The sequence below is a fragment of the Acomys russatus genome, chromosome 3 (genome assembly GCF_903995435.1).
Source record: "Acomys russatus chromosome 3, mAcoRus1.1, whole genome shotgun sequence".
NCBI lineage: Eukaryota > Metazoa > Chordata > Mammalia > Rodentia > Muridae > Acomys > Acomys russatus.
In genome coordinates this window covers 30,314,203-30,458,381 of record NC_067139.1, presented here as the reverse complement: position 1 = coordinate 30,458,381, position 144,179 = coordinate 30,314,203, and the positions used below count along the sequence as shown (strand labels likewise).

The following is a 144,179-nucleotide window of genomic DNA, read 5'->3' as shown; positions in this document are numbered from 1 at the left end:
CCCCCTTTCCCTTTTGTTTCCATCTAATTGGAGTAATGGACCAACCTGGTTCCATCTTAACATTAGAAGCCATCTTATTATAAAGTCAGAATGAGCTATTTTCTCTGCAGCTCTCTTAGTATACCACCCATTCATATAATCAATAGCACACCACACTGGGAACCTATTCACCATTTTTTTTTTCCAATGCTAAAGAATTTGTGGAAGCGGGTAATTTGTAAAGCAAAATATTTTTATAAAATCTTCCCAATAAACACAACTAGCTACAAGCCCCAGTTTGTGAAAATTATCAAACCCCGCCCCCCTCTGCCCAGTCCTCCCCCCACCCTACCCCCAAACTCCCTAGGCTGCCTGATGGCCTCCAGTACTTCAATCAAGCAGCAGGTGGCACCAAAAACCCATCCTATGAGAGTCACTGCACCTGAATGCTTAGAGACTCTCTGTCAAGGCCTCAGACTTGCCCTCTTAGGTGTCCTTGTCCTTGCAGAGATGCAGAAGAAGTGACTGAAAATAAACTGATAATCAAACGACATAACCGCTGTCAACCATCTGATTTAACACCAGGCACAAGCCATGTTGTTTCAAGGCAACTTCACGACTTCCCAAGCCTTTGACCTACTCGTTTCCTCAGCTGTTTGTTAATGAAAATCAAAATTTCATCTAGCCCCTCAAGGGGGTCATGTGAGCGCCACGTGCCATCCTGCACTCAAACAGCTTTTATTAGCATGTTCCCCCACTGAGATCACAGAGCATCTGTAAGGGAAGAGCTGTTCCAAGACATGAGGTGCTTGCGCGCTCTGTCTCCCTTTCCATCCTCAACTACACAACAGAAGGTCAGACACCTTCAATCCACATCCCAAGGATCTGCCCTCCCAACACCCTGGCTAGCCGGCCATGCTTGACTCAGCTTCGGCCTCATGCAGTCATCCCAAGGAACGTAATTCCCTTTCATCTCAGGAACTCCCAGTGAAAGAAACCAAAGAAAGATGGTGAAGGGTCTGCCAGCAGCCCCAGACCGTCCCCTTCTCGTGCTGAGTGCTTTCTGGCAGCCCTGGGAAAGGACCATGAAGAACAGAATGATGCTGCCATGGAAGTGGCTCGAGGGACACAGGGAACTTGGGGTACTGGTCGCCCTCATGACCTGCTGATAGACACCAAGAAGAGAACTGAAACGGCTGTCTCAGTCCCGCGGTACTCTCTCCTGGATGCTTCTGAACGCACAGCACAAATGGTACCCTTTGCTGAACAAGGCTGACTGTAATTTTCACTTACCTCAAATTCAACCTTAGACCTTAAGTATCTGGAAGGAAAAAAAAAAAACCTGAACTGGGGAAAGAAATGGGGTTCTGGGGAGTGGAGAAATCTAATGAGCACCCCATGTTATGTTTGTTTTGTGTTTGGTTCTTGACACAGTGTCTTAGTCTGTGGCTCAGGATGGGCCAAACTCACTACATGTCCCATGCTGACTTCAAACTCAGAGTACTCCCCCTCCCCTGGGTCCCTCCTCCCTTAGCTTAGAATCACAGGTGGAAGCCGCCACACCTGCCTCAAAACCTTGTTCTTGATGCCAGGTTACCTGAGCCCTCCTCTGTGTGGCAGGTATAAAGCTGCTGTCTATCCTCTTCCACGGCTTACCACACTTGTCAACACTGGCTTCTCCCCTTGCATGGCTCTCCCAGGGTTCCCATGTAGTTTACTGCACAGCAGCTGTGCCCTCCTGAGTCCTCAGCACCAACATGCATCCTTGCTGGGGACAGCGCAAGGCCACTGGAGAGAGAGCATTTGCTCCACAACAAGAGTGTTGAGCCCAGTCTTCTTTTCTATGTGAGAATGTATAGTAAAGAAGACATAAGCTGAGATGGAAAACCACTAACAAGACCTAAGTGTGGTGTCATCTGCTTGTAATCCCAGCTCTAGAGAGGAGAGACAAGGGAGATCAGGAGTTCAAGGCCAGCCTTAGCTACATAGTAGGTTTGAGACCAGTCTGGCCTACAGGAGATCCTCCCTGATTAAAAACAAAAACAAACCAATAAAAAAAGCAAATAAATAAGAGTTACAAACAGAGCCAGGTGCGGTAACAGACACCTGTAATTCCAGCACTCAGGGAGATAGAGGCAGGTGGTTCTCTGTGAATTCAAGGCCAGCCTGGTCCACAAAGCCAGTCCATGACAGCCAAGTATACACAGAGAAACCCTGTCTCAGAGGGAAAAAAATAATTACAAACACATACTTGGGTGGGCCACCCATCTTCTTATGAGTGTTGTGGGCTGTGGTCCCTCTAAGTATCCCTTCAAACCCTACATAAAATGTTTTTTAATGAGAATGGGGAGAGCAGCCATGGCTCTTGGGGGAACTCTACCTCCCTGCCACCATATACATACAGTTATGCCCCCTATCTGAAAATGATTCCCGCAGAAGCTATACAAATCAGCAATAAGACATGAAACTCATCTAGTCGTCCTTAATAAAGAAGGACACAGCAGGACACCTTATCTGTTCAAAAATGAGGCTTAACAGCCTACTTGCATAGGCAGAGAGGGGTGCTGAGACTAATGACAGCATTCCTTGCATGCAAATAAAAGGTTAATGCTTGCACCAATCATTGCACAGCTCTCATGCAAAGGAAGGTGTGTTTTTTTACACCAGTCACAGCAGTCCTTCCTTCTGCAAAGACACTAGGGAACATGCTTTGGCCTTGATAGAAATGGCTGCAGGGTCATCTAAGTTCACTGAGGCTTTTGATAGCGAAAAGTTTCATACAAACTGCTTGGCACAGCCCTGGCTGAAGTTGCACCCTCAGGAGGAGCCAGTGCAATCAGCAGCAATTGTTGTGTGGTTTCCTGAAGACATCCATGAAGTGTTCTGAACATCGGGGACTGGCATAGGGTAGTCCTGCTAGCTGTTTGGCTGACAGTCCTTTTTATTCAAGGCAGCCAGGGCAGAGAAGGGTCATCCAAAAGCTGATGATGAGGGAACCAAATTGCCCATCTCTCAGTGAACACTGGGTGTGTTTACAACGAGGCTTGAAAATATGGCCATTTTAACAGATTATGTCTATGCTATAACAATGACGTGTCACACCTTCTCAATGGCCCAGGGAAACCAAGGTGGGGTAGGGTAGGTGTCCTATACTTTGACTTGCCATGAGAAATGATCTGGAATTTGGAGGCTGGAAGAAAATCTAAAAATCTCACCTGATTCCTTACCTCAAGATACCAATAGAAGCTGGGTGGAATTTATCCCTGTTTGGATGCTCCTGTTGTCTTAGCCTCATGGCAGAGGATTTCTTGGTCTCCCGGCTATTGAGGAAGCTTTAGTGAATAGAGAGTTCCTCACAACACATATCCTCGATTGCTCTTTATCTTCCATACTCTTGAGGTAATTCTTAACATGTGGAACAACAATGCTTCCACAAGAAGTTTCCTGACACTGGTCATTACATTGCTTTCCTTCTGGGTACACTGAAGCCCTCTCACATTCTCTGCCTCATGAAACACCTCCCACCCCACCTCCCATCCACAATACTTACCACAGTGCTAAAGACAGTTGCTGCTGAGCACTGCCTAGACAAGTCAGGGCTTCATTCTCTCCCCCGGAAGTTTGGGAACACAATTCAGAGCCCTGAACAAAACACAACCTGAGCTTTGCTGGTTAAGAGGGTTTTATCCTATCCTAGTTTCTAAGCTTTGTTTGTTATCACCAGATCTGCTACTCTGTTTGTTAGAGATGTGAAATAAAAGCCACCCCTGCCTGTGAGCCATGGCTTATCAAATTCCCAGCATTTTGATAAAATAGCAAGTGATCTTCAAAGGTAGTCTACTAAAAATAAAGTAAAAGTACAGTACATTTTTAAAAGACTTTCTACCTTCCAGCTGGGACACAGTCACCAGAGTCCTCCCTGGATGATGCCGTAAGAAGCCCTGAAATATATCCAACATTTTAGATAACAGTTAAAAGACAGAAGCCAGTGGCCCTTGCCTTACTGCAGGTCTGGAATCATGAAGGTTGGACTAGACAATCTCCACTTCCTTCCTTCCTTCCTTCCTTCCTTCCTTCCCTCCTTCCTTCCTTACTTTCACAAGTCTCTAATTCCACTTGGTCATGTGGATAGACATATTGATATGACTTTGGTTGCTTCTACCCAGGAAAGACATCAATATGATAGACTGTCCTGGAAAATAAACTACTTAAGAAACTCAACGTTGGGCTTTCCACGATGGCAGTGCCCAGTGCACTTTGGTGCCTGGGTAACATGAGGTTAGGCTTAGGCACTTCAGAGCAATTATGAGGTCCTGCTGCTGACTTTGAAACAGGTGTTTCCATGCTTCCTGGAGAATGCTGGGACTACCCACCTTCCTGAGGAGAGATCCTAGACTCCAGGAGTGCCAAGCCTCCATCCTCCTAGCATTCCCCTCCCCTCCCCCCCACCCGCGAGATCTACCAGTCTACCCAAGGAGGGATCTGAGCCAACGGGATACAAAAGCCCAGGCTCCTGTCCACGGTTCTATCTGCCTGATTGAGGAGACTTGCCAGACCTCAGGATCATGCAGATTAGACACCTCAACCCCAACCCCAAGCCCCTGCCCATGGATCCAACTGTAACACAGCCAACAGAGGGGAGCTGTGGGCTATTCACTAAGATCCAGCCTCCAACCCACAGCCCTACCCTTCATGTTGAGGAAGGCTGCCAGTCCCCAGGAATATCCAGCCTCTGGACAGGGCTCTTCTCACCTTCTCAAGAAGTCCAGAGGCAACAGTAACAACCACCCAACACCAAGGACAACCAGATGGCTAAAGGCCAATGTAGGAACACAACCAACATAAGAAAGGGCAAAAAAGTACCCCAAGAATGCAGTTAACCTACTACAACAAGCCCTTGTTATCCTAACACAGACGAAACACAAGAAATTGACCTTAAATCTATTCTTATGAAGATGATAGAGGCCTTTAAGGAGGAATTTAATAAATCTCTTAAGGAAATACAGAAAAATACAATCAAATAGCTGAAGGAAATTAATAAAATGATCCAAAACCTGAAATTGAAAATAGAAACAATAACACAAACTGAGGGAATCCTGGGGGTGGAAAACTTAGGGAAGAGAACAGGAAAAGTGTAAGCATCACTAAAAGAAGAAAAGAAATGAAAATGAGAATCTTGGGCAATGAAGATACAGTCAAAGAAATTTGCCAAAGAAAATGTTAAATCTAAAAAATTCCTGGCTCAAAATATCCAAGAAATCAGGGACACTGTGAGAAGATAAAACCTAAGAATAATAGGAATAGAAGAAAGAGAAGATTCCCAGCTCCAAGGACCAGAAAATATCTTCAACAAAAATCATAGAAGAAAATTTCCCCAACTTAAAGAAAGATATCTATAAACATACAAGAGGATTATAGAATGTTAAATAAATTAGACCAGAAAAGAAAATATTCCCACCACATAATAATCAATGCACTAAATGTACAGAACTAAGAAAGAATATTAAAAGCTCCAAGGGAAAAAGGCTAAGTAAGATATGTATAAAGGCAGACCTATCAGAATTATACCTGACTTCTCATCAGAGATGCTAAAAGCAAGAAGGGCCTGGGCAGAACTATTGCAGACCCTAAGTAACCCAGACTACTATATCAAGAAAAACTTTCAGTCACTATAGATATTATTCCATGATAAAAATCAAATTTAAACATTATCTATGCATAAATCCAGCCCTCCAGAAGATACTAAAAGGAAAAGTCCAACCCAAGGAGGTTAACCACTCCCAAGAAAACACAGAAAATACATGACTTCACTGCAGCAAAAACAGAAAAAGAGAAATGCACACACACACACACACACACACACACACACACACACACACACACACACACTAACACCACTAACATCAAAATAACAGAAAATAATAATCATGGGTCATTAGTATCTCTCAATATCAATGGACTCAATTCCTCCAATTAAAAAAAAAAACCCACAGGCTAACATAATGGACATGAAAACAAGATCCATCATTTTGGCTGCATACAAGAAACACACTTCAGCAACAATGATAGACATTTCTTCAGAGTGAAAGGGCCAGAAAAAGGTTTTCAAGCAAATGGAACCAAGAAGCAAGTTGGAGTAGCCATTCTAACATCTAATAAAATAGACTTTCGACCAAAACTAATCAAAAGAGATGGGAAAGTATATTTCATAGTCATCAAATGAAAAATCCACCAAAATGATATCTCAATTCTGAACATCTATGCCCCAGATACAAAGTCAATCACATTTGTTAAAGAAACACTAGTAAGGCTTAAATCACTCATCAATCACCACTATTAATAGTGGGCAACTTCAACACCCTTCTCTCACCAAGGACATGTCATCAAAACAGAACTAAACAGAGAAATAATGAAACTAACAGATATCATAAATCAAATGGACCTAAGAGATATCTATAAAACTTTTCACCCAAACACCAAATAATATATCTTCTTCTCAGTCATCTCATTGGAACCTTCTCCAAAATTGACCACATAGTCGGTCACAAAGCAGGCTTCAATTGGTACAAGAAAATCAAAATAACCTCTTTTATTTTATCAGATCACATGGATTAAGGCTGGACTTCAATAACAGAAACAGAAAGTCTACACATTCATGAAATCTGAACTGCTTTTTACTCAGTGACCACTGGGCCAGGGAAGAAAGAAAGAAAGAAATTAAATGAAAATTCAATGAAAACAAGGCACAACATACCCAAACTTATGGAACACAATGAAAGCAGTGCTAAGAGGAAAGTTCATAGCACTAAGTGTCTTTATAAAGAAATTGGAGAGATCTCATATCAGCAACTTAGCAGCACACCTGAAAGCTCTAGAATAAATAGAAGGAAACACACTTAGAGGAATAGGTGGCAGAAAATAATTAAACTCAGGGTTGAAATCAATAAATTAGAAACAAAGAGAACAATACAAAGAATCAACAAAACCAAAAGCTGGTTCTTTAAGAAAATCAAAAAGATAGACAAACTCTTAGCCAAACTATTTAAAAGGCTGAAAGACAATAACCAAATTAACAAAATCAGAAATGAAAAGGGGAATATCACAGCAGACACTGAGGAAATCCAAAGAAGTATTAGGTCTTACTTCAAAAGCTTGTACTCCACAAAATTTGAAAATCTAAATGAAATGAACAATTTTCTTGAAAGATTCCACTTATCAAAGTTAAATCAAGATCAGAAAAACAAATTAAATAGTCCTATAACCCCTAAGGAAATAGATGCAGTCATTTAAAGTCTCCCAACTAAGAAAATCCGTTGGCCAGATAGTTTCACAGCAGAATTCTACCAGACTCTCGAGAAGAGCTAATACCAATGCTCCTTAAACTATTCCACAAAATAGAAATAGAGGGAACATAGTCATCCTGATAGCTAAACCAAACAAAGACCAAACAAATAAAGAGATTTTCAGACCATTTTCCCTTAAGAATATTTATGCAAAAATAATCAATAAAATTCTTGCAAACCAAATCCAAGAACACATCAAAAGCATCATTCACCACAATCAAGTAGGCTTCATCCCAAGGATACAGGGGTGGTCCGATATATGAGAATTCACTGAGGTAATTCGCCATATAAACAAACTGAAAGAAAAAATATGATCATCTCATTAGATGCTTTGAAAAGCCTTTGACAAAGTCCAACACCCATTCATGTTTAAAGTCTTGGAGGGATTAGAGATATAAAGCACATACCTAAATACAATAAAGGCAATATACGGCAAGCCAATAGCCATCATCAAATTAAATGGAGAGACACTCAAAGCAGTCCCACTAAAATCAGGGACAAGAAAGGGCTACGCACTCTCTCCATATCTCTTCAATATAGTACTTGAGGTCCTAGCTAGAACGGTAAGACAAGTAAAAGAGATCAAGGGAATATAAATTGGAAAGGAAGACATCAAAACATCACTATTCACAGATGATATGGTAGTATATATAAGTGACCCCCAAAATTCTACCAGAGAAGTTCTACAGTTGGTAAGTACCTTCACCAAAGTTGCTGGATACAAAGTTAACTCAAAAAAATCAATATCTGCCAGGCATGATGGTGCATACCTATAATCCCAGCACTCAGAGAAGCAGAGGCAGGCAGATCTCTGTGAGTTCGAGGCCAGCCTGGTCTACAAACCCTAGCTGTGGAAGGCATGGAGACTGAGGAGGCCACCTCCCAGTCAGTCAGGACTTCAAGTGGAGGGAGGGGACACCAACCCACCCACAAAGCCTTCTACCCAAAATTTACCTACAAGATGAGTAGGGATATAGATGGAGCAGAGATTGAGTCCAGAATAGAAGGGCTGCTATACAGAGAAACCCTGTCTTGAAAAACTGAAAAAAAAAAATCAGTAGCCCTCCTGTCTTCAAATGACAAACAGGCTAAGAAAGAAATTAGGGAAACAACACAACACCCTTCACAATAACCACATATAATATAGAATGTCTTGATATAATTCTAATCAAGCAGTGAACTACCTGTTTGACAAGAGCTTCAAGTTTCCGGAGAAAGAACTTAAAGAACATACCAGAAGATGGAAAGATCTCCCATGCTCGTGTATCAGTAGAATTAACATAGTAAAAAAATTTTACAGACCTTAAAAAAACAATTCTCAACTTCATATGGAAAAACAAAAAAAACCAAGAATAGCTAAAATAATTCTGTACTATAAAAGAACTTCTAGAAGTATCACCATCCTTAATTTCAAGCTATACTACAGAGCAATATTAATAAAAATGGCATGGAACTAGCATAGAAATAGGCTGGTTGATCAATGGAATCAAATAGAAATCTCAGAAATACATTGACACACCTATAGGCACTTGATTTTTTTTTCCTCAAAATTTTCTTATGAGTTGTTTTGTTTTGTTTGTTTTTCGAGACAGGGTTTCTCTGTGTAGACTTGGCTGTCCTGGACTCACTTTGTAGACCAGGCTGGCCTGGAACTCACAGTGATCCGCCTGCCTCTGCCTCCCGAATGCTGAGATTGAAGGCATGCGCCACCACTCTTGCTGAGATTCCTAGCTGCAGGATACATGGAGACCGAAGAGGCCACCTCCTAGCCAGGCAGGACTTCCAGTGGAAGGAGGGGACACTAACCCATCCACAAAGCCTTCTACCCAATTTTACCTGGCCTCCAAGATGTGCAGGGATATAGATGGAGCAGAGATTGAAGAAATGACCTACCAATGACTGGCCCAAGCTGAGACCCACCCCATGGGAGAGGGCCAACATCTGACACTATTAACAATACTCTGCTGTGCTTGCAGACAGGAGCCTGGCATAATTGTCCTCTGAGAGGCTCCACCCAGCAGCAGATCGAAACAGATGCTGAGACCCACAGCCAAACATTAGGCGGAGCTCAAGAAGTCTTGTGAAAGACATGGGGAAAGGATAGAAGGTCCCGGAGGTGACAAAACCTCCTCAAGAGAGTCAACTAACAGACCCGTGGGGCGTTACAGAGACTGAAGTACCAACCGAACAAAACGCATGGTGCACTTAAGCCCCTGACACATATGTAACTGATGGACAGCTTGGCCTTCATGTGTGTCCCTAGCAAATGGAGCAGAAATTATCTCTGACGTGGACTCTGTGGCCTGCTTTTGGATCACTTCCCCCTAACTGGCCTGCCATGACTGCTTCAATAGAAGAGGATACACTTAGTCCTGATGAGACTTGATATACTGGGGTGGGTTGGCATGGTGTGGGTTGCACTCCCCTTTTCTGAGGAGAAAGGGGGTGAGGGGGAAGAAAGTGGGAGGGTGGCCCCACGTGGAAAGGAGTTGGAGAGGGCTGTGATAGAGACGTAAAATGAATACATAAATAATTATAATTTAAAAAGAAAAGAAACTCAATGTTGCAAAAACGGGGTTATCCTTGCTGCATTTTCCCCCAGTATCTGCTTCACTTGGAGGAAGTGCCTCAGAAACCTCAGTGGTCACTGTCTATTGCTGAGGCTGTGGGATTCTTTCTAGAGGGCCCACGCAGTGTCTTGAGAGCACCCCAACAAAGGCCTGTCCTGAAGCTGACTCAGAAGGCTCTTGCCCTGTTCAAACTCCTACACTGTTTCCCTTGCAACATTCTCTACAGAGATTTAACTAGAGCCCAGCCCTGCTTATCTTAGATGTGTGTTCCAAGGCTTGTTTTTTCCTGGCACAGGGATGGAAAAATAAAGAAACCACTCCTCCGAGTCACCGCTGCTGCACCTGTGTGTCTTCCTGAGTTAGGAAAAAGTGTGAGAGAGAGTGAGAGATGAGGGATGAAGTAAAAGATGGCTCGATGTGTTAGTCAGCTTCCCATCGGTGCATCAGATGCCTGGACTGCTACAGAAAAGATGTTTATTCCCACTCATGGATATGGGGGTTTTGGTCTATGATCACTAGACCCTCTGGACTTTGGATGTTCCCTCTGGAGTTAGGGTGCTCCCTTTGGACTTAGGGTGAGGTAGGCTATCATGGTAGGGATGGTTAGCAGGGCAAAGATCCTTACTTCGTGGCCAGGAAGTTAATGAGAGACAAGACCCCATAGCCCACAATCTCCTTTCAAGGTCCACTTCCCACTAGGCCCTACCTCTTAAAACCTCCACCATTTCCCAATAGCGCCAAGCAAGGAACCAAACTGCTACCACAGGGACTCTGGAGGAAAGCTTAAAAGTCAAACTATAACACATGAGAAATAAATAGAAAAAAAAAATGAGGTGGGGAGAAAGCATCAATAAAGTGGTGAGCTGGGAAGGAACCGAAATATGACCTCTGCACATCCCATATTAGAGCAGTCAGAACAGCTGTGAGGTACGTTGTGTGGTTTGCAGCCTCTGTGCATCTCATATACATCCAAGAGGTTCCACACATGAATCCACAAATGAGTGCACTCTGACTTTAAACGCAAAGCTTCCTTACCAGGCATGATGAAGATGCCGAAGTCAGCATGGCCTTGGAGGAGCTAAAGGACTAAATAGTGAGGTCAAACCCGAAGGATACCGTCTCCCCACAGCAAAGCTGAGGGAGGCAGATGCTGAGGTATCCTTGACCTTTCCCGGCAGGATTAAGGCCATCCAAAGGTTATGGGGTCAGAGTCTGTGCCCCATCCCAGCCCCCCAGCTCACATCTTGTAGCTCACCTCCTGAGCCCCTAATGCGGTAGTGTTAGAAGTGAGGTCCTTAGGAAGGTTTTGAAGGAGGTCATGAGGATGAGACAGTGACAATGAGACAGAAGTTGTTGTAAGAGGAGTCCTCTCAGAAAGGTCACATGAGCACACAGTGAGACAGCATTCACCTATATGCCTAGAGAAGGGGCCTGAAATGAAGCCCCCACTGTGGATGCCTTGAGTTTAGACTTCCCAGTCTCCAGAGGCAGGAGTGATAGCTTCCATTGTTTCAGCCATTTCACTAGCGCAGACCGAGAAGTCGTGGCACCATCAGAGGTCACAGTCCATCCCCGAAGAGCCATAGTGCAAAGACATCTTGAGCTGCAAATTTAACTAACACCTGTTGTGTGCTTGGGGAAACATGAGCAAACATCGATTTGCCCCCAGAGAAGGCACTGACAACAGACCCAAGAAAGGATCCCATTCTAGATGAATAAGCCGGTGAGTTTACCGAGGTTACCTAAAGCAGCATAGACAACTGTGTCCCTGCAAAGCCCACACCAGCATGGGCGGTGACTCACAAAAGCTGCACTCACTCCAGGGGCTCCCTAGCCGATTTGCCACCACAGTCACCTCTCCCCACTACATTTGTCATTGCTCAGGTGAGCAGAGATCCACAAGTCGTGTACAGCAGCTTCCTGAACCTTGTAAGTTTGATTTACTTCCTGGACTTTCTGAATTTCATTTGCTTCAAGGATCTTAAGAACATCCCTCCTCCCCTCCAATGCTTCAATCCATTAGGAGGAAGTAGCTACTTGGTAGCACCACCAAGAAGTTAAAAACAAACCATGAGAGTCATTATTGAATTGGGTTTTTCAAGATCAGCAGGCCTCCCCGTTCTTCAATTGTTTTACACGGGCAGTCCTTCACAGACTACCTGATGGTGAAGGAGAGAGGAAAAATGAGTCTTAACATGAACTAAATCTTAGTTAGGCTTTCTATTGCTGTGAAAAGACACCATGGTCACAGCAACTCTTATGAAGGAGAATATTTCATTGGGGCTGGCTTACAGTTGAGAGGTTTAGTCCATTATCATCATGGCAGGAAGCATAGCGGCATGCAGGCAGACATGGTGCTGGAGAGGGAGCAGGGAGTTCTACACCTGGATCTGCAGGCAGCAGGAAGAGCAAGTAAGTCACTAGGCCTGCCTTGAGCTTCTGAGATCTCAAAGCCTGCCCCCCCCCAAAAGGGCACAGACCACACCTACTCCAACAAGGCCATACCTCCTAATAGTGACACTCACTAGGAGCCTATGGTGGGGGTGGGGGGACAGGGCAACCATCTTCTTTCAAACTGCCATGGGAGGTATTAGATTACATAGGAATAAGAAACTCTGCCTCTGTTCTGGAAGAACAGAGCTAAAACTGTACTGATTTCTGCTTTTTGTAAACCTGCTTGCCCATCCCTCTTTTCTGGACTGGAGCATGGCTAGCAGGTTCTGTTTGCTGAAGACAAAACTGTCTTAACCAGAAACCTGCACATTTTAGCCCCATAAAATTTTCTCAGCTTTGAGAAAGCTCTCTTTTGGGTGGGCATGGAAAGACCACTCTAGGATGGTCAGGGGTCACACAGACAAGATTATGACCAGGCCTAACCCTATATAAACCATGAAATATTTCTGACTGAGGCTGAGCCTCTTTAAGCAATAGCTAAAGGCTGCAGCTTGGGCTGGTTAAGGTGATTTCCCCTTATCTCTGAATGTTAAACCTTTTTTGTTGGAGGAGGGTCTGAGTTTCTCTGACTGTTGCAGCCACCCACACCCACACCCTGTGGTGGCACTAACCCACACACCAGCATTGATTTTTTTTTTTTCATTTCTATTCTCTCTATTGTAAGCACGCCCAATTCATTGTCAACCTCCACAAATGCCTAGCATAATACTTGTAAGTAATAGGGAACCCATAAACATTTGATTTGTTGGCCAGTAGAGATCCCCAAGTTTTCTGGTCACACAAAGAGCGCTGATCCATCAGTGATGGCTTCTTTTAGCACCTCAATAATAGCAATTACTGCACTCATTTGTCTAGCACTTTACAGCACACAGAGTGGCTTCAAATAGAATGCTCCTAAAGGTTCCTTTCCACGGGTCTAGAGAGTGTGACCTGCAGTTGAGACCTACAGTGGCACCCAGACGCTTCTGTGTAAGGACACCTTGGTTACTGGGTGATTTCATCAGAAGTAGTGGCACCGTTAGAGGGCAGAGTCTAGTTGGAGGGTTGCATCAACTTTAGGAGATGAGGTCTAGTTGAAGGGTGTGTGCCCTTGGAGGAGAAACTGGGATGCAGCCTATTGCTTCCTGGCCACTGCCAGGCAAAGTGGCTTTGCTCTACCATGCACCCCTACATGTTGGTTCTGCCTCACTAACAACCAGGGCATGGACTGAAACCTCTAAAGTTAAGGGCCAAGATAGAGCCTCCCTCTTTTCCTCCTCCTAAGCTCTTTCTTCCTGAACTTTTGTCACAACCGCGGAAAGCTGTCTACAACGGAGCCTCGCAGAGCAGACGGAACCACAAAGCCCATCCGGTCACACATCACCTCGTCTCCACATCCTTAAACACCACATGGCTGACTCTATCGGGCCCATCAGTGGTAAGGTAAGAGAGTACTGGCTGGAAAAGCAGTATTTACTCACAGGTGGAGCTCTCTGAGAAAAATCTCCTCACTCAACCTCACAAAGCAGATATGATCTACTTCCTCATAGTCAACCCATGAGCCAGAGCTACACTGAGGGCTCCGGTAAGTGGGAAGCTTCCAGAAGCAGAATGTACTGTGGGTGTAGCCTTATACTGCAACAGAGCCCGGGGCTTTGAGGGACTCAGCCAGTTTGACAGTCTTCAAGTTTGGGGCTCAAGGGGTACACTGAGACTGATTGTTCTTTTAATAAGAGGTTTATTAGAAGACATGTCAATGCAATAGACAGGTAGACAGCAGTGTGATAGAGACACTGAGGAGAGACCAGATGTGTGCTCTCTCTCTCTCTCTCTCTCTCTCTCTCTCTCTCTCTCTCTCTCTCTCTCTCTCCCCCCCCCCCCCGTTCAAAGTCCTTGTTGCTAGGGGTAACCAGTGAGTACTCAGTTAAAGAATGTCAGATGATCAATAAACATCTCTCCTCTGTAGCCATAACGTGGGGCGTTCAGGGTAGGGAAGGCTGGAATCTAGAGAAACAAGTTACTTTCTTTCTAGGATTCAAGTCACTGTAGTTTGGAGAATTGTCATGGTTCAACCAAAATAGAGGAGCTTTATGAAATGTCATAGCCCTGGCTTAGCAAGAATCAGGCAGCATTTTTGAGAAAAATAAAGGATAACAGTGTCCTTGGCCTGAGGGGAGTATGGAACAGGGGTAAGGGAATGATGGAAATCTTCTTTCTAAAGCTACAAGCCAGTCTCCAAAGTGTTACTCACAGAGTGCTAACACTCGCAGCCTACCCCGCTTTGCAAGGTTCTGTTTGGCTTTGTAACAATTAAACTAACAAATGACTATAAAAGAAGTCAATATTGCTCTCCTCTTAGGCTTGGAAGAACTGCCTCGTGAAACATTAGGATTTTATACATAACATTGTGCTAGGTTTTCCTGGAAAATGGACTGTCACTCTATTAATAAAGTTTTTTTTTCTTTTTTAAAGTTTTGCTATAGCAGCAGCCATTGGTGCTTTCTTCCTTGCTAGAGTCAGTGCTTTGATAAAAACAGCAGTGTTTGTTTTGCTAGCACTGCTGTGCAGGCTGGATTCTGGCCTAGGGATCATGGCTATATAAACATAGAGGAGGTGGGCCTTAGGGAGTTGCCAACCAATCACTGTGGGGGTTCCTTCCTGGTGGTACAGGAATCCTGCCCACTTCTTTAAAGACACCTCGTAAGACTGCTAATGTGGCAGGAGAATGAAGACTGAAGAAAGCTACAGCAAGATGAATCTAAGAAATAAGCCAGCTGGCAACAGCAACAACAACAGCAACGGCTAGAAGCCCTTCCCTGTCTGGCTTCACACAACAGATGGAGCATGCTCAGAAGAGTCTGCTCTATTCAAAGCTGGAGAAAAGTGAGCACCACTTAAAGGTCTGATTGAAGGATCACCTGCTAGTTGGACAGCACTTTTGGGGCTTTTCTCTCAGCTCACAAACTTACCCCCATTCTTGGAGGGCTTTCTTTTTCTCAATAAACTGTGTCTGATTTCATTTCTAACCACGTTTCCTTCAACCATTTCTTTGCACTGGCATGAAAGAACCTGAACACTCCAGCAAATGGCCTGAGATTCAAATCTGTGCCTAAAATACTAGGATATAGCCAACACCATACCTAGGATGATGCCTGGTGGACAATATTATCTAGCAAATGTACCTTCCTACCCCATGAACACCCCCAACCCCAGGCTTACAGGATCGCCTTTGCATTTCCCCACTGTATTTAGGGTATGTTTGGTTGAGCTGGAGTCTGCTGTGTGATTCCAGCCAAGAAAGATGGTCAACATAATTTTTCAGAAATGCTGGTCTCCAAAACTACAAGAAACAGAGACCCACACTTGAGCATTCTTCACCATGGCTTGCACACGAGTAGCAGGCTAAGAAAGATGATTTGATAGGTGAATGTTTTCAGTGCTTTCAAGGGCTCTGAAAAATACCAAAGTGGAGGGAAGACCATAACTCAAAACATAATAAAGGGAACAGGTCCCCCATTCTAGCCTGGTCTCTAAAGCACCCTCAAAACAGAATATCCACCACTCTCCACCCAAACAGCCGAACAGTACCACCCAGCGGACTTAGCCACAATCCAGTACCATACAGCTGCCTTCGTTTGCATGGTGGGAATTGCATGATGGGAATAGCAAGCACAGTGGCTTACCCATCAGAACTGAACATCAAGCAGACAGCCCTTGCTAGCATGGCAGGATTTACACTACCAAAAACTGCTTCCAGTGTGCTTCACCCTTGCGGCTTATTGCCATGGGCAAGTGGTTTTCCTGTTACTTCAAAGAATAAAGAATAACGTTGCTCAATGGAACATTTGAACAAAAAGACGGTAGCTCTTCGAGGCAGCCAAGACCCAAACCCCTAACCCGGCTAGCAAGCACACTTAACTAAGACTTTCCCTCTATTCCAGAAGTAAGTGGTGACCGTGTCTCATCCCATAGGTGGAAGCTGGACTGTGTTGTCTGACACTATTGGCTAATCAGTGCCAAGGAGCAAGGAAAGGTCCTGGAAATGAGTCTTTGCCAGGCTAACTGCCTTTGAGAGAAAAACAAAAACGTTCTCACACCTCCGTGCCCCTGCTCTCTATGAATGTACTAACTAACAATGTTTTCTTTCTCCTCTGGTCCAAAGTGTGAATTCTTTCTTCAACCAGCTAATATTCCTCCACACTGTTAATTTCTGATTGTAACCAATGAAAGCATCCCCTATGCCTTCCCCCATCTGACTGCTCATTCCTGTAATTAGGGGATTTCCATGGTGCCCAGTACTTACTAGTACTCAGTAAATACCAACAAGGAGACCAGAAGAAAAATCCCCTGCTCTTTTCCTGCCTTAGCTTTAAGTGGCAAAGGTCAAAGCCTTTGTCTTCTGTGCATTCCTGTGGAAATGACCCTCCATGTCCTCTTCCACTTCCCCAGGGCGGAACAACCCCCGTTTCCTGACTCACAATGGCCAGGTGCTACACTAAGAAAGGGTGACTGTCCACTCAGAAACCCCAGGGAAGCAAGCCAGTCTCCAGGGGCTCTCAGCAGAGAAACCTGAAAGACCTTGGAGGGAGCCATTTTCTCCAAGACTGTCCAGTCCTTTGCCTACTGTCCCTGATGCCACCTGCCACTCTCTGACCAGATCAGTTCTTTCCTGACCACGCCCCCCACCCCCACCCCACCCCAGTCTCCAGGCAATTGCTTCTACTTGACTCTCTGTCTTATTTATGTCCTCACCTTTAGAAGCAGCTCGTCTTCCCCCTGTAGAACTTGAGTGGCTCTCATCCATGCCAGGAGCCTGGCCCATAGTTAACATTCCAAGTAGACTATATGAAAGGAGTTCTCCTGGGCAATGGAGCTAGCTCAGTCCATAGGAGTTCAACCTCAGAATCTATGCTTAATAAAAGAAAAAAGGCGAAGAGTGATGATATGCATTTGTGTAACCCACAAGTGCTACACAGGTAGCGTTATGCAGTCCCTGGGGCCTGCCAGCCTAACCTAATCAGAGAGTCCCAGGAAAGGACCCTACATCAAAAACCAGGGTGAAGGCTAGAGAGCCGGCTTGGTGTTTACAGGTACTTGCTGTTCTTGTCAAGGATACAGGTTCTCTTCGCAGTACATGGACTGGCTCACAGCCATCTGTAACTCCAGTTCTAGGGGATCTGACAGCCTCTTCTCACCTGCATAGGCCCCACGCATGCTCATGATGCGTGTCAATGCATACAGGCAAACATTCACACACATAAACTTTTTTAAAAAGTATTTTTCCAAAAAACAAGTTTGAAGGGGTGGTAATTCCTGCAGAGATGGTATAGTGGCTAAAAGAACTTGTTGCTCTTCCAGAGGACCCTAGCTGGGTTCTTAGCATCTGTGTTATGCAGCTTACCACTGCCTGTAATTCCAAGTCCAGGGCACCTGATACCTCTGCCTCCCTAGCACCTACACTCATGAGCACATACCCACACAGAGAGACATATGTTTTAAGTTAAAAACAAAAACAAGATGGAAGACAGCTTGGTAGGTAAAAGTGCTACCCACCCAAGCTTGAGGATTTGACATCAATACCCCAGAACTCACTTTTAAAATCCAGAGTTGGGGCTGGAGAGATGGCTCAGTGGTTAAGAGCACTGACTGCTCTTCCAGAGGTCCTGAGTTCAATTCCCAGCAATCACATGGTGGCTCATAACCATCTATAATGTGATCTGGTGCCCTCTTCTGGTGGGCAGGCACACATGCAGACAGAACATTGTATACATAATAAATAAATAAATAAATCTTTAAAAAAAAAAATTCAAAGGCCAGGCATAGTAGTGCACACCGTTAATCCCAACATTTGGGAGGCAGAGGCAGGCGGATCTCTGAATTCAAGGTCAGCCTGGTCTACAGAGTAAGTCCAGGACAGCCAAGGCTACACAGAGAAACACTGTCTCAAAAAACAAAACAAACAAACAAAAACTCCAGAGTCATAGGTGTGGTCTACAACCCTAACAGTGTGCAGGACAGAGACAGGGGAATCATTAGGGTTTGACAGCCACCAGCCTAGTTCCAGGTCACTGCGAAATCCTGACTCAATAAAATTAGGCAAAGTGTGATAGAGCAGGATGCCAGATGTCCCTTTTCCGGCCTTTGTGTGCAGACTGGAACATGCTCCTGCTGGTGCATACATATGAGAGGAAGGGGGAGGGAGGGAGAGGAGAACACACACATGTGCACGTACACACACAGGAGAAAGGAAATTCTAACTTTGTTCTTTCAATTTTTCCTAAAACTGAGTGTTGCTGTTCTCTTTCTTTGTTATATCAAAAATAAGCATCTCAATAACAGCAGAGAAGTAAAGGCTGCTGGGAAGATAGGCTGCAAAGCCCTTGCCCCTGCCACCCATGGATGCACAATGCTTCCACCTGTCTGCCTCACCTAGATTATAGTTTGGGGAGGGGTTTTACCGGAAAAGCCACTCACTGGTGCTGAATCCTGCAAAAGCTTCCTGGATCTAATGAGAATAAGGCAAGGTTGTATTTCAATTTAGAATCATTTTCACTATGATCTCTAAGCATTTTCTAACTAAAGAACCAACCAAGGGGCTGGAGAGATGGCTCAGAGGTTAAGAGCACTGACTGCTCTTCCAGAGGTCCTGAGTTCAACTCCCAGCAACCACATGGTGGCTCACAACCATCTATAGTGAGATCTGCTGCTTTCTTCTGGCCTGCAGGTATATATGCAGGCAGAGCACTGTATAATAAATCTTAAAAAAAAAAAAAAAAAAAGAACCAACTAAGGCGATGCGTACCTAAGCATAATTGGATGAAAAAGTAAGTTCAGGGACAGAGATGTGGCTACACAGATGTGAGGACCCCAATTCAGATCCAGCACATCCATGGAAAAGTCATGGTCACATGTCTATCATCCCAGAATGGCAGAGAGATCCCAGGAGCTCAGTTGCTAGCAAAAGCATTAAGGTCTGGGTTCAGCGAGAGACCTGTCTTCAAAAGCAAGCCAGAGCTGCATGTGGTGGTACACACCTGTAATCTCAGCACTTGCGAGGCAGAGCCAGACAGCTCTCTGTGAGTAGGAAGCCAGCCTAACTACATAGTGAGAACCAGTCTCACATACATACACACATACATACATGCATGCATACATACACACATACATACATGCATATATTCATATATAATCAAGGTGGAGAGCAATAGAGGAAGATATCAGACATCAACTTCTGTCCTCTACACACATACACACACACCACACACACACACATACACACACACACACACACACACACACACACATGAATGCTCACAGATGCACACATGCAATACACAATAATAATTTCTATTGTTTTACACAACACTGGGAGTGAGACTAGACCTTACAATTACCTGGTATATATTTAATAAATAACTGGAGAAAGGACCTTCTGAATAAAAAGAAATTCTAAAACTATGCAAGTGTGGGTTTCCCTGATTTTATCAATACATACTGCAAAATGCATATTGAAATAGCACACTATACCCCATAAACACGTATAACAGTTAATCAACAAATTATGTTAATGAAAAAACACTTGCAAAGGTTGAGGTGGAAATCTTAACTGTGTTGACTGAGCATTACAAACCGTATACATGTGTTGCCACATGGTGCTCTTTAAATGTGTACAATTAAAATAATAATTTCATGTATGTAGAATAACCAATCTTCATTAAATCCTATGCCCCGTTCAGTTCCTAACCACAGTTCTTTCCATGTAGCCCTGGAAAGCATGCTGAGCTTCCCTAAAGAGGACAACAGTGTCCTACAAACCCACAGTGCCCCTCACTTCTACCCAACCTTCCCATGACCCCTTGCAGGCTGCACCAGCAACTTGCCAGTTGCTTCTGTGTGTGATTCTGTCTAAAGAGCAGGCCTGGAGCCCCCTTTACAGTGGCCTGGACAATAACCCTGGCGTATGCTCATTCCCACGGTCAGAACAATGGTTAAAGCCCCTTTTATTCCCACTCCCCGAGGCCTGAATTGAAGAAAGCCCTTTGTGAAGCCTGCTGGAGACACTGCTGAAGGCTACTCAATGCCCTCAGGGCATGCCGCCTGAGGCATTTGCATATGGTCACTCCCCTTTCAGACTGTAGCAATGGATGGAAGCTTGCTTTCTTTTCTTTTCTTTTTTCTTTCTTTCTTTTTTTTTTTTTTTTTTTTTTTTTTTTTTTTTTTTTTTTTTTTTTCCTTTCAGGGCTCACTGTGGCTCCCTGCTTCAGAATACACTACCTTTGTGAGAGGAGCCAAAGAAGACTGCCCAAAGCGAACAGTTTTCCTACACGTGGGGGGCTGAGAGGGGCTCCAGGTGTAAAGGGCTTTAAAAATCTTTACATAGATCCTCCCTGACTTGAGCAACCAAGAGAGGGCCTGGGTTCATCACCTCTACACTTGGGCTCTCCTTGCCCACATAGCTGGAAAGCACGCACTCGGGAGCCTAGACTCCCACGTACATTCCCTGGAAAGCAAATATTGGAGTCAAGGTTCATGACGCCAGCATGTGCTCCCCAGTGAAGTCTGTGACTCGCTCACGTTTCTGGCTCTCCCTGCCCAGGTGACTCACTCTATCTGAATACCTCTCACTCTTCCCCTTCACCCACTAGCCGTTTGCAGGCTTTTCTATCACTCTGCATTTCAAGCCTATTTGGATTGGATTTTCTTTTCTTTTTATTTATGAGTGGGGGCGGGAGGGGGGTGCGGCGTGTAGTTGCCTACAAAGATCAGAAAACAGCATTGGGTCCCCTGACTCTAGAGTTACAGACAGTTGTGAGCCACTGACACTGATGCTGAGAACCAAACTCCAGTCCTCAGTAAAAGCAAGAAGCGCTTTTAACCACTGAGCCATTGCTCCAGCCCTACATTGGGTTTTCTGATGCAACAGCAAACCTTACCAGATGCCCCAAAAATTAGTATTATCCTCTTTGAAAGAGCAGCTTCCCTTAGTAGGACTGATTAAGTAATTCAGATTTGTACGGCCCAGTGAACAGCATGAAATTTTCCCTGCAGCCTCCTGGGGACCTCATTTTTATGTGTGGTGGTTTGGGTGAGAATAGCCCCCCATGTCTGTCTCTAGCGTTCTCTCTCTCTCTCTCTCTCTCTCTCTCTCTCTCTCTCTCTCTCTCTCTCTCCTCCCCCCATTCCTCCCTCCCTCCTTCTTTTGTTTATGTCTCAAAATATGAGCTCTCAGCTACTCCTCCAGTGCACATGCCTGCCTGCTGCCATGCTCTCTGTCATGATGGCCATGGACTCTAACCCTTTAAATCCGTAAACCACAAATTAAACAGTTTTGTTTGCAAGTTCTTTCATCATGTGCTGCATGCCATGTGGCCTGAGTCGCAGAATCCTGAGTAGGGGCTGCAGCAGCACGGGAATTTTAAAAAGGACAGATGGACAGATACACATGCAGTGAAACTGGGATCGGGTGGGTTTTTCTAATGCTGTACAGCAACCTAAAACCTCATATGTTTATTATGTACAACAGTGGGAGAGGCTAACTGGTCTTTGTAGGAGGTCTCTGTAGGCAAGCAGTCTCAGGCTATAAAGACCCAGGAAGAGAAAGCCACAGTTGCTAGTCTTTGCACACACTAACCAATGTTCATAAATGCTCATATTCAGATCACTGAGGAGAGCTTTGCCAACCCTCTTTACCCTGGCCCATATGGGTAATAACCTTACCAAATTGTCCCATGGGTCAGTTAGCCTTGAGTCTTCCACAAGCCATGCCCATGTCAAAATACACATCCACCCAGGACTGCACTCACCAGCACTTCTTCTGTTCCTTATAGTCATGGTGTCTTATTCCAGTGATAGAAAAGTAACTGAGCTGGGCATGGTGGTGCACACCTTTTATCTCAGCACTTGGGAGACAGAGGCAGGTGGATCTCTAAGTTCGAGGCCAGCCTGATCTACAGGGTGACCGGTGTATCAGCCAGGGCTACACAGAGAAACCCTGTCTCAAAAAAACAAAGAAAGAAAGAAAAGTAACTGAGACACTATGTTTTATTATTCTACCAATAAACTGAGTTTATACCTACCAGCTCCATTTTTTATAATGATCGTTTGGAAGAGTCTTTCTGCTTCTTTATATGTGTGTTTAGTCATTTAAAAATTAATAAGCATTTACTATATGTTTGGCCATTGGTATCATATTCATAGAAAATGCTGAGACATCCAGGCTAGGGTTTAGCAAACTACATGTACCAGCAATCTGGCCCTCCTCCTGTTTATATAAATAAAGTTTTATTGGAACACAGCCATGCCCACTTGCTTTCACACTACAGCAGCACCGTTGATTACTTCCCACAGAGACCATACAGGCCCTCAGAGACTAAAATATTATTTGACACTTCACAGAAAAATTTCATCAACTTCTGCTGCAGGCAGTTCTTCCCACCAGAAGTTCTGGTTATAATCAGTCTTTCTTGTGTCCTAAAGGGTAGTGCAGAAAGGCACTGAACCCATTTGTATAGACACTGCCCCCCACATTACTTAACACTCCTAGAAAATAAGCCTGTGGATAAAGAACAAAAATTAAAACACAAATACAAATGCATTTCAAGTTTCTAGAGTTAATTAATACCACAAGTGAGATGCCGGCCCTTTAAGAGACTGTTAGGAGTCCATGTTGAGAGACGTGCATAACCCACGCCAGCTGGTACCAATGAAAGCCCAAGTGGGACAAAGGGACTAATTTTCTTCTCTTCAACCCTTTCTTGGGGTGCGGCTTGCTTCTCAGAATACAGCCCTATTTCAAGAAGCAATATCCCAGGGGTACATTAAACCAGTGGCAGCCCCATTCTGAGGTGACTTATGCAGAAGTTGAAATGTAGACATCGGGTCCCCTGTCATAATTTCTTTTTATTCATCCATGCTACCTTGCAGATAAGCTCCTAATCTGAATAAAATACGATTTATTCAGTTGCTACAGTATGCTTGTAGTTTTCACAAATCTCTTTTATGGTACTAGTAGAGTTAATTACTACATCATGTGATGGAAGTGGTACCAACTGCTGAACCCAACAGATGCTGGTTTGAATGTGTGCATTTGAAATGGGCTAAATAGAGAAGCTGGCATTTTCCTTCTAGAGATTGGAGTTTGAAGGAGAGAGAAGCATTTTTTTTGTTTAGATCACAAGTGAGGGATGAGAAAAAGACTTGTGAGAGAGCAGGTGATGTTTATCCCCTTAGAAGTCAAACCACTGTGTAAGGGAGATTGGTTGTTAACCAGCTGAAAAACATCCTTGAACAAATTCTGAGAGGAGATATAAATGTGAGCCAAAAACAGGAGGCAGGGCCTTTGGAGGCTTGGGATAGTTTTGGCTGTTCATCACTCCACTTTGAGACACTGCTAGAGAGAACCGCTTGAGGGAAGGCTTCAGGGCTCTGGGTTCTAGCTGAGGTTCTGGGTTCTGGTTGCTCTAGGTTCCAGCAGAAGAAATCCTGCTGATTACACCAGGAGAATTGTTCCTCGGAACTGATATCCTTACGGTTTCATTATTGTATTCTCTAATCTCCTTTTCCGATTGCTTAGGTTAGTCGGGTTATAAGTGAGTTACTCTCAGTTAATAAGTTTGTAATAAAATATAATTGATAAGAAAACTGAGCCTACAGGAGTTTCCTCACAGTTTGAAGGTGTACAGTCTGTCTTGGAGACAGGAACTTGAGGCAACTTGTCATTTCACAGCTGCAGTCGGGAGGCGAGGCCAGATGAAGACTGCGGCTCAGTTTGCTTCCCTGTGACCCCAGTTCAAGGGATGGTGACAGCCACAGTTCTTTCTACCTTAATCCCTCTGACTTAGAAATGCCCCCATAGACATGCCCAGAGGTTTGCTCCTGTCTACAGCCTGCCAAGTTGACAGTATTAACCACCATCCATGCCTCATAACCTAATACTGTGAATAGTTTCTGTATTAAGAGAAAACAAAGGGAGTGAGGAGATAGCCCAGTGGGTAATGCTCTTGCCACACAAACCCCTCCTGGGCAGAATCCCCAAAGCCCTCATAAAAGCTGAGCTGACATGGTAGCCCACCTGTAATTCTATAACTCAGAGGACAGAGACAATGTTCTCCCGAGTCAGCTGTCAACTGGACAAACCAAAATAGCTCAGGGTTGAGTGAGGGACCCTGCCTCAATACAAGGCAGAAAAAAGGAGGTCATCTGATGTCAACCCCTGGCCACTTTATGCACATGTACACAGGTACATAAACAAAAAGAGAACAAGAAGTTGAGACACAAAGAGAATTTCTTTTTTAATTTATAGTAATTTTTGTTGTTTTTGAAAGTATAATTACATCATTTCCCCCTTTCCTTTCCTCTTTCCAATCCCTCCAATGTGCCCTCCCTGCTGTTTCTCAAATGCATGGTCTCTTTTTTTCTTTAATTGTGGTTAAATGTATGTGCATAAACAGACACAACCTGTCCAATCCATGTAACATTACCTGGATGTCTATGATCTCAGGGAAGACCACTTGGTACTGGATAACCAGGGCATACCTTCACTGGGGAAGACCATTTCTCCTCCAAGAGACTGAATTATGAAAGGCTGTCTCCTTTCCACTACCTCAATGCCCAAGCCGAAGATGAAAGATTAGTAAAGACTTCTATTTCTCAATCGGCAGGCAGCCACAGGCACCAATCAGTGGTAACCACTGGTGGAAAGTTGGCCACCCACCAGCACCTGCCCTGGGTGTGTCTGATGCATTTGCATCTAATTGGCAAGGCAGCTTCAGGACATCCAGAAAATCTAGTGTCGTACATGGCCCAGATCAAAGCCAAGGCCAACCTCTCTAGCAGCCTCAGGGCTGGGACTGCCAAAATCAGGCTTGTAGCTCTGGGAACTGTCTCAGACACAGGCAGGCACCCATTAGTTTATTTAGTGAAAATCTCTAAAAATAAAAACAACTCTTGATTTAACTACTTTGCATCCTGAGAGACAGAGAGAGACAGAGAGAAAGACAGAGACAGAGAGAAAGACAGAGACAGAGAGACAGAGAGAGACAGAGACAGAGAGAAAGACAGAGACAGAGAGACAGAGAGACAGGGAGAGACAGAGACAGAGAGAGACAGAGAGTCAGAGATACAGAGACAGAGAGAAAGACAGAGACAGAGAGACAGGGAGACAGGGAGACAGAGAGACAGAGAGACAGAGAGAGAGACAGACAGAGACAGACAGAGACAGAGAGAGAGTGTGTGTCCAGATGGTCAGAGGAAAGACCATTTATGTTTATGCTGCTTCTTAAGTAAATAACTAGTTAATATTTTCTTTAGTCTTTGATGCAGTGAGACTCTTCAGTTTTTAGTGAGATTTATGTCCTAGCCTTAAGTTTGGAAATGCCAAGTGTACCTGAAAATACAGTCTTAGGATCAAATGAAATGTATCCTTCCACTGAAAAAACAATAAAAGTGATGCTTTCTTCTTATTCTGAAGCTATGCCAAAGTACCTTCTTACCAAAATTTAAGTGATAAGTGGTTTACTAAACACTTATTCTTGTGTTCAGCTTCTTAAAAATTATGTGTCTTTCCAGAAAGATACACATAATACTAGTTTGCATGCAGTTTTAGTACCAACAGGCTTCTCACTGACTTCCCATATGCCTGCGTGGGGAGGGGGTGAGTATGTGTCAGGAGTGAGGGGGTGATGGTGTTTTTGGTTTTTTTATTATTATTATTAAGTCAGTTAAATGAAAGGACAAAAGTAACCACTAAAAGGTGATTTGCAACATAGTCTGACATCACTATTATATAACTCAGGTCAGGCAGAGCCAATGGTCCAAACTGCAAGACAACCCCACTCCCCCTATTCCACTCCACCTACCCAGTCTACACATGCTCACTAAAAACTTCTGGTTTTACCTTGTATGTTTCCTTCTGTGCAGAATTGGGAATTACAAAGCCCAAAGTCTTACGGAATCCTAATATGGATTTATTTTTTTAAGGAGACAGTGGAAGTGTTCAGACACAGGCATCCTTCGCCCCCTTGAATGCTTATTGAGCGTCTCTCATGTGACAGACACTATGTCAAACATCAGAAGCAACAAGTTACCAAGGCTCTTATAGAGCCATTCCAAGGGTCAGAAGTCACCCCTGCATTTCACACTCCATCATCAAAACTTCCTAAATCATTATATATAAAAAAAAAAAAGAGAGAGAGAAAACTTATACCTTATGAGTGAATACAAATGTTTCTCCAAAATGTGACACCAATCAATGTACCACAAAAACATTTAAATATCACCTCTTATTATTCTATGATCACTGCTCAGGGAAAATAAGACTATATAGTGAGTACAAATAATTCAGGTTATAAGACAGCCATGATGGCACGCACTTTTAATCCCAGCACTCAGGGAGGTAGAGGCAGGTGGATCTCTGTGAGTTCGAGGCCAGCCTGGTCTACAAAGTCAGTTCAGGACACAAAGGCAGCACAGAGAAACACTGTCTCTTCTCTTTTTTTTTCTTTCAGAGCTGAGGACTGAACCCAGGACCTTGTGCTTCCTAAGCAAGCATTCTACTATTGAGCTAAATCCTCAACCCCCAAGAAACCCTGTCTCAGAGCCCCCCCCCAAAAAATAATAATTCCAGCTACACATTGCCCCTGAAAGAGCTTGCCAACCTTGGAATCAGGATGGAGCATCCCTTTTGTTGATTTTAAGCAAAGGATGCCTTCCATTTGCTCCAGGGACAACTGACATTTCAAACTTAGGGCTGGGATGCAAACCTCTTGCTTGACACATACACACCAGCAGTGGATTCTACTGCAGTAGGGGCCCTGAGAGCCAAGAAGAAAAAACAAGAAACAAACCCACAGGCTGTCAATGTCCTTGGATGCACCTGCCCCTCCATTACATCCCTCCTGCAGCTCCCTTTCTTTCCCCTTCCCCATTTTAATACTACTGCCCAGTGGTTCAACATACCCAAATCAAAGTCTGTGTTACTATATATGGGAAACAAAGAAGCCAAAACATATAAATGTATAAATGTGTCAACTTTACAGTGTTTAGGAGCCCAGCCTTTGGAAAGTAATCCACCTGAAACTTAGGTACATCTCGAAGGGGAAGCGCCGGTACCCTGCTCTTTGTCTAAGTACCCCATAATAGTGGAAGTGTTGGAAGAAACCCAAAAGGAGATCTTCGCTCACGTCTGCTGCAGTTCTGCCAGCCTTGGCTAAGGGACATTTTCAAAATGTGTGTCCATCATTGGTCATCTATCATCACACTCTTTAGTTGGCACAGGCCTCACAGGGTGTGTGTCACTTCTGCCATCTTTCTACTACGTATCTACTTTCTACTAAGTATCAATGACTGGTCCCATATATCCCCTCAATGTCCCTTTTCAGTCAAATTACCATCTGTAGATTCTGAACTGCCTCTTTATTTTCATATTTTTTTAACTTTCTTTTTTTTAAACAGGGTGTCAAAGGCCTCTGGCTGGACTCAAATTTGCTAATCAGCTAAGGGTGATTTTGACCCTTTGAATCTTCTGCCTCCATCTCCTGCCTGTTGGGATTATAGTCTTGAGATACCACACCCTGTGTGTGTGGAAGTAGTCACTACATCCAGATTTTCATGTATGTTAAGCAAGCACTCTATCAACTGAGCTAGTTATAAGCCCTCTTTGACCAGCTATCATTTCCTATGTCATATGGTCACTTTCAACACTCAAGTGACTCCATATGACTCTACAGCACCCACTAAAGTTACTAAAACTAAGAGTCAGAGAGCCTGTAGAACCACAGGGCCTGAGATCCAACAGGAATTATAAACTATCTCAATTATGGGCTTTGTCTGAAATCAGTATCGTGCCAGGCACTTCACTGAGAATGCACTCCAGTCCATAACCTATTTCTAAAGAATTACAACCAGAGCTGGGCACAGTGGCACACGCCTGGAATCCCAGCACTCGGGAGGCAAAGGCAGGTGGATCTCTGTGAGCTCCAGGCCAGCATGGTCTACAAAGCGATTCTAGGACAGCCAAGGCTACACAGAGAAACCCTGTCTCAAAAACAAACAAACAAAAAACAAAACAAACAACAACAACAAAAAACAAGAATTACAACCAGTCCTGCAGGTTAAAAAAAAAAAAAAAAGAATTACAACCAGTCCTGCAGGTTTAAAAAAACAAAACAAAAACAAAAACAAAAGGAATTACAACTCTCATAACCCAAGCTTTGCCTCCAGGACCTGTGTGGTGGAAGGAGAGGGCACACAGGCACACTCAGGCAAGTTTACCTCTAACCTCCAGTAAGTTTAATTTAATTTAAAAAAGAAGACTAAGACCACAACACTAATGAGAGTGGAGGGGCCAGAGCCAGAAGAAAAGGACCACTGAGGAGAGACAAGCCAGGCAGGACCCCATAAGCCATCCACTTTGTAACTGAAACCCTGACCTCTTCCTGCTCTGTAAGGCAGAGTCCCCAGCACTGAGAAACCCAGCCCTGTTTCTGAATTTTATTCCTCAGGAGAAATATTGAAATGAAAATGTCAAAAAGCTTTCTGAACAAATTTTGAAGGGAAGAAAGTCAATAGGCTGAGTAGAACAAAAGAGATGAAAACCAAGCTAAAGCACTTGAGGGAAAATGCCACAGAAACGCAGAGCCCTTGACCAACAGAGAGCGCAGGGTAAAGGATATAAAGGTTGGGTATCAAAAACCCTGGGGGAGGGACTGCTGTGAGAAAGGATCAACTTGTGAGCCTACACAACAGACATCAACAGGAAGGAAGGAAGGAAAGAAAGAAGGAAGGAAGGAAGGAAAGAAGGAAGGAAGGAGAAAATGAAAGCTAAAATGAAAACACATGGGAGAGTTATTTATGTTCTCCCTATAGAAGGAAATAAACAGGGACAAAACAGAATTATGTAATAGAATCGATAAACAAGGTTTGATTTTCATGGATCAAACTTTATGCCCCTCAGAGAAAACACTTATTTATAGGATATTTTCATTTTTTTTCCACAAAAGGGTTCTCAGTGAATCTCCAAAAGCAGGGAGCATACAGAAATGTGTACAGTGAAAAAAAAATAAATGAAATTAGAAATATGTTGCATTTTTTTCTTCTTCAGGAGTGAAGGAGGTAAATGTGGAATTAAACCTACATGATATGTAAGCATTCACTGAGCTGAGCTATGACCCTAGCCGTGTGTGTGTGTGTGTGTGTGTGTGTGTGTGTGTGTGTGTGTGTATGACAATATATGTGTATATATGTACATATATATACATATATATTATATGCACATATGTATACATACACATATATTGCCTTTTTAAAAAGAGATTTTATATGTATGAGTGTTTTGTCATCATGAATGTATGTGCACCTTGTACATGCCTGGTACCCACAGCAGAGTACCGCATTCCCCAGAACTGGAGTTATAGATGGTGCTGAGCCACCCTGCAGGTACTGGGAATGGAACTTGGCTCCATTGAGCCACTGAGCCATCACTCTAGCCCTGATTTGTCATATTTGTAAAGAAAAATAAATGATACATGTGTGGGAACCTAAACCTGTCTGAGTAAAGCCATCACTGAACTAGAGTAGAAATCAGTATGGTGCTTGCTAGTACTGAAAATATCAATAATTTAGTCACTCATTTATTAAATACTCATATTTCCTTGGAGACCTCCAGGGCCAGAAGGAATGTCATCATGTTAAATGGTGTTTTGATTAAACAAGAAAGGAGAGGAATTGATGCCCTCTACTGAAGAACAAATGGTGATTGGAAAAGTGTTAAAAAGGAGTTAAAATTTAATAAGATTAAAATTAAGAGCTTGAGGAGATGGCTCAGTGGGTGAAGTACTTGCCAGGTATCTTAGTCAGGGTCACTATTGCTGTGGTGAAACACCATGACCAAAAGCAACTTGGAGAGGAAGGGTTGTTTTTTCCTTACATATCCTGAATCACGCAGTCCAGTGAGGGAAGCCAAGGCAGGAACCTGCACCAGGAGCTGATGCAGTCCGTGGAGGTGTGCTGCTCACTGGCTTGCTCTTCCTGACATATTCAGCCTGCTTTATTTCTTATAGAACCCAGGACCACAAGCTCGGGTGTCCCTACTCTCAAAGGGCTGGGCCCTCCCCCATCACTCACTAATTAAGAAAATGTTCTACAGGCTTGCCTACAGCCGGATCTTACCAAAGCATTTTCTCAATTGAGATTCTTTCTCTCAGATGACTTTAGCTTCTGTCAAGTTGGTATAAAACTATCCAGGTCACCATCCAAGTGTGAGGACTTGCATCTGGCTCCCGAGAACCCATGAAAAGCCTATAATCCTCATGAATGTCTGTAATCCTCGTGATAAAATGGGAGGAGGCAGGAGATGCCCCAGAAGCTTGACAGTTTGCCCAGTGCACACAGCTTCCAGCAACAAAAGAAACCAACATGGAGGAAGGCAAGGTTGGCTTTTGACCTCCACCCCTTCTACCCATCCCCAACCTCAGAGAGGCGGGGAGAGGGAGAGGGAGGAAGTTTGTGTGTGTGAGTTTTTAAAGATTGAAATTAAATGAATGAGCAGAATAACACACACTTATAATCCCAGCACTCTGGGGGCTGAGGCAAGAGGACCACAACTATAAGGCCAGCCTGGATTATGTAGAGTCCTTATATTGAAAAAAAAATTTTTTTTTTAATCCTAGAGCTCATTGAAAAGGCAAACAATGAAAAACAGAAGTAGACAAGTATCTAGCTATTAGGAAATGACTTCCAGGAAACCAGATAAAACAGGCAGAAATTCGGAGATTTTTTTTTAGCAGCATCTACAGAACAGCTCAGGAGGACTACCTCTTTAAAATGAGGACATGACTTCTGCAACGGATGGTTAAGAAGGCCATTTTTGAATTCTAGATAGGAGGGAGAATCTAGCCAGAGGACTCTGGAAGAGTCCAGAGCAGCGAGAGAAAGTAGTAGACTGAGAACAGCCAGCAGGCAGGATTTAGTCATGAGAAGAGGGGTAGGGGGAACGAGGGAGGAAGACAGAGACCTGGGCACCTCGCAGTGATAAGAAAATGGCACCAGATTTTGAGGGTCATGCACTTTCATTTGGACCTGATACTGCTTGCACAGTTCTTTCCCCCATCCCCCAACCCTAAAGCCAGCCATGCAGCTTTCCTGCTGGGTCATGCAAATTCCTGGTGGGGCTCTTCTCCTGGCCAAGGGAGACCAACAGAGAGGAGGGGGACAGAGGGAGAGGGGGAGGGAAGAGGGGGAGAGAGAGAGAGAGACAGAGACAGAGACAGAGCGAGCAGCTGAAACAGTAGGGTTATAAGGGAATGAGAAGCTGAGGGCGGAAAGCCTGCAAAGTGGAGCAGCTTAGGGTAGGCGTGGGGTGAAAAGAGCTGAGAAGATCCAGGATGCACGCAAGGACTCTGTAACAGGTAGGCACTTGGGAAACTGAGGGAGCCGGGAGGCCAACATGAGATTTGGTATGCTAATAGGCACCACAGAAAGCCTTTTGCCCCCTGACAGTAATAAGAAAATGGCACCAGAATTTGGGAGCGTGGAGTTTTGTTCGGACCTGACACTGCCTGCACGATTCTTGAAGTCTCTTCCCCCTTACACATACAGACACACGCAGATACAACCCACATCCCACATCCCAAGGCCAGCCATACAGCTTTCCTGCTGGGTCACACGAAGAGCCATGCAAATTCCTGATCCTATCGAGCAGCTTCTTCCTCCTTTCCCCAGATCCTAAAGTACTGACAAACACAAAGGCAATGTGACCCCAGTGCAGTAGTGCCCTGCTCTCTCTTCTCCCCTGTCCTCTTAAGCAGTGCCAGCAGCTGCCGTCACACACACTCAAAGGGGTACCATGGGCAGACTGCTGAAGAAGTTTCTTGTGGGCTAATCCGTGGCAACTGGATTGGTAGGTGGTACCAGTAACATGCTTCAGTTCTCAGTGAAGATGGAAGGACACAACAGCCATTTGTCTCATAAGCAGACAGACAGGCAGCCATGCGGAAAGCCGTTTTCAAAAGAAATTCCTTTCCAAGTAAACGAAAACAACAGAGCCAATTAACTTCCTCAAAGCATTTCCAGAACGCAGCTCCATTTCCCGTGTTTGTTAAGCTGGTTCTGTATCTCAGTGCCCAGGGCTTTATCCCCCAAAGAGGTGGTGGGTGGAAACCATTTCTTAAAACAAACGAATTCATAAATTAGGAAAGTGTCGCCCCAACTTTCCTAAGAATGAACTAAAAATAGCAAAGCAGAGTGGGAACCCAGGGCTCACTCTGCATGCGTGTAGCCTGCCTGTTCCTTCGTAACGAGCAGTGGGTAATTTTATTTATTCCTTGCTTTGTTCCACAGATGATTTTCAGCATGAGTCTATAAGCCTCGATTACAAAACCCGCTCTAAACTGGCTCTGGAGAAAATTGATAGTCATCCCATGGAAGCCTTAAGGCTGACACTGTAAAATATGAAAGGTATTTTATTATAAGGGCTGGGAAGATAGGCCTGGGGTAAAGGGCAGAGTTCAGACGTCAGCATCACATAAAAACTGGGCTGGTTAGAAAACACTTGTAACCCCAGCACTGACTAGGGGAGGGGGACAGGACAGACAGGTCCCCAGGACTCCCTGGACAACAACACCAGCCAAGATGGCTAGCTGAGATGTCACTAGGGAAAACGTGGGAAGAGAAGGAAAAACAGGCAAAATCAACCTATGGGCCTCCCTCCAAAGGAACACACATAGGTAAGTGCACCCATACACGGTGTGCTTGTGTGCATTTCCATCACACACACACACACACACACACACACACACACACACACGCACACGAGGAGGGGAGGGGAGGGAAGGGAAGGGGAGAGGAGGGGAGAGGAGAGGTTTTGTTGATGGTATAGTCACCCAAATGTCAAACGTTCTTGGGTTTGCTGTGTTTTCTGTGTCTTATGCAGTTTCCCCCAGTCTCTGTATCTACTACTCTGGACCAATTCTCCATTGACAGATGTCTGCACTATTGCAGTAGTGCCCTAACCTACTATGCTATTTCCAGCATCCCTGCTTACAATGTAGTTGACACATTACTGCAGAATAACCTGCTAAAATGTGACTTTCATATCACCACCCTCAACCTAGAGCCCTTACCTAGTTCCCCGATAAAAATCATAAATGCTCTGACAGTCAAACATGTCTCTCATCTTCCTCTTTTCACTACCCTACACTTGCTCCATTTCAGTGTCTTTCTGGTCAACAGCATCAATTCCCAAGCCACCTTATTTTCCTCAAGACCACTCTTTGCAGCCCTTTTGCCATCCACCATCCTAATGAGCTTTCAGGGCAGATCCAGTACCACATCTGCACAACCCTAATGGGAGCATTTCACCGAGGTCCATTGTCCTCAGCACCAATGCTCTTACCTATGTACTCACATGACATGAGCTGGTATGGTTATTCCAGCTTTGTTTGTTTTTATGTTTGTTTCGGTTTTTCAAACCAGGAGTGGTATAGCTGGGTCTTGAGGTAGGCCTACTCCCAATTTTCTGAGAAAGTGCCAGATTTATTTCCAAATTGGTTGTATAAGTTTGCACTCCCACCAGCAATGAAGGAGTGTTCTCCTTTCTCCACATCCTCACCAGCATGTGCAGTCACTTGAGTTTTTGATCTTAGCCATTTTGAAAGGTATAAGATGGAATCTCAGAGTCGTTTTGATTTGCATTTCCCTGATGACTAAGGACGTTGAGCATTTCTTTAAGTCTTTCTCAGCCATTCTATATTCCTCAGCTTAGCTCTATACCCCATTTTTAATTGGATTATTTGGTTTTGTGGTGTTTAGTTTCTTGAGTTCATTATATATTTTAGATATTAGCCCTTTGTCAGATGTAGAGTTGGTGAAGATCTTTTCCAAGTCTGTAGGCTGTCACTTTGTTCTGTTGACAGTGCCCTTTGCCTTACAGAAGCTTTTCAGTTTCATGAGGTCTCACTTATTAATTGTTGATCTTAGTGCCCAAGTTGTTGGTGTTCTCTTCTGTTTAGGAAGCTGTCTCTCATGCCAATGAGTTCAAGATTCTTCCCCATTTTTTCTTCTAACAGATTTAGCGTGTTGGGTTTTATGTTGAGACCTTTAATCCACTTGGACTTTAGTTTTGTGCAGGGTGATAAATGTGGATCTATTTGCATTTCCTACAGGTAGACATCCAGTGAAACCAGCATCATTTGTAAAAGATGCTGTCTTTTTTCCATTGTATGGTTTTGGCTTTTTTGTCGAAAATCACATGTCCATAAGAATGTGAATTTATTTCTGGGTCTTCAATTCAATTCCATTGATTAACCAGCCTTTTTCTATGCCAATACCATGCCATTTTTACAACTGTTCCTCTATAGTATAGCTTGGGATCGGGGATGGAGATTACTCTGGAAGATCTTTTATTGTACAGGATTATTTTAGGTATTTTGGGATTTTTTTTTGTTTTTCCATATGAACTTGAGGATTGACCTTTCCAGGTCTGTAAAAAAATGTGTAGGTATTTTTATAGGAATTGCATTGAATCTGTAGGTTGCTTTTGGTAAGATGGCCATTTTTACTATGTTGATTCTCCTGATCCATGAGCATGGGAGGTCTTTGCATATTCTGATATATTCTTCAATTTCCTTCTTCAGAGACTTGAAGATTTTTTTTTTCATATAAATTTCATTTGCTTGGTTGGAGGTACACCAAGATATTTGTGGCTATTATGAAGGGTGTAGGTACCCTAATTTCTTTCTCAGCCCATTTGTCATTTGTATACAGGAGGGCTACTGACTTTTTTGAATTGATTTTGTATCCAGCCACTTTTCTGAAGGTATTTATCAGCTGTAGGAGTGTCTTGGTAGAATTTTGGGGGTCACTTATATATAATATCATATTATCCACAAATAGTGATACTTTTACTTCTTCCTTTCCAATTTGTATCCCCTTGATCTCCTTTAGTTGTCTTATTGCTCTAGCTGGGACTTCAAGAACTATATTAAAGAGATATGGAGAGAGTGAGAAGCCTTGTCTTGCCCTTGATTTTAGTGGAATTTATTTAAGTTTCTCGCCATTTAGTTTGATGTTGGCTATAAGCTTGCTATACATTGCCCTTACTATGTTTAGGTATGTGCCTTGTATCCCCAATCTCTCCAAGGCTTTAACATGAATGGATGTTAGATTTTTGTCAAATGCTTTTTCAGCATCTAAGATGATCATATGGGGTTTTTTTCCTTTCAGTTTGTTTATATCAGATTGATAGAGTTCCATATATTGAACCACCCCTGTATGCCTATAATGAAGCCTACTTAGTCATGGTAGATGAGATTTTTTTATGTGTTCTTGAACTTGGTTTGTGAGTGTTTTATTGAGTATTTTTGCATTAATGTTCATAAAGGAAATTGGTCTGAAATTCTCTTTCTTTGTTGGATCTTTGTGTGGTTTAGATATTAAGGTGACTGTGGCTTTATAGAATGAGTTTGGTAGTGATCTTTTTGTTTCTATTTTGTGAAATAGTTTGATGAGTGTTGGTATTAGTTCTTCTTTGAAGGTCTGGTAGAAATCTGCCCTGAATCCATGTAGCCCTGAGGTTTTTGTTTTGTTTTGTTTTGTGTTTTGTTTTTGTTTTTGTTTGGTTTGGTTTTTGTTTGTGTGTATGTTTGTTTGGTTTTTGGTTGGGGGTTTTTTGATGACTGCTTCTATTTCCTTAGGGGATATAGGACTATTTAATTTGTTTACCTGATCTTAATTCAACTTTAGTAAGTAGAATTTATCAAGAACATTGTCCATATCATTTAGATTTTCGAATTTTGTGGAATATAGGCTTTTGAAGTAAGACCTAATGATTCTTGGCTTTCCTCAGTATCTGTCTTTATATCTCCCTTTTCACTTCTGATTTTGTTAATTTGGGTACTCTCCCTGTGTCTTCTAGTTAGTTTGGCTAAGGATTTATCTATCTTGTTGATTTTCTCAAAGAAGCAGCTCTTGGTTTCGTTGATTCTTTTAATTATCCTACTTGTTTCTAATTTATTGATTTCAGCCCTGATTTTGATTATTTCCAGCCATCTACTCCTCTTGGATGTGTCTGCTTCTTTTTCTTTCCTAGGGATTTCAGGTGTTTAATTAAGTTTCTTGTATGAGATGTCTCCAATTTCTTTATGAAGGTACTTAGTGCTATGGACTTTCCTCTTAGCACTTCTTCCATCATATCCCATAGATTTGAGTATGTTGTACCTTCATTTCCATTGATTTCTAGGAATTTTTAAATTTATTTCTTTCTTTTATCCCTGACTCAGTTGAACTTGAATAAAGCCGTGTTCAGTTTCCATGTGTGTCTACAATTTTTGTTATTTTTATGGTTGTTGAAGTTCAGATTTAGTCCATGATGGTCTGATAACATAAAGGTGATTATATCAATTTTCTTGTATCTACTGAGGCTTGCTTTGTGACCAACTATATGGTCAATTTTGGAGAAGGTTCCATGAGGTGCTAAGAAGAAGATACATTCTTTTTTGTTTGGGTGACTTCTGTGGATGTCTATTAGGTCCATTTGAATGAGGAACTCTGTTAGCTTCATTATTTCTCTATTTAGTTTCTTCCTCGATGATCTGTCCATTGGTGAGAGTGGGGTGTTGAAGTCTCCCACTATTAATGTGTTGAGATTAGTGGATGATTTAAACTTTAAAAGTGTTTCTTCCCATGAATGTGAGGGCCCTTGTATTTGAGGCATGAATATTCAGGATTGTGATGTCCTTTTGGTGGATTTTTCCTTTGATGAGTATGAAGTGTCCTTCCCTATCTCCTTTGGTTAGTTTTGGTTATACATCTATTTTATTAGATATTAGAATGGCTACTCCAGCTTGCTTCTTTGGTCCATTTGCTTGGAAAACCTTTTCCAGACCTTTATTCTCATGTAATGTCTATTTTTTTCTGAGGTGTGTTTCTTGAGTGCAGTAGAATGTTGGATCCTGTTTCCTTAGCCATTCTTTCAGTCTGTATTTTTTTATTGAAAAGTTGAGTTCATTGATGTTGAGAAATATTAGTGGCCAATAGTTGTTAGTTCCTTTTCTTGTGGAGTTGTTGTTTATAGTGTATGGCTGTGCTTGTTTTCTTTTGGTTGCTCTTGTGAAATTATCTATATGTTTTCTTGGGTGTAGTTTACCTCATTGGGTTGGCGTTTCCCTTCTAGTATCTTCTGTAGGGCAGGGTTGCTGCATAGATATTGTTTAAATTTGGTTTTGTCATGGAATATCTTATTTTCTCCATCTACGTTGATTGAAAGTTTTGCTAGATAGTTTTGGTTGGCATCTGTGGTCTCTTAGTGTCTGCATGACATTAGCCCAGGCCCTTCTGGATTTCAAGGTCTCTGTTCAGAAGTCAGGTGTGATTCTGATGAGTCTGCCTTTATATGTTACTTTGTCTTTTTCATTTGCTGCTTTTAATATCCTTTCTTTGTTCTCTAGATATAGTGTTTTTATTATTATGTGATGGGAGGAATTTTTTTTCTAGTCTAGTCTATTTGGTGTTTTCTGTAAGCCTCTTATGTGTTAAAGAGAATCTCTTTCTTTATGTTGGGGAATTTTTTTCTATGATTTTCTTGAAAATATTTTCTGGTCCTTGGAATCTGGAATCTTCTTTTTTACCTATTCCTATTATTCTGAAGTTTCATCTTTTTGTGCCTGAGATTCTCGCCCACATCCCTTGTATTCTGTTTGTGATACTTACCTCTATGATTCCTGATCTCATCTCTAAGTTTTTCATTTCCAAGGTTTTCTCCATTTGTGTTTGCTTCAGTGACTCTAACTCCACTTTCATGTCTTGAACACCTGTAATCATTTCCTTTGCCTGTTTGATTGTGGTTTCCTGTTTGTCCTCAATGACCTCTGTTTGTTTGTTTGTATTTTCCTGTAATTCTTGAAAGGATCTATTCATTTCCTCTTTATGTTTCTCAAATAACTGTGCAAGCATAACTTTAGGGTCATTTTTCCAAGATTCGGCTGCATTAGAGTATCCTTTTTCCCCCCTCCCCCCCCCCCCGGGATTTCTGGTGGAGCCATGCTGCCCTGGGTTTTGTTGATTGTCTTCTTACCCATTCCTTTAGCCATCTGCCATGGGGACTTGAGTTTTCTAAGCTCACAGCGAAGGGGGCAAGTCCTTTAAGAAGGCAGCTGCTTGGTTTACAGGCCTAACAGACTCTGTCCTCCTGGAACTTAGATTCCTCTGAGGTCTGCCTCCTAGGAACCAGGATTCAGCAGGGTTCCACTGACTGCTTGGTCTCCTCAGGGCGATCAGCAGCAGCATAGAATAGTGGCTTGGAAGCCTGGAGGCCAGAACACTGGGGATCCAGACGCTGTGTTGAAGGTTGCCTATGTGCAGAGTGCAGGGTGCTCACAGTCTGTGGCTCCCAGACCAGGGGATGGCTACAAACTCCCAGTTTGTTCCCTTCTGTCTGAGAATCACCAAATTCAGTGCTTTGGATCCAGCAGCCTGTTCACCCATCCCGTTCACTGCATCCAATCCTCTGCTCCCCTAGGGGTGCCTGCATTCAGCTCAAGTATGTGACAAGTGCAGGTTGCTAGCAGTTCCTGGTTCCCAAGGCCGGGCCTGCACATCTGGCTGGGGGAGGTTAGGGTGCAGGGCTGGTTCTGATCCTCCCCAGCTCCTGCGTTGTCCTGTTCAGTCTTCAAGGCTTGTAAGTTGCTGTTTTGGATTCAGCAGTCCATTCGCTTACCAGTGACACTGTGCTGATCCTCTGTTCCCCAGGGGGCCTGCACTGGGCTTGAGTATTTGGAAGAATGCAGGGTGCTCAAAGCTTGTGACTCCCTGAATTTGGCCACGAGGCAGGGTTAGGGGTGGGGTGGTTCTGATCCTCCCCAACTCCTAGGCTGTTCCCTTTGGTTGGTTTTGCAGCCTTTGACCCTCTGCTCCCTAGACACAGTACACACTGGGCGCTGCCATCTTGGACAACATTCTACATCATTATTTTTAAAATAATACGTTTGTAACCCCATCACTTGCAAGGCAGAGGGCCGGAGGCTTACACAGGTTCAAGGATAGATAACCTGGTTCCCAAAGTGAGCCTCAAGCCAGGTAGGACTACATAGTAAAACTCTGTTTCAATGACCTCAAAGACACAAACAACACAGCCAGTGAGAGGGCTCAAACACAGTGGTTCTCAACCTTCTAATGTCTGAGACCCTTTAATACAGTTCCTTGGCCAGTGAGGTGGTGCATACCTTTAATCCCAGCACTTGGGAGGCAGAGGCAGGTGGATCTTTGTGAGTTCAAGGCTAGCCTGGTCTACAAAGTGAGGCCAGGACAGCAAGAGAAATCTGTCTCAAAAACAAAACAAACAAACAAAATCAACCCCCCTGCAAAAAAAACAAAAACAGAAAACTCAAAACATTTCCTTATGTAGTGACCCCCTAATCATAAAATTATTTCATTACAGCCAGGTGTGGTGGTGCACACCTTTACTCACAGCACTGGGAGGCAGAGGCAGGTGGGTCATTGTGAGTTCAAGGCCAGCCTGGTCTACAAAGTGAGTCTAGTTCAGGCATGGCTATTACACAGAGAAACCCTGTCTCAAAAAATCAAGCCAAATAAAACAAACAAACAAAAAAAAAAAAACCCTAAATTATTGCATTGCTACTTTACAACTGTAATTTTCTACTGTTATAAATTGTAATGTAAATGTTTGATATGCAGGATAGCTGATATACAACCCCTGTGAAAAGGCTGTTCAACCCATAGGTTAAAAGGTTATGACTGGCTCAGAGAGTAAAGGTACTTCCTGCATAAGTCTGACAGACTGAGTTTGATTCCTAAAACCCACAAAACGTAGGAGAAGAGAACAGATCCCAGAAAGTCGTCCTCTTATCACCACATGCGTGCTATGGTGCAGGTAGCCACACAGACACCATACAAACACACAATCATGATAAAACTAAACTACAAACAAAACAAAAAAATTAAGCAAACAAACCAATAACAATTTTAAATGAAACTGGAGCTGCCAAATATGTGTCTAGCCCTCAGAAGTTATTCTGGACAATACCTCCCCATCTTCCAAAGGTGAGTCTGAATTCTTATATCAGTGCTGAACATTTGCATGGCAATATCCCAGAATTCCTCTATGGACTCTAAGTGAGGAATGGCAGAAAGGCACAAGCATCTCCCCTTTCATTTTGATTGATGCAATTTATTTCTGTTTTCATCAACATGGCTAACAGAAATTAACTCTGAAGCAAGCTTCCTTCCAAGTCTTTGATTATCAGATGTTTGTGGCATTGGTGGAAATGCTAGGAGTGGAGTTTAGTATAAGGACTCTCAAAATTACCCTGATGTTTAGCAGCCTAAATGGCAATGTTTCCCACAAACGAGAGCCACCATCAGCGAGAAGACCATTTTTATGCTTTCAAACAATGTAAGGAATAAAAAGCACATTTTAGTTTAAAAACCAAAAATGCTTTTGAAAACAATTTGAGGGAGGGTGTAATTGACTTTTTTTAAAGTCTTAATTTGCTGGTTTTGAAAGCCAGAGTAATTTTGTGTTCTACCTTCAAAGGTTAAACTTATCATTTGAGCCTGAACAAAATTTTCTTTGTATCTGTATAGATGTGTCTATCCAGCTGTCTCTCTCCCTGTCTCCTACAACAGCTAGAAGGGGCTCTGAAGCCCTCCTCTGGCCTTCACAGGCAACAGGAGCATATGTAGTTCTCACACATACCTGAAGGCAAACACTCATACACAAAAAGCTAAAATAAATCCTAAAACTTTTAAATATTAACGAGAGACCCCAGGGTGGTTCCTGTGGAATATGAACTCAAGCTTCAGCTTTGTACTACCCTGATGGATCATGTCCTTATGCTAAGCCACTTAGCCCCACCCACCCACCCCAGCCTCGTCTGCAAGCTAGAAAGCTGGGCATATGGATAACTACTTTCTGAAATATCATGAAAAGTAAAAGAAAATGTTCTGAAAGCAGCATGTCGGGCTGGAGGAGTGTCTTGGCTTGTCAAATGCTCATCCGGCATTTAGAAAGCCAGGTCTATCACTGTTTAAATTCAGCATAGCACTGCATGCCTTTAATTCCAGCACACAGAAAGCTAAGGCAGAAAGATTATTGTGAGTTCACCACGGTCAGCCTGGACTACATAAGAGCCTGTCTTCGGACAAAAAGCTGATGGAGGGCAGAGCAATCCCAAACATAACCAAACATGATGAAAGGCACTGTGTAAATGCAAGTGGGTTGTGGTTTTTGTTGTTGTTGTTGTTGTTGTTTGCTTTAAAAATAAAAAACAAAATGAAACAAAGAAAAAAATGTAATTCCACCCCCCCCCAGCAAAAGTCATTGGTTTGAGGGAGCTGAAATGTAGCTTAGGTGTTTGCCTAGCATGAGCAAAGCCCTAGTTCAATCCCAAGTGCTGCAAAAGCTAGGCGTGGTGGTCAACACCTTGTGACACCTTCTAGCACTTGGGAGATGGAAGCAGGAGGATCATAAGTTCAAGGTCATCTCTGGCCACTGAGAAAATCTGAGGTCTACCTTGGGCAAAACAAGAAAGACCCTGTATAAAAAAAAAAAAAAGAAAGAAAAAGAAAAAGAAAAAGAAAAAAAAGGATGATTTAAATGATGTATTTTTCTCACTTATCTGTCACATTGTAACTGAACAGAACATTATTTTGTTTGGCAAATATTTATGAAAACTTGAGACTGATAACAGCAGTGAGCTATGGTCTATGAGTATAAACACATTTTAAAATGTGCCTTAGTGGTTTCCCCATATGCATGTCTGTATGAGGGTGTCAGATCCACTGGAACTGAAACATAAAGACAGATTTAAACTGCCATGTTGGTGCTGGGAATTGAACCTGGGTCCTCTGGAAGAGCAGCCAGTGCTCTTAACCATTGAACCATGTCTGTGTCCCAAAGACAACTGTTTTAGAGGGCAGCTTGACAGGTGCATTACACCCATGCTGTAAAAAACAATAGGAATTGCTTTCCCATTGGGACCTACGACCTTGCCAGGCACAGTTTTTGGCCTGGCTTACAGTACCAGCCATGAATTCCCTCTTGTGAAGCAGACCTTAAATCCAACTGGAAGGCTGCTGGTCTTACCCACAATAGCAGAGCCGGCCATTGCACAAACAGGTACATCTGCCTAGCATGTTGGTATCTCAGCATGCAGGACTCATAGGCAAACAGGAACATTGGTGATGGTGCTCCACCAGCAGCCCACATGGTCCCTTCTGGCATTATGGGCACACATAGGTCCCATTGGTGACTGAGATGCTGTTCCATGGGCAAAGTTTGTACTTCCTTCATTAGAAGTCATATCTGGGGCTCTTCTCGTTTTGATTGCTTACTTGTTTGAACTAGTGTAGGGATGAGACATCCTGGCCAGTAGCCCTGCACTGAGCTATATCCTGGTATTATTCTTCAAGGGTGGCTTCCAGAGCTTAAATATTAGAGATATTAGGAGACAGAATTTTAGTTCTACCTAAAAACAAAACCAGCCACTCCAGCCAACTCCCCCAGTTAACCCTCTCAATCCCCTTGAATTTTACCAAAACACCATGACGTAACATGTCCTTCCGCCATGACAGACTGAATATTCTAGAGCCGTACTTTCCCAGACTTCTTGCAGCAAAGGCTTGGCTTAGGACAGGATTCGAACCAACAGGAAGGTAAAGTGAGACCCACCATAGGGCTTCTTGGACAAGACCTGGTCTCCAACACCATTCACTGCCTGCCCTTGCCCACAGGCGTGTGAAGTTAGGCCCTGGGCTGTATGACTTCTGGCTCAAGGATGGGAAGTTCCAGTCTCGGAGGAAACTGTTGCACATCGTCACCACACAGTGACATGAACACACATCACCGTGGCCCTCACTCCTCCTGCCTCTCTAACAAATACCACTTAGAACAGTGGTTCTCCACCTTCCTAATGGCGCTACCCTTTCAGTTCCTCCACCTTCCTAATGGTGCTACCCTTTCAGTTCCTCCACCTTCCTAATGGTGCTACCCTTTTAGTTCCCCGTGTCGTGGTGACTCCCCCCCCACCATAAAACTATTTTTTTTCCCACTTACAACTGTAACTCTTCTACTGTTATAAATAAAAATGTAAATATCTGATATGCAGGTGGTTTTAGGTGACTCCTGTGAAAGGGTGGTTTGTCCCTCCAAACAGGTCATGACCCAGAGGTCGAGAATCACTGACTTAGAAGCACCTTGCCAGGGGCTGGGAAGATGGCTCAGAGGTTAAGGGCACTAACTGCTCCTCCAGAGGTCCTGAGTTCAATTCCCAGCAACCACATGGTGGCTCACAACCATCTATAATGTGAACTGATGCCCTCTTCTGACCTGCAGGTGTACATGCAGGCAGAGCACTGTATACATAATAAATAATAAATAATCTTACAAACAAACAAACAAACAAAAACAGAAATAAATAGAAGCACCTTGCCATTGAGGATTTCACCCAGTCTTCCTGAGCTGACCTGACCAAATGACACGGTATAAGGAACAGTTGCCCCCAGAACCCAGCAGCATGGCAGGAGCAGAGCCAAGCTGGACCTGAAGCCTTCTAAATGCAAGCCAGGCCCTCTGTCCCGATTCTACACCTCCTGGATTGGCAGAGGGCAGGGAAGACAAATACACTATGACAGCAGATTGTCCAGCCCTCTCCCAGGTCCCATTCACATGCCCCTGGTGTGTCAAAGTCCAAGCTCCAAGCTGGAACTCAGAACAAACTTCTGTGATGCTGGCTAGGGCTCAGGGTGGGCTTTAAAAAAGTGTTTGCTCTTAGGCAAATTGGCTTGGGTTCAAAAGGTAAATCCAAGCTAATCAATAGTCAGTTTTATAACTCACCTCAAAGAAACCTAATATTCATTTGAATGTATGCAGTAGTGCTAATGTCAGCCACCACGCACTCCAATGATTTAAAGGAGATATGTAGCCTTGAGTCACATCCGCCAGTATGGAGTTGGAAGATGGACTTAGTTACTTTATCAAGTGCCTGGTCTGTCTTTAATTAGCATACAAAGCAGGGGCTGGGGGAGGGATACAGAGCAGTTTCTTAGCTCTTGGGAAAGTATTGTCCTTGTTTCTTTGGGAGAAAGAAAATAGCTGGAACCAATCAGACTGCTCCAAGATCAAATGGTGGGAAAGTTGGACAGGAGAAGCGAAAGGAGGAAAAAAATTTCTCCATGACAGGCCTGTGGACATGACTATTGTGAGGCTAATCAGAAATACAATGACCTCATCTCAAAGCTGCATTCCCAGAGCTCAGCAAGAGGGATTGCCCAGGCAACCAAAGTGCAGTTCCTCGTGTGCTTTGGGAGGCTAGAGAAGACTATCCAGTGGGTTTGTTTGACGATACTCATCTGTGTGCCACCCACACCAAGAGAGCCACCACGATGCCCAGACCCATCAGTTGGTTCACCAGGTACAAAGAGAGAGAGAGCCTAAGTGAAGGCAGCTTTTATGACATTTGGGGAGGTTTCCAAAGTTCTTTAAATTGTTTACATAAAAATGTTTTTTAAAATTGTATTTCCCTTGTTGTGTGCTGGAGTATCTTCCGGGTATATTCCAAGGAGTGGAATAGCTGGGTCTTGAGGAAGCCCTATTCCCATTTTTCTGAGATAGCACCAGATAGATTTCCAAAGTGGCTGTACTAGTTTGCCTTCCCACCAGCAATGAAGGAACATTCCTCTCTCCCCACATTCTCGCCAGCTTGTGGTGTCGCTTGAATTTTTGATCTTAGCCATTCTGATGGGTGTAAGATGGAATCTCAGAGTTGTTTTGATTTGCATTTCCCTGATGACTAAGGAGGTTGAGCATTTCTTTAAGTGTTTCTCAGCCATTTGATATACTCACTTATATCTGCATACTAGCCCAAGGGGCATGTCCCACGAAAGTCTTCACTTACCAGGAAACTGGGACAGAGGGGAGGACATCCTATTGGGACTCTAGATGAGAGAAGCATGGGAGAATATCAAAGTAGAAGGATCCAGAGGGTCCTAGAAACCTACAAGTAGAAAATTATGATAGGCAGATTTGGGCCCAGGGGTCCCGCTCAAACTAAGGCACCAGCCAAGGACAATACAGACGGTAATTTTAAACCCCTACCCAGATCTAGCCAATGGTCAGAGCATTCTCCACAGTTGAGTGGAGAGTGGGATATGACTTTCTTACGTGCTCTGGTGCCTCACATTTGACCATGTCCCCTGGAGGGGGAGACCTGGTGGCACTCAGAGGAAGGACAGCAGGTTGCCAAGAAGAGACTTGATACCCTATGAGCATATACAGGGGGAGGTAATCCCCCTCAGGAACAGTCATAGGGGAGGGGAATAAGGGGAAAATGGGAGGGAGGGAAGAATGGGAGGATACAAGGGATGGGATAACCATTGAGATGTAACAAGAATAAATTAATAAAAAAATTTTTTTAATTGTATTTTCCTAGAGTTAAAATAATTGTAGGAAACAGCATTTCTTTCTCATAATCTAGAGTTGGACATGATCTTTAAGGTCTAAAGATAAAATGGATTTATTATCTAATAAGGAAGAATACATGAATTGCAGAAAAAAATCGAATTATACCTCTCTGGATTCACTAGATACATAATTTACATTGCAACAAGTTTGCTGGTTGGGGCACTGGTGAAACACAGTGCTGTATGAAATGGTCCATCCAGTGTTTCTTTGGGGGATGCAAATAGAAGCTTAGCCAATAGCAAGCATGCTTTGGAAATTCAATAATGTTGGCATTCTAGGAGATGATTAAGGAAACTGAGAAACTATAACCCGACACGTTGTACATGGTCTCACTGCTTTCCCCTCCCTACAATTTGAATTATTACAAAGTGAATTTTAAATAGTCAGTTGATTGCAGATTGTTAGGTTGTTACCGTAAGGGGAATATAACGCTTAGCGAGAAGACAACATCAGTTCAAGAAAGTGAGTCTTCAGCCCTGCAGAGACACAAGGCCTAGCTGTTACCAGCTTCTGGCACTCAGCGGTAGGAGAGTCCTGCCTTGAATACTAATCAAATGGGAATGATCATACGCTAATGTTCTTCTATAATTCCTTTCTTTAAAATTCATAACAAGGAAACACATTCTTCTAAGAGCTTTGACGAAGGTAATGTTACTGATCTTAGCATTCCGTCTGACCCTCATTTTACTGAACTCTACTTTTGATGAAGTGGTGTTTTTGTGGTATGGCTGTTTAGAACAGCTAATGCTGTGGTGTGCTCATTTCTTCTGTGGGTGAGGGTCACCTCCCGCGTGCTGCTCATGTGGACTACTCCACTGCACTGAGTGACGGCATTACACTTCCCCTGTTTATTCAAGAAACAAATACCAAGTGTCACTTCCTGCACATAAATTTTGGTTGCTTTTGTGAATTCTGAGCCTGGGATTTCATAGTGATTTAGTTGGATCTTAGAGAATAAAAGTGAACATTGTACAGAACCGAGGTTAACACATTTGGCTCCCTGCTCACATTTATTGGGGCTAAAGAGACTGAAACAATTTTCTTTTCAAAGAATTGGGGGGAAAATATAATACAACAGCAATTTAAGTAAGCACTTGACAAAACTTCCTGGATCATGAACCTACATGAGATGTACTAGCCTGTAGATATCAATTCAGACAGCTTTACAAAATGTCATTTATCTAAGGCATTTCTGAACAGCCACATATGTGTACACATTTCACGTACATAAAAGTCATCTGTTCACAGACAGAGAGATAAGTTCTTCAGGAGCACTGGGTACAGAAGGCTAAAGCGGCACACAATTTAATTATTGAGTAATTTTAAAGAGGAAATTTGGTGTTCCAAGAAACAGTTTTGTACATCCGAAAAATCAATGAGGATTTCCCACATGAATGGAGAAGATTATTTTGTGATGAAGACTACAACAAAATTCACACTGGATTATTCGCTTTCCAAAGGCCACTGTCAAAGTACAGATTTCAAGTCCAGAGCAAATACCCATAGCGTGAACAAACAGGACGGCTAAGACGCTAACACTTGCTACCGTATGGCTTTCCTCTTCTCTAATGTATTCCAAGAGGAGAAACCTCAGAGGTGGCAGGATCTGGATGATGTACCATTGTATCCAATGAGATTTCTGGAAGGTGGGTTATTACACCCAGATGTGAACCTGGTGGGCTTCTAAATCTATTTCACTCAATAGACTAGAAAATTTGTGTCACAGCCAAACACTTGTTATAGGAATCTTCGTAAACCAGGAAGGGGGAGCTTAGGCATAGAGGAAGGAAAGCCTTCAGAGGCCAGTTACCCAAAGTGAAAAACACCAGCCTCCCCCATCACAGTTGCCACCATGTTTCTTTGTAAACACAGTCAGGCTGGGCTGGCATTGTGCCGTGGGATGTGCCAGAGATACACACACTTGGGTCATAGCTATCAAATTCTGCAGTAGATTCAGACATATTCTCTCGCACACATTTTGCCATGTAAGGAAGAAAACACCATTATTCAGGCACTTTGCAACATTTAAAAAAAAGTTATGTAAAATCAGTTTGACAAACAACCCTTCCCCACCCCCGCAAGCAAAAAAAAAAAAAAAAAAAAAAAAAAATCAAAACTAACACTTTTATAAAAAAAATCTCTACGAAGGCAATTTCCCTCAAATATGCCAGGGAAACAGCACAGACATTATCTTCCACCTCTACCTCAAATCCACCGGCTCTTACTTCAGAGAGAAGAGCATTTCAGGTTACATGAAATCTGCCCCAGTTAGAAGCAAGCGACCTCAGAGAACTTACTAACGGTGGCGCTTGTTGTCACTGCTGATGCTCTTGCTAGGAAATTCGATTTCAGCTGAGTTTCTATAATCCCCTGAGCTGTGACAAATGCCCCTCTCCTCCAGGGCGGCAGTTGACTATGTCCGCAAGTTACCCTCTCAGATAGATCCGCAGTCATATTCAGAGTAGTGTGATGAAATACCCTTTCAGAAGGGAGATTTGTTTTTCCTGAAGTGCTTACACAGTCAATAGAAAACAGAGCCACTTTATAAGGAGATGTTTCTAATAAATGATTAAGTTTCCCAGAGTTCTATGTTTTACACAAACTGTGAATAAAAAAGTATACAGCCAATGAATGTATTATACACACATCAGATACTAATATACACATGGGAGTTAAGATCCTTGGCTATATACATTACATTTCACTGCAGAGGCAAGGCATCAGTCTTTGATAACAGTTCCAGGATAGCAGCAGTTGAACAATCTAGTCACCTAGTTAGGAAAACAGAACAGGCCCTGAATAGTCTCCCGGTTAACGCGGAACACCCACAGTTCCTACCAAGCACCAGGCTGCTTTGCTAATGGCAACTGTATAACCCTGGCCCTGGAGAAAATACATTTGTCTCTTCAAAAGCTACTTGCTGACTAGTGGCACAATGGGGCTGGGGCAGGACGAGTCACACTGAAGTGACACGGATCGGAACTACTGAAGACGCGTGGACGGTTTCCACTTGATTTCTTGTTGTCATCGTCTTATCCCTTTCTGGAGGACACAGAAAGTACTTTGAGTGTCTGGACAGCTCCCGGGAGAAGGAGACTAAATTAGGCTGAGCAAAGGGCTGCTCTAAATTGTGTCTGAAAGTACATAAATAACCCGATTATCACTTTACAGAGGCATGGAACTGTGCTAAGCGTTGTTTTAAAAGCTTTGTTTTTTGAGTCCACCCTCCTGGGTAAGCTTACAAGGAAAACTCACATGTGTACTAAGCAAACAAAACAAAACAAAACAAAAAACCTTTTTATGCTGATGTAGCGATCATTTTAGTCATAGAAAGGGACAGGATCTCTTAAATAATCTTAGTTTGGGTTATCTGTTGGACACCTCCATGCATGCCCAGTGGGAGTCACATGGATCCTGTATGGGTGGATGAACTGTAATGTGTATTGCTGATCTATACTCTCCAGTCCAACTCCTAATCTGTTGGGAATAAGACCACAGAGCCCAAGAAAGGACCCTGCTGTCTATGACAAAGGCTTTGAAGCTTTCCTACTCACATCCCATATAAAACACTTTTATAGGCCACAGCTGCAGGCTGACTGAGTGGTGAGCCAGTTACCTTAGGAGAATAACATCTGCCAAACAACAGACACTAAATGAGGCCATGTTGTCTTACAAGTTACAACCGTTTCCTGGGAAGGGACAACTCCCTCTGAACAGCAGTTTCTCCTGCCTGAAGATGAGATCACACAGGGAGAGGGCGATTGTGTTTCTGCCAAGTCACTGTGGGAACACTGAAGAAGTGCACGCAGTAGCTGGCACAGGCACGCCAGCCAGTGCATCAACTCCTGAGATAAGCAGCCGGCTCCACTGCTCATAGAACTTGTTGTTATGTAGTCTTATGCTTCCCCTCCGACTCTGGGACTCTGCATGTGTCTCGTGGCAGTGGAATCAACGCAGACCTTTGTTCAGTTTGCAATGCCACCAAGCATGACAATACCATTACCACAGTGACTATTCACACAGGCTCCTTGGTTTGGATGGAAGACGAGCAACCTGGTGGGGTCCCTTGGATGGTAAGATGATGACATGTAAGGGTCTCCCAGGGGGAGGCAGAGCTCCTGACCTGCTCCACAGACACAGTCTGCATCGCCACCGGGCTGCTTCTGGCTTCACGGGAACACTCGCACCTGAGACTTGGCCTTTCCCAACGCTGAATGCTTGCAGGCGGCTTCAAAGTCTGGACACAGAGGCACTTCCAAAGTTTGGCAAGGAGGAGGAGGCAAGGTCGCTAAGTGGGGCTTTATCGCTGTGCTGTCTCACATAACCCAGATGTGTGCGCAGGTGACTTTACGTTGTAGATGGATCGTGCTTCTTCTTCTTGCCTCGACAGGACTTGCAGACACAGCAGATTATACATGGAGAAGCCAGAAGCAGCAGGGGTGAAGTCACCAGGGCGATGACACCTAATCCCACAAGGATCCCTACCACCTGGAGATTGAGAGGAATACATCATCTTAGATGTGCACAAGCCCCCAGGTCCAACAGCCTCTATGGTCCGAATGCTTATGTCCCCTCCTAAATCCCTGAGTATTGGGACCCTAATACTCAGTGTGATGGCATATGGATAGGGTGCCCCAGGTGATACTGTGGGGCCTTGGTGACACCGGGGAGCGTAAGAGCTTGCCTCTATTCTCAGCTTCCTACCGCAGGAGAACACAGCAAGAAAATATCATCTACGAACCAGAAAGAGTGCCATGAGTGTAACTCCTCACTGCCAACATGTCTGGGTTTAGAATCATGTAGGAAACACATCTCTGGATGTGGGGAAGGAGTAGCATTGCCAGACAGGATTAACCGGGGAGGGAAGATGTGTGACAACATCCCATGGGCTGAGCATCGCATTCAGTAATAAAAAGTAAAAAAAGAAGAAAGTCAAATGAATGCTAGTATCCCCCTCTCCCTGACTCCTGTTCTGCTGAGGTATGGGCCCTGCCATGCCCCCACCACCACCACCACGATAGACTGTACTCCCTCAAACCGTGAGCCAAATCAAAGGCTTGCTTCTTTAAATCCTGAAACAAGCAACCAACACAGGGGCCCTGAGAAGGACCTTCCTGGGTTGATATCTGGACCTCAGACTCCCAGCATCCAGAACTGGAAAGAAGCATCCTTGCTGCTTCAGTCACCCAGACTATGATAATCTGTTAGACGGATGACTAGGATATTGTCTCAGGCACATTTACCAACGCTCTAAACTAGACACAAACTACAAAAGTACAAAGGGCTAAATCAAGGGGGAGAACGAACCAAATGCTACTCAAGCTTAACCATTAACTCTAAATCCTGAACTGTGGGTGATGGCTTGTTCTCTACCGGGGCTTCCTCAACAGTTTCACAGGGACACGAATAATGATCATTAGGATATGAGCATTGGTTTCTTCAAAGGGAACAGAGCCTTTGACAAATACAAAACACTATTAAAAAAAAAAAAAACAAGCCACAATTCCCTTTGAACCTGCCACATAAACACACAATGACATGTACAGTGGGATCTGAGCCCTGGCAGGAGCCCACAGTACTGGAGAACTCTCCTTTGATGGTTAATGTGCTCCAACTCCTTATAGGAAACTCCTCCCATGTTTTGCAAGAGCAAAGAATGTGGGTATTGACTTGGCTGGTGACTCTAACACTCAGCTCTCTGGTGCCTCTGTCTCTCAATAATTGCTCTTGAGTTAACTTCAGGCAGCTGCTCCATGGTTCTCTGCCCTCCTTGTACCAGAACCTCCCAGGAGGGCATGGGAAAGCAAGGAAGCCTTTCTAAGTCCAACGTATCTCATGTTTCCTTAAGGTGGAAGGTACCTGTGTTCGGTTCCACATCACCGATGCTCTCGAGTGGCCGAGCTTATTCCTGCATGGCCCTTTGTCATAATGCCTGAGGAATATGTCATTCTGGAAAAAAACAAACAAACAAACAAACAAAAAACAAAGAGTTGCAGTGATCGCACACTGTGGACTTGAGAGGTGGATACAAAGTGCAGGAGTCACCTAATGCTCTGAATGCCTTTCCCTAGGAATCCCAAGGCTGCGCCCTTCCACATGTCTCACAGTTGTGTAAATCAGCAGGGAGACAAAGCAGAATGAATTCTCGGCTGAGGCAACAGGAAAAGGAATGACCCGATTAACCATCTCAGACAGGTAACCGACAGCGGGCTGTAGCAGAGGTGTGCGACGGAATGTGAGAACGGCAAGCCAGGAGCAAACCCGGTGTGAGAAATGCCAGCAGCCGACAGATGATGGTGGAGGGGAAGCCAGTCCTGAGATAATAAGGATGTAATAAACTAAATGAGGAAACAAGGAAACAGGATCCTGAATGAGGAAGAAGACTGTGGCTTTGGTGGGAGACATAACTCAAGAGATGGACTTTAGAGGGTAGAGATGAGCTACAGTCCGGACATGCTTAACTTGACATCCAAGCAATGCACCCAGGAGCAGCTCATTGTTTATAGCTGGTCTTTGAAGGAGAGACTTGGGTATCAGTATACATAAAGGGGGGGGGTGGAATTACAGACCTTAATGAGATTGTCTAGAAGAGAAGTGGACTGAGGGGCAAATTTGTTCAGAGAAGACATGAGTAGGTAAGGAGTCTGCAAAGGAAACTGAGGTACGGCCAGAAAGCTGAAGTCAGAAGGGATGTAAAACCTTGGGAAGAATACAGCCAGGATATGGTCACATGGCAACTTGCATGTCCTGTGATGACTGGAGGAAAACAGATGTCAACCACAAGAAGTGACTGGGTTCAGTGGAAGTGTGGCTTCCGAAAACTAGAGAGAACAGTCAGGTCAGCTTGAGGAAAGACTAGTTCATCTCTAAATGGCACACAACGGACAGAATAAAACGCTGAAGGAACAGAAAAGAAGTTGAGGTCACATGAAAGAGAAAAGAGAACTGAAGGTGACAAGTCTGTGAGAATCCACTCAGCCTCTGACATGGATGAAGGCAGGAGCAAACTCACTGGCTAGCATACTCAGTCTCTGTTTGGTGGCTGCCTCAGACTTGGACCTTAGACAAATCCCCCTTTCTTTGTCCTACGTTCTCAACTTGCCCGCAAACACATCAACACCGTGTGACATTGAATACTGCCCTGCAGGAAATCAATTTTTCCACAAGCCGAAGCCCTCCTCTAAAACAGAGAAAGGGAGAGCCCAGGGCACAGGGACAGAAGAGCAGGCTTCCACATCTGAAGGCCATGTGCTCAGACAGTTCACATCTGTCCCATTTCGTCTTGGGGGCCCACACAGCATGAGTGTCGGAACAGAGTGTTCTAGGACAACACACCATCCCCGAGACATGTTCCTGCTGAAGGATGGAGATCTGCTGCACACATTTGGTCTCTTATATTCTTTCGTCCTAAAGAGGGCTGGATGGACTCAGCTGCCTTGTGGATAGAAACCCAGTTTATGGCCTGGTGACACCAAGGAGAGAACCCAAGGATCTCTTTTTAATGTGTAGATCGTGTTAAAATACCACACACACACATACACACACACACACACACTTGTCACCTGAAGGACTACGTTGGAGCAAAGTTATTCAAAGTGGAAACCACCTGTGAGCCATTTAAATTCTTTCATCTACAACATGTCCCTTCAACTCTTTAATCTGATGCGCGTCCATTAAAAAGACCGAGCTAACAGATATCCTCAAGATGTCCTCAACAACTTACCTAGTTTTCAGCTGGAGTGCCAGTGGGCATTCCATTAGTGACACCTTCATTCCTGGCACTGCTTAAGATACCATGGCACAAAAAAAAAAAAAAAAAAAAAACCTGCTAGTTGAATGAAAGCCAACCATACAGCAAAAGGAAGAGCTGATAAAAAAAAGACCCCAATGTAAGTGTGTACTGGCTGGTTTTATGTCATGTGACACAAGCTAGAGTCATCAGAGGAGGGAACCTCGATTGAAAAAATGGCCCCATGGGATCTGGCTGTAGGTTAAGCCTGTGGGGCATTTTCTTAGTTAGTATTTGATATGGGAGGTCCCAGTCCATTATGGTGTCACCCTTAGGCTTGCCGTCTTGGGTTCTATTTTCAAAAGCAGGCTGAGCAAGCCGTGAAGAACAAGGCAGTAGGTAGCACCCCTCCCTGGCTTCTGTAGCAGCTCCTGTCTCCAGGTCGCTGACCTGCTTGAGTTCCTGTCCTGACTTCATTTGATGATGAACTGTGATGTGGAAGAGCAAACTGAATAAACTCTTCCCTCCCCCAAATTTCTCCAGCCATGGTGTTTCATCACAGCAACCTTAACTAAGGCAAGTGTGGCTGATGTCTTACACCAATATGGACACACACTATAGCTTCAAATTGCCCGGAACAGCTCGCACCACCTTGAACTTTAAACAATTGGAATGAAGTACATCTTTCTCATGCTGAGGTCTCACCTTGCCATTGGACTGAATGAAAATGCAGCTGAAGTCGAGAAGACACACTGTTGGGTGGGGAGGGAGACCAGTCATTGGACAAGTCCCAGGATCTAGTAAGTGGCAAGGCTGCAGTACGTCCCTGTCACCCCAACACATAAGACACAGGAAGCAGGGGACACCGGCCATCTGAATGGCTTTTCTGATTGCAATAGGCAGAAGGCCCCTTGAAGATGCTCATGGCCGAGTCTCCAGTGAACATGTCTGCCTGTGTAATTATGTGAAGGACCTCACATGGGGAAGGTGATCCTTTGTGCTCCAAATGCGTCTGGTCTCATTTCATGGGTCTTTATAGAGAGGCAATGTCTCCTGGCTGTGGTCAGTGGGACCACAGGGGGGACAGAGAGACATGATGTCACTGCCTCAGGAGAGAAAGAAATGGGATCACAAGTCTAGCATTGCAAGCAACCCCATGTCTAGGAGAGAGAAAAGCAAAGAAACAGATTCTCATCTGTCTGCAGACAGTATTGCTGCCCTGTGAGTACCACAATCCAGTGAGACATATACTGTATTTCTAACGTACAGACATAGAAAATAATTCAATGTTGCTTTAAGCCGGAAAGTCTGTGGCCACTTGTACAACAATATAAAACAAATGCACACACAGCTATTTGCACTAGAGATCATTTCCTCCAAAGCATAAGATGACCCTAAAACAAAAACATGTCTGAAAGCTTAAGGGGCACACCTAAGGTAACACCAACAGGTTTAATAGTGTCTGACATAGCAATAGTGCTGGAGACACGGCTCAGTGGCAGGGTGCTTGCCTGGCTTGCACAAGGACTGAGTCCAATGCCCAGGACCATGAAACAAAGAAAACAAAGGGAAAGAGGAAGTGAGGAGAAGTAAAAAGAAAGAAGGAGGGAAGAAGAAAGACAGGAAATTAAGGAAAGACAGGCCAGGCTTAGGAAATCTGAACAAGAAAAACAAATTCCTTTTGCCAGGTAAGAAGAGGCTCCACTGTTAAAGGGGAGGCCTGTGGGGCTCTGACTTTGGCTCTGACAGAGCAGAGGGGGTGGGGGTGGGGAAGGGGGTGGCCAGCCCCTTCCCAGGAGAACGTACGTCCAGGTTCTGCAGACAGTACCAACAGAACGTGTGCTTGCAGCTCTTGCACATCATCTGAGCACAGCCCTCATTGCGCTCAATGAAAATACGGCAAACCGGGCATTGCTTGATGGGGGCTTCTGCGTCTGTCCCGAAGAGGGCCCTGAAACGAGGCAGATGAGATGCAGTCAGGCACTGTCACCCACCTGATTGCCACAGGCTGTTAAGTGGCTGGCTAATAAGTTAGCCTGTTTGCTGTCTTTAATTCACTTCCAAAGTCAGGGGTGAGAGTGGGGGAAAAAAAAAAAGGAGACATGGATTATCAGTTGTTCAGAAAGCCCAACAAGAAAGAATTTATTTATCTTGGCTCCTAATGAATTATATAATTACACTTTCTACAGCTGGCTAACTTTATTGCTTTGCCAAATTAATACTTCATTCTCAGATCACGCACTCTGTGTACAAGAAGCACGTGGAGGGAGGTAAGACTGTTAGAGACCCTAACTTGGGATCTGAACGGGGTGCAGTGTGCGTAATGACCTACTTACTGAATAAGGGGGAGGGGTGGGACTCATTTAGAGATGGCCAATAATTATTGAAAAGATCTCCTCCAAGTTGATGAAGCCAGCACGCAACCACAGCAGAAAGGGACACAGAACTGAGTGGTTCAAGTTGGGGCAGGACAGGATCAGAACCTTCATGCACCCTAATGACCATGCACCGAAACCACCAGAGACATCACAGTTCCCAAACTGTCGACAAATCTATGTCAGAAGCAGTGCTGGAAATACCCTTATATAGGAGAGACAGTATTTCTGTTTTAATATTCTCCTTTAGGCTGGTGAGATGGCTCAGCAGTTAAATGTACTTGCCGACAAGCCTGATGACCTGAGTTTAATCCCTGGGACCTACATGGTGAAAGGGAGGGGGGAACCTCTCACAAGTTGTCCTCTGAGTTCCACACATAAGTCATGGCACAGCCCCTCACCCCGGACACAGGGTAAATGAGTAAATGTAATTTTTTTAAGAATGAGATACAGACCCATAAAAGGCTGAGTGTTTTATATGAGGCTACCTGGAGGCAAAGAACAGAGTCAAAACTTAAATCCCATCCCCCCCCCCTTCTCTGAGCCTTTTAAACTTACCCAGGGGGCTAACTACTTGGAAGACCTTGCTTTAAATGTGCCGGGATGGCGCATGGCAGCGTGTGTATCAGAGTTCTCTTTCTTCTGTGCTTGGTATGACATCCAAGCATAGCACCACAGTCAGGCAGCGTGACTATTCCTGAAGACCAGTTCTGTGTGCTCTCAGGGCACTGGGTGAGTAAGCCAACTGGCCTGCAACACTGCTGTTTTGTTCTTGCTCGTGCAGAACAGCCATAGCCTCAAGCAAAGCATGGGATCTGACACAAAGGTCTCTCACTCCACTCCTGGCTGCTGCCATAAAAACCTTCCATACAAAACTGATTGAGTTGCTTCTCAGCATAACAAAATCTCTGTCCTGGCACCAATTTTTCATAGCGTAAAGCATTAGGAAAGAATCCCTCTTCCCATGTTTTCTAAGCATTAGGGAGACAATCCGTATGTCCGTGTGCACTGTAGGATCGGCATACTCCATGAACTGGGCATTTAGTCAGGTAAGATCATATCTCTCTTATTCTGTAAATAGGAAGGATGGGCCACACCAGTGATGGGTAAACGTGGTTTCTTAGCAAACAGCTATGTACAAGCCATGACTTTCTGCTGAGATCTACAGAGCATAGGGCCTCTCTACCCAAAGTGAGTGATCTCAAACAAACTCAGCATGACCCAGGAGGTCGTCCTTAGGACCAAAGATGGAATTCCTTTTAGACATACTGCTCTGGTTAGGGTCTGTTCCCACGTTACTCACTCTTTTCAGGACATTTCTACAGAGAATGTCTAAAAGGCATCGTGATGTGACCCCTTCCCAAAGCAGTTTACGTGGAGTTGGAGAAGATCGCTAGGAACAATCTCTGTGACACTCCATCCCTTACCCGTGCTCCGCCACAGCCGACTGACTGTCTTTACAGGAGGATCCCTCGTGCCAAGCATCCTTGCAACAGGAGCAGAATTTCAGGTGGCAAGAAGGGCACTCCACCAGCACGGGCTGGCCTGGGTCTCCCGCTGCAACATGGCACACTGTCTGGCAGTCTGGCACAGGGCACCATGTTCGGAAAGGGTCCATGTGAACCTCTGAAACATAGAAAAAGAAATTGTGATGGGCTTTCTCTCAGCCACATATGAAGCTCTCTTCCCTTCATTTTGTCATTTTACAGACCCACATATGTGTGCCGTAATATCAGCGAGGGAGTGGCTACACTGGGAAGATGCCCGTGCTGTTCAAGCTATTCCCAGACAGTCCATTCCATATGGCTGAAAGCATATTAACAGATAAGGTACTTCTAGTAGCCAGGAGTAAATAGCCATACTATACAACTGCCTTTCCCACAGGGCAGATCAAAGGGCCATTTCTGAGAGGACCTTTGAAGTTTTTCCTATACCAATACTTTTATCTATATGTACACCACATGGACATTGTTCAAGTAAATAAAAACAAATCCACATATATTATTCTATAAAATCCTTATACACCATAGCCCAAATTCATATACTTTTAAAAAATTAATACACTACATCAGACATATAGGGTTTTATGTAGTTGAGCAGACATACAATATATTTATATAGTTGAGCAGTTTATATATTTTTTAAAATATATGACAAATTTATAAAATAATAACATGTATTTGATGAAAAGACAAGACTACAGAATTGTATAAATGAGTGATATTTATAAAACCATGTATGTAGAGACATATTTTGACTGCTCTCAGAAGACTATTGAAGGCAACTGTTTTACCCTGGGATGAAGGTCAAGGGTTGGGTGAAAAGACACAGATTTTCTTTATTATTAATATGGATTTTTAAAATTACACTTATCTACTGTGTACTATGATTGTGGGAATACCACAGAGTGCATGTTCAGAGGGCAAGTTGTAGGAACTGGTCCTCCCCTTCCACCACCTGAGACCCAGGGATTGAGTGCAGGTCTTCTTCAGCCACGGTGGCGAGTGCCTTTACCCACTGAACCGTCCGCCTCATACTCCATGTGGTTTTTTTAAAGGCACAAATATCACATGTATAACTTCCTAAATTTGTTTTTAATCTATTTTCTGAATCTAGGTATAATGGCTCACACTTGTAACCCCAGTGAGGTGTCACTCAGAACGGAAACAGTCTTTTTTCTTGATATAAAAACAAGTTATAACTATCACCCATTTTACCTCCTATGTCATCCTACCTGTCACATCTTCCTGACTGTTCTGAAGTAAAGCACTTGCCAAAAGCACCTTAATAAACTGCCCCCTGAAAGTCACCAGTAAGATCTGTCTGGAGCACCGCCAAGCGGTCCTGGATTGTCTTCTACCTGATGTCTCACCTCCCATTGCCTGCAGCTTAGGCTCTGTCATCTTTCTCTGTTGCGGCCACTATTCTCCCTTCTCCTGTACCACTAATGTTGCTCTTTGTCAGCATCCCTGGATGCTGTCCAAGTGGTACTCCAAGACTCTTCCCACATTCTCCTTATGTATGCCATAACTGAAGCTTAGCTCTCACCTAGACTTTGAGGCATCATCTCTGTCATTAAAAGAGTGAAAATTAGGCATGTCTATTTCTCATTCTTAACTCTGAAAATGACTGATTTCAGGCAATTGTTAGGAACTGGGGCATATAAAATATAAAATTAAGATTCTGAGATTCTGTGCTCACACTGTGAAGATCACTGTATGAAAGGAAAGAGATATATAAAACAATATAACATCTAAAAAAACTATCAGTGCATCTCACAAGATAACAAAAAAGAAATTATTAACAAATAATCTCTGATGGAGTTGAAGACCAGGTAGCTTAGTTTTACAATGAAGCTTAGTTGTTTAGGGGTTAAGATGTTTTTAGGTCTAGATAGATGTTTTAAGTTGATAATGACAAGATGTGATGGAGATTGTTTACATTCAGAATTTTAGATGCACCAAGACAGGAAAGATGTTTTCTTCAAGGCTGTCAATACAAATAACCAAAACACTAAGAATGTAACATTTATATAATTTCTGATTGTGTCATGGCTTTTCTTGCTATAGGTAGCTTATTGTGTATATGTGTAATAATATAAATATATATGTAAAAAATAAAAAATGTTTAATTAATAAAAAGTAAAAATAATTTAAAAACCCACCAAATATCTGTAGAAGTATCCGAAGACAGGGTACTTAATAGCTACTTTCAGAAAGCACTTCCGCTTCTTTCTTATCCACACATCCATAGTAACACTTCCTGTTTTAATCAAGTCTAACATCAGAAGGCAAAGCTGGTTCCGTCTAGTCACAGAACAAAGCAGATAACACACAGTGAGATGAGACAGGCGGAGACTAAGCAAGAAAGGGCAAAGGCACAGATTTTTGAAAAAAAGAAACCCCTCAAGTAGCAACGGTGTAGACAGCCTGCATATGAAGACACAAGAAGGAGAATCTCTATCCAGATGTTAGAAGTCCAGATGTTAGAAGTAAGCTTCTGTACTTAAAAGACACACCCTGATGGGCCCTGGCAGCTTACAAGCCAACTGCATCTCTCCCCAGATCCAAGGTGAGGGGTGCCACACTGGCAGCTTGCTTGACATCAACCATGGCAAATGTATTCACTCCTGGAAACTGGCAAGCATTACCAGCCAGAGGGGTCTCACCTGTAAGACTGTCTATCAGCACATCACACGACACAAGCAAAACTGAGACAAATGCATCAGTTCCTAAAGCCTACATCATCCAGCACAGAAAATCATCGAGCACAGAGCAGGAAAGCAGAAGCAGAAGCTGGAATTGCATCAGTGACAGGGGCCAAACATTTCCCCTTCCTGACTGCCCTGGCTACAGACACACTCATACACCTACAACAAAGCCCACATGTGTACACACCTTGCAGACGGTGTTTGGTTGTACATACTGACTTGGCTTTCATTAATTGCTTGCTGCATGTACTCCTTATCACTTTGACCTCAGTGAAGGTTCTAGGTGTCCTAGCCTGGAGAACAAACCAGTTTCTACCATTTAGTATTCAAGCACATCAAAAGCGGATGCTTCTGGAACCCCTTGCAAAGCACCTCTTCTGCTCTCAGTCAGAGGGGAGGCCCTGTGCATTCCGGTCAACCTCAGCAGGGCTAAACCCAGAGGGTCAGATGAGACACCTGCGAGTTCAGTCTACCATTTGCCACTGTTCCTTAGGACCTGACATGATTACAGCCCAAAGGATGTCTGACCACGCAGCAGGGTGCCCAAAGAACCAGATGGCATCATTTGTGCATAAGAGGTCTGCTTTGAGGGACACTTTTCCCACACAGATACTTGAGCAGGTCTTAGGAGACTTATCAGTAGTGTCCTGGTCATTCACTCCCCTTACTAACGAAGTGGGGTTATCGTCTCTCTACACCATCAATGAGCAAGCTCGTAGAGAAAGACAACTCTGGTCAGACTCCTGCACATCCTCCTGTTTTCTATTTCTGTGTTAAGGGTCCAGAGCTAAGGAGAGTAGGGGTTAAGGGGGAATGGAACAAGCAAGGGAGCAAGTGGCTCAGGGACACAGAAACGGGACCAATGAGAGTTGTAAATCTTGCCACCCAACAGCCACATCTAGACCTTTTACAGCTGCAAATGAAAGATGCTTTTGTGAATGGCAGAAAAAGTGCATGGTGCCTCTGGGCCAGAAGGCACAAAGCATACTTAAGTCAGTCAGTAGCTCTTCTATCTAGTCTCCGGTTTTCCTCACAACTACATAGTGTGAAAGCACACTTTCTACTCTTTCAATAGGCTACTTACTAATTCGGTTAGAATTACTAGAACTTTTGAGACCGCTTCGCTTGTGAGGGTCACTTGACACTGAACGCACGTTAGTCTTGCTTCCATGGTTATTTATAACTCTACATTTAATAAGCACATCTAAGTCCTTTCAGTTGGAATCATAGACAAGCTGTAAAAGTACAGCAGTTTTGATCTGTTTCTAAAGTTTAGTTAAAGGGTGCACACGCAAAGGCTCACCCAAACAAGAAATCACTCAGACTTTACAAAAACAGAAGACAAACCCAGAGTTGCAGGTAACTGAAGTTGGCAAGGGAGGTCCGAACGCTCAAGAACACGGAGTCCTGCACTTAGAGAAGCAACTGTTTATTTAGCCCAACACTTTTCTTCCTCGGAAATGATGTGGTCAAGATTAACATCACTCTCCATCAGACAGTAAACGGAGCAGGCTCTCCACAGCCCCAAGTCAAAGTCCTCAGTTCCTCCCTTTCCCCTGATTCTTGACTTGGAGTAAATTTAAATTCCTTGAAAGAGACCTACAAATATATACTTTTTATTGTGATGTTGTTTAAAGTAAGGGATTGAGAAATCAATTTAATGAGTTGTAAGGGCACGTGTGCACACATTCCTCCAGGTATGGATATCAATATCCTCAGAGGCTCAAGTCCTTTACACAAAATACTGAAGTATCTGCATGCTTTCAGTCCTCCCCAGCTTCCTTAAAACACAGGCTACAGTGTAAATGCTATATGGATAATTGTTATGTTATTTAGGAAATAATGAAAAATGGGTATCAGTACAGAAGCAATCTTTTAAAAATATTTTTTCAATCCAAACTGGGCTAAATCTATGGATGCAGGAACCACAGATAAGAAGGGTTGGTTGCAAAATATATTTCTTACTCTGGGTTGCTGATAACTGGGAAAGCACAATGACTTCCAGGCTGGGGCTCTGTAATCATGTAAGTGGTTTATGAGTGTGTGAAACTCGAGCTGTACTTTGAAAGACCGGCATGCAGTACTCCTCAACAAACTTTACGTTACACAAATCACCATCCCCCAGGCTTTTCTAATCTGAGGTACCCCATCTTCCCTCTCATCCTCAGCAATGGGCCTCCTTTCTCATGTCACCTATGGAAAGAGCACATAGAAGAACAGCTGTGCACATCAGTCTACAAGTCTGCGTGCACTATGACTGAGCCTGCCTCTGGTAACCCAGGATAAAAAAAAAAAGACATTTTAGAGTCAGTCTTCTAAATCTGCAGGCCCAGCCTCCAGAGCCATCTCATCCATCGTCAGCAGTGAGCTCCCCTACCCATATTCCCAAGGATTTCACGTGTACAGTTGTGTCTGCTCCCTCCCCTACATCAACCCGCCTCTCTTCAAACTCAAATCCATATGCAAGATGGTTCACCAGGCAAAGGCACTTGCCACATGCAGCACAGGTCTAGTGATTTGATTTTGATCCTGGAACCCACAGACAGGTGGAAAGAGAGGCCAACTCCACAGGTTTTTTTCCTCTGACTTTCATACTTGCCTTGGCACACATGCCTCTCCCCTCACAGCATGCACACACAACACAATAATAATAAATACACAAATTTAAAAGAAATGCAAATAGGAGGAGACTGGCTGGGAAGAAGGGGTTCAGTGGAAATATGCGTGGTTAGAAGAGGACAATGGGGGAATCGATCCAAGTACATTATATAAATGTATGAATGTTGTGAATTAATGCATATTTTTTAAACTCATAAACCTGCAATATAAGAATTTAGAAAAAAAAGTAGCTCCCCCAAATAGTGACCTTGAAACTTTATGGTGAGCATGACGTGGCATACATGCACAGGACCTAAAGTGATTAATTGTGACATACTTCATTGGAGAGGCAAATTCACAGTCTTGAACCGCGATCACTTCTGCAAAGATCTGGTGACTGAAGGAAAGCCCTGTGGCTGTTTATCTTGTTCATGCAACTATGCAAAGGGAGAAGTGCTATTTCAGACTTCTCACCTTCTGTATTCTTACAATTATTAGGAAATCAAAACAGCCTGCAAAATGAAAACTGCCAGGAAATCCGAGAACTGAATCAGACCCGGATGACTATTTTCAGCTTTCAAAACCCAAATCCAATCAAGCTCAGCACTGGGAAAGGGAGTGAAAGGGGAAGAGAAGAAACAAAACTGAATCTCCAATCTTTGCTTTTCCTGCATGACAACCAGCAGCATTTGACAAGTGCCGTATGCAATTTGTCTTTATTCTGTTGTATACTTTTTCAACCAGCAAGAGTGGTTTTCCTGTCATCCTCCGCCATTGTGAGTCTACTCCAAAAGAGACACCACAGGAATTTTCATTATTGTGGGAAACACTACACACTCAATTTAATTTAATTATCAGCTGACATAAATCAAACTGTATTAACTTCTATGACCCAATACATTTTTAATTATGTGAAAGTTAATTTGCCTTTGATATTTCAAAGTAGTCTTCCACAGATAGTTAAAATGCCATTAAACCAAAAGTAATCAGAATTAACATCTGCTACAGTCAATATAGTCCACATAGCCAGAGTAGCCACCATCAAACAGACTGCTCTCAAGAGAGTTGGAAAGATTTTCAAATTTGGAATAACATCTGAAGTCATTTATTCTAACACTGTTACAAGACCCAAAAAATGTTGCACAACACAAGTTTGATGTGTTTAAGATGTGCCCCTAAGTTATAGCTGACTATCCAGAAGAAGTCATAGTATTAAATAAATTTTAGTTACTGCTACCTCTACAGGACTTTTTTTTTCTCTTTAATATGGCCATGTTGGATGTTCTACCTAAGTGAGTCATGATCCCCTGCAAGATGGTTAGGGAAAGGAGGAATCATGCCTAGAATCAGGTGAATTAGACTAAAGGAGATGGGGATGGTGTCTTGTGTGGGATTTGCACAGACTGTAAGGTTTCTATACAACACTCTAGAACCTAGAAAACTAAAGATGGAAATTTCCAGAAAAAGATGTGGAGTAAGAGGAAGAGAACACAGATGATGCTGATGTGCTCCACTGAAAGAAACAGCTGTTGAGGAACAGGGAACGGAGGAGAAAATGTGCCTGTCAAGGTTTGTGAAGGAGACCATCACTGTCCAGAAGATGGACTCAGACTTGAAGAAGTGTATAGAACTGTAAAAAAAAATTACACAGTTTAAGCTTTTTTATAGATGAGTCACTTATATGAATCTATGTGATGTTAGACAAACCTCAATTTCTTCTTTTATAAAATAAAATAAGTGATCAATGCAAGGTATCTACAGTGGAACAGGTACCTAGACTTTGTAAGTAGAGAAAAAGTCTATGTATCAATAAAACCATTTGATCAACATTGTGGATGAACAGAGAGATGCAACACCATCTACAGAAGACGCCTGGGGCTGCAAAGACTGCCTAATTGTTTGTAACTAGACAGAATGCACTACCACATGTCATGAAGTTGTCAGCCAATCGTGAGTAAAGTTAAACACTGGGAACTCGAACTGCCACAAACCAAAATGCTACCTGAGGCAAGGGCATGATCACATCTGTTGATTTGTTTTCCATGTATAACTCACCCACGAGGTTATTAACCCCACTTGGATGCCAAGGCCTCTTTGGCCAGCTAACTAAAAAGTGTTCTGTTTCCATTACCAACGTGACAACCATTATACCTATGGCAACGTGAAGATGTTCCCTAAGGAAAAGGAGACACAAGAGGAACAGAGAGGAATGTAAAGGCGATTAGGGTTGTTATTGCCACCAACTGTTGATGTTTCAAACAATAAGACATAGGAACAGTCATAGGACATAGCTTATGGACATTGCTATCAGCCGTGTTACACTTGGGCTCACAGTCACTATGTTTAAAATCAAGCAAAACTATACATCATCAGCTAGAACCAATCCACACAAAGTTTTAACTCTGGGATCCAATAGCACTTGTCTTATATTGAGTTATTATATCCGCTATATGTTAAAAAGTAAGAAGTAAAGCCTACTGCTGAGGGCTAGGGAGTGTAGTAGTTGGGGAGGATGGTGGGGGAGAGAGAGGGTATGCTAATGTGTAGGCCACAAGAAAAAGACTCAGCTTGATAATATCAGCCTTACGAATTTAGTTGGTGATCCACCCATGACAGAAGGACAAAGTGGCCCAGAGTTCGTAGACTTTAGGGCCAAGCCAGACTTTAGTTGAAGCACACGAATGACGTCTCCCTGCCACAGGCTTCCCTTCAGCGGCCCTCTTCAAGCTCCCATGGTTTTTCTCCCTTGATTCTCTACCCACATCTCAGAGTAGTTGGAAAAAGCAAGGACAACAGTGGTAACCATCCTGAGCACAGTAGACAAACGTTAATTTCCCCCACACTCATGTCAAGATGGCGACTCCCCATCATGTCGAGGTGGCGACTCCCCATCATGTCGAGGTGGCGACTCCCCATCATGTCGAGGTGGCGACTCCCCATCAAGACCCTGGCCCTTTATGTTCATACTAGATTGGGGTTGAGAATACTCTCAGTGAGACTATGCCAGGCCTATGCAGGAAGCATCTCCCTCAGACTTGCCAAATACTAAAAACGTAGACTATTCCGTTCAGGATTGTTTTTTAAGGGTGGCAGGGGGAATGGACTCCTTGAGAATGCTTGCCAGAGCCAAAAGGAATGAAAATGCACTCCCTGCGGATAGGCTACATAGGGTATGAAAGGAGAAAGAAATGCTGTGAAAACTGCTCCAAAGCCGAAGTCAGACAGACAAATCAGCCCGGCGCCCCGTCAGTTCTACCAGAATAATACACATCCAAAGTCGCAGGTATTGCCATGGCTACAAAAGCAGTACCAAGGGTGGGCAGTGGATACTTTATCATGAGGACCAATAACAATGCTTCTGCTGGTTAATGTTTTAAAATGGTCTTCAAGAGCGAGAAAAATGGTGGTAAGCCTCTATTTTGAGAGTTATTTTTCTTTGTGTTACTATTATGAAACCATCTCACTTTTGCAATACCTCTCTGGACACAGTCCAAATTGAAAATACAAAATAACCGATATAACGAAATTTTCATTTCCTGGTAGTCTGGTTTTTTTTTTTTTTTTTTTTTTAATTGCTTTTTTCCCCCTCCTGGCTGTGACTGGGAGAGTTTAAATTGCATGTGGCAATTACTGTTTTACACTTTTTGTAGTCCCCTCATGGTTCTGTTAAGAGCCCACAGCTGCCTCAAGCTTGCATGAGGCTCGTGTAGAGATGACCCGCGTAAAAACCACATTTACCACTGGGATAAACAGAAGAGTATGTACCTCGTTCGAACTTTAACCGCTGATACAGTTGAAACTCATCCACAGGCACCAGACAGGCAATCTGAAATCAGAAACACGGAGAGATGAGATTTGGGCAAGCAGAGGGTCCCGCTGCACCAGCCCTTCCTGATACCTTCCTCTGACTTTGCCTCTATCATCTCTCCCAGTTGCCTGGAAACCATTGTCTCTACTTGTTCCTGCAGTAACATGTGCAGAAATCCACAGTGCATCCCCATCCCTCTCACCATGGCTAGGTCAACACCGCTTAGGCCATCAGTAACACCCCCGGTCCCCCGATTGCCTTCATTCCTTGATCAGCAGCTACTAAGCAAATTTTAATGTTTGGGCTCTCGCATTAATCTTTCCTTCTCTACACTCACTGAAAAAGAAACTTTCCACAGACTAGCTCTAGCTCTGGATCTTTAAAAGCCAAGGTCAACTGGGCGCGCCCTCAGTCATCGCTCAGACTTTGTACATAGAAATGGTATGTTCTGAGTGACATACGCTTTTCTCTGGACAAAAGCTTTACACCACACTGACCTGTTAAATGACAACAACAAGGGTATGCCTTATGACATTCCTGTGACTAGAGTCCCATGTCTGCTTTAGACAGCAGAATGAAGCCAAAGCTTCCCAGTAAACAATGGTTCATGCTAACAGAGACACTTCACACTCAACATACTTCAAAGCCAGAGGGAGGAAAAGCTAACTGTGCCTGTAAACTGGAATTCTAAAAATGTCAGTTCCATTGATGGTGATGTGTAACTATGTCGATGTTTCCAAATTACAAATGAGAAATGGAAAGACCTGAGATCGGCCTCCAAGAAACTCAACAAGTTAATGTGCACCCCTTCTCTTAGCCTTGATAATTCTAACAATAAATTATTAGGCTGCTGCATGTATACATTATTATATACGGTATGTATATAAAAACTATAGATATAATTTTGTTACAAAATACATTTAAATAAAAATATTTTGCAACTGACAGAACAAAGCCTGCTTTGAGAACACTATAGTAAGGTGATGTAGGAACAAAAATTGCATTTAACAAATACAATAAATATTTTTGAAACAGGGTCCTGAATGCAAGCTGTAGACCAGGCTGGCCTAGAACTCATAGAGATCTGCCTGCCTCTGCCTCCGAAGGCATGCACCACCACTGCCTAGCATACAATACATTTTAAAAGTACATTCAAAGTCTACTTATGTACCTCAAAAGTAGTCTCAACCTGTTTATTTCACAAATGAGACCAAGTTAGCAAAAATGAATTAAAGATAACAAAATAAGCCAGTTCAGTCTTCTTCATACTAGACTAAGTTTGGTAAATTGAATCTGTTCTGAAAAACATTCCCCTTCAAACTTTCTTCTGCCAAATCAGAAATAACGTGTATTTTCATTGGGCACTTTAAATAAAAGTCCTGTAGCAGCTTTTGTAAGACAAGTAGGAGCAATTTCACGTCACATGTATTTAGCTATAGTTCTATTAAAGCTACAATTGGACTTGAGCAATATGGAGAACTAGATTGTTCATCTGCTACGGTACCGTCCAAAGAACTTCCCATGGAAGGCAAAGGCATCTCATAAAAACCCACAGTTGAAGAGAAAAGGTCCAGGCAACAGGCATCAGAAAATGGAGCTTATGGCTTGACTTTTGTCACAGATCACTATGTGTGGAGGGCAAATGATCTAATGCTACTTCAACTTTGGGACGAAGTTGACTTGGGGTAGGTATCATCTTGGCCCAAAGTTGTATTCCATGAGCCTATTGTTAGCCTCCTCTTCTCAAATGCTACTGTGAACACTGATTCTAGACAACAGCCGTGAGGCCGACTCACCCTCATCTAAAATAGTCAGTCCTGATGCACATCTTTTTAAAAATCCATCAAAGGCATCCGCTAATAATGCTGGTTTTCTAAGGATGAAAAATTCATATAATACTAAGCCACATAATACTTATGGAAGAGGGGGCTGGAGAGATGGCTCAGAGGTTAAGAACACTAACTGCACTTCCAGAGGTCATGAGTTCAATTCCCAGCAACCATATGGTGGCTCACAACCATCTATACTGTGATCTGGTGCCCTCTTCTGGCCTGCAGGTGTGCATGCAGACAAAGTACTGTATACATAATAAATTTTTTTTTAAAATATTTATGGAAGACAAGCAAATAGGAGGCAAAATGGTTTAGAAGCAGATCATACGTTAATGAGAAAAATGACAGAAAGTGGCACAGTAAAAGCTACTAACAATAGGACTGGGTGTTTATTTTAAATTAGAAAGATAGATTTCATCAGAGTAACACTTTATGACCAACAGAAAAGGCATAAATCTCTAACATTTTTTGTGTGTTGATCAAGTTTGAATTTCCCATTTGTTATTTCATAAGTCGGATATTTATCAGAGTTGGGTCTTAATGAAATAGGTCAACTTTTCCACTGAAGTTTGAAGTCACAAAGGTAGGTCAACTTTTCCACAGAAGTTTGCAGTCACAAAGAGTTATCAACGCTCACTCTGAGCCTCCTAGAACTGAGATCATGGCAGAGCACGCTCATCTCTCCTCCAGCTCTGCCCCTCAGGTGTGTGTCTTCTCAGTATGCTTGCTGACAGTGCACCATGGGCAAAGCACTTGGCAGGACACCTGGGCTATGCGGAAGATGTGCTCAGAGAAAAAAATCCATTCCCTGGTTTGCTCACCTCTTACATTTTGTAAATTAGGACTTATATTCTAAAGTGTTTCTGTCCTTATGTGGTCCTTATATGAGAGAGATCTGAACCTGTTTTTTTAAAAATACACACACACATTATCTGAAGTATTAAGTCCTGGTCCCACTGTTATTTGGAGCTAAGTCATAAATGGGCAAGGTTTCCATTTGTACAATTATAAAATTTAAATAATTTTGTTAGGACAAGTCCTGGAAGGTTCCATAAAGCTATAGGTGAAAGGGGTACAGCAGATGTTTGAAGATGTTTCCAAGTGCTTGAAATTTGTCAGATGGCCAGACTGACAATCCCAGAGGAAATAACTGAGATTATAAAGGGCTATTTTACCATCTGCTTTTATGATCTTTTTTTCCCCCAACAAAGATATCCAAAATTGTCCAAAATCACACTGCAATGCTCTTTTGACATTTTTCAGATAATTCAGACTTAAAATACGTCATAAAGGTCAAATACAGACTTTCTAAGTGTTACTCCCCTAACTTCTCCCTAAGGAGAACCTTATATTAAAAAAGCATCATTAATTATTAAAAAGAATACAATTTAAATTGGTATAATACAACTAAATGATTGCCAGGACTTATTAAAATTTCACACACTCTCCCACTAATGCCCTTTCCCAGTCTGGTACCTAGTCTAAGCTACAGCCCTGCATCTAGCTGCATGTCTCCTGGGCTTTCTGCGCCGGCGTTTACTGTATCTTCCCCCCCTCCTGCTCATCACACGTTTGAGATACACAGGCCAGGGACCTGCATGTTGTTCTTCAGCTTTCGTTGCCCTGGTGCCTTCTTGTGACTAGATTTAGGCTGTGACATTTTGGGAGGGGGGAAATATCAAATGTGATTTGGGGGCCACCAGGAGGTACATGGGGATGGCAATCCTAGTCATAGTAATATCTTGATTTGATTAAAGGAATCTACACCAGATTTCTCTGTCCTTTGTAATCTGTATGTATCTTGTAGGAGTAATCCAAGATTTTTTTTTTTTTTTTAGTATGTCTGCCATATGTGTGTGGACGCGCTAGAGTCCCTGGAGCTGGAATTACAGTCTATTGTAAGCCATCCAAACTGGGTATTGGGAATCAAACTTGAGTCCTGTGGAAGAGCAGGAAAATTTTAATCATTATGCCATCTCTCCAGGTCCTTAATTAAAAACACTTAGGATAGCTAGCACCCTTTCAATAATTAGGAAGCACACAAGTTCTTCAGGCAGTGTGCACACAGATGATTTTTACACACAGACAGACACACACACACACACACACACACACACACACACAAAGGTCAGAGAGTTTAGGGGCAGGGAGAGAGAAAAGGAACTGTGTATTCGCCTTCAGTGGTTCGGGGCATTGTCTAAACAGGTTCTGTGTGAGGAGTTTTAACTGAGTTTAAAGCCCACAAACACAAGTTCTAGATGGCCATGCTGCTACTGTGGATTCTCTGGAGTTTGTGTGCGAACAAAGGCTACTGAGTCCACTCAAGCAGTCTGTGGCTAGCTGCCCCATAGGGAAATAGAGACTGTATAAAGCAGATATTTGCACTGATCAAGTTGAGGAAGTTGGAGGAGGACTAGAATTGGAAACTATGGCTCAAGGATGACTGATCAGAGTTCTGCCACGAGAAAGGTCGGCTTGTCCTCAGAATGCATGCTAAGGTGATGAAAAGCTACAGCTGATGGCTAAAAGGGTTGCTGGAAGGCTGCTCTTGATTCTTAATTCCTATTGATGGTTCTTACCCCCAAATATTAACATGGTAGCTGTTTAAATGTAATTCCCAATTCCTTTCCCACATTGTTCATTTGTTCATGAGAATTCTACTGCACAATTAGATAGAAATAAGAAGTTTGGTGGTTAAAAACAACAGTAATGTCTTGGGCAGTTCAGAAAGTTAAAAGGAAAGGTTTTCAGTGTGTTCATCACAAAGAAATGATAGCATGTTAGTAGATGGATATACCAAACCTGACAGGAAAAGTTCAAAACTATATGTGTATTAAAACATTCCATGACTATGGTGGTGTAAATGAGAATGCCCCCAGAGACTCAAATATTTGGATGTTTGGCTCCCAGTTAATGGACTGTTTAGGAAGGATTAGGCAGTGTGGCCTTCTGGAGGGGGGTATCACTCAGGCTTCGAGATTTCAAAAGCCAACACTTCTCTCTGTGTCTCTGTCTCTGTCTCTGTCTCTGTCCCTGTCCCTGTCTCTCTCTCTCTCTCTCTCTCTCTCTCTCTCTCTCTCTCTCTCTCTCTCTCTCTCTCTCTGCTTCCAACTTGCAGGTCAGATGTAAGCTCTCAGCTACTGCTCCAGTGCCATGCCTCACTGTCTGTGGCCATGTGGCCATGACCTCCACCATGATGGTTAAAGACTAAACCTCTGGAACTGTAAGAAAGTTCCAAATGGCATGCTCTATTTTATGAACTGCCTTGGTCATGGCATTCTATTAAAAAGTATAATTTTGTTAGACATGGTGACACACACCTGTAAGGTCAACATTCAGGAGGACAAGACAGAAGGATCAGAGAGAGAGAGAGAATGGGAAGGGTGGGGAGAGGAAGGAATGGAAGGAGGGAAGAAAGGGAAGGGATGGGGGGAAAGACAGGAATGGAGTACCTAAGTTTGGTTCTGAGCACCCAGACTGGGTGGTTCACAACTGCCTGTAACTCCAGCTCCAGGGCATCTGTCACCCTCTTCTGGAATTTGTAGGTACCTACACACAAGATGTACATTCACAAAGATGCACACGCACATGTCTCACACACAAACACACACACCTTTTTAAAAGAAAAGAAGGAAAAACTATGTAAAATATATATGTTTTATATGCCAATTAAAAATGAATTTAACTTAGGCCAGTGAATTGGCTCAGTGTTAAACCACTTGTCCTGAAAGTCTGGCAACCTGATAACCTGTGTTCCATTCCCAGAACCCACTATGGAAAGAGAGAACTGGCTCCCAAAATTGTCCTCTGGCCTCTTCATATGTATGCCCCTAAAGGCATTACAGACACACTAATAATATAAATAAAGAAAATAATTATACTGTGGCTGTTCTTATCTTTCCTTATTTGTGTTCACTTTATACCTTTGTGGACACATGGGTGATGGATACTAATTTCATTCGGTGAGTTTCTCTATTCCCAAACAGATCTGTATTTAAGCAAAGCTCTGAGTGTCTTCTGGGGCATTGAGAGAATGCTGATGCAGCTGGAAAGATGGCTGGGCAGTTAAGAGCATTGATTGATGTTGCAGAGAACCTGAGTGTGGGTCCCAGCACCCTCGTGGCAGCTTACAACGATCTATCTATAGCTCCAGTTCCAGGGTATCCAACCCCGTCTTCTAACCACCATGGACACTAGGCATGCAAATGGTATACATGTAAGATAAATAAATCTAAAAAGAAATTTAAGAGAGGCTTCCTGGATCAACTACTAAAAACTCCTTGGCTTAATTTAGTTATTATTTCTCCATATCTCCTTTGAAATTTGTGTTAATCCACTTGTTAGGTAGACATTTTCCTCTCCGTAGACCCAAGCAGAAAAGATTCTTTTCTTCCTCATCCTTCCAGACCTTCTTTTGGAAAATTAAAAAAGAAAAGAAAGAAATTTAAAGAGAACACAAGAAATAATATCAGACATTTAAAAAAAAAAAAAAAAAGAGCTTTGCTCTAATCTTCCTGGTTTTCTGGTAATAATGAGCCAGGGGTGCTGAACTAAATCCCCAGTTGCAATTGTGCTGCGTTTTTCCTTTTCCATCCTATCCATGGAAGAGCAGAGTCAAGAAGCCAGCGTGTGCCTGCATGCATGGAGCCAGGACAGCTACACACAAGCTGACTGGGCATCTCTAACAGCCATAGCTGAGAAGAAATGAAAAGTGGGGCATAGCTTTCTTTACCACTGTTCACTATGACTGTAGTATGGACACAAGCACCTCACCCTCGTTAACACGGACTCTGTAAAAATAAATAAATAAATAAATAAAAAGCAAGAAGGGAGGAGAGGAAAGAGGAGGTTAGAGTAGGGCCCGCTCATCACAGATATTTATGCTGAAAGTAATAGGTGACCCCAAAAGAAATGTGGGTCTTGCAGCAAATATTCTTTTGAATGAGAATACTAAAATGCCATCTCTAAAATTCTGAATTAAGAACAAGCTTCAGGGAGCACTGCATATTGGTTTGTAAAGTCAGGCAAAGATTTTATTCTGGTCTGGCCCTTTAAATCAGCTGTTAAAAGTAAAGAAACAGGTTGAACTACAGAAGCCTACAAGAGATGAGTGCAATTGGCCATGAGTAGATTGTTCATGATCCCTCAGGCAGGGTCTGGGCCATCTCTGGGGCGCTGTGACTTGCAAAAATGGAGGCAGGAAAAAAAACCACTTGCTGTACCAAGTTGAATCACAATGACACAGAAACTAGCATTATCTTCTGTCCCAAACCAAAACCACAGGCAGCTCCTGACAGAGCAGAAAGGGTGCATCCACCAGTGGTCTGGGTACAACCTAAATACTGCAGACCAAATCCTGAATGGAAACTGTCAGAAGGCATCAAAGCAGAGGGGTTGGGGTGAAAGGTGGGTTCTGCAGCCACCTCGAGCATCCTGGGACCAAGGTCGACTCTCACATTACCCCTTGCCTTCCCGCCCCCTGCAAGGCTCTGGGTTAAAAGAGCACATGCCTGTGTGACGCTGAGACAGGTTTTCCTATGTGGCTTTCAAAGGAGATTCTCTTCGCCTCCTACATGGAGCTTTAAATACATCTAAAAATGAAGTTTTAAACTTGTTCAAATATAAATTTTAGCCGGGAACCTCAAAAATATCTCTTCACTCTGGTTTGGCAGAGTCCTTTGTTCCCGCCTACCTCCAGAATTCAGCTTGTCTCCAGTCAGCACACATCACAATGGACGGCCATTAGAGACACGGTCAGTCCCTTCCCGTTTGTACACTTGTACACTGCGGTTGCAGTCACGCTGTCACGGTCAGAGTTTCACCCGCCTTGCCACATTCTTCCTGCTGCCCTGCTTCCCACCATGATGATGGGAGGGAAGGGTGTTAAAAGGGAGATGACAAAGGCGGCCATGGAGGATGCTTGGTTCCTACAGAAGCCGCCGCCCCTCCCAAAGCCACGTTAAATAACGGCATCATCTGAGGAAACACTGTATTTATTTTGCACATGTAACCTCGGATTTCCTAGCCACCACCACCCCTCCTCTTCTTCCCCCTAGGCCTCTGGGCTCTACACTCCAAATCCCTTCCTGCAGAAATTCTGAGCCCTTGTTCCTGGCAAGGCCAGCCGTTCCCACCCTTCCTCTGGTGCACACCGGGCCATGGCAATGGAAATAAAGGCGGGTTGGTTGTTTTAGGGCCCCAGAACTTGGAAAGAGGTTTGGTGTGAGAGAGGCGGGTGAGAGGCGCGCTCCTGTCCTCCCCCGCCAGCTACCAGTTGGAAGAAGCTCAGTTTCATTGGCCACACAGTGACAGGTACTGTTCAAATGCTTTTTATGTGCTCGTCACTCTAATGTCACACAGCGCAGACAGTTTAGGCTCTCCAGGTAGGGGCAGGCTACTTCACCAACACTGCAGGGAACTGCTGAGATTAAACGCTGCTTTTCAATACCAAACTTTGCTTAAAGCAATGCTGACGGACATAACAATCTGTGTCCTGTGCTCCTAATTCCATGTTGGGCAAGGTTCCTCGTTCCAATACATGGGAAAACCCTGCCAAGCAATGGGTGAAAGTACCAGATGATGCAATGGAGGGAAACTTGACTTTCCCCTGGCTCCCAGAAAGGTCACCTCTAAGCCGCAAGCCACTGTCAATCACCAGCTTCTGGGACACTGAATGGGAGGCTGGAACCCTGCGCTAAATGCTTTACTGAGGAGCCTGTTCTTGACAGATAAACATGAAGCAGCAGAGCCACTGCTGAGCCAATGTGGAGAATTCAGGAAGGCAGACAGAGGAGGCAGCCAAGTGAGCTAGCTGGACCTACATAGGGAAGCATGCACAGGAGGAGCTTAGCCCGCTGCAGCCAGAGCCATTCCTAACAAGCATACTTATGCACTTATGCATTACCTGTGTGAGTAAACATTTCTCTCAAGCTAGAGGAAGAGAGCAGTCATGGTGGTGGAAGCCAGCTAGGCGTCACGTGAACGAGCCCCATCGCGTTACAGTCAGAACTGCAGAGACCCGGGGGCCCACAGAGCAGCTTAAGGATTATATGGATGCTAAGAAAAAGGGAGGACGGACTGCCCCAGCTCATCTATATATGCTGTTGCTTTTAAAGGAAGAGTCCCAAATAAACAGATGCACCTAGCTACCCAGTTCTCCAATATAATCTTCTGTTCAGTTCAAAAGTCAGAATGAAAACAACTCCCACACCACCACAGCAGGTTGGTTAAGAACGTGACTATTGTGCCTGAACACTCATCTTTAGCTGGGATCCTGGTAAGGCCAGGGAGACTAGAACTGGTCCATGAATGCCTAATTATTCATCCAACGAGAAAAAGACTTGGTAAATTTTAAATTAGCTTAGTATGGAATAGTTTTGTTCTGTTTTCTCATTATACTTTGAAATTTTTATAAATTTTCAGAAGTATTGTGGGCTTGGTTGGTTTTAATATAGCCTTAATGTGAGATTGCTTTTGGAAGAAAAAGTAGACAGTTAGTAGCAGCCAGAAAGGCATGAGAATGTGTAGCATTGGGAAAGGATGTGCTGGAGATGCATATTCAAAGGACAATCAGAAAAATCTAAGGTCTGTTGTGAGAGAGACCTGGGCTGTACCCACCCTGTATCTGAACACATTAGCCCTAGCAGTCAACACCAGAGATGTCAGTGAGCTGCTGCCATGTGAAGTCCAGAACACTATGCAGCTAGGCTTTCCACAGTGACAGAGACGTTCCGCATTGAGCTGTCAGTCGTGTAGCCATTACCCTCGAATGGCTGTGAACACTTCAAAGCAATTCTTAAGTAGCATATGAGTAGAATTAAGTTTCTTTTATATACTTCTTAACTCACCTACAATTAAATATCCACACCTGACTGGCAACTGCCAGACTGGGTCGAGCTCATTTTATAAGCTTTTGTTTTGAAACCTCACCAAACCGTTCATTTATGTTTAATAGGTTTTCCACATAGGAATTAAGATTTCACTCAAACCCAGCTTTTGCAGCCTACTACTCCCTATCTCTTGCATTTCACTTGTATAACTATCTGGTTCGTTGCATGCTTATAGCCTCTCTACTAGGTCAGAAGCTCCCCCAGGATGCTGCTGGGCAGCCACAGGGTGGTACCCACACCTCCTGCTCTCGCTATTTATACGTGGACTAGTCAGACACCAGAGGAAAAAAATCATAGAGGACAGTGCCAAGACTGATGCTCTCAAGTACGTGGGCCTCATTTATTTTTTATTTTTTATTTTTTTAAGATTTATTTATTATTAGGCATACAGTGCTCTGGTTTGCATGTACACCTCCAGACCAGAAGAGGGCATCAGATCACATTATAGATGGTTATGAGCCACCATGTGGTTGCTGGGGATTGAACTCATGACCTTTGGAAGAGCAGTCAGAGCTCTTAACTGCTGAGCCATCTCTCCAGCCTCGTGGGCCCCATTTATAAGAACAATCCTGCTATAACACACAGTGAGCGGAGCCGTGGGTGGCTAGTTTCCTGCTTCTTCGTCTCCTCCTCCCCTTACTCAACATAAAAGTAAGCAGTGGTCCTCGGGGGTCGGGATGGACATCTTCACCATCATCCTTTTAGCAAAACTCGGGCTTCACTATTTTCTTAAAATGAGTCAATTCTACATCCTTAGGTACTCCTTTTATGCTTTCTCTGAGGCACTTCTTTTTAAAAAAAAATTCTGCCTTACTTATAGTAATCTTTCATAAACTACACACAGAATAGACTGGCTGAGTTAGGCAAGAGTAGCTACACCACTTTCTCCCTGCTTTTCTTGTAAAGCAAAGGCTATGTTTGGAAAAAAAAAAAAAAAAAAAGGTGTATCCAGAGAGATGTGTATCTACACACGCTCACAGATATCTGCCTATATTTATATCTACCCACGCATTGCTGTGCTTGTAACTCTCAAGGTTTTTTTTTGCTGCACATTTGTTCTGCCTTCTTCGTCGCCATCCCCCTCCCCCCTCCCTTTAACGCTATGCCACTGTGGTGCACCTGAACTGGATTCGAATTCTAGTTCTTTCTAGATTGGTCCCTTGAGGTAAGTCACTTATAGGCCCTGCACTTTAGTTTCTCTATCTAAAGAAAACGCCTGACTTCACGAGGCTTGTGGGGGAGGATCAGCTAGTAGGCAGGCCAGGGAAGCAGCAGGAGGAAAGCCTGGTACCGGGCAGGTGTCCTGCGCTTATCGCATGGACAGTGCATTTCATCAGTTTCTAGGGACCCCTTTGAGAAGATTATAGTGTCTTAGACAAGAGTTCACTCTGTGCAGGCGAACAGAGGCTAAAGATCCAGAGGCAGATTTCAGGCAAGCCACGAGGGAGGATCAAACAAACAAAAAGATGAGATAAACTGCAACCTGGAGAGAAAGAAAAAATTTCTCCAAGAGGGTAGACCTATCTGATGCTTGAGGCAGCGCAACTGAACGCTCTCCCCCGCCCCCTCCTCTCTCTCTCCCTTCTCTTTGGAAATCCCTCAACCTCAGACTGCCTTTGCAGAAGGCTACACTATGAAACAACCAATCATTTATACAGTGTATAACTCACCAACTTATAGTCTTGTCTTCAAGGATTTTAGGCTCACAAGGCCACTGATTAAACACCCCCAAGCCTCACTTTTGATAAGTGTCATTTTTAGCATCTTTGCCTGTTTTAAGAGCTTCTACAACACACAAGATGGCATACATACACAGAACTGAGATAAACGGCCATGCTCACAGCTTGTATAAGATTCCAGCTCTGTGTGGCAATAAAACACTCCTTTAAAAAGTCAGCCTCTGCATTTGCTCGCTAACTCCCTAGTAGGTGATGCTTGAGAGCCGAGACATAAGACATGATTCAGCAAGGGAGACGGGTTGGTCACAGTGTGCATCCATACCTCAGTTTCCTTCAGGGTCCCGTGGTTTATGCACACCATGTCAGGACAAGTGATAGGAGACCCACATCCCTCTCGGATCGACAGCACCATGTACTGTTTCAGGCACTATAAAAAAAAATAATAAAGGCAGATATTTTAAACACGACACCCATTACAGTAGCACAGAGGTTACATAAGGGAGTATCCACCGCCTCTTCCTAAATTGGCTGTCCTGGGGTTCTGGTACTCATGAAACATAAGTTATCGCAAGTGTGGATACTAAAGAGCCATCACTTTGGAAAGAATGCAGAGCCAGACAAGCAATTATAGATGACTTCATCTTAAGAGTTTATTCAAGTCAGATTCCCGTTCGCTCACTCAGTCTGTCCACCACAGACTGGGGAAAGAAGAAATGCTTTTGCATTCACAGCAAAGACCTCCATATTTTCTTTCTTTCCAAAACTTATTTCCAATTGTATTTTTTTTTTAATTTAGATGTATTGTTTCATTTTGTTTTATGTGTCCGAGTGTCTTGCCTGCATATATGTATGTGCACCATCCGTGTCACAGAGGTCAGAAGGGGGCATCGCATCCCCAGAAACCAAACTTAGGATGGTTATGAACCACCATGTGGGTGTTCGGAACTGAACCCAATCCTCTGCGAACACAACACAGGCTCTTAACCACCCAACTGCCCCTCCGGCATCCCCAGTTCTGCTTTATCCAGCCCAGCATGACCTAGAACTCTCACTACACCTGCCCCAGCCATCTGAACTGCCTCAGTTACAGGCATGTCTCACCATGTCCTCACTAAGGAGCTCCGAAAAGAAAAATAAAAGTGGCCCTGGGCAACTAGAAAAAAAAATTCTCTTGTCCTCACAAGGTGGCATCATGCACAAATGTGATCTATTTATTGATTGTTGCACCTGGACTTCAGGCAGTGGGTGGAGAGAGACTGGTCATACCATGTAGACCTCCAATGCCTTCCTTACCCAACCGCACATGCCCACAGCCAAAAGAAGTCTGAAACAAGATGTGTTCCAGTGGTCAGGTGTGGCCAAGTCCATTGAAAATATTCAAACCAAGTGCTATGTCGCTGGCAGGCAGCATGCACTTAGGTCTGGAGTGTCACATGCAAGCTTCTTGCTTGTCATTACGTTCCTGGCTTGTGCTCCCACAGCCTACAGGTGAGTTAACATATGCAACAAGATGTGTGTAGACTGCACACAAATACTATGTGAGCCGTTTTATAGAAGACATTCACGTGTTTGCAGGTTTTGGTATTTTGTGGGGCATCTTGGAACCACTGTCCAGCAGACACCAGTGGGCTGCTGTGGCTCCAGCAAATAAAGACCAGAAATCCAAAACCTGCCTCTTCAATTTCTACTAATTAAATCCTAATGGATGAACCCTCATCTATTTCCATGACAAAAATAAATAAATAAAGTGCAGAGCTCAAATGCTTGAGGAGTATCTCAGTATCTCAAATACAATCTAGTTAGTGAAGCAAAGACTTAAAAAATGATTATTTATAACTGAGTTTAGACTTTAAAAATTTTTACACTTATGTGTCAACCCTTTATGTTAGAAGCAGAGCCATGCACCATTACATAACCCATTACATAAAAGTCCATGGTCAGGATGTTTACCACAGGATTGTGAGATCTGTGGCTTTTACTGAAAATTAATTTTCATTCCACGAAGAGGAAACTCGGGCATCACTATTATAGTTCATTTGAAAGCATCTATTTTTTTCTAACTGAAATGACTGTTAAGCACTCTGATGAGTCAGAACACATGGCCAACAACTTATACCAGATTTGTCTCTCTTTGGGGAGTTGACGGTCCCCTACCACAAGGAGTAAATTTCTTCTATCACACAAAATGCAGAAACTAACTTACCTATCCATCTATCCATCATGGACTATTGAAATAAATTTCGCTGAATTCATACCATGATATACTGCAAACTCATGAAAAAGATTTTCAGACAGCAGCTAAAAGACATGAGAGCATGCCTGTGACATGGTGCAAAACAGAATAGGTGTCAGGGAGCAGAGGTCCACTCCGATCCCTCTTACTCTGGGAGTGGCCCCATTGTAGATACTAAATATTAACTTTTACTTTCTTGTTCAAGCCATGGGTAGCAGTTACTTGCTCTAAGATTTATGGTGGCAGACGTGGTTCTGTCCCAGGGGCCATGGCCTGTAGGAGAAAGTAGAAATATGGGAAAGACCTTGACAAACAAAACTCCAGAGAACTGTACACTGGCTCACACCAAGGGCTGTCATCCCAACCCTGCAAAGAGCTGCCTACCACTCTGCCTCTGGAGACTTCCCAGCCTCCCATCATCCACGTGGTCCCTACAGTTTTGCCTTCACCCTCTCCCGCCAGCAGCCACTCACAGAAACTGAGGTAAACAGGTTGTAAAAATATACCTTCTCCAGGCTCAAGGGGAAAACAAAGTGAGACTGTGAGGTAAACTTCAGAGCGGAATGGCTGAGGTGTACACCCGCAGAGAAACATACAGTGGGAAAATGGAGTCTGCCTACGCCCCAGGGCAGCTGTCCTCATCATGTTTAAACTAGGGGAGATGATGTCTGTTTAGTCACAGGGTTTCACATGTACACACACACACACACACACACACACACACACACACACACACACATATACACACACCTGTACACTTCTGAAGTGCAGAATCCTAGACAAGTTTTTACTTTCCTCCCTCAGGCGTACACTCTCTATCAGAAATGTTGCAAGGAAAGCATCTATCCTTCAGAGTTCTGAGGTCTCCTTCCTTCCCTGACTCCCTGCAAGAAATCAGTAAAACCACATGTGGCGGGGGTTGGGGAGGGTGCGGTGTGGAGAAGCTGCAGATCAAAAAGGTATGTGAAATGTACACTCCACCAGCCTGTAGACAAGTTCCTCCTTAGGACTCTTTGTGGGTAGAGAAAAAGCTCCATGCTACATAGCAGCTAGATAGATATATGACATGTGCTCTTGTAAGCAAAAAATAATTGTTTAAATTCACACTGCAAAGGTTCCCTGCCTGCTGCTTCTAGCAGGTGTTCTATTTGCTAATGCAAGGTCCATAAGCGTTTTGCAAACCATAATACATCAGGTAATGAATTTAGAAGCTTTCCACACAAGCACTCCCATGTCAACAACAACAGCAATAAAATGGTATGCTGTGACTTTAGGAGAGAGGTTGGAGCACTCCCTTAGAGGCTTTCGGTGCATACAGCTTCCTTTTATTCTAAGAAACACTTGTTTGAGACGGAGACATGTAACTCAACGTTGTTAAACAGCTGGGAGCTCAGGCACACGACATGCCATCAGTGTGGGCATGCACCTCACCCAAAAGCGGAGGGAGGAGTTAGTCCGAGTTACTGCTTCTCATTCTGCTTCTCACGTGTCTTGTGTCCGTGTCTCCCATTAGCTTTCACTGGAAAATCCCCCCTCAACCCCTCCCTTCACCACTCCTGTTGGCTTAAGAAGCATAAAAGAATCAAAAACATTTTACAAGAACCACCATGCATACCATACATGCCAAACACAGGTAAACAATGAACAATTCTAGAGAAAAAAAAAAAACTGGCACCTAGCTTACACATAAACAGAAACAGATGAAACTGACACCATCTGTCACATTGAGCAAATGCACATCATTAAACTTAAGCAGTGTGCAGCTCCTGAAGCCTTCTGAACATTTTGAGAGCCCAGATGACCAGTGGAAGGAAGGGTCATTTCCTATGTGTCATTCGCTGCTTTTCACTTACAGGGCTTGAGAGAGCAGAGATGGATACTTTAAAACCATGAGGGTCATGACCAATACCAGAGACTCCTGCTCTAACTCCCTCCACAGCCCACAGGGATTCCAGTGAGATGGAATCAGGTGTTCAGCTAGCACACATGGAGCCAGGTGACTGGTCTATTTCCCCCTAACTCAGCCTATGACCTATCTATCTCAGTGGAATTTTTCAAGGAAGGGATTTTTCTTTCAAGGTTGTTACTCACACTATGTAAAAGGACATAGTGTTCTTCATAAGGTGTCCTCTGCCATGGAGATATGACAAAAAGTTTGCAATGTACCCACCTAAGAACAAACTGTGGGTGTAGACAACACAGTCAGTTAGGTAGATGACTGGTAGGTGACAGCTAGCTAGCTAGATTACAGATAATAAATAATTTATAGATTATAGATGGATAACTTATAGATGATAGATTATTAATAGATGATTAATGGAATCCAGATTACAGGTAGATGAGAGATAATAGATGGGTAGTTAGGTAACATGGAGATGAGTGATAAAAAGACAGACAGACTAATGGATGATAGATTTCTTTTGTTGTGTTCTTAGCTACACTGCTTGTTTTGCCCAGGGCTCCTATCTATGCTACCCTGCTAGAAAGGCCTTCTCGGCCAGGAAGATCAATCTCCCACACTTCTATGGATCTCTTTACATGGTGCGTTTCCTCATATTATGTACCTACCATCATCATCGATTTGACCTGATAGAAGAACTTTAGCTTGTTTTCTAAAGGCCCCTAGAAAAATACAATGCCACTGGACTCTGAATTGTCTTCTCATGGGAGTGTCACCCTGCTTTGATTACTGTAGCTTTACAGTGTGTTCTGTAATCAGGAGGTGGGCTCTCTGACTTTGTTGTTCTTTTCCAAGATTCTCTGGGCTGTTGTAGTTTTTTCAGTTTATAACACATGGCAGCATGAACCGTCCTCACTGTTTCAATCAACGCCTTTGCACTTATTCAGCCTCTCTTATCAATGATGTATAGTTTTCAGAGTATATGTCCTACATATTTTCATTAAATATATTCCTTGGTGTCTAGTCCTTTTGAAATTATTATAAATGGAATTTCCTTCACAATCCCATCTATCAGCCCTTAGGAGAATGGAGAAATGGTGCTGGCTTTTGTACATCTTTCTTGTCTTCTGCCACCTTGCTGAACTGGTTCCTGGGATTTTAAATCTGGAGTGACTGTAATATGCAGCCATGTCTGAGGACCACGTGTTCCGCAGCATCTACCCCCACCCCCAGGATTATTCTGGGAAATACAGCTATGTCTTTCAGTGATGCTTGTGTCAGTCCGCAATGCTGACTGAAATGAACTTCAGAGAGATGAGGCCTTTCCATCAATATCCACACATCCTCTACTGGTCTTGGCAATACATGCCATATATATGCGCGCGCACACACACACACACACACACACACACACACACACACACACACACACACACACACACATACACATCCAGTTAAATTAAGAAATTTTTAAAGGAAACTGTTTTCCTTCTGAGGATTATCAAGTGGAAGGAAGGAACTAACTCCAACAAGCCGTCCTCTTGTATACCATAACATGTGCCCCTCCCCATAAAATAATTAAAATGTAGTAATAAAATAATATTGCCATTATAATAAAAAAACGTAAGACTACTAAAGATCCAATGAAAATAGGCCTTAGCTAGTTCCAGGCAAAGGAGTGAAGGAACCTTAAAGAGGAAATTACATATACAGCATTTAAATACTTTTAATTTAGAGAACCTTTACACACTTTAAAATGGTTCTGGAAAAAAAAATGGTTCTGTTACTTTTTCTGGAAAGAGGCACAAAGGTCCACCTCATAAGCCTGAACAGTCATTCAATATGGGAGATTAAATCCGGGCTCCAATCAAAAGTGCCTCCAGTTCCCACCAGGTGAGAGCAATCAAACACTTCTATCTTTATCTCAAGTGATCATGAAACACCTAAATTAAGACACGTGGTGACAGGAATAACTGTGAGGAGAAATTCAATGAAAAAGGCCACAGTCTGGTCCAGTCCACACCACAAGGGTGTGAGGCCTGGAAACTACAAGAACAGTCCACCAGAGCAATGGACAAGGGCTCATGGAAGACATCTGCTTCCAACAGAAGCAACTCAAGGCCTCTCTCATGGACACCAGAGGCTCTTCCTTTTGCCCCATCAGGGCTTCCTTTCTTACCAAATCCAACTCTAGTCCAAAAGAGACCCGTCTGGCCCAGCCGCTAATATGGCACTCTCTCTCTCTCTCTCTCTCTCTCTCTCTCTCTCTCTCTCTCTCTCTCTCTCTCTCTCTCTCTCTCTCTCCCCCCCCCCCCCCATGGCTCAAGGAGAAAGAAAACGAAAGGGTTTGCCAAGTTTACACGCTTCCATTTCCTCCACAGAAGCATTGCCCTCAGAGCCGCGAGCCCTCGGCTGGCACCAGAGTGCCAACACAGACCTGGCACAGGCAGTGAGATTAAGCATGCCCCAATTCCACACGGCTGATGCGGCTGCAAGCATCTGTCCCCCCTCCTCCTCCCTCCTCCTCCCTCCTCGGCTAGAGCACCAACCTGAACACTTACACAGACCTTTCACCCTCTCAGCCTCTCATTAATAGGAAGGGAACAAAACTCACATTGACAAAGGGTCAGAAAATCTCTTCACCCACAATGTAGGGCTTGGGAGATGGTTTAAATGGAACACAACCATTTGGCCTCATGTATGCAAGCACAGGGAACTCTGCCTCTCATGAGAGAGTGCAGCGTGAGCATTCGGATTGTGTTAATAAACAGAAAGAGGAGTGGGGTAAGTGGAGAGAGATGAGGAAAAGGGCGACTGTTAGAATCTGCTGCACTTTGACGGAATATGTCTCCTTCAAAACTCACATTGCGTTGAATCCTCAGTGTCAAAGGGTTGCAAGGGCTGATCTTCGGGAGACTCAATTAAGTCCCACAGTTCTACCCTCACCATTGCTCTTAGATTTCACTTTTGGCCTTATTACGAGGTTGAGTGACTTGCAAGGGGACTCTGGGACCCTGTTCTGTTCCTCTTCTTGTTTGTTGCTCGTCTGACCATGAGGTGAGGGGCTTTCTCTACTGTCAGGCACCTCAGCTACAAGGTGCTGAGGTCACCACAGGCCAAACACACCAGAACCAGCTGTGGGCCTAAGCAGCCCTTCTTGAGCATAGGTTGATGGTGTCAGGCATTCAGTATAGTGACAGGAAGGTGACAAGCACAGCATATGTCTGAAAATAACTCACTGCACTTTCACAGAAACTCCAAAACTGGTGTCTTCACGTGAACCACATGAGTAATTGAGCCACAAGTCTCATGACTAATAAATAATTACAGACTCTGAGGTTTAAACCAGCCTTTCACTGGGACTCTTGTCCTGTGTTTTCCTACTATATGTTGCAGTTTCTAGACTGTTAGAACAAAAGGCTGAGAAAAATGCTAGAATCTCTACAACTTTAAAACAGCCCTCTGGGGGCTGAAAAGATGGCACAATGGTTAAGAGCACTTGCTGCTCTTCCAGAGGACCCAGGTTCAGGTCCCAGTGTCCATACTGGACAGTTCAAAACTGCCTGTCTCTCTAGCTCCAGGACATCACACATCCTCTACTGGTCTTGGCAATACATGTCACACATACGCACACAAATGCACACACACACAGACACACACACACACAAATCCAGTTAAATTAAGAAATTTTTTAAAGGAAACTGTTTTCCTTCTGAAGATTATTAAGTGGAAGGAAGGAACTAACTCCAAGTCGTCCTCTTGTATACCATAGCATGCGCCCCTCCCCATAAAATAAATAAATTAAAATGTAATAATAAAACAATATTGCCATTATAATAAAAAACATAAGACTACTAAAGATTAGGCACGAGCCATATAAAACAGCCTGTCACTGAAGTACCAGCAGGAAAAGCAGGTGCTGCAGCCATAAAGTACTTTTTTCCAGTTGTGGTAACGGTCTCTGTTTTCTGCAGTCTACAGTCTACACACAACAAACAGCAATGCCTTAGAAACTGCGGTGTGCTACATTCCCAAACCCCATGAGTGGATGGAGTTGGGGAAATAGGCCAAGGCTAAGGCCTAGGCATCTGCTTTGACCTTTCTCAACAGCTGGTAGTGTGTCTGGTGATTGGGAGCTCTCCAGCTGTGCAAACCAGACCTCTTTGCCTCTCAGGCTGTTGTCCTCAAGGAGCTTGCCTGAAGCCACACTGCTGACAACTCACACCCATGGCCTTCACTGTGCTGGGATTACACAGTCTCTAGGAAACTCGGATTATTTTCTTTCATGCATTCTACTTTATGCCAAGCTGCCTTACAGACTACCAGGAACTGGCTGTCCATTCTGCATTATATGAGCCGTTCTCCATAATCAGGAACCACAGGGAGGTCATAAAAATTTCATGTGGGCCTCTACCCATCATCTAATAGTGAGAGTCTAGAGGGCCGCTTACGGATATCATAGGCCATATTACTAGATGCTTCTATAGACCTGGTTCTTGTTTCAGCCAAACACTACAATCCAAGAATCAAGATTGGGAATCTAGGGGGCTGGAGAGGAAGCTCAGAGGTTAGGAACACTGGCTGCTCTTGCAGAGGACCTGGGTACATTTCCCAGCACCCACACAGTCGATCCTATTCCAGGATTCTGACCCCCACAGGGACCAGGCACACACTTGGCAAACAGACACACATAAAGGCAAAGCATTCATAGAATAAAAAAAAAATTTTTTTTCTTCCAAAATGGAAAGATTTTATTTACAAAGCTTTTCCTTATTGTACAGAAAGTAAAATGTTATAATAGTAGTGTAACTAGCAGCCAGGATGGCCAACTCACCAATCACAGCTGTCATAGCACAGCAACAAAATTGTAAATGTTGTTAGAATAACATTTTTTAAAGATACAAAAAAAGAGTCTGGGTCTAAAGCAAGTTATCTAACTCTGCATTGGTTTCCTCATCTGCAGATGCTGTGGGGGGGGGGGGGGAGAGCAAAGAAAAATAGCAACCGTGTACAGCACGTATCCCTGGTAGATACTCAAAGGTCATTGTTTTTTCTCTTTCTTTGATTTCACTTTGCAAATGAATAAGCTGAAGGTCAGAGAGACGGAGCCAACGTCGTAAATACATGTGATAAGTAGCTCACATGCTTCCCAGTGGGTCAACCAAAAGGACTCAGTCTCTGCGCACTGGAAGTGACTTAGTGCCTTCAGTTAACACACAGCTACCTCTTCCCATGGAAATGAGGTGTGGATTTGTCTCACCTGATTCGGAAGGGTGTGATTGCATGCCTGGGACCCACCATGTGGCCCTTACATAGGCAATCTTACATGTCTGGCTGAAATGTTCAAAAAAAAAAAAAAATGGACTTGAGGCTTTCTGGTTCACTCTCGGTCACTTTTGGCTTCAATTCACCTAAGTCATTCAAATATCCTCCTCCGTTTGGCTATATCTTATGCTAAACACAAACTTCTTCAGTGACAAGGCACCTTCAGCCATGACTGCACTGTTCTTTCATTCTTGCTTGCTCCCTTTGGACAGTGTTTTAGATTATAGCCCATTTCCAACCATGATAGTGGTGTATAAAATCAGTCAATACTGCCCTGGCACCAAGACGCTGCAGACATCTTTAAGAGTAGACTCAAGAGGTAAGTTTATATTGCCACAACTGACTTTCTCCGGAGGAGGCAGCATGGACAAAACACACATGCTCTTCTCACACGTGGACTCAAGAGGTAAAAAGCCTGAAAATACCCAGAGTGTCACAGCATGGGGTCTCACTACTCTACTGGCGGACTGAAAGGTGCCGATCGATATTGGCAAGGGCGTCTGGCCTTGAATACTGGCTCAGCATGCACATGACTTTCTATGAGGGAAATCTCCTTCTAGAACCTTCCACCTTTATAAGTTCAAGAATTTCCATCAGCAATAGCAGAAACTTATCATTGAAAATCTATTATTATACAAGGGGCCTAGTTAAGCAAATTATTCACTTATTATGTATATGGTGTGTGTTTAAGTGTAAGCATGTTCCTGCCACAGCACATGAGTGGAGATCGGGTGATAACTTTCAGGAGTCGGTCATCTCACTCCATCTTTACATGGGTTCAGGAGGTCAAACTCAGGTCATCAGGCTTGTGAGGGAAATATATTTACCTGCTGAGCCATCTTGTCAGCTTAGGGTCCTTTCTTTTTTTTTTTTTTTTTTTTTCCCCTTCAAGGTGACATGGCCATAGCATAGGACACTGTACAACACTTGGTTATAGGTAGGTCTATATAGTCTTATATAGAAATGTCCACAGTATACTAAAGTATATTTTTAAAACTCAAGCTAACTGTTATGTGTGGATACATGCCCGTATCTGTATGTATAAGTTGTTTTGGTTTGTTTGTTTGTTTTTTGTTTTTTTGCTAGAGAAGAACCTAGAAGAAATATGGAGGAATTATTCATATACTGAATAGTTCAAGTTTCTGTTTAATTTCATTTTAATATCAGTGTATCATGGTGATAATTAAAAGCTAGCCTAACACAGAGAGAGAAATGGGGAGGGCGGGAGGAAGGGCAGTAAATGCGCTTGCGCATTATTTCTAGCTAGTTCCTGGGTTTCACGCATGTACTAAAAGCTTCATGTTGAGCTGGAGCCTCTGGCACTGACAGCCATTCTGAGGTGGCAGTGAAGGAGGGAGAGTATTCATCTAGGCAGCCTCCCCTGCGGGCTCTGCTGTCAGGGCCCTCCTATGCCTGCTGGCTTCCTAGCTGCACAGAGAGATCAGCAGGGGAGCCAACATCTGTACGCCCTGCCCCTAAATTACTACAAATTCTCCAGACATAGCTGGAGCTACCTGGAGTCTGATGACAATACAGAGGGCCTGCCAGTCTCAGGTACTTTCAGAAAGTGGCAACTAGGTGAAGGAGTTGCTGGAGATGGCTGAGTAGGCCTCAGAACATGGGTGCACGGAGTCAAAGCCACCACTCAGTGAGCAAGCCACTGCTGCATATCAGTTTCGTGATGCTGACAATGAGATGTTCTTTAATGCCAGACTGGGGTCACAATAAGGACACGATGGGCTGAGTAAGGAACGGAGTGGCCCGACCAGAGGGCTGCGCCACTAGGAACAGAGCTTGCGGAATGAATCAGCAAAGGGGAAGTGCTCAGGTAGAAAACATGGAGGCATCAGGGGGAGGAGCAAGTGATCCCAAATGATCCGGAGTGAATAAAGAGACTTGATTGGCACAGCAAAGGGCATAATTCAAACGGGGACATGGGCACTCTTATCTTGGTGACCTGCTAAGGAGAATAGCATTTTAAGAAACCTGTTATCACTGTCCCAATGGCTAACAGAGACACTAGGGACATAAAACAAACTATATACTCCAAACTGTAAAGGTGGGGATCTGTCAGACCATAGAAGGTGAGAGGCCTGGCACCCACAGCTCTCCTGGCCCTTGCCCTTCCGTGTCCTTCTCTAGCATGCTCACCTTCTGCCCATCTTCCACCTGATTCCAAACCCATCCTCACCACCCTTCTGACAAACAAAGCCTCCGGCAGCTCAGTTCTTCCCCCTTGGCACTGTCCACACAGCCCTCTATCTAGTTTCTGCCTGTCTCTCTAGGCTTATGCCCAGGCATGGGCCCGCTGCCAGTCACACATCCCAGAGTGCCTTTCACTTTAGTTTCCCTCATACTGAGCCCTCATACAGAGCTGAACCTCTTTCTGGGGACACTCAGGATCCCACCCTTGAGGTCTATTCCCTGAAGCAGCACTGGGGACCTCTGGTACCCATCTGCAATTAGCACTGCACCGTGGCAGCACCATGGGCTAGAATCTGGACTGAGATGAGAACAGGCGTAGAGACACTGGAAAGCGGTCAATAAATGAACCTCGGTGGCTTGGTAAGAAGTTCCTCTGCAGCCTCTGACTATGGTTTTCCGTTTGGACCCCTATCACACTCGGATATGCCATGTGGAGGGTTAAACATGAACAAAGCTATGCTTCGGAGAACTTAAAAGTTGGGTGGGGAGGGAGGTGGGAGGATCTGGGAGCACTTGGAGGAGGGGAAGGAATGGGATCAAAATACATTGTATGAAAACATTTTAATAATGTTTAAACTACTTAAAAAGTATGCCTGGAAATTAAAGACCAATCACCTGAGTAGCCATTTATATCCACCAACTACCACCTATTTGGAACTTTCATGTGAAAAGAAAGAAAAAAAAAAAAAACTGAACCACATTATAGCATGACTTTCTGACCCCAGTTTTCACAGACAGAGGAAGACCTCAAGTATTTGGTTTGGCTCCCAATCAAGTCAAGATGTTGTAGATTTGATACTTGTTTCCAAGGAGCTGAGGTGGAGGGATGAATGCTGCCTGTTAATTACACATTCCAAGAAGGTGAGTCCAGTGCAAGAGTTTCACCCGTGGAAACGGAGAGTGTACTTCAGTTTCTAAAGCATTGTGTGACCACATTAATACAGCAGTAAAGAACACCTAAAGAATTTCTCCCACACCTTGTTAATCTAGACAGTAGAAGGGAAAAGGTTAAGATTATGAGTTGCTCATCTAGAAAGAATAGAAAACGTGTTTCCAGGTGATGGATCTTAAGGCCACTCACTGAGAAGAAGAAGGACAATTTCAAGGTGCTGTCTTCAACTAGATTGCCTAGACACGGGATCTGATGGGCGGGGCGGGGGTGGGGAATCAAGTGCTTGCTGCTGTGTGAGGACCTGAGTTTGGATCTCCATGTGACAAGCAGGGGGACAGGGTGCATATTAGGTAAAAGGGGAGCATGGTGACAGGAGCAGCTCCTCGGTGCCAGCTTGCTCACACAATGGCAGTCAATAAACAGAGAACTAGGCTGCAGCCAGGAAGCTACACAAGGCATACTACCCCTTTGTTAAGAAAGCGGAAACTTCAACCCCCTACCCAGATCTAACCAACGGACAGGACATTCTCTACAGTTGAGTGGAGAGTGGGGTCTGACTTTCACAAGTACTCTGGTGCCCCATATTTGCCACGTCCCCTGGTGGCACTCAGAGGAAGGATAGCAGGCTACCAAGAAGAGACTTGATACCCTATGAGCATATACAGGGGGAGGAAGTCCCCCTCAGTCGCAGTCATAGGGGAGGGGAGTAAGGGGAAAATGGGAGGGAGGGAGGGAAGAATGAGAGGATACAAGGGATGGGATAACCATTGACATTGAGATGTAATGTGAATAAATTAATAAACTATATATATATATATATATGTGTGTGTGTGTGTGTGTGTGTGTGTGTGTGTGTGTGTGTGTGTGTGTGTATATATATATATTTTTTTTTTTTAACAAAAAGCATTCTCAGGCTAGAGAGATGGCTTGTCGGTTAAGAGCACTGACTGTTCTTCCAGAGGTCCTGAGTTCAATTCCCAGCACCCACATGTTGGCTCACATGGTGACTATAATGGGATCTGACGCCCTCTTCTGGCCTTCAAGGGAACAAGCAGGCAGAGCAATGTATACATAATAAATAAATAAATCTTAAAAGAAAAGAAAAGAAAGCATTCTCTCTGACTCCGTCTATTTGTCTGTCTCTTTCTCCCTCCCCTCCATTTGGGACACTGGACACTGATCTCTTCCCACACAATATTTCATGTGTCTGCTCTTACACGTGCATGCATAAATGTTTAACATCCACATTAGCGTCCTGCGGCATAAGAACCCACCAAGCACACGCCCAACCTGAGGCCTCTCTGTTGCTTCCCTCTTCTCCTGGGTATTTTTAATGGCTTGCACCTCATTTCTTTTAGGTTTCTAAAATCAAACAAACAAACAAACTTGGCAGTGAGCCTTTACCTAGACTAAAGGAGAATCTCCATCCTGTGGCACGCCCTGCCTCCCTTGTCCTCCTCTGCATTTTCAGAGTTGCATTATTATCTGACTTGTATATTTACACAGCATTTTTACCATGCACTAAATTAAGTCTTGGGCTATTTAAAAAGTGGGCTTTCATACAACTGTTCGCCATTATATTTTAACCCTGTCAGAATTACTTCTGATACAGTAAATACTTACTGAATAAAATTCAGGTAAGATTTGAGGCCATGCTCTTAAGTGATGACCCACTCAGGCATCCAGGAAAAAGATGTCTTTCTTGGGGCCGGGGACCCAGACAAGCTAAGGTGCCTTCCAATTCTAGGTCAATAAAGCTAAGACAAAGTTATTAGGCCCCTGGGAATATGGTTTTCTGTGCTTCGCTTCCTCCTTTGACACAGTATTTACTACTTGCCTTGAGTAAGTGAGTAGTGAGCACGGGGTTCGGATGAGATCATGGGTCCAGGAAGCCAGTGCCTTCCTGAGTCATCTCTAACCTATTTCTCATGCTGTGACTATTCATTCTGATGCCTCAGATGCCACCTGACCTGGCAGCAGCTCCCTTGTCAGTAGGAAAACAACATCAAAACGGGCATTTTAAGCCGAGGATTTAACTGTGGACACAAAAGCCATCACATAATCATTAAAACAGATGTTAACAGTGAGTGTGATGAGGTCATTTTACAAGAGACAGCTAAACTCATTTGATTCATGGCTGACTACTTAAAAACAAAGTTAGAGAAAAGCATAAATGCAACCTTCGATATATATATGAGGTGAAGTCATATAGCCTAGACTCAGAACCTACAGGATGACAGAGTGACAGGATGCACCCATCCATCCAAGATCAATCAAAAATAAGGGAATCATTAGCCGAGTGTGGTGGCGCACGCCTCTAATCCTAGTACTTTGGAGGTAGAGATAGGCAGATCTTCATGAGTTTGAGGCCAGCCTGGTCTACAAAGTGAGTCCAGGACAGCCAAAGCTACACAGAGAAATCCCATCCTGAAAAACTGAAACAAAGGAGGGGGGGTGATCAGGACAGGGGGACAATTTCAAAACTTAAGGGAAAACCGGCACGTGATATGATCAGAAGACGAATAAAAAGGGCTCTGTGACGTCATTCTGCAATATGATGCCTTCTTATTTCTTGAAGTTCCAGTGAGTTCCAGGTAAAATTTACTGCAAACAGCTGTGCCTTTTCACCAGCAAAAACACAAAACAAAATAACAAGCAAGCAAAAACCTGCAGACTAACAAATAATGACAGCTTGAGAAAACCCCATCTGAACTGTGTAGATCTGTCACAGACGTGGCCACTGGCCCACTTGTAAAGTTGCCCTCCACTGGTGCAGTCATTTTTAGTTATTGTAATCAATGTAAATATCATGGTTTTTTTTTTCAAATCTGTTCTGAAGCTAGTGTTTGTTTTGTGAACATCTGTGTATTGTATGCATTCTGTATAGTCACATTGTACTGAAATATTAGCTTGTTTGATATGATAAAAGATTGTTTTGAGTACTTTCTTGCTAGCCTGATTACTTCATCTTTTTTTAAAAAACATTTAAGCTTTTAAAAGAAATTTTAAATTGGCCTTTATTACATGGCCACAAATAAAGTTACAGTTAGAAGGGATGGGCAAGGGAAAAGTAGTCTTGAGTGTCTTTGTATAGAAACATGAGACTAAGATTCTTTTATGTTTTTCCTTCTTAAAATATCTTACTGATGTTCTATTTTCCTGATGTAGTCACTGAAAAAAAAAAAAGGTTTTCTTGTTTTTGTTTTGTGACTCTTAATCTACTTTTGGAATTAAAGTTTAAGAGTGCAGGAGTAAGCCACGGTAGGTAGGTAGATAGATAGATAGATAGATAGATAGATAGATAGATAGATAGATAACACACATAGCTGATGAGGAAGGCACACACATCTGTATCAGCGTCACTTGCTCTGGAACAGTTTTACGCAACAGGATGGCTCTATGTACAGAGGGTGTAGAAACAATAGTAATGCTAGCTTCCTCCAGGTTTAGAAGTGAGCTAGCCTCTTTGCTCAGATTCTCTTTGATGCCTTCTACAGTGCCACACAACAGGCATTATCAACTCCTCTTGCTCAAAAACAGAAGTCCCCCAAATCTTATGGCACTAGATGGCAAAGTCTGACAGAGCCTGGCTCCCCCATCACTGTATCTGAGCTGTGCTGTGTCACAAGGGAAGAAGGGAGACACAGTAGCAAAGTGTCATCACTTTCCTCACACAGGTACAGTTAGAAGCCAGGAAAGAAGAGTTACAGGTTCTCAGCTTCATTTCACTTACATACAAACACACATGTACACACACACACAGAGAGAGAGAGAGAGAGAGAGAGAGAGAGACAGAGAGAGAGAGACAGAGAGAGAGAGAGAGTTCTTTCTGAATTATGTCTCCCAAACCATCTGGGGGCTTTTCTTAAAGGTCACTCAACAGGCCCTGAAGGAAAGAAGGGCTTGATTTTAAAAGTTGTATGTTTCCTCTCACTTTTTAAACATTGGAAAATCCATTTGGCTGCAAAACTGAATAGTTAAAAAAAAATATTCTAACTACCTCAAGCCAAGAAAGGGTAATGGAAAAAGGTAGAAATATGGTTGGACTCTGTTTTCTTTTCACTCAGCACATCCCGTCTTTAATCCGGAAGGTAAATAGGCCATGCCCAGCATACCAACTCTTTCCAGGTGAAATTATCTAGGTTATAAAAACAAGCAACAACTGTGCTCTTATTGTCCTCCCTCCATGGCTGACAGAAGCAGTGTCCAAAGGAAGGGCAGAGGCGAGCACTGCCCCAGGAGAGAAAACCCATCATCTCCATCGCTTTGAAAACTGGCTCCTGTAAGTTTTTTCCCTTGACTTAAATTGCCCATAATTATCTGAATGAACAAGCCACAGTAGTTGTAAATGAGCCAGGTATGATGGCTAAGGCTTGTACTCTTAAATCCTTGGGAGGCTGAGACAGGAATGCTGTCAAAAGTTGGAGACCAATCTGGGCTGTACACCAAGTGCTAGGCTAAGGAAGGCTATATATACATCAAGGCCCTGCCTCAGAAAAAAAAAAGGAAAGGAAAGAGCCAGAGAAGGTAGGATAGTCTGAATGACAAAGGCCCACATAGGCTCACAGGGAGTGGCATTATTGGAGGTGTGGCCTTGTTGGAGGACGTATGTCCCTGGGAGTGGGCTTGGAAGTTTTAGAATAAGAGTTTCTGTGGCCATGGTGTCCCTTCCCAGCAACAGAAACCCTAAGACAGAAGTGAAGCTTGGATCTTTATGTTTCCACTGTTTGTATTGACAAACAGAAACAAAGAAAAGAAAGGAAGGAGAGGAAACTCTCAGCATCCTATCTGTTATTAATTTCCAACCTTTCTGAGATATTTAGCCTTCAGAGCCTAAGAACTAATTACACAATTTCTCTTACTCCCTTGACTTCACAGTGTGCCTAAAGCCTAGATTTCATGCCTGTGAGTGAGGACTGAGCCCATGTCTGTATCCTCAACTTCCCTTGCTTTATGTGACACCTTTTTCTCTACAGTGAAGCCAAGCAGGAAGTTCGGCAGAGGAAACACCTGATGGCACGGTTCGTTGGCAGGGATGTGCATTACACTCCTTTCTCTGATGTCTTTTAAAGGCAGAATTACCTTCATTAGACCGTCTAAGGCAGGGTGTTCAGAGGACCTGTTGTGGACTAACCAACAGGGTAAGAAGCGGCAGGGGCTGGAGAGATGGCTCGGTGGTTATGAGCACTGACTGCTCTTGCAGAGGCTCCGGTCCCAGCACCCACATAGCGGCTCATCACTGTCCATAACTTCAGTTCCAAGGAATCTGACGCCCTCTTCTGACCTCCTTGGGCACCAGGTGTGCATGTGGTACACAGACATACATGAAAGAAACACACTCACACACATAAACTTTTTTTAAAAAATTTAAATGTTAAAAACAATTAAAAATAAAAAGTGGCAAAGACTGGGAACAGAACTCACGTCCTCTGCAGAAAGAAACAAGTGCCTTTAACCACTGAGTCATCTCACTAGCTCCTAGACACGCTTTTGAATCTTGTTCTGAGTAGAAAGAAGAAATAAAACTCTAACAGTAAAATAATGTTCACGCGGTTCTTCAGGCAAGCCTGATTCCAATTGCAAAATTACCGACACAAACGCAATCACATATGCCCAGTTTACTGATTTGATAGACCACAGGTGATGAAGGGTCAGGAGCCCACAGAAGGTTAATGCTTACAGGTGCAAAAGTTCCAGAAAATGGAGGAGAATCAAAAATATCAAGCCGTTTGACTTTCTGCTTCTAGGCTCTCTGTAACAACCAGGAAGTATGAATCTAGATGACGGAATACTGTAATTGTTCAAATGCCAACTCCCAAATCGCTGAAGGAGAAACCAGAAGCAGTTGTACTGTTTTTAATTAGGAACTAAAACCTACTGAAACAATAACGTGTCAACATTAGCTCCTTCCAGAGATGAAATGCAACCTTCGGCTAGTTAGTCTTCTCCTAGCATTGACGTACAAGCCTGAATTCTGCACTATGTACTCTCATGCCCTGCCCTTAAACACCAGGCACCCTCAGAGAAAATCTCCATCCTGGTTTTCACTAAACGCTGCTTCTGGTTCACAAGTCCCTAAGAGTGGGAAGGGCCAAAGCATGTAAGAAAGACAGAGAAGCCATCGCTTCCTTTAGTCAGAATGTAAGCAAGACCAGAGGAAAATGGCCACCCTGAGAGGGCAAGAACCCTTCCTCCCTTTCCATAAAGGGACACACACTGGCAGGATGAAGGAGCAACATCAGTGTTACTCCAAAACCCTCGAAAACGCAGTGTCTTCCCTAGGCCCACACCCCTCCCTACTCCCCTTTAATGGATTTTGGTTTCCTCCCAAGCCCTGTTTCCCAATCTTCTATGACTCTCCTGTTTACTCTGCTTGGTGTTTGTTTTACAGCCCTCTTTGATGGATTATAACAGCGGTTCTCAACCTGCCTTAATGCTGCCACCCTTTAATACAGTTCCTCATGTCGGGTGACCCCCCCCCAACCATAAAATTATTTTTGCTGCCACTTCATTACTGGAATTTTGCTTCTGTTATGAATCGTAATATAAACAGTTGATATACCAGATATCTGGTGTGCCACCCCTGTGGGGGTCGGGACCCACATGTTGAGAACCTCTGGATTGTAAGCTCCCAGGAGCAAAGATTTTTTTTTTCTGAGTTTCATTTTTCTAACTGAGAATCGCTGCTGTCTGAGACGAGTGCCCAGGACACAGGTGCTGCCTGACAGGTGCGTGCTGGATACATCAATGGCACCACTCTTAACCATCTCTCAGCCCCGTGGAACCCCATCCTTCTGCCTCCCATCTTGATACATGAACCAAGCATCCTTTAAGGAGGCCAGTAACAAAGGAGGCAGGCATTGATAACAAACAGCACAAGAAGAGGCAAGTTCACCCCTGGACACGCCTGTCATTGTTGCTGCTGCTTACTAATGCAGAGGAGGGATTATCCAGCACATTTTAGAAGTAACAGACTAGAAGACATGAAAGAAATCTCATTAAGCTCCTACCTGGTTTTTCTCACTGTTTCCAACATGTGGAGAACTTCTTCAAGATGGTGGCTCCCTTAGGACACACTCAATGTTTTGCTTTGTTCCTCAACTAGAATCTTCAGAAGAGGAATACTGTACTTCCTCGATAATTACATTTCTCTAGATGTGGTGGGGCACAGCTAACCCAGAACTCAGGAGACTAAGGAAGTTGATATGAGTTCAAGTCCAGCCCGGGCTACATAGCAAGTTAAAAGCAAACTGGAGCTACATGTATGCATATATGCTTGACTCAAAATCTCAAGGGTCAGGAGAGAGCCCTGCCCTAGCATGCACTGGGTCCCAGGGCCATTCCAAACTCTGCCACACCACATAACGTAAAATCTAAATATACCACAGAATATATCCTGTGACTTTCACCATTTTTCCCTTTGTAACTTTCCCACGGTGCGAATGTTAAGGAAAACTTACAGGTGTACAATAGATGCACTGGCATTCTTGGAGCATGGTCATCTTGTCCAGAGACTGTTCACACAGGCAGAGCTTGCAAGTGACAAGGGGGGCAGGAATCAGCTCTCCAGAGGCTGGGTTTTCAGCAGTCATGGTCAGACACTGGAGCCCATCCACGGAGCCCATCAGCCTGTCTTCAGCCTCCTCTGTCCCTACAGGAAAACCCAAAGTAAAAAATGTTATTGCTATCGGTACAGCTAACGCAAAAGACCTGTATTTGGGGGTCTGGCTGAGCAATCCTCATTCCTCAACCCTCCGTGATTTCTAAAAAAGTCCAGGTGATGCATTTCTGAGAATGGAGGGATGGAGTGTGATCTTGGTAGGGTCTTCCCCAAGCCCTGAAATTTAAGGTCATCACCTCATTGCCCTGATTCATATCATGTAAGCTAGCCGTGGGAGTGAAATGGATTCAAGACAGGGAACAGACGTTGGTCAAGTGTACAATTCCAGGTGGGCAGGATGTAAGTTTGGAGAACAACAGTACAACACAGTGACTCCAGCTAATAAGAATAAGAGCATTGTATACTTGGCAATTGCTGAGAGCAGATTTTTAAATGATTCTCACCAGGAAAACAGAAATAAGCATGAGAGGTGATGATTACATTAATGTTCTTGATTTACTCATTTCGTGTGTATGCATACTATCTTAAAACACTGTGTGTCATTACTACTATGCCTTATAAAGCCGGCACAGAAGATAGGAAATTAGTACTATAAACTAACATTCCATTTGGGAGGTAGAAGCAGTGGTTTGAAGGAGAAATGTCCCCCCAGAGAGTCGCATATTTGAACAACTGGTCCCCAGTTAGTGGTGCTGTTTGAGGAGGCTAGGAAGCCTTTAGGAGGTAGGAAGGAGCCTGGAGGAGAAAGCATGGGCTTTGAGAGTTATAGCTTCACCCCATTCTTAGTTCATTCGATGTGTCCTGGGGTGCCAAGGAACTGTGAACAGCCAGCTTCCAGCTCTGGCTACCTACAGCCATGCCATCCTCACCATTATGGACTCTAGCCCTCTGGAACCATTAACCAAGATAAACTTTCTTCCTGAAGGTGCTTCTGGGCATGGTATTTTATCATAGCAACAGAAAGGTCACTAACATAGTACATCACTACAATCACTACAGTTGATTCGACAGCCTGATACTTACAAACAGGATGTCGCTCCAAAAAAAAAAGGTTCAAGAACTACCAAATGGGATGGGCTGCAGCTGAGTAGTACAGCACTTGTTTAGGATGTGTGAGGCCCTGAGTTCATCCTCAGGAACACGAGAAAGAAATGATCATGTGTTCCGGCAATTCTATTTCTGGGTATATGCTCCCAACAGAACTGATATCAGCGTCTAAAGGAGGCATTTCTATATCATTGCATTATTAGTACTATTCAGAGAAGCATTATTCATGACTGCCAGAAGAGAAATCAAACCAAACACACATCCACAGATGAATGAACACAGTGTACCAAGCATAAGAAGAAACAATGCAATCAAGAGACACAGTAAACACAGGATATATAAGGCTGCTACTAACCTAGTAGACCATTTTGCAAATTAAATAAATAAATACTTTTATTTGCCAGAAGTACACACTAAAACATTAATATAAGGTATAGTAGAATAAACATATAAGCCATTAACATAGTTTCTTCATTATTCACTACACACAATTATATATGCTATTTATGACTGGTACACTTATATGTTTGTTTACACCAGTGTCACACAAATGTGGGTAATGTGTTAAGTTACAACATTATGACAGCTATAGATGTCACTGTGAGATGAGACTTTTTAGCAACATGAATATCTTTTGGGGCCATCACTATATACATGGTTCTTCATTGATGGAAATATCAGGATGAACATCACAACTTATATAGAGATACAAGAACACTAAAGCAAGAATGAAAACAAAATTGGAGGTGACAGAAAAGGGAAAAGTCAATGAGATCTTCGTTCACCAACTAGAACATGTCAACAGTTACTAACCCTAGTAACCTAAGTAGTAATAGATGACTTGGTTCAAAATAAATTAAAGGGGAAACTAAAATCCAATGTGGAAGGCATGCTATTCCTGAGCAAAAAACCAATAAAATTCAAGACTCCGTGTTCTCATTTTACTAATGATTAAAGAGCTATCATCCGAGAGCAAACTAAAACCCAATTAATGCACACATCAGGCTTGAGACTTTGAGAGTTCAGATTTCCGATTTGGTGAAAGAGAGAGATATTGGAGAGAGGAGAGAGAGAGAGAGGAGAGAGAGAGAGAGAGAGAGAGAGGAGAGAGAGGAACGAGGAGAGAAGAGAGAGAGAGAGAGAGAGAGAGAGAGAGAGAGAGAGAGAGAGAATGATGTCACCTTTTTCTAGACTATGGCCAGATAATCATCACTCGGTCATCTTCCCAATGCACCACTCTTAAGGTCTCACTAATTTCCCCCTAACTACATCTTCTTCTCATCTGAATATAGTAAATTCTTCCTGAGTAGGGTAACAGGGACTTTCACAACTCAGAACCACCTCAGACCTCAAATATCAATTACCCTTCAGAGCCAACTAGAGCCAGGCATGGTGGCACACATCTATAATCCCAGAACTCAGGAGGCAGAGGCAGGAGAATCTTTAGTTCAAAGTCAGCCTGAGCTGTACAGTGAGATCACTGTAAATAAATAAGAATTTAAGATGCCAATTGTGGGGGGGGGGTGCTATTGTGAAGACACAATGCTGTTCTTCAAATCTGGGTACTGCTCATTTTCTTATGGCCTTGCCTGGGATTGCTTTCTAGAAGGAAACTGCATATAGGGCTATTTAAAGCTGTGTGTGTGTGTGTGTGTGTGTGTGTGTGTGTGTGTGTGTGTGTGTGTTGCCATGGTACACTCCTGTGGTCAAATGACAATAGGAGGGAGTTGGTTCTCTCCAGGGACTGAACTGTGTGGATTCTAGGAACCAGCTTGAGTTGAAAGGCTGACACTGGAAGTGCCTCTCACTGCTAAGATATCTCACTCTCTATATGGGACAAAATTTTTAATGTATTCCTGAAAACATAGACATAACTGGGTACCTCTTATAAGGTGTCAGGCACAGTTGTGGTTTGTTTTGTTTGTTTATTTTCTGAGACAGAGTCTCTCTATGTAGCGTTGGCTGTCCTGCAACTCTCTATGCAGACAAGGATGGCCTCAGACTCACAGAGATCCACCAGCCTCTGCCTTCCAAGTGCCAGGATTAAAGGTGTGCGCCACTCCACATGGCTCACAGTCATGTTTTTTAGACAGAACTATTGATTGTATTAAACAATATCTACTGAAATCTAAACATGTCTCTAGTCATAGCTAAGAGTTTACTCCTTAGTTTGTGAGTTACCTGCCTAGAGGCCATCAAACCAAAGTTCTAAGAAGACTGAAAAGTAAGCCATATTTATACATAAAATATTTAAAACATAAAACCCTTTTACATTTCAGAGACGATGGATAGATGGTCTCACTAGCCACTCCATCCCCCTCACTAGCCACTCCATTGTAGGCATACAGGCATTTCATCCCCTTTCCCTTTCAGGCTTCAAGAAAAGCCTTCCTTCCAGAGAGAGCTGCCCGCTCACTCAGACTGGCCCACTGGCTTGTGTGGCTTGTTCTGCCTCAGATCTCACACTCTTAAGTCTGAGATAGCAAAGGGATTTGATTTATGCACCCTCCCACTTGTAAGGTAACAATCATAATTACCTTTACAGTTATTACAAATGTAACTGTGCATCTCACTGGGTGTCCAGAATCCCCTGGGAAAGAATTTTGGCAGAGAGTACAAGGGTGTGCTGGAAAGAAGAGAATTCTGGCAGCTGCCTTCGGGTTTCAGCTTTCAGAGGCTTGTGGCAGGTTTCACTTGTTTATATATACCTAGCTCTATGGCCAGGCCGTGCGAGGAAGGAAGACTGCTTTCAACCATCCTGTACAAAATTACCAGGAACAGAGAGGCCTTCTATCTGCTCCCAGTGTCTCTTGCACCACGAAGCGTTTGTTATGAGAAGCAAGTGCTGTCTGATAGGAAAGGGCAGGCAAGTCGCTTCCCTCCTGTGTTTTCATTAGGCTTGCCAAAGAAAGGAATACTTGAGAAGCTGTGCTAGAAGCACAGGACGCAGGAGGAATTTCCATATTCTGCTGAAGGCCTGAAAAAGCAATCTGCTCCCGAAACTCCGAAGGCGGTGAGAGCCAACATTCAGAGTATTTTTAACTTAGGTAGCTTGTGCCTGTTTGACTATTCAGAATCAGACAGTTACTGCGTGTGTGTGTGTGTGTGTGTGTGTGTGTGTGTGTGTGTGTGTGTGTACACACAAGATGATCTAATTGGAAGGAAAAGCATTTGATTAGGGTACTAATGTAGTTATTTGGGAATCTCTCTACGTTGTCTTAGCACCTCGCAAAACATTTACAAAAATGGACAGAGCACAGTTACAGCGACTGAACAAAAGAGAGAGCACCAGCAAAGTGAGTCGGCCAGGGAGTATTGATAAACCAGAACATCAGTACAAGTCTGGTAGTTCATCTGTGCTGAGGTCTTAATTCCCAGCTATGCTCCAGTGACTCGAGAGCAAGGACCAAACAGAAGAGGAATCACATGAATGCTCTCAAAATGTTGATGTGCCCTTGTAAGGCGCTGGGCTATTGTACGAGGAGGCTGGCTGCAGAGCTACAGGAGGGAGCTTCCGAGGGAAGGCTTTGAGAAGGGCAGGCCCTGTGGCAGTGCAGCTCACGTGCCAGTTTGTGTAACGGAGACAGGGTCTCGGGCTTTGTCTACTCTAGAAGAATTAGCAGAATGGAAGACGGCGATCTGAAGTTCTCGCCTCTGCCTTGGTAAGAAGTCTCTCCCAAGACTGGCTAAGCACAGCAGTGAATGCATGTGGCTGTCCCTCAGCATTCACAAGGTATCAACTCAGAACATCCTCCCCTCGGGTGCCACAACTCAGACGCTCGTGTCCCTTATACGAAATGGCACGGTATCGCACATAACCAGCACATACCCTCCCGAATGCCTTAAATAATAGCTAATGCAATATAAAGGCCATACGAATAATCATCATATTGTATTGTTGAGGAAATGATGACAAGAAAAGTCTGCATAAGCTTAGTACACGTACAACTGTTTGTTTTTGTTTTTGTTTTTTAATATTCACTTCTTAAGGGATGGAGTGGCACAGGCATCCTACGGTGCACAGTGTGGAGGTCAGAGGGCAACTTGCTGGGTAGTTTTCTCCTTCCACAATGTAGGTCTCAGGAATCAAACCCAGGTTGCCAGGCTTGGCGGCAGCAGGGGTCCTTACCAACTGGATCGTTTTGCTGGTCCTTTCTGAATAGCTATTAAAAATTGTTTTACTTTCTCACTATTATTGGTCCATATGTATGTATGTATAGTGTGTGTGTGCGTGTGTATGTGTATGTGCATGCGCGCATGTGTGTGCGTGCATATGTGTGTGTGTGTTTGGCAGTGCCAACAGGAGCCAAAAGAGGGTGTCAGATCCCCTAGAGCTAGAGCCACAGATAATCAATCTGATAAAGATGCTGGGAACCAAGCTCTGGTCCTGTGCAAGAGCAATTTTTGCTCTTAACTGTTGAGCCAATTTTCCAGCCTCACTTTCTGAATACTTTCGACCCGCCATCAAAATCCACAGATTTGGAACCTCAAAATGCAGACGCTGATTGTACTGTTGTTGACCTTTGTGCTGCAGTGCAGTGGAGTAGTTTATTTTAGCTACTGGCTCATGTTTTTTTTTTTAACAGGACCAATTGACGACTTAACTAGTGCTGGGTAAGGCTAGTAAACTGCCGCCATTAGCCGTTAGCTGAAGCTGCGCTCTAAACCGCGTCTAGAATGGCAGGCAGGTGTAGTCACTGGGAGCGTAGCTAGAGCAATAGCGAGGGCAGTGGAGGTGCTAAGGAAGGCAAGGGCTCCTGGCAGCCCTCCACAGTAGGCAGTGTGCTTCCCTTTCCTACTTGGCTCTCTGACCAGTGTTCCGATCATTCGGGGACAAGATGAACCAGTGTGTTTCAGTAACTCACCAGCAGGTTCCCTGCACACCCCACGACAGCAAGAGCGGGTGGATCACGGGCAGACTCACCAGTACTCAGAGAAAGACGACTTCTGAAGCATGGTTCATACCTATGCAGCTGCCTCTCAAGCGAATAGTGCTCAAAGCCAGGGAGCACAAACAAGATGTTCCTCATAATGGACTTGGTGGCTATTGATACCAGAGATGAGGGCATCTTCAGTGGCATCGGCAAGCCCAAGAAATATTTAGTTCTTAGATACGATGGGCATTGATGCCCATCCCCCTCGACCTCAAGGCAGTAGGGCTGAGAAATGTGGCTTGAAAAGGACGTCTCTCTTCTCCCTAATCTCATGGCTTCAGCCAGAGAAACTGAGAGACAAAGACCAGACACCTAAGCCGACAATTCCTTCGTCTTAAAACCTTCATCTCCACAGTTTCAATGACAGAAGTAAGAGCACAACTTTGTTAACTTGCAGACCACAATCTTCTGGGAACGGCACTGATCCGTGAACTCAGTCATGCACTGCTTAACAACTGGGAAGATCTGGTCACTGTGTGAGCACCCTCGTGCACCACACAAGCCTAGCGGGCATGGATGGGTCACTCAGCCTGGCTTTTCATTGTAATAAGAGACATGGTGAACACAAGACAAGAGAGCCCACCTGTGAAAGGTGGCATGAAACTTCACAGAGGACACTTTTTAAATACACAGTGGTAGTAGACTCAATAACAATAAAAACACAACACAATCAGTAACGTTACCATCATCAACTATTGCCTATCAGATGTAACTGTATGGCCTGTGCTGCTGTGCAACAGGCATTCCAGTGCCTTTGATTACGCCGGAACAGTCACGACACATACAGAATTTACTGTGGCACCTCACTCAGCTATAGGAATACACTTGCTTTGTTATAATCAGTGGGACTCCCATCACATGCACAGAAAGTAGGCGATATGTGCAACTGTTATACCCAGTGTATAACTATCACCATCATCTTTTTGTTGGGTGGAAAAGAAGGAAGAACATGAGGAAGGAGGCATGGGAGCATCTTTAGGGAAGGAGCAGCGTCCCACGTAGCCCAGGATAGCCGTGAGTTTCAACATTCTCCTGACTCTATCTCCTGAGGGCAAGGATTGTAGGCAAGCACTATCGCACCTGGCCTTATGTGGTGCTGGGGCCTGGGCCTGGGATTCATGCACACTAGGCAAGCACTCCACTGGCTGAACTTTATCTACAGTGCCAGGAAGGGTGTCTGAAGTCTCACCAAGGACTATTTCCTAAAGAATAAATTCGCTGCTTACAATCCACAGATGAATAAAGTCCAGGAAACTATTTTAATGAGACCCAACTTTAAAATGTTTTCTCTACAGAATAAATGTTGGAAGAGATAGGTGAACATGACCGTGTGTGTGTGTGTGTGTGTGTGTGTGTGTGTGTGTGTGTGTGTGTGTTTATATCATGACATAGTAACCCTAACCCTCCAGGGTATAGTGCATCTGAGATGTCTAGTTTTATCCTTATAAAACACTGTTCCCTTTTCTCAAAAAAAATAAAAATAAAAAAACTCAATTCCTTTTTCTTGTCCTTATTCCATGTTCTCTTTATTCTGCAGAGTGAGGTCCAAGATGTAGAAACCCATTCCAGTTTTCACAGCCATACAAACTTACCAGAGAAGGTAGGAGTGTGTATGAGGCCTATAGCTCGCTGTTCTTGGCACTGTGACTTTACACTCACCATGACAGCTCCCTCCTCACCACCGCCATGTCCTGCCCACCCCTTTCTTTAATCATTGGTTCTCTCACCTCCCACAAGTATTCACCCAGCCCCACTGAATAATTTTCTTCCCCCTTGCCTGGCACAACAACAAAGCCCCAAAGCAGGAAGGAATGCCTCTGACAGGCAGGTTGGACAATAATGTAATTAACAGACCGAGGCGACGTGGCGCTTCAGAAAGCTACACAAAACAAGGCTCAGGCTGACTTCTAGGGTCAGGACATTACCAGGAAACCACAGTCACCAAAGCATGAATGTCTAAACCAAAAAGAAAACTTCTCTCCAAATGAATAAAAGCATATATAAATATTGTTCCCTCCTGTAAAACTTGTAAGCTTCCACAGAAATTTTAATGAGAAACAAATTTTCATGAGACCAGCTTGGAAGTGGAATTGCTGACCTCCCACTGAAGGAGGTTTGGGACAGATTTTTGCATTGCCTTTCCCAAATAATCTTGTAACCGGAATCTATAATGGAAGAAACAAAGTCAAACCACAGTAAACCAAATTCCATACCTGTTAGACAATGGGATATTAAGGTGATAAAACCCAGCCCCTATGTACAGAAGGAAGCTAGTTGGGGACATTCTCAGCAGATGATGTCACATAATACAGGAAAACTTGTGGGTCTGTAGTTTCAGTCACCATTCCATGAGAGAGAGGAGTGAATTCCCTTGCTCTGTCTTCTCGATGAACAAGTTGACGCAAAGGTCCAGTTCAAACTCATGACTTCAGGGGAATTAATTAGACTTCAGGGATGCAAACCATCCAAAGCATGTTCCTAATCAATATGACCAGACATGGAACCTCCTTGCTCTACACATGAGGTGTGTGATTGATTCGAGTGGTGTTTTCCACCTAAACCATGGCCTGGAGAGATGGCCCAGCAGTTACAAGTCCTTACTGCTCTTGAAAAGGACCCAGAACCCACAGTATGGATCCCAGCACCACAGTAGGTGACTAACAACATCTGTAATTCTATCTCCGGGGGATCTGATACCCCCTGGGCTCTACGGGCGTCTGCGTATACATACATGGTGCACCCAAACTCACACAGGCACATGTACATCAAATAGATTAAGTATTTTAGTAATAAGAAAGGGGGAAAAAAAAGAATCCAATTACACACAAGAAACTGTTTATACCATGTTGGAGGAGTGCTGGTCACTTTTACTCTCTGAAATGTAGTTTTTCACTTTGTTTGTTTTAAGACTTTTTTTTAATGTGTATGACTGTTTTGCCCACATGTATGTACATGAACCACATGGATGACTGATGCCCACAGAGGCCAGAAGAAGGCATCAGATGCCCTGAAAATGGAGTTACAATGTGGGTGCTAGGAACCAAAGCTGGGTCCTACATCCCCTTAACTTCTGAGCCACCTCTCCACTCCCCAAGCTTTATGTTTTTAATAACTACTGAAGTGTGCTGCAGTAGCTTTAGAACTACTCAAAGTCCGGTTAACAATAGCAAATGCCAAATTTAAATGAAAAAGAAAAGTTAGTATAAAAGTAACATCTCACCTAAAGGTGAAAATAAATTAATAAGCGGGGTGTGGTGGCACACACCTGTGATCCTAGCACTTGGGAGGCAGAGGCAGGTGGATCGCTGTGAGTTCGAGGCCAGCCTGGTCTGCAAAGTGAGTTTAGGACAGCCAAGGCTACACAGAGAAACCCTGTTTCAAACAAACAAACAAACAAAAAACCCAAAAAACAAAAACAAATTAAAATAGGAATGTGAGATAGCTCAGCTAGGAAAGGCATTTACAGACAAGTCTGACCTCTCGATTTTGTTCCCCAGAAGCCACAAGGTGAAAGGTCCTGTAAATCGTCCTTTGACCCTCCATACACACAATCAATCCATCAGTAGGGTCCGTTTTTTTTTTTTTTTAAATCTAACATAAATGCTCAAGGCTGAGGGTGTAGGTCAAGGGGAGAGGACCAAACTATCATGTGTGGGGTCTTGGGTGTAAACCTCTGCACTGCAAAATCAGACAAAGTGAGACAAACAGACGCAGGCGCGGTCACAGCTCCAACTTACATAAGACTCAAATGATATCAGGAAAAAACAGCATCAAAAATCAAGTAAGAAAAAGCACGTGGCTGAAATGAAAAAACATCAAAACAGTTTTTGTATTCCGGTAAAACAACATAAATAGAGGTTTCCACCTAATCCAAACTTGCTTCCAAGGTACCAATTCCCCCAGGACAGAGGCCATCACATCTTGCACATCTTTATGTCCCCCAGCATCTAGCACCTTGGAAAGAGTCACTCAACAATAGATCAATTTTGTGACTATATTCTAAAGGCCTGGTTCGCATCCGCATTTACTCCTAATAAATCAAAAGCAGAGACATTGGGTAAGTTAGTATAACTAGGAAGTGTCTACAAGCTAAGGCAGAAATCTCCAGAGAAAATGTCTCTAAACTGCAGAGCAGTAGCCTCAGACACCCACTCCTTAAAGTGCTAAGCATGACTTGAGTGGCAGCCTGGTCCCTTGCCCACATCCAGAATAATCAGTTGCACAAAGTAGGGTCAGTCTGCAGAACGGTTGAGACTCTGCCCTTGCCCCAGCTCCTGAGGGGGGATGATTCCTGTCCGCTGCCTTAGCTGGTTAGATACCAAATACCAGGAATCCCACCTAAGGAGAGAACACGTGGTCATATCAAAGCGAGGGGAGACACAGAAGGCTGGACTAGCAGAAGCTTCAGAGAAACAATCCCCAGTGTGTCTAAATGTTCCTAGGCTTCTAAAATATTGAAACAATTTTTCCAGAAAGAAATTTCAAATACACTTTTTTTTTTTCCTGATTAAAAGTATTCACACTGTTGAAAAGAAAGATGTTTTCCAGGAAGCTGGACGGTCTTGCTGGGTAGATAAAATAAACTTTTTTCTTTCTAGAGAGCGCATACTCGCCCTTTCGCTTGTACAATTTGGCCATAAAAACCAGACTCATAATCTGAGATCCCAAAACTGATTATTTTTAAAAGACATGTCTTACGCTGACCTAGTTTAGAAATCTGGATGCCTTGAGAACTGCCAGTGAACGGAGGCCATTCATGAGAATGAGGCTTTGGAATGCTCAGAATATTCTTCGGGGCTCAGCACAAAGATAGTTGGCATCAATGACTGTAAATATTTGTAAAAAACCCTGGGTAAATGGTCAGTGTTTGGCCACACTAAGGCCTGCCTTCCAGCCTTGACTTATCTAGGGTGACTGGCCTGGGGGATTTTTAGGTCAAGTTTTCTCTTACTATTTATTTTAAATAAAAAGCCAAGCATGCCCATTCTGCTACTTAACAACTTTTTCACGTTCACTGCACATGTTAAATCTTGCTATTCTTCACTCATTCAGATAGGCACTTAGAAGGTGCTTAAGAAACAGAACTAACTCATTCTTTCTCCCTCTGCTTCTCGGTCTCTCCCTCCCTCCCTCCCTCCCTCCCTCCATCACTTCCAACTTGATGCTCACTCAAAAGCAGAAAATGCCAACCAAAGGTGCACAAGGGTAGGAGGTGGATGAACTGGTAGCCTTGGACTTCATAATGTAGCTGTCTCCAAGCGGCTTTATGGATCTGCCTTGGATTTCATTCCTCCTTTTCCCTCTCTTTCTCTTCAAGGTCGTTTCAGAAATACTTAAGGGTCTGATCCCCATGACAGAAAGGAATAAGGTTTACAAAGACCCAGGAAGGAGGTAGGAACCAGCTAGGAATGGATGCAGAGACCAAGAAATTCACCTCAGAGAAAGCTGCAGCAGCTACTTTAGCTGCCAGCAACCCAGTGGAGACTGGCTGGACTCCTTTCGCCTCTTACCCACACCCTAAAAACTGAGTCATCTCAAAGTTCATTTATTTTGCTTCTGGGCAGGGACACCCCTCATCCGCTGCTTCAGAAATGCTGAAGACATCGTTCAAACCTCCCCGTGTTCACATCAACAGTCAGAAATGCCTAACCGGAACCCCGATGGCCGTGTTAAGATTTACAGCTCAGGTTTTGATAAGGTACCTGGGGCTGAAAGCAAGGAGAAAGTGACAGGCGCAGTGGAAACACACAGAGGACTGTACTCTGAGAAATGGGCGGATAGAGGGGTGTGCATCATGAGGGCTGACAGCGGAATCTCTGAGACTACCAAGAAAAGGGGCCCTGGATGGGGCTAGCCAAGATACCTTTCCTCCGTGAAAACAGATCAGTTTCATTTTACTATCAACTTGAAAACAGGGCAGAGCCTCAAAATCAATTTCTCTCTCTCTCTCTACCTCTCTCTCTCTCTCTCTCTGTCTCTCTCTCTCTCTCTCTCTCTCTCTCTCCCCTATCAGCAATTACCTGATAAAAAATAATCACTATACCATACTGTGTAGCCCAGACTCCACCGTTAACGTAACATAATAGTCATAGCTTTGTGTGTCAACATGTTACTGTGCATTTCCAAATAACAGAAGGTAGACAGCCAAGACAATGCCAACTGTCAGTCTCTCCTCAAGAAACACCAGAGGACTGGTCCAATATGCAATTTATGACACAGTTTATAAAGACCGTCTTATTAGAAATGAAACTAATTTGTTTCGACCTTTTCAAAGGCACTTGTTTTTGGTTTTGTCTTTTTAAAGTTAACAGGTGTTTGAGGCACTCAAAATGCATGCAGTTCTGCATGGCTTAAGCTATGGAAACAGAATTTAGCAAAATCCACGGAGTAGTAGCCTCAGTCCTGTCCCTGTCCTAAGCTAGCAGCCTTCCTGGCTTGCACCGCCTGCATCCTGAGCACAAACACCCCTTCTAGACCTACCTGGCTGGGGCGGAGGTCCTCGGACTGCTGTCTTCTCTCTAGCAGGTCCAGCCTGGGCCAGCCTGGGCAGCTGGCACACGGGGGAGGAGGGACTCTCTCATTCTCTTCCCCCTCTCGCAGCGCAGCATGCTCTGCCTGCCTGACAGCTTTACACTTGTGCAGGATTGCCACAGGACTCCACGCCCAGACCTACAGCTCGGGAAGAGGAGGAGTCCCTCTCCGCCTCCTTGTCTTGACAGGCAGGAACCTTGCAGAACCAGCCAGCAGCTTTGGGCGCAGCAGTCAGAGCGTTTATTTATACAGGAAGCTCGGCGCCGCACTTCCTACTTTCCATCTGGGTCGCTCTTCGACTGCAGGTGATAGCCTTAACCCTGTCCGATCCCACGCAGGCAGAGCGCAAAGCGACTGCTCTGGGCTTGGGATCTGGGGTCGACCGGGAACCCCGAGCAGGGCGGCAGTAGCCACCCCACTGCGCTTCCTCTTTCCCGCCCACAAGCTTCTCTTTGGCCTTTAGCTCTTGCTGTCTTTCTGTATGTATCTTCACCGGCCACCACCTTTTCTCTTTTACTTTTAACAGCCTCCTCCGCTCCCCCTCAAGCTCCACCCTCCCACCCCACCCCCACCCCGCCCCTGGCACATCTTCTCAAGTGTGTACCTGTCTGTCCCTGTCCCCGTGCATGTGATGTGGGCAAATGTAGTTAGGAGAGGTCTTAGTTTACTTAACCATGATTTCACTTCAAGTGTCAACAAATGGTGTGAAAAGCGCACCAGTAACGAAACTAGTTGGTTTCTTTCTTAATGACAATCCAGAAGCAGGAGTAGCATGCCATAACTGTGGGCACTTAATTAGTACTGTGCTTTTAATGAATGGAAGGCTCCTCCCTCTCACTGCCGGGGATAGGGGGTGGGGGGGGAGGGGGAACCCATAGGTCACAAATACAGGCCCAAACCAGTTTGAAAAGAGCCTTCCTCTGGCACAGGGATTTTTCTGTGGGCTCTCTGCAACCTTGCTTCATACTTTAGCAGCTAACGAAGGCCTGAGAGGAATGGGCTCACAGATGCCAAAAAACTAGTGCCCTTGAAAAGGTGGAAGCAGCAGGGCAGTGGTGGCGCAGGCCTTTAATCCCGGCAGAGGCAGAGGCAGAGGCAGAGGCAGAGGCAGAGGCAGAGGCAGAGGCAGAGGCAGAGGCAGAGGCAGAGGCAGAGGCAGGCAGATCGCTGTGAGTTCAAGGCCAGCCTAGTTTACAAAGTTAGTCCAGGACAGCCAAGGCTACACAGAGACATCCTGTCTTGAAAAACCAAAAAAAAAAAAAACACACAAAAAAAAAAACCAAAACAAAACAAAACCGAAAGAAAGAAAGAAAAAGGTGGAGCAAATTATTTTCATTTTTAATAAAGGCCAAGCAGTGATGGTACACTCAGGAGGCAGGGGCAGGCATATCTCTGAGTTTGAAGCCAGCCTGGTCTACAGAGTGACCAGGACAGCCAAAGCTACACAGAGAAACCCTATTTTGGCGCACCGCCTCCCCAAAAAAAGAGGGGACCTAAACTCATACAACTGAAGGACATTTGAGCTTGCAAAGATATTTGAACCCAAACAAGTAAGTTTAAAGACAGTGCATGGGGAGGTTTAAGTGTCTGGCTCAAGGGAGACCTGAAATTAGGTCAGAATCTGGATTAGTGAGAAAGATAAGTATTTAGTGAAGACTATGAGGAAGAACAGCTGGCTTCAGATTAGGGCCCCAAATCACCTCCCTCCAGAAAGATTGTTGGTATAGTAACCATTCCCGATGGAAAAGAGACAGGAAAGATAAACAGAACCCTTCCTAACAGGGCAGATCGTTCCTTAGGGTTGATGCCAATCTCCCGAGCCTCAAGCCAAAGTTCAACACAGAGTCCACTTTCTCCATCACCCTGCAATTAAGGTGCTGGCTCTTATCAGCAAGATAAGGGAGAAGCCACCGCCAATATGAATGAAAATACAGGTTAGGCAATAATCATGCTGCTTTTGGACACAGTGACACACACACACACACACACACACACACACACACACACACACAACTGAACATCGCCATTAATTATTTTCAACCATGCAAATTTACAAAAATTGCAGTCAAAGTTTAACACTAAATATGCTGAGAGTTGCAAGAATACACAAATGACTCTTTCAGATCTGTTTAAGGGGTCTGTAGGTAAACAGTCATCCTCCCATGCCCCAGTGTTTACCCTCTCAGATAAGCTGCCTGGGGCTAGGAAGATAAAGGTAAGGAAGACAATAGCCCTGTCCCCTAAGACTTCTCAGTCCAGGTGAAAGTGAGACAAACAAACCATTGTGACAATGCAGCACACTTGAAGACCACATGCTGTGGCAACTAAGGGAAGAGTCAACAAGGCAATCAAGAAATAGACCTTTCAGAGTCAGTCACCTTGAGCAGGGAGAGTGCTGTGGGCCAACCAGGGGCTGCAGGGGAGTGGGAGTGCAGATTGAAAAATGCAGACTACCAAGGCACTGCTGGTTTCTCCAGTTCTGATCCGCTCCTGTACCAGGGGTCTAATCAGGCCTATGTCTTCCTCCCTTCTGAATAGACCAGAGGCCCCATCTAAACAGCCTTCCTGCAGCAGCTCCCCTCTCCAGGTGGCCATTATTTCCTGGGACATTGACACAGCAGCCAAGTTTATTGGTGCTGGGGCCGCCACAGTTGGTGTGGCTGCATCAGGGGCTGGCATCGGAACAGTGTTTGGTAGTTTGATTATTGGCTATGCCAGGAACCCGTCTCTCAAGCAGCAGCTCTTCTCCTACGCCATCCTGGGCTTTGCCCTGTCTGAGGCCATGGGGCTCTTCTGTTTGATGGTTGCCTTCCTCATCCTCTTCGCCATGTGAGGCTCCATGGGGTCACCCAGCCGTCCCTGCTGCTCTGACTCCATGCCAATCCCAGTGCTGGAGTGTGCTAAGCTTTACCATTAAACAACAACGTTTCTCTAAAAAAAAAAAAAAAGAAGAAAGAAAGAAAGAAAGAAATAGACCTTTCACCTCACGATTCAATTTGGGTCTTCACATAGCTTAGAAGAGGGATGATGTGGAGATGACGGAGCCAGGCAAAGCAGGTGGCCAGTGACATGAGGTTAGACTTAGACTGGAGAGTTTAGAGAAGCTTCTCCTAATGTAGACACGCCAGATGAACGAAGGGCTACGCTGCAAATGAAAAGAGACTTCAGAAGCAGAACTGATGGAATTTGGCATCTATTTGGATGTAGGAGATGAGGCCAAGCAGAGACCAGGCTGTGGGATGGTTAAGAGAAGTGGAAAGGAAAAAGATGAAGATGCCACACCAACCCTGTAGAATCTCACCAGCCTCTAAGCCGAAGCCAAGGCCCATCTGCTAGGCCATCCAAACAGAGCTGACCGAGTAGAAAGCCATTTAGGAACTGCACTGATTTAGGCGGTGACTAGCATTGAAATTACCAAGAGGTAAGGTCACCCACAGAAAGCAACATTCTGTAAGGGAAGCACAGTTTACTCCCGCAAACTCTACCACCCACTCTTAATAGTTATGTGACTTCCCACAAGTTATTTAACATTAATCCAGTCAAACTCGGCCTTTTCCTGTAATATAAGAAGGATGAAAGTCAGGGGAGATGGCTCAGTGGTTACGAGCACTGGCTGCTCTTCCAGAGGACCAGGGCTCAATTTCCAGCACCCACACGGCAGCTCACAACTGTAACTCCAGTCCCGAGGTGATCAGATGCCCTCTTCCGGCTTCCAAGGGCACTGCATGCACGTCATACACAGACACACACGCAGGCTGAACACTGACACTTAAACTGTTTTCTTAAAGTTTGGTGCGCAGCGTATTAGTTGTTGTGAAAGTAAATGAGAGATCTGTAAAGTTGCTAGCACGGTGCTTCATGAGACGGAAGTTCTTGCTCTCTCCAAATCCTAGGAAGGGGAACAGAGTATGAGGCTCTGGGATGGCGCAATGCTCGGCTTTACACTGCGGTCCTGGCCCGGGATAAAATAGGAACCAAGTCAATGCTACACATCAAGAAGGGAAGTGGAAAAAGGAAGGAAACGAAAGAGAAATGAAAGAAAGAAGCCAGAGATACATTATCGGGTAGGAAGAAGGAAGCCCTCATGCTGCCTGAGAAAGAATTGCCTCAATTGGACTAGAAAAACAAATAGCCCACGGATATGTCTCAGAAGCAAACCTAAGCACCATAATCTAGAAAGTATTTTTATCTTTCTGAGTGAGAACATGGTTTATAAATTGCTCATCAGTATAATCCTATTGACCATCATCGGAATAAAGGTTCCTTTCCTTTTTTTTAATTTACATTTTTTAAAAGGTTTTATTTTATTTGTTTTATGTATGAGTGTTCCATCTGCATATACACCTGCATGCCAGAAGAGGGCATCAGATTTCAGTATAGATGGTTGTGAGCCACCATGTGGTTGCTGGGGATTGAATTTAGGACCTCTGGAAGAGCGGACAGTGCTCTCATCCACTGAGCTATCTCTCCAGCCCCAAAGGTTCCTTTCTTAATCTGAATTTCAGATTTTCCCAAAGAAAAGCCATATCAAAATCTTGATTAATAATAATTAAAATATATTAACTTATAATATAGTCACATTCATATAAAAGCAATACACAAAGCCAAAGCAAATTTAAAGTTTTCAAAGCAGATGTGATGGCACATATGCCAACACTTCGGAGGCTGAGGCAGGAGGATTGCCACACATTTGAAGCCAGCCTGGGTTACATAGTAACATCCTCTAATTTAAACAAACAAAAAAAAAAAAAAGGAAAAACAGAAAAGTTTTCCCCAAATCTGAGACCAATGAATTGGACATAATTATCATTTCACGTATGTATAAGACAATAATAATATATATATCATATTGTGTAATGGGCAGTGTTATAAAACCATTGTAGTCTGGCATAAGAAAAGATTAGACGGGCTATCAAGATGGCTCATCAGTATAGGCAATTGCTAGTAAGCCTGGTTTGATCCCTGGAACCTACATGTTGGTTGTGAGACTGCTGATCCCGACAATTGTCCCAACCTCTACAGCCACACCCTCCACCACACCACATATATATTGAATATTTATCTTTTTATTTAAGTTATGCTCTGATAGGTATGGCAGCAGACGTCCGTAATTGCAGTACTCAAGCAGCCGGGGCAAGAATGCCATGAGTTAGTTATATAGGCCAGCCTGGGCTACATAGCAAGCAAGACCTTCTCTCAAAATGAAAATTCCTTTTCACAATAAACTTTTAAGTCAAACAATTCAGTCACAATCTTCCTAACAATTCTCTGTTGGTTTCACCAATTAGATAAAATAAACCTTTCAAAGTAATAAGTCAAGCAGACCTTTATGTGAAACATTTGGCACATCAGTATAAAGCTAGCAAAATTTAACTGTGCAAAGCCCTTTTCTGATATTGGAGCCAGCTAAACAGCTATCATTTCATTTCATACATGTGTAAAGAAAGCGTCACATTCAAAATGGAGAAAATTGAGTTGGAAAAGTCACGTGATCTCATTGAAAAGTCTCTCTCCACAGCCTGAAGCACAACACAGCAGGAGCATAACTGCACTCCTGCAGCTTTCAGGCTCACACTGCCATGTTGGGGAGCTCACACTGCCATGTTGGGGCGCTCACACTGCCATGTTGGGGAGCTCACGCAGACTTTGGAAGTTCACACCTATGCTGCTTCAGTGGACTTGAAGATTATACAACCATTACTACCTTCATGGAAAAACTGAAATTTGGTTGTTAAATTTTCATATGAGTCACACCTTTTTTTAGTTCATTTTGAGAAGGGCCCCTTTCAAAATGGCATCTAATGTGGTAAACTCATATATAAATCACAAGCTTCGAGCACACAAAAATGGCAAAAATCACTGTGCCAAGGCCATATAGACTCCTTGTGTTCCTGCGTGATCTCACCAGCAGGCAGACTGGAGGTTTCCTACCACTGTGGGGTGAGACGAGTTAGCTGTACTTAGCGACTAAAGTGGGGCCATCTTTCATCTCCCCAGCGAGTACCTCACAAGCAGGAAGGATGGCACTAGCTCACCTTCACTTGGAAAAGAACCGGGGGAGAATGGGGGTTACACCCGTCGTGTTTCAAAGTTAAGCGCAGTCAGAAAAAACGCTCTTCAAAGCATGGCACCCACAACACTGTGTCGGATGAGACTGGCCTCAGATCTGATGTGTGCAGTGGAAGACTACCACCCACCTTGTTCTGCTGCGCCCTTACATGTCTCTTAAAAAGCAAAGTCCGGAGTGGGGTGGGTATCAAGAGGCTCACAGGACGAAGCAGTGTGGGGCTTCTGCAGTGCCCGCGACCCACTGAAGCTCTCTGCTTAGGTAAGTTTGGGTCATGTATACTTCACTTAAAAAAGAACCACTTCTCCCGTATTTTTAAATTAGCTATTGTTTTGCACCTGTTATTTATATATTTAATTTTTATACTGTCTTCCCTAAAACTTGCACATGGTCGTGTCTATCTGCATCCCTAATCTTTGATACTTTACTGTATCTTTGCAAGATTCTGTTACTTCTACCCCTGATGTGTTTTTCTTCTGTTCCATTAACTCTAACTTATCAGCTCTTCTTCCCACTCATGTGTGTGCAGGAGTTATTTTCTAAGGGTTTTCTCCAGGGAGCGGGTGTCTCATCAGCTAGCCTTCATTTCATGGAAAAAAACAAAACAAAACATTTACTGGAACAGAATTTTCCTTTGGTAAAGTTTTTATTATATGCAATGCCCTAAAGATTTGAGCATAACGTTCACTTTTCTGTGGCTCTCAAAAAAAAAAATCATTTTTTCTTTGGAAGAATATTTCCTTGTTTTCAAGAAGTTATGTTTAGGTCTGTATATTTAGCATTGATTTCTCATGTAATGGATTCTGATGTGCAGATGTAGCCTCCAAAACCCCTCACGTCTTATGCGTGCTACAGTTTTACCTGCTTCTCCTTTTGTCCCACGTACCCAAAGACTTTCTCTCTGAGATGTCTCACAGTCCCTGAGATCAGGTCACCAGTCCTAACCTTCTCAAGGGTAAGTCTGCGGCTGAAGTGCACTAAGGAGTTACAGCCCTTTTCTAGCTTGGGTAGTACTCTACCTTCAATCCCCAGTACCAGAAGGGAAAAAAAAAAACTAAAGATAATAAATAAATCAGCTGGGCCTAGTGACTCACACCTGTAATACCAGCATATAGGAGGAGGAGCCAGGATGATTGCCAGAGTTTGAAACACAGTGAGTTTCATTTCTGCCTGGGCTACAGTGTGAGACTCTGTTTTTCAAAAGAAAAAAGGAGGAAAAAAAAGATGGAGGGAAGGAGGGAAAATCACAGCAGTATAATTGTTCGTGTTTCACCATCCCATCACAAGTGTATTCTAATCTGCCCATCTGAAACCATCGTACCTCTAGATAGAAAACAAGGCAACTAATTATTTTAATAGTCAGATGATTGTATCGTCTTGGAATTTAATCAAAACAAATCAAAGGCATGCAAGCTCCTCTCTTGTGCTTGGCGGAACCATGGCTTCAATTTTCCCTTTCAGCTGTTTTCAGTCCCCTTCAGCACTGCAATGGACAAACCCACTGCCTACCTGTGATACATGAGAAAAGGGGGGGAAAAAAACAAAAAACAAAACAAACCCCTGTGTCTTGAGTACAAAGAAGGCTTTGGCAAGGTAAAGGGACACAGCTATCTGTAAAACAAGTAAGTGCTGAAACGTGTGTGTGTGTGTGTGTGTGTTGCTGTTATTGTTGCTGCTGCTGCAGCTGCTGCTGTTGTTTTTTAACTAGGCTTTCTCTACGTACTCCTAGCCATCCTGGAATTCACTATATAGACCAGGCTAACTCTCCCAGGGCTGCCTCACCTCCCAAAGTATCCTATTTTTAAATAGTTAGTGACTGGCATTCCAGGAAAGTGTCAACAAAACACCGTATATGCATTAAGTTGTCCCCACTGTGGGACAAACTTAACCATTTGGGGTTCAGTTGAGACTCCAATCATTTCCACTTGTATGTCAAGAAAAACACCCTTGAGCCCGCTAAGATGTCAGCCTGTGACTTCAGCAAACATTTGCTCGAAGATGGACAGACCCTCCCCTCCACTTTGAAGTCACTATTACATAAAAATAAATAAATAAATAAATAAATAAATAAATAAATAAATAAATATTTAAACTCTTTTCATCAAATGACCTCAAGAAATCCAATCCTACACCTGGATTTTACACAGTCTATCATCATATCACAGAGGTGGCTGGCTAACCGTCTAAATAACTACTGCAAACGGGACAAAATGTGAGGCAGCAGACCCCGCCATGCTCTTCATCATCTCATGCCTCTTCACTTCCGGTCTGAGCTCCAAACCATTCTTCCCTGCTCCGGTTACTGACAGACAGCCCCTCCTCCCACAAGAAGTTACTCAAGGTTTATCATCTTCCTAATTAATCTTTAAAGTCGGGTTGCAATACAATGAGGTTCTTCATGGCATTTTTCACAATATCCATCGCTGGACCTCGTTCTTACTTGCCCCTCCCATAACCCATTAGTCACTTCTCTCTCTCTCTTCGGCTGGACTCCTCCATTCACACACATGTGCGCATATATTGTCTTTGTATATATGTGCCTATATGTGTATATGGTTTTTTTTTTTTTTTTCACTTTGCGGAATCGCAAAGGCATGAACATCATTACACCTTCTGTCAGGACGGAGTGGAGAGCATCCTATATAACAGTCTTGATGTAAGCAAGCCTTTAAGTGGACTGGTCCTTGCTCTTACAGAGTAAGGATGGCTTCAGTCTCAGAGCAATGGCATCCTTTGTGAATACAACAACATGACCTTGCCCGAGTGCTCTGATGAGCAGCACATCACACGCTAGGTTGGATTCTTGTTTTTTATTGAGCAGCGCATCTGCCGAGGCTTCACCATTTCGTAAGGAAGTACCTTGAATACACCCTGAAGTCACACAGAAAATTCCTGGTGCAGTGGTGACTAGAACCCTGGGGCCCAAGGCAACTCAGTTCCGTCACGGCACCCTCACTTCCCAAAATAAAATTGCGGTGAAATCAAGCTCCCTTTTTTCCCTTGTCAGCACCTTTGGGGAGCAGGGAGGTGGACAAAAATAGAAGGTTGACATAAATTTTTTAATTTTATTTTTTAACATTGACTTAGGGGCAAAAGGCCAGGTGTTCTGCCAAAGCAAACTGGATGATATTGCCATATTAGCAGAATTCCAACCTTGACAAGGAAGAAAGACATAAAATGTACATTGAGAGTGGAGGCCAACAACTCTGGATGCACTGGCTTCTCCGTGTTGGCCCTCTGCAAGAACACAGAGGCAAGTTTCCCTCGTGAGCGAAGAGAATGTGAGTCAAAGACTATTTCAGTACAAGATCCTATTTCAACCTTGTTGTCCATCTGTTTGCTGGGAACGTAAAGTTGCCTGGTTCCAAGTTAGAAAGGGAGATGAAATCATCAGCTAAAGCTGCAATGAGCAAAAGCCTTGAAAAGACCCACAGAGGTTACATAATGCCACCGTGAAGGAAGAGGCAGAGGCACACCTGCTTATCTGGGGGGCCATCCATAAGGTTCAAATCTCCATCCCAGGCCTGTGAGCTCAGGGATCCAGATAAACAGAGACTGCTGGAAAATGCCTTCTTTTTTTATTGCTGATAAATTTAGGAGAAAATAAAATGGTTCAAAGAAGGGCATCTTTCCAGATGAGGAGTTCACCCCTTGTCACCCACTTGCTTATCACGAAGGTGTCTTGCTACCTCCTCTAGAACACAGAAACACATTCCAGGAAGCACTAGACAGAGCCACTTAGGGGAACGAATATGCAGAAAGCTGGTGTGGGCTACTGACAAGAGCTCAGAATTAAATTTTAAGGGGAAAGAAAACTCCAAGGTCATAATTATAATTTCATCTGTGTTTTAGGCCAAATGATCCTTTATAGTTTGGCGAGAAACCTAAGCTGCAGGGACAACATTACTTGTGCGATGTAATGAAATTGAGTTCTAAAAGAAAAAAAGGAGAAAATAGGATGCCCAACATCTACTCCTAAGGGCTCTATGTAAACTGTGCCAAATGCAAGCAATGGTATTCGTTTGTGGGAAAGCAGAGCTTGTTGGGAAAGGAAGCTCAACACTAGAAAGAAACAGTAGACAGTAGGTTTGGTGGGGGAGGGGGTACTATTTACTTCCTGTGGACAAAAGGAATCTGGAGAATTGCTACTACAATCCAAGGGAAAAGTCAAAGAAACTCCCATGGAGGATGGTATCTTCTGAGTAGGGGTGTGTGTGTGAGAGAGAGAGGGGGGAGGGGGGAGGGAGAGCACATACACTCATGCCAATGTGTGCACATTTGGTTGGTAAAGAAAGACTTGTGGTGGCACTCGGTGGCACAAATCTTTAATCCCAGCACTTGGAAGGTAGAGGCAATAGCTCTGTGAGTTCAAGGCCAGCCTGGTGTACAAAGTGAGTCCAGGAGAGCCAGGGATATTACACAGAGAAACCTTGTCTCAAAAATAAAAATAAATAAATAAATAAAAATTTAAAAAAAAAAAAAAAAAAAAACAAAGACAACAACAAAAAAGAAGGAATCTCGTTACTCCAGCATGTTTGGCAATCTTGTTTTCAAAGAGCTACAATCACGAGGTAATTGTGGAGACACAATCTCTTATTAATGTCCTAGAGTACCCAAGAAAGGTGGCAGGCAAACCGTATGAGCCAATAGGGAGGTAAGCCAGGCTTTCTCTGCCACAAGTAGAGAAAGCCCCGAAGGTATGGCATGCTCGGCTGATGTCAGCACTCAGGAGGCCAAAGCACAAGGATTTCAAGTTTAAATCTAACTTGGGCTAAATAACAAGGCTTCTCACAAATCAATAAATAATAAGTATCCAACCTCGCATGTGTTAAGACTTGATGTGATCCCCAGCACAACCCTATCCCCTCTACCCAAGAACGGATAGTTCCTTCAAATCTCATGATAGGGATGTTTGAGTGACGTAGATTATTTTGGCCTCTTGGCTAATGCTCATCGGCCCCTGAATGGGTGCCTGCTGAGGCATTTGACTTTAGGGACAGTTAATCTCTGTGTCTGGTGCAAACAGTGCAGCAGCTAGCTGTAGTTCATCGTCTACACGTCTACAGACTCAGCCGAGAGAGGCAAACAGCAATGAGGCAGACGTGCAATGGGGGGAGGCAAGCCAGGAATGAAGAATTTCAGCTTTCTGGTTCTTGGTCCCAGTTCCTTCTGGTTCCTTCTGGAAGCCATCTGCATTCCTTTCAGTTCCTCAAGACACTCCGTCCTTGTAGTAAATTGACCATTTTTGTTAAAGCCTGTCTGAATTTATTTCAGTTATTTAAAATGGGAGACACCCTGCATAAACCATATAACCATAAAATAAATCAGAATTGTGCCGTGAATCTGCTAGATCCAAACTAGTCTCCCTGAAGATGGGCTGTCCAGTCTAGAATTTCCTGGGCTGTTTGGGCCTTGGTTCCTTGCCTGCTTAGTGCCATATTAGAAAAGCATTTTTAGGGTCCCTGGCATATTGTAAACTGAGTTATACTTTCTAGAATTCAGAGGAGGAGTCACAGTGCCCTCGGTGGTGGTACACAGCGGTAGAATACTTCTCCCAAAGGGCTTGAGCCGGTGGCCAGCAAGAATTGGAGAGAAAGTGCTTCTAGAATTCCTTCAGCCCACATTGCTCCCACTTCCTTCAAAAGGGCCATTTAGTCACTGGCAGGTCAACTTAAAGTGACTGCCACCTAGTCCTTTCAGACAGTCTCTGCAAGCCTGTCCCTCTCCCTCCCTTTCTCTCAGCTCTGGACTTCTCATTCCTGTCTTGACTTTTTAAATTCCTATCTTGTGTGACCCCCTGGAAGGTCAGGGAACTACTGCCCTACTCATTGCATCATCCCTTCCCAGGATCTATAAATAAAACCTTTGCACTCTCCTCCTACTGTGGTGGCACACTGAATCTGTGTCCCTATCAGAAGTACCAGGGGGCTACCTATGGTGGGAAAGATGACAGAGAGACAGGGAGGAGAGACAGAAACTGGACGCTGGTGAATAAGAGCCACAGGGGCGTCTGTCAGCATAAACAAGTTTCCCATGTGAGGGGCTCTCCGGTCACAGGCTGAACAATTGGGCAGTAAGCCAGCCTCATGCCAGGTAGACAAGTTAACCCGTGGCAGACACACTAAGCGCACATGTCCATCTCCTCTTTGCTTTCTGCTGTGCAAGGCTGTCCCAGTGCTGCAATGCCAGCATACTGCTATGGACAACTTGACAAGATGAAAATTAAAACTTATGAATCCATTTTTTTTAAATGTTGCTTTTAAGTTCCTCTTTGTGGTTAATGATGCTCTTTATTGACTATTTTATCTAATATTCATACGTGCATGTAAGGCATTTAGATCCAACCCACTCTCCAGTCCTCCTCCTGCAAGTCCTCTCCTATCATCCTCCCTATTTTTTTCCTCTAAATTTCAAATGTTTTTTTTTTTTTAATTTAATACCTACTGAGTCCATCCAGTGCTGTCTGCATATACATGAGTTTTGGATCATCTATTGGTGCATGGGCAGCCTCTCAGAGCCCACATCCCTGAAGAAAACTGACTCTCCCTTCATCAAAGCCAAACAAACTTAGGGCGGTTTATTGCTATGTCTGCTGAGCAGAATAACCGTACTAGGCTCTCCCCTAGGTGCTAGGACCTAGGCCGTCCTGAGTTAAGGTCTGCTTAATAGAACCAGGTATGGGGTCTATCTTGTTGAGTGGACTTTTAAATCCAAAAGAAGTCATCAGTTTGTCCCACAACATTCCTGCCACTATTGCAAACTCTTCACAAATTTAAAACTCTTTCTTGAGTTTTCCCTAGAATACGCTAAGTATTGTTTGACCTTAACATATTCTTCAAAGTATTACTGGCCACAGATTACTTCTGTATTCATGTGGGGGAGGGGTCCTAGAAAATCCCTGCTTTACTGTAGATAGGGCTATCACTTCTTTATCAATTTTTGCTCCTCCATCAATTTACCCAGCACAGAACCTAATGGAACCATGAGCTCTCACTTCCGAAGTTCTACACAAATGGGGGTGCTGCACATATCCTGACACACATGGGTCTACTAAGCCTCATCCATGAGTCCTGCATGCTTGACTGGTCTGATAAAATTCTTGGCATTTCTTCAGCTCCTGTCTCAGGATCTGCCCTGAGGTGTGACCCGTAGACAAGAGATAATTGGCAGCCCAGGTGCTGCTGAGTGCTGAAGAGCACGCCCACAGGTCTCCACTTGTGTCCCAGGAAGACGGCGATGATACGACCCAATTCCTCTCCGCACACTTTCCCACCACACCAGCTTAGCCTGGTTTCTGTAGCTGAAACAGAATTTCAAAATCGAATGATCTGTAGAGCAAAGAGGTTTGTTCTGTCTCAGGGCCTAGAGGCTGGAATTCCAAGATCGAGCATCTATCTGCGGTGAGGGCCTCTCGCTGCTTCAAGCCACAGTACAAAGGCAAAGGGCCAGCAGGCATGTGGAGAGAGACAAAGACATGAGGAATGGGCCTGTTTCAACCTCCACACTTTTGCAATGACTCACTCAGGCTCCTAAGTGTGAGAACTGGGGCCCAGTAAGACAGCTCAGTGGCTAAGGGCACTTGCCATCAAGCCTGATAACCTAAGATAGACCCCCAGGAACCTGAACTCCTGCGAGTTGGCCTCCGACTTCCACACCCAAGCAATGGGATGTACCATCACCCCCATAATCAAACACAGAAAACATTAAATTTAAAAAAATTAAGAGAACTCATGCTGTAGGAAGAAGCCCTTAGCCCTTCCTAAGAGCTTCTTACAGCCCACCTCCCAACACTGCCAAACAGTAACCAGTTTTCAGCATGAGTTTTGGAGGAGGCAAACAAAATTCAAATTATACAAGCATTTACTCTACCTGTATTTTAATCACTGGTTGTGTGCACATCTCCCGCGGTGCACTAAAACAGGGGGCGGGGCAGAAATTGTGTCCATCGTTTCTACAGTTGTATTTCATATAGAAAGCACTCAATCAATAACAAATAAACATGCATGTATTTTGTAAGCATGATCTGTAGTCCCTGCTGGCCTCTCACTCAAGAAATAAACACTTTCAGGTAATGTACAAACATTAAGACAGCTTTTGTGGTTGGTTGTTGGTTGGTCTGCAGTGCTGGTGATAGATGCTGACCTACCACATGCTGACCTACATACCTAGCCCAATAAAAAGGTTCTGATCTACCTCATAACACCCTCCCACAAAAAGTAATTCACCCACAACAACCCCACCAGGTTGAAAGTCAGTTCTACAGAATTAAAGACATTAGCAATAAAAGCATACATAACACAGGTTTTCTAGTCCTCTTTGGCTTTCTTCTACTCGAAGATCTTTCATGGCATCTCATGCCTGTAATCCCAGCACTTGGGAAGCCGAGACAGGAGGACCTCCATGAATCTAAGGCCACCCCAAGCTGTATTGAGCTCTAAGACAATCCAAACTGGAATCTCAGTCCTTTTCTAATAAATAAATTAATTAATTAATGTAAATTTAACTTTCAGAAATATACACTACCACATAATGAAAGTGTGTGTGTGTGTGTGTGTGTGTGTGTGTGTGTGTGTGTGTGTGTGACTCCACAACTAGGTCAGATTATCATGGAACTATCTTCTATTACCATCAGCCAGAATACATTCACATGTTCTTCTTCATATACATTTCAGGTACTGGTGAAAATGTGCAGCAGAAATGAGGTACAGAAATGCCTCAGGAGGGCTGGAGAGATGGCTCAGAGGTTAAGGGCACTGACTGCTTCTCCAGAGGTCCTGAGTTCAATTTCCAGCAACCACATGGTGGCTCACAACCATCTATAATGTGATCTGATGCACTTTTCTGGTCTGCAGGTATATGTGCTGGCAGAGCCCTGTAGACATAATAAATAAATAAATAAATCTTTAAAACAAAATAAAAGAAATGCCTCAGTAGACAATCATTACCTCTGAATAAATAGTGAACCCAAATCAAGCGAGGTGAACACAGATATGTACAGTACCCTTGTGTTTGTTCTGTAGTGTTTTCTTCTTGGTTAACACACAGCCATATATACCATATCTTCTTATCCAGACATTCCAGATATTCGTTTTATCTGACATAAGCCCTTACTACTTACCAGCACCTTGCTAGACCCAGGGGATAAAGAGGAAGAAGTCGGAGAACCTGACCTCTCATAGACAGACTGTTTGCCTGTCAAGCAAGAAAATAGTGGGTTGTTGTTTTTTTAACCAGGCAGTAATATTAATGTGTGCTGAGTGCTGTGCAGAGGCCTTCACTTGTGGGCTGGAAGCCAGCACTGGGGGCCAGCTCAGCTTACAGCAATGGATTCAAACAGTGGTTCCCAGACCAGTGACCAGGCACTGCATGGTGAGGAATTAACAATCAGTCCCGGTGACCTCTGATTCACACCCTGTTCAAGCTGCTCTGGGATGGAGCATGCACTGACTGGATCACTGAGTTCTTTGAAAACTTCCTCAGCAGAAACCAATGTGAAGTCCAGAGTTGAGAACGGAACCTGGTGTGGTGGGGCATTGCCTAAGATGGAGACGAAGGCAGGAAGGGCATGAGTCACACACTGGGTAGCAAAAAGAGGAGGGAAGAGCTCCCTGCAGAGCTGACGCTTCAGCTGAGCTCTGGTCAGGGAAAAAGATGAGGGCAGAGAAAACTGCACGCTTGAGAGGCCCAGGACACAAAGGCCATTGTGAAATGGAGAAATGTAAAGACTGGAGAAAGATCAAGAAAAGTTTCAAGATTGGAGTCCAGGGGTGAGCCTGTAGGTGAAAGACTTGGACTAAGACGGTAAGCCTTCTTTTGGTGTTTTTGAGACATATCTCTCTATGTGGCCCTGGCTGTCTTGTATAGAGAGGCTTTTAAAGCCAGTTGCTTGACTTTACCTGGTCTTGGGAGTGAAGGGTGTGATCTGTTTTGGTTGCAGCACTATGGCCTCCTGCATGGTAGGCCACGGTAGGCAAGCACTCTCCACTAAGCTCTATCTGCAACCTCAGATTCTGTATGTTTTAACTAATTGCCTTGGCTGCCATATAGCACAGGGTAGAGGGGAGGCCAAACTTACTGGAGCTGTTTCCAGGCCAGGGACTGGGGCAGTCCAAGCTGTGAGAAGATGCTGGTAGGTAGCGACAATGTGATAAAACTGTAACCAGCCTCATGCATGAGTAAGGAAGGACCAGAGGAGTAAGATGTCAGAGATGAGGACATTCAACCATCCATGGGTGGTGGCCATGTTTCCAAGAGAATCCAGGTCCAGACCTGAGCTTGTTCACTTCAGGATGCAATATACAATATACAAGTGGAATTGTCTGTCAAGTTCTGTGACAACCCGTCTGTGACAGTACTCACGTAGGAGTGCACTAATGGCATGGCTATTAGACCGAACCATGGATATGAATGATTTAACCTGAAGAATGGTACAAGTTTGAGGTAAGAAAGCATATAGCCGGAGCTCTTAGGAACACCAATAAACAGAGGTAGCAGAGGATTAAAAACAGGAATATCCAGACCAGTGGAAGGAAAGCCAAGGGACCAAGAGTGCAGAATGCATGAGAAACAAGGGGGGAAGCTCTGGGAAGCAGAGAGAGAACTCCAGAGTTGAGTGGTGGTGACAGTTCAAGCAAAGCAAAGAGTGAAAGGGCTCATGGGAGTGGTGATAACAGTTCAGGCATGATGGCGTACACTTTTAATCTCAGTGCTGGAGAGGCAGGGAGACAGATCACGAGGCCCTAGCCTACCCTACTTGGCAATTTCCAAACCAAAGAGAGATCTCGTCTTTAAAAAAGAAACAGAAAAAGAAGGAAAAAAAAACCCACAGTTTCAGGAACCATGCAGGTCCTTGGGCCTAGGGCAAGCTAGAGCTGCATCATCTAGACAGAAGGAATTCATGGATGCCAGTTTATGGAAGTCCGGGTCTGAAACCTTGTCCCTGAGAGCAGCTGCTGACTCCTCAGGATCCTCATCCTTAGGTCCACTGACCCACTGTGTCCAGTTCAGAGTCTGACAGCAGACCTCCCAAGGCATCCTGTGCCACTGACTGCAGAGGCAGTAGAGCAGAGGGCACTGGTTCATTTCCCATGAGTTGCTGGAGCAGCTGCAGCTCACACCTAAGAAGAGGTCCTCTGCATCTGTCTGCACCAGCTGGGCCCTGTGGAGACAATCCAGGACTTTGGCTACCACCTGGCCCTGCATCCAGACCAGCGTAGTTCGGCTGGCTCCTTGGACCAGTTGATTTGATCCACTTTTTGATTGATATCATATTCCCCCCCCCCCCCCCCCCACCCCGAGGACATTTCCTGCTGGTTCCAGGTACGGTGAGTAGCTAACAGCTTTGAATTTACATTGAAGGACCCCACCCTGAGCAAGCTCTAGCTCCTGTTCTGAAAGCCCAGTTTGTGCTACAAAAATCTATCAGAACATGACCCCTGAGGGACCCTCTAGGGCCTGTGGTGGTTTGAATGTGAACAGCTCCATAGGCTCATATATTTGAATGCTTGGTTCCCAGCTGGTGGGACTGTTTGGGAAGGGTTGGAAGGGCCAGCCTCAATGACAGAGGTGTGTCACTAGGGGTGGGCTTCGAGGCTTTAAAAGCCCACACCTTTTCTAGTTAGCTCATTCTCTCTGCCGCTGGCCTGGGAGTCAGAAACAAGCTCTCAGCTCCAGCACCACGCCAGCCTGCCTGCTGCCATGCTTCCTACTATGACGGTCAGGGATGCTAACCTTTTGGAACTGTGAGCTCCCCCTCCCCAAATTAATTTTTTCTTTTATAAGTTGCCTTGGTCATGGTGTCTCTTCTTAGTAATAGAAAAGGGTTTTTTTTTTTTTCTATTAAGACGGAGTCCCAGTCCTATGTGAGACACCTACCTAAGCTTCAGCCAAAACGTCTCCCTATCCATTTCTTCCCTGTGACCTCAACATTACAGAACGCTTGAACTCCAATCTCTACTCTATGTCCTTTCCTGCCAACTAGGCCTTCCTTATTGGGGTCTTATTATGTCAGAATTAGCATTAATTACCAACTTGACACAGGTAAGAGACATCTGAGAGGAAAGCCTCGATTGATTAAGGAGTTGCTTAGATTAGATTGGCCTATGGTCGTGTCTGTGGGAGACTGTCTGGATTAACTGGTGCAGGAAGGCCCACTGTAGGTGGCCCCATCCCTCAGCAGGTAGTCCTGGGAAGTTAAGCGTCAGCCAGAGTGGTACAGTGAGCAAGGCAGCAAAGAGGCTCCCTCCATTGCTCCTGCATGCAGATTCCTGCCTTCAGTTCCTGCTCTGACTCCCCTCGGTGATGGAGAAGTGAGCAGAAGCAAGCCATTCCTCCTCTAAGAAGCTTTAGGTCAGAGTGCTTCATCACAGCAACAGAGTGAAATGAGAGCAGAAGCCTTCTGAATTAAGACCAATGCAGGGTGGGAAGGTAGATACAGCCTGGGGCCTTCCCCACCAGCCAACCGTGTTTCGGAGGCGCCAGAGGAATGACACAAATCTCTAAATGACAACTGAAACAAACTTCGTACAAACCATCAGTGCCCCCAGGAGAAAAATAGCAGGTACAGAAACTATTCCTTTTCAGACGTTCCATTTATAAACCTTCTAGGAAAGGCCGCAAGTGTAAAGTATTAATGAGACAAATTCCTTTCTACTCTCTATACCCACAGAAACGCAAAGCCCACAAATGCACACGCATGAGAGCCATTGCAAAGGCTGTAGGGCGGCTTAATAGGAAACCATGTCACCACGTGAATGATGCTGAGGCAAAGACTGAGCATCCACACTGCTGGCAACACCTGATGAACTACAGAGCCAGGCCACTTCCCACACCCTCGGGATCTCCATCATGCGTCCCTACCTCTATCTTTTTATCACACCATCTGCCTTTCTCTGTCATATGCACAATAGGATTATATAGTACGTATTATCACACATATATTATGGGCTACACAGGCATTAGCAGGACTTTGTCATATTACACAACACCATACCCAACCACTCTTACCACCTCCTTGACTCCTCTAACATTGGCCAACACAAGCCTATGACAGACACTCACGGTGATGGGTGCAGCCCCGCTGGCCCTTCTCTAGCACGGGAAAGGAGAACATCTATTTTCGGCTGGATTGAGTCTATCAGTGTGGGGTGGAGGGTCGGGGGATTGTGACTCACATCTCACCAGTGAGCTCCAAGAGATAAAGCAGCTGGAGACTTACCGGGAAGTCTCGTTCTGGATGAGGCATTTAAGAAATGGCGTGCAATCATTTCGTGCTTCTGCCTCTGGTCAGGAAAGAGGGAAATTGCTGTCAATTTGGTGTAATTGATAGCCTCTGAAATTAAACTGGGTTTTGATTCATCATGGAGACTCCTCAGATACACAAGTGCTAACTGACTTCGTAGATATAAAAATCTAGATCTGTCCTTGCCCTTCAAGTAGCTCAGCTCCAGGTCGCCTTTGACAGCCTATGGGTCTACCTTTCAGTTCCCCACTGTCAAGGTCCTTGCTAACTCCACTTAGGGTCATTGAACTTGGTGGAGGGAAGAGAAATGTACAAGTTCACCCACGCCCTCAAAAGTGACAGCACACTGAAGTAAGCTTCATGCACTGCCATTCGGATGCTCTCTAAGCCCTGAAATCTGCTGGTGTTCACATTAACACTCAAATAACCAGACTGTTTGAAATTGCCGAATGTACCTCATTTTAAAATTGTTCCCTATGCCTCAATCCCAGCACTGGTTTCTGTAGCCCCAGCAACAGAGCATGTGCCTCTATGGTATTGTGAAACAAAAGGAAACAAAACAAAAACCCTTCCTCCCAGTGAACAGGCAGCAAGAGGACAATAAAACCCAGCTGCCAGCCTTCTCCATGCAGTAAGCAGTGACTCAGTTGGTCTCACATCTCAAGGTCCTGAGTCTGAGCCTTAGAGGGGTAGCCACAACCTCTTACTTGGGGCTGAAGAGATGGCTCAGTGGGTAAAAGCACTTCTCTACAGTCATGAAGACCTGAATTTGGATCCCCAGCACCATGTAAAATACCAAGCTGGGGTACACACACCTATAACCCCGGCACTGAGAGGTAGAGACAGGCAAATCTAAGAACTCATTGGCCAGTTGGCCTATCCTAAATCCCTCCTTATTGCCTTGAGGCAGGGAGCAAGAGGGGAAGACACCCCTATGTCCTTTCTTGTCTCTGCACAGGCGCACATGGGTGCACATGCCTGCACACCCATACATGTGTGCACATACCTGCAGGCAACACACAGATACACACATACACACACACACTCACACACATGAGCACGCGTATGCACATACATGCGCATTAGGACAGCAGCTTGGTCACTCATTAGAATCACTTGGGGTGCTTTTAGAGAATGACACTTGCCTGGAGCCTATGCCAAACCAATGAAATCAGAACCTCTAGAACTGGTATCTAGACAGAAGTATTGTCAAATACAGTCCCCAGATGATTGTAATGCATATCAAAGGTTCATCAAGTAAGCATCAGGTTTGGCTGCACATAACAAAAAATAAATACCAATGCTGTAAGACGAAAGGCTTCTCTCTCTCTCTCTCTCTCTCTCTCTCTCTCTCTCTCTCTCTCTCATATAGACATTTTACATCTGTGCACAAATGTGTGTGACACAACTCCTTGAACTCAAGGGCATCAACATATTCTGTCTTCTTGATCTACTTTGATCTACTGTCTTCATGTCAAGATTCTAGTCTCAAGAGCATCTCATGATCTACTCTGCCCGCTGCAACTCCATCCATCACCTGCCAGGTCCAAAGAAAGAGGAAGGGGAAAGGAGGAAGTGATGCATACCCCTTTCTAGAAGGACTCACCTCGGATGCCTTGCTGGAACTTCACAGCACACTTCTACTTACAACTAAGTGGCTGGAACTGAGTTATGTGGCTGAATCTGGTTCCAGAGGGAGTTGGGGGTGTGGCCTTCAGCTGCTGTATTAGTGACTTTTCTCATCACTGTGACCCTAATCCTAACAAAAAGCCACTTAAAGGAGGGAGGACTTATTTTGGCCCGTGGTTCAAGGGTCCTATCCAGCATGGCAGGTAAGGTATGCTGGTGATAATTGCTCACAGCTGGGACAGCAGAAGCTGTCCCTCTGCACCTTCCCAACCTTTAATCCACACTGGAGCCATTTTCCCAAAATGGTGCTGGAGAGGACATTTGTATGACATAAGATACTGAAAGGTCACACTTGTTTTTTGCCAGAACCAGACATGGTGGGAGCACAGAACCACACTCACTGGCAGGTTCTCTTGTCGGTGAGGTCTCAATAAAGTCAGGTGGCTTCAAGAGTGGGCTTGGGGTCCAGGGATTTGCCTTCATTGTACAACACACACACCCATGCTGGGCATGGTGCACATCAGAAGGCCTTTTGTAGCATGACCCTAAGCTAAGAATAGAGACACTGACACTTCTATGCCACGCTGAGTAGCAGGCAGATAAAGAAGCAGTCACCTTCGGTATAAACTCAATTTTAGGGTGCTTGTCCAGCCCATTTGATGCTCTGGGTTTCATCCCCAGCTTTACAAACATAAATAAGCCAATAAGTAACTGAGTTCTCTTCCCAGTATTTAGCACTGAACTCATCCTTACACGGTCTGTGTATGATCGTGCAACTAAGGACGATGCTTTTCATTATCGGCAGAGCCATCTCACACAGAAAGCACCTTGCTGCAAGTTTCCCAGTTAACGTCCCGCACCACACTCACACAGCTCGCCTTGAAATTCTCGGTTCCTCTGAACACATCTGGGCCACGTGGTATCATTATGGCCACAACACTCCCATTGCAAAGCAGCTGATTTGCAAATCTCAAGCCTCGGCTGCTATAGGGAAGGAACACTGTTGCCTCGTGGCAAAGGGTGGCAGTGCTGATAGCCCATTGCTGCCGCTCCTGGTTAATGCTTGATAAATATGATTATCTCAAGAGACCTTTGAGAAATAGTACGAGTGGAATGGTGTGCCTCTGAAATGCACAGTCTAAGCCCACCTCCCCAGCACTGCCGAATTTGACTGTCTTTCAAGTGAGGCAATAGGCTGTGGTGAGGGGCTGGTGGGTTGTCTGCCATCTACAAGCCAAGAGGAGGGGCCTCAACAGAAACTAAGTCAGCTGGTACTTTCAGCCTGTATCTGAAGATGGCACCATTATGAGGAATACATTTGTCAGTTTATCCCCTCAGCCTGTGCTTGCTATGGCAACCCTAGAAACCTGACACAAAAAGTGACTATTTCACACAGCACAATTTTTAGGACTGGAAGTGATTAGTACTGGAATCACAGTGGTTAGCACCTTCTTTGCCAGCAGGGAGGTCTGGACTCATTCAAACCATGGAGAAAATGATAAGCTGGCCAACGAAATTAGGTAGCATTCAATTATAGCACAGAGTATAAAGTAGATATCCATATGGCATGCTGACATAAAGAAACGGCTGAGGAAGTGTGAGCAGAGAACAGACCAAGCACCCATGTGGAAATTTTTCAAATACTTCATTCAAGCTGTTGCTGTCCTCTTAAGGAAGTAAAGGGTAACACCCACTTCTTGCATGGCACACAGGGACTTCCTTCTATGGGTACTGAAAGGCCAGGGAGAAAAATAGCTTTCCAGGTGGAAAAACCCCACACACACCCACTCAGCCCCGAGATCAAAGCTGATCTCTGCCCTGTAAGTCATCTTCACAGCCCAAAACCCAGGCGCCCTACTACGGTGGTCTTTCCCCCTAAGAACTTGTAAGCCATCCTGAACATGAGAAAAACACCAAACAACTCCAGATCCCAACCCAGGAACAACCTGAAAATGCTTCTTGAAACTGCCAGGGTCATCACAAACAAGGAAATGCTGAGAAACTTAGCCAAGGGCAGCCTAAGAAGAGATGACTAAATGTCATGTGCTATCCTGGATGGGATCCTGGAACAGCAAATTAAGATCTCAGGAAGTCTGAATTAAGTATAGATGTTAGTTAATTTAAAAAGATGATAAATTAGCCAGGCACAGTGGCGCACGCCTGTAATCCCAGCACTCGGGAGGCAGAGGCAGATGGATCTCTGTGAGTTTGAGGCCAGCCTGGTCTACAAAGCAAGTCCGGAATAGGGGAGGCTACACAGAGAAACCCTGTCTGAAAAACAAAACAATTTACCACACTGATTGGGGATGTTGATAATGGGGAGCTTGTTCATGTGTGATAAGAAGCATGTGGGGTGCTTTTGTGCCTTCCTCTAATTTTTCTGCAACCCTACTTTTTTCTAAATATCTATAAGATGAATATATGGTAATAATAATTTATAGACAGGTGTACCCCATAGAATTTCTGTATGTGCTGTTGTGCTTTGAGACAGAGGTTCATGTAGCCCAGCCAACTTTGAAATCAGTTTGTAGCTAAGCATGTCTAAATTCTGGGATTACAGGACTGCACAACTGCCATGCCTGGCTACTGCATAGGATTTCAAGAAATCCCTCTCTCACCATTTGCAAAGCCCCCACAGGTGCCTGTAGAGCAGGCACATGGCACTGGAGAGTTCCCTGGTGTGCACACAGCACAACTGAAACAATCCCTGCTGGAGTTTTCTGCAGGAACATGTGGTAGCTTTGAAGGTTTGAGAGTACAGGGGACCAGACAAGACAGTCGCCATCACCAACCTGCCACCTGCTCAGTAACATTCTTTTGCTAGACTCGCCTCTGTCCAGAGTCAACTCTCAGCCTCCCTGACTCGGCAGTACTTTCTCTTAAAGTTAATGGGGCCTGCAGGTGCTGACTCATACTAGCAGAAGTCAGTGGGTGTGATACAACAAAACAGGATGCCAGGCTGTCAGGCAAACCCAACAGGCTGAGCCAGACCAGGTGAGGCCTAAGAATGCACATCCCTGCAAGGAACCCAATGCTGCTGCTCTGTGAGACCCACACACCAAATAGCCTCAGTGCAGACCGGCCACATGGCAAGTGTGAGGAGCAGACCTTACTGGTACTTTGTGTCTGCATTCTGTCACAGGAATGGTTGACCACCTGACTGGACCATGACTTTGACCATGGCTGCATGTGTCTGCATAAGAGAAATAAACCCACCACTGGCCCTCGGTGGCTCTAGCACTAGGTTTAACAGCCCGGAGAGCACAGCCACCCTGTAGTCCCTGTAGTGAAATACAACTGGCTTGACCTGTCGCCTGTGTCCCCAGCGTGTTTACCTGATTTCATCATCTGGCCTGTTACACTCCCGGGCCATACAGAAACTCAGAGAGAGCGATTCAGAGCATATTAAAAACCTGAAAACTACCCCCATCAGAGAAAGCAAGCTGTGGCTTTACCTACAGCCCAGGAATGAGCATGTTTCTAACAGATGGGCTCAGAATGGATAGAGCTGGGGGCCTGGCCTCATTTGTTCAGCAATGTTCAGGGAAGGGAAAGAGATGGTTCACAAAGCCCAGCACGCAGAAGCATTGCAGGGAAAGTCTGCTTTGAGAGCAGATCTGGGCCCTCACTTGTTGTGCCCCAACCCTCCACTATGACAGGAGTCTGACCTCGCAGGCGAGGTGGCAGCTGGGCTTGTATACTAGCACTGTAAGCACACACCCCAATCGATTTTGAGACACACTGGAAGTCTGATTATCTACTTCAGTGGTTTTCAATCCTAGCCTGAATTAGAAATATCTGAGGAGGTGGAGGTGGAAAGAGTCCTTATATGTGCCCCTAACCTATGCCCCCACACCCCCATTTCCAATGGGATCAGAACATCAGTGGGTGAAATTCAGGCAGAAATGTTTTCTGGAGCTCCCTGGGTGTTTTTGACGCTTACTGTCTCCAGGTGGTAGTGTTTTTCTGGGTTGTTAGGCATCACAACTCTACCATCCCTCCCAGGATATTCAGATTCTGGTCTGGGGCTAAGGCAAAGCCTCTGAGTGGCTTGCAGCTGGTGTTTGAGACTTCCTACCTTGCTAACTCAGAACCTGATCTTTGGAAAGGCCAGCGCTGTTTTTACCAATCCCCAGTCCCGAACTCCCCACTCCTGTTTTGGAAAATCCAAGCTTAAAGGGAATGCCTTGCCTCGTGCTGTGCATAAATAAAACCCAATGCTTTGCAGCTCAGCCCCTGCAGGCCCACACTTACAACAACATAACAGAATAACCCCTGACTGCCCGCCCCCGGCCACCATATTTAAATACTGCAAATAGCCACTGAGAGCTACATGCCAGGCAAGTGTTTTATAAGCAACTAATAGAATGACTAATCTAAGGCTCACAACAATATGCTAAAAAAGGAATAGCAGGAAACGCTAACTCTGTAGATGAGGAAACTGAGGCACAATGGGGCATGCAAACTGACTCTTAAGCCAAAGTCACCTGAAGGATGAATTTAACCCCTCGGGGAAGGAACGAGGTTCCTTTTCTTACCCTAGCTCTATAGCCTTGAATGGGAACAGAAGCTAAAGAGCCTGACGCATTTACTGGCTGCCTGAAAAGCAGGCGCCAAAAAGACTACGAAGTTTAATTGCACGGCAGAGATGGTGCACGCCTCTAATGCCAGCACTCAGTTGACAGAGGCAGGTAGATCTCTGAGTTCCAGGCCAGCCTGGTCTACAGAGTGAGTTCAGCTACATAGTGAGACCCTGTCTTAAGGGAAAAAAAAGAAAAAGAAAGGAGAAAGAGAAAGAGCGAGAGAGAGAGAGAGAGAGAGAGAGAGAGAGAGAGAGAGAGAGAGAGAGAGAGAGAGAGAGAGAGAGAATATGTTCTATCTCTACCAAGTGCTGGGCTCCAACCTACATTATTTCACTTAGTCACTTAACTCCTGTTGTCATGGACACACAATAGCCACTTTACACAGTGGCAGAAAGAACCATGTTGATGGATAGCGCCATACAAAGAGGAGGGTGGGCAAGCCAACAAGCTCTTCCAAGTGGATCGGGCAGGCTAGAAACCAAAGAAAACTGGTTGTGAGTACATGTTAGGGTGAGAGGAGGCTGGGCAGTGGCTGGGGAAGGAGTCTTGGAGGAAGAGAAGATGTGGGTATTCTCAGGCTGTGTTCATTTTCCCAACCCCAATAAGGCAATTAAAAGAGCCAGATTAATAATGGAAATGTGGTTACATGGGGAGCAGGGACAAAGAGATCCAGCGGTACCCCAAAGTTTGTTGTTGGGCATCCTAAAGTAAGAATGAAGTCAAAATAGAGGGCCAGGGGCATGCACATGTAAGCAGCCCTCGTTCTGGGCATCAGTCTCAGCCTGTAGTGAGGTCTAAGAAATTATTAAGCGCTGTGTGAAATCTCTTCCCAGAAGACGGGCTTCTCCTTCTGGCTTGTGCCTTTTCCTTCTCCCAGTATGAGATTGCTAAAGAAATTCTCATTTCATTGGAATCCATTGTTTCTCTGGTCTGGTAGGCCGATGGAGGGAGATAAGTGTCTCCTTTAGGATGCCTTCTTTTCTGCAAGGGCAGGTGAAGGGGATCTGTGACTCACCTGCCCGAGGTCTGAGAATGTGATAAGTGTTCAGATATATTGACTTCTCAGGGCGAATCTAAACAAGTCAGGGCAAATCAATTAAGTCCACCCACTTTCAGTAATGACAGCTCATGGTGTTGTCTTTGGAGAAAACATGAGTCTCCAGCTCACATAGGGAACCAGAACAGCAGTCCCTTTGTTCGGCTCCTGTCTCCACTTTTCTTCCTGGGCAGTGAGTGGCACAGGATGAAGAATGAGAGGTTGCCAACCCAAGTCTTTAACTCCAAAATAGTTGAAACATCTGCCCAGCAGCCCGGTGCCACTGCCCTTGTCCTCAGGGGAAACAATGGTAAGTGGCTGCAGAAGGCTTCTCCTCCCTATTGATCTGATTAGGGCTATCTAACAGCCCATCTACCTAGGTGAAGCCACACCCCGCCATAAATACATCTGCCTGTTTTCCAGCATTCCTAAAGTGGAATGCTATTAGTCACATAGGACTGGTAATCTCAACAGCCAGGTTGATAACATCAAGGCACGTTCGGCTCCCAGGCATGGCTTTGAGGGGTTGTTTTGATTGGGTTAACTGGAGTGGGACAATCCACCAGCCTTGGATGGAACCATTCCCTAGGCCGGGATCCTAGAGTACAGAAAGGAGAAAGTGAGCTGAGAACAAATACCCATCACCCCCTGCTTCTTGGCTGTGAATGTGATTTGTAATCGGCAGCCCCAAGTTCTGCCTGCCTTGACTCCCCTGCTTGACGGGCTGGACCCTTGAACCGTGAGCCATCATCATAAAGCTGCTTTTATCACAGGAACAAGAAAAGCAATAATGCATTATGCAATCAACACGCAGTGAGGCCTTAGGAAGTCTAGGCTCATTACACAGAAAGGATTTAAAAGAACCAAGATGAAGATGCACAAAGACGGGTTTCAGAGAGATTGAGAAAGGGGCGTGTCTTGGTTCATTTGGGACACCGTGACAGACATGCTGTCATAAACTGGGTAGCTTATAATACGAGCTTATTTCCCACAGTTCTGAAGGCTATGAGTCCAAGATCCAGGCCAATTTGGTGTCTAGTAAGCACACACCTCCCAGCAAACAGATGACCTCTCTCTCACTGTAATCTCACATGGTGAAAGGAATGAGGGGACCCTCTCAGACCCCAGGGCCAAAGCACCTCCCAAAAGCCCCATTTTCCTATTGCCTAATTCCTAACTTTGGGCCAAGGTTTGCTATGATGTGAGTATGGTTGAAAACGTGGTTCCCGAGTAGTGGCACTGTTTGGGGGAGGTTGTGAAACCTTCAGGGGTTTAAAGTGTATAAACTTGCTAGATGAATATGAACAGGTCATTGGGGGTGATCAGTGGATATGGGGTGGCTGGGGTGGCCTGTTTCCTACTCTGTCTTGGTTTCTTGGTACACCGAGACCACAGGGGGAAGAATCAGACAGGCTGACAAGGAGGCTGCTGCTGCGTTGGAGCAGTACAGCTCTCATCCCAGAATGAGCTGTCTGGGCTCTTCCCATGGGCTGTGGACAGCTCTGAACCCACAGGCATCAACTGGAAAGTGTACGAAATGAAACAGGCAAACCCTACCCTTAACTGAAGCAGGGATGGAGATGCTCAAAGTCCTATGAGACATGCTTTCTCTTAGAGGGACAGGTGACTTAAGAGTGAATGATGGGACTTCCAGAGTGAGGAAGCAGGCAATGATAGCCACGCCTTATAGAAGCACAAACCACAAACAGAAACACCCCTGGGGCTTGTCAGTGAAGGCAGTGTCTAAGCAAATATTTTACATCATTCTACATTTCAATCTTTTTTTTTGTTCCATTCCTACCATGATTTATTTGAAGAAATGTGAACTATGACTTCAAAAAGAAAACTTTCATTGAGCTGACTGAAGTTAGTGGATTGAAAAGCATATTTTTTTTTTCAAACCTAATACTATGTATTTTACTTCCTCCAGTCACGTAGCTGGGTAGGCCATGTGCACCAGACAAATCGGAATTAACGGTTCAAGGTTTGCTTGTGTGTTTCTTCCTCCATCCAAGAAATAACAGCTGACAGTCTTTGTAATTTATCACTGCTTCAAGGCAGACTGCTCACATTTCCCACCCTGGGTACAATCTTCTTGCTATTTCCTCATGTGCTGTAAAGTCATGATCTCTTGTGTGTGCCCCACTGATAATAGCATCTCAGCTGGCAAATGGTGCTGAAGCCGCGTGCAGACCACTAAGCATTCAAAACAAGCAACAGTGCCAACTGCTTAGTAACATCCTCGGGCGCAAACATTGTGAAACAAGCCCGTTGTTCCCGGGAATGGTTTAATGTATACCCATGACTTGGAGAATTCTCAAAAGAAAATTCATTTTTAAAAAATAGTTTAAGGAAATTATCCTTCCTGCTATCAGAGAAACCTCTATAAAAGCAAATACTCTGTGGTAGTTTGATGCTTTAATATCAGTCTACCCACATCTCTTGCAACTGTGACCATCATAGAAATGGGGACTTTGTCTAGTATTTTCCATCACTATGAGAATATTCTTCATGGAACATTACCCTCAAGAGACATCTGTGAAAAGAAAGGAAGTTGCCTAGAGTGAAAACAAACTTTGTGTGCATTTGTGAGAGATCCTTACCTACAGGCATTAAAAGTAAAAGGAGTTTGACAAGCCTCGCCAACAAACACACATGTCTGTGCATTTCTGTTCAGGGCATTTATACAGCTTGCTTTTGTTTAAAAGGACAGCACAGAAGAGGGCTAGCTCCTTCTCGCTCCTCTGAGGAACTCACAAGGTAGAGATGGAGTTACAGGATGCATGGCTGTGCTGACACCTGCTGGCCTCTGCTTCCTGGGAAACGTCTGACTTCTGACCTTTCTCTTCCTTGTTTCTTTCTTTTCTCCGCGCGCGCGCGTGTTACATCTGTATGTATGCATGGTTCTGTGTGTGTGTGTGTGTGTGTGTGTGTGTGTGTGTGTGTGTGTGTGTGTGTGGTGTGTGTGGATGTGTGTGTTGTGTTACATCTGTGTGTATGCATGTTTTCATGTGTGTGTGTTACATCTGTGTGTATGCATGTTTCCGTGTGTGTGTGTGTGTGTGTGTGTGTGTGTGTGTGTTACATCTGTATGTATGCATGGTTCTGTGTGTGTGTGTGTGTGTGTGTGTGTGTGTGTAAAGATCTGACGTTGATAGGTGACATCTTTTTTATGGCTCTTCTACCTTACCCGCTGACAGCTGCAGGGTCCTCAGTCAAACCCAAAGCTCAGTGAGTGATATGGTTAGTCTCTGCCATCCAGGACTAAGGTGGCAGGGGACCACAACCTCCCAGCATTTATGTGGGTTCTGGGGACGTGACGTCTGCTGCTCTTAGATGTGTGGCAACCCCTTTTATTACAGATGCACCTTCTGAGTCCATCTTTCTTTTTACTTGTTTTAAGACAGTGCCTCCCTCTACAGTCCAAGCCGGCAAGGCATTTATTGTATCTCCCAGGCTGAATTTGTACCAATCCTCTTGCCTTGGCCCCACCAGTGCTGGGATCACAGGCTTAAGGGATCATGTCCAGCCACTCCTTGACCTTTCTAAGGCTCATTTTCCTTGTCTGCATAGTGGGGTTTCCATGAAGGCTTCCGGTAAGGATGTCCATAATAGCTAACAGTAGTGGGAGATTTACTATGTACTAAAAATTGGATAAATACTCCATATTTCATACTAGTTTATGTAGGGAATTCCATTTAATCCTTAGAACAACCCAGTGATGACTTTCTGTCCTGACAATGAAGAAATGGGGGCACGAAGATCTATGGCTAGTTGTCTGAGGTCACACATGGAAAGCAACAAGCCCAGGACAGACACACCGATACTCTGCCCTTCAGCTAGTGCCTCCCAGCTCTACGCTGTGTGTACATCTGGGCATCTAGATTGTCTGCACAGAAGAAAAGGGTGGTACTGTTGCCTCCCAAAAGAGGGACTGAGTGTCTGGGACACTTAATTGACACTTCAAACATCCTTAAAATGTCCTTTAAGCTTTACAAAAATGGTCTGCTTCAAAAAACAGTAATTCAGAAAGGGCCTGTGGGAACTGAAATGCCAGCATCCCTTGTATAGATCTAGGGTAGGAAACCACGTGCACTGATCCAGTTTTGAAATCACACAAAGCCCTTGTAGGAATCCAGGCACCACGGGCTGATGGTCCTAACACAGCTGCAGCATCTGTGTCCTCTCCCCTGCTCTTATGAACATTTGGAATATCAGCACAGTCCCAACTTCAGGGTTTTTCCACGTGCTGCATCGCTACCAAGAGCCTCCACTTCCATTTACACAGGCCGCGCTCCGCCGCGCTCCACCTCCATTGGCCCAGGCCACCCTCCACTTACTGCCTTTTAGTAGAAATGGCATAACTGCCATCTTCTTCCTCATGCTCCTGAAAGCACATCATGTGACACCACCGGCTGATGCACTACGTGTGTGGCCGACTTGTTTTTTTGTTTGTTTGTTTGTTTGTTTGTTTTTCGAGACAGGGTTTCTCTGTGTAGCCTTGGCCATCCTGGACTCACTTTGTAGACCAAGCTGGCCTCGAACTCAAGTGGCCGACTTGTGTCTCACCCAGCTCAAGCCCTGAGGGCTGAGACTTCACCACTCCCCTTCACTTTTCTGTCTGCAGTGCCCCGAGGAGTGGGCCCTCATTTAACTGTCAAATGAATGAAACTCTATGGCTTCCGGAATTGACCATGTTCAGTAGCTTCCTTTTAAAATGGATTCTATTGAATAAAAAGCAGCATTGTCAAGGGAAGAGGATGACATGTACGGTAGTTTAGGAGAGAGAAGTTCTGCGGCCCCAATGCGTCACGGTAAGTACCTTTCTGTTGTCACAAAGGTCGTTCTTGGGGGGACTCTTCCTGAAAACCTTTAACTACAAAGAAGGACATGTCCCAGCAAGTGTGCCTGTTGATTTGACCTGAGGTAAATGCATCACAGAGATGACATTCCAGCCCCAGGCTTTTGGACTAATGCAACCAGCCTCTGCTCTATAAAGAGTTGATTATAGCAATGTTTAACCCATAAATAAGATGCAAAACTTCAACTGGTTTAAATGAGAAATAAATGAATTTAAGCATAAAGGAAGTGCTTGGAAAGTTCTGAAGTGTGACATCGCTGCAGACTTAATGCAAAGCTTTGGGAGGAGTAAGGTGCCTCTCTTGAAGTTACCACTAGAATATCTTGTAAAGTTAAGTGAAATTTAAAGTGGAGAAGAGACAGTAAAATTTGATGGAATGTCTAGGCTTAAACACCTCTCAACACTGAGTTACCCAAGCTTTGTCTCTAAGTTTTATTGAGCAAATCTGTAGTGCAACCTCCAGAGAACAGTGCATTGTCGGTATAGCTGCCAGTGAGTAAAATTTAAGACCCCTCACAGAAGGAGGAAAAGCTTTTAACACAGCATACACTATCCAATCAAAGTACACTCACTGTCTGACCAAAATACAACACTGAGAGCTGAACCCTAACCCTGACCTTCCGCGGTGGTTTGAATAAGAATACCCCCATAAGCTCATATATGGCAATGTTTAGTCACCAGAGAGTGGCATTGTTTGAAAGCATTAGAAGGATTAGGAGGTGTGGCCTTGTTGGAGGAAGTGTGTCATTGTGGGTGGGCTTTGGTGTTTCAAAAACCTATTGCAAGCCCAGAGTCCTTCTTTCAGCCTGTGGATCAGAATGGAACGCTCAACTACTGCTCCAGCGTGATGCAAGCCACCATGCTCCCTGCCATGATGATAACAGACTAAGGATATAGACTATAAATGGACTCTCTTAGCCTCCATTTATAAAGCTCCAAATGACTTTTCTCTTCAAATATCAAAAGCATGCAATCTTCTAGAGGCCAGATAAGTTTCATTTGAAAGCTATGGAATGACCGTTGGGTGTTCAGCAGCCCTTCAATACTCCTGGTTTCCTCTATAATCGAAGCCTGCGAGGGCAGAAGAGGTCTGCATGCCCTCACAGCCTTCCTCATTTCCTGGACAAAGGAAATGAGAAAAGAAATCTCTTCCCAGCTCTCGTATTCATTCATATAAAACAGACACCAGAGTTGGTTTTGTCTAGCATGTAAGTTAAGTGAAAATTACTTACTTCCTTCATAGTCCATACTCGATTCATAGGTTAAATAAAGAACACAGATCACCATCTCAGGATCTTTGTCACAGGCTTCCAAGTTCCCTAACATTTCAACCAAGCTTGTTAAGATCCAGGAGAACAAGAGCTTTCACTCCCCTCCCAGCTGAACAACTAAAGGTTCATCATTTCAGATACATCCGAACCATAATTGTGTTTGTTTCTCTGGCAATCACTAGACCCCAGACACGTAAGAGGCCTGCCTCAGCTTTCCTTTGCAGTATGTAAAAACCACTACTGTGTTTAAGAAGTAAATTTGACCCCTTTCAGAAAAAGTTCCCCGCCTCCAACCAAACACCTCATCCTTCAGTCCCTCAGTGATGGGCATGCCACGTCCTTGAGGAGAAGACACTAGTAACCCAAAGAGAGATGATTTTAGAATAATGAAACGACCCCCACAAAGCACAAATGAAAGCACCATTCAGTTTACATTGGCGACTAGAATTGTTGTCTCGATTTTTGAGGTAAGAAAACTGAGTCATAGGGAACTCAGCCGCTTGCCAGACTCAAAAATTACAGGAGCTTCTTAATGCCAAAGCCAAAATTGTTTCTCCAGAAGCATCTTTCACTCCCCCCAACCCCGACTAGCCTGAAGCTCACACCATTATCTGCTCTCTTTAAATGTCCTTGTTTAAAGTGAGACACTGACACCATTCAACCAATGCATTCACTCCCTGAGTACATAGGATTAACTCTCATCCATCAAGAGAGGACTCTGCGGGAGAGACTAAAGGAACAGTGTTCAACTGGTACCCAGTGAGTAAGGAGTAAGGTGATTGAAGGGTATCCAGCTGGCCTATGACATAATAACCAGAGGGTGACCCACCCCACCATAGGTGTTCAGAGGTTGAACTGAAGAGATGCTATCCCTAAGCAACTCTATTAAA

General features: G+C 44.1%; 2 protein-coding genes across 2 annotated transcripts; one reads left to right on the top strand and one right to left on the bottom strand.

Annotated features, from left to right (window-relative positions):
* Window positions 1–49,959: 49,959 nt before the first annotated feature.
* On the bottom strand, window positions 49,960–110,950 carry Rnf144b (ring finger protein 144B). The gene is made up of 8 exons (XM_051170876.1): window positions 110,552–110,950; window positions 97,930–98,120; window positions 78,237–78,341; window positions 66,472–66,532; window positions 57,326–57,524; window positions 55,330–55,474; window positions 51,654–51,743; window positions 49,960–50,282 (listed from the first exon to the last, which is right to left on the bottom strand). Exons 2-8 carry the CDS (start codon window positions 98,092–98,094, stop codon window positions 50,142–50,144), a joined length of 906 nt encoding a protein of 301 aa, XP_051026833.1. The 5' UTR covers window positions 98,095–98,120; window positions 110,552–110,950; the 3' UTR covers window positions 49,960–50,141.
* Window positions 110,951–112,971: 2,021 nt separating this feature from the next.
* LOC127211073 (ATP synthase F(0) complex subunit C1, mitochondrial-like) lies at window positions 112,972–113,543 on the top strand. The gene has a single exon (XM_051170903.1). It carries the CDS (start codon window positions 113,046–113,048, stop codon window positions 113,433–113,435), a length of 390 nt encoding a protein of 129 aa, XP_051026860.1. The 5' UTR covers window positions 112,972–113,045; the 3' UTR covers window positions 113,436–113,543.
* Window positions 113,544–144,179: the final 30,636 nt, after the last annotated feature.

Coding starts and splice junctions, on each gene's coding strand:
- Rnf144b (XM_051170876.1), bottom strand. CDS start 98,094: ATGGGCTCCGTGGATGGGCTCCAGTGTCTGACCATGACTGCTGAAAAC. Junction 78,342..97,929: donor AGTGCATCTATTGTACACCT/GTAAGTTTTCCT, acceptor TTTTTTTTATAG/TGCCTGAAACAGTACATGGT. Junction 51,744..55,329: donor ACTGTCTGCAGAACCTGGAC/GTACGTTCTCCT, acceptor GTTTTTTTCCAG/AATGACATATTCCTCAGGCA.
- LOC127211073 (XM_051170903.1), top strand. CDS start 113,046: ATGCAGACTACCAAGGCACTGCTGGTTTCTCCAGTTCTGATCCGCTCC.